The sequence below is a fragment of the Lycium ferocissimum genome, chromosome 8 (assembly GCF_029784015.1).
Source record: "Lycium ferocissimum isolate CSIRO_LF1 chromosome 8, AGI_CSIRO_Lferr_CH_V1, whole genome shotgun sequence".
Classification (NCBI taxonomy): Eukaryota; Viridiplantae; Streptophyta; class Magnoliopsida; order Solanales; family Solanaceae; genus Lycium; species Lycium ferocissimum.
This window is the reverse complement of record NC_081349.1, coordinates 18,804,526-18,944,774: the sequence shown is the minus strand read 5'-3', so window position 1 is coordinate 18,944,774 and position 140,249 is coordinate 18,804,526. Positions and strand designations below refer to the sequence as shown.

General features: G+C 34.8%; 9 protein-coding genes and 1 pseudogene across 23 annotated transcripts; 4 read left to right on the top strand and 6 right to left on the bottom strand.

The window, feature by feature from the left end:
• The first annotated feature begins 22,630 nt into the window (after positions 1-22,630).
• LOC132067456 (uncharacterized) lies at positions 22,631-25,893 on the top strand. Of its 2 annotated transcripts, none has more exons than XM_059460705.1 (6): positions 22,631-23,020; positions 24,216-24,458; positions 24,631-24,885; positions 24,972-25,306; positions 25,409-25,517; positions 25,594-25,893. In XM_059460705.1, exons 1-6 carry the CDS (start codon positions 22,776-22,778, stop codon positions 25,664-25,666), a joined length of 1,260 nt encoding a protein of 419 aa, XP_059316688.1. In that variant the 5' UTR covers positions 22,631-22,775; the 3' UTR covers positions 25,667-25,893. The 2 variants fall into 2 exon arrangements, with proteins under 2 accessions (XP_059316688.1, XP_059316689.1); XM_059460706.1 differs by having other exon boundaries at positions 22,635-23,020; positions 24,972-25,311.
• A 502-nt stretch (positions 25,894-26,395) lies between these two features.
• Positions 26,396-28,375, bottom strand: LOC132067454 (glutathione S-transferase U17-like). Its single transcript, XM_059460704.1, has 2 exons — positions 27,599-28,375; positions 26,396-27,009 (listed from the first exon to the last, which is right to left on the bottom strand). Exons 1-2 carry the CDS (start codon positions 27,914-27,916, stop codon positions 26,635-26,637), a joined length of 693 nt encoding a protein of 230 aa, XP_059316687.1. The 5' UTR covers positions 27,917-28,375; the 3' UTR covers positions 26,396-26,634.
• Positions 28,376-28,507: 132 nt separating this feature from the next.
• LOC132067455 (glutathione S-transferase U17-like) lies at positions 28,508-30,782 on the bottom strand (annotated as a pseudogene).
• Positions 30,783-30,924: 142 nt separating this feature from the next.
• LOC132067453 (glutathione S-transferase U17-like) lies at positions 30,925-37,098 on the bottom strand. The gene is made up of 2 exons (XM_059460703.1): positions 36,717-37,098; positions 30,925-31,491 (listed from the first exon to the last, which is right to left on the bottom strand). The coding sequence occupies exons 1-2, from the start codon at positions 37,032-37,034 to the stop codon at positions 31,117-31,119; spliced, it is 693 nt and encodes a 230-aa protein (XP_059316686.1). The 5' UTR covers positions 37,035-37,098; the 3' UTR covers positions 30,925-31,116.
• A 9,828-nt stretch (positions 37,099-46,926) lies between these two features.
• On the top strand, positions 46,927-50,781 carry LOC132067452 (HIPL1 protein-like). Of its 2 annotated transcripts, none has more exons than XM_059460701.1 (7): positions 46,927-47,053; positions 47,297-47,454; positions 48,181-48,951; positions 49,308-49,524; positions 49,631-49,809; positions 49,941-50,164; positions 50,253-50,781. In XM_059460701.1, exons 2-7 carry the CDS (start codon positions 47,401-47,403, stop codon positions 50,644-50,646), a joined length of 1,839 nt encoding a protein of 612 aa, XP_059316684.1. In that variant the 5' UTR covers positions 46,927-47,053; positions 47,297-47,400; the 3' UTR covers positions 50,647-50,781. The 2 variants fall into 2 exon arrangements, with proteins under 2 accessions (XP_059316684.1, XP_059316683.1); XM_059460700.1 differs by having other exon boundaries at positions 46,984-47,186.
• LOC132067450 (pentatricopeptide repeat-containing protein At1g05670, mitochondrial) lies at positions 49,689-55,269 on the bottom strand. 13 transcript variants are annotated; one of them, XM_059460689.1, is made up of 5 exons: positions 55,130-55,269; positions 51,953-54,393; positions 51,727-51,872; positions 50,257-50,768; positions 49,689-50,149 (listed from the first exon to the last, which is right to left on the bottom strand). In XM_059460689.1, the coding sequence occupies exon 2, from the start codon at positions 54,301-54,303 to the stop codon at positions 52,090-52,092; it is 2,214 nt and encodes a 737-aa protein (XP_059316672.1). In that variant the 5' UTR covers positions 54,304-54,393; positions 55,130-55,269; the 3' UTR covers positions 49,689-50,149; positions 50,257-50,768; positions 51,727-51,872; positions 51,953-52,089. The 13 variants fall into 13 exon arrangements, with proteins under 13 accessions (XP_059316672.1, XP_059316671.1, XP_059316674.1 ...); XM_059460688.1 differs by having other exon boundaries at positions 51,727-51,817; XM_059460691.1 differs by having other exon boundaries at positions 50,257-50,854; positions 51,727-51,797.
• Positions 55,270-62,737: 7,468 nt separating this feature from the next.
• LOC132067449 (wall-associated receptor kinase-like 10) lies at positions 62,738-64,092 on the top strand. Its single transcript, XM_059460686.1, has 2 exons — positions 62,738-63,707; positions 63,803-64,092. The coding sequence occupies exons 1-2, from the start codon at positions 62,864-62,866 to the stop codon at positions 63,853-63,855; spliced, it is 897 nt and encodes a 298-aa protein (XP_059316669.1). The 5' UTR covers positions 62,738-62,863; the 3' UTR covers positions 63,856-64,092.
• Positions 64,093-79,730: 15,638 nt separating this feature from the next.
• On the bottom strand, positions 79,731-82,661 carry LOC132067448 (UPF0481 protein At3g47200-like). The gene is made up of 2 exons (XM_059460685.1): positions 81,176-82,661; positions 79,731-80,867 (listed from the first exon to the last, which is right to left on the bottom strand). The coding sequence occupies exons 1-2, from the start codon at positions 81,776-81,778 to the stop codon at positions 80,094-80,096; spliced, it is 1,377 nt and encodes a 458-aa protein (XP_059316668.1). The 5' UTR covers positions 81,779-82,661; the 3' UTR covers positions 79,731-80,093.
• A 142-nt stretch (positions 82,662-82,803) lies between these two features.
• LOC132067447 (hydroxyproline O-galactosyltransferase GALT6-like) lies at positions 82,804-87,292 on the bottom strand. Its single transcript, XM_059460684.1, has 7 exons — positions 86,245-87,292; positions 85,096-85,331; positions 84,718-85,008; positions 84,494-84,622; positions 84,232-84,405; positions 83,590-83,697; positions 82,804-83,279 (listed from the first exon to the last, which is right to left on the bottom strand). The coding sequence occupies exons 1-7, from the start codon at positions 87,101-87,103 to the stop codon at positions 83,070-83,072; spliced, it is 2,007 nt and encodes a 668-aa protein (XP_059316667.1). The 5' UTR covers positions 87,104-87,292; the 3' UTR covers positions 82,804-83,069.
• Positions 87,293-117,259: 29,967 nt separating this feature from the next.
• Positions 117,260-119,396, top strand: LOC132066681 (LRR receptor-like serine/threonine-protein kinase FLS2). The gene has a single exon (XM_059459930.1). The coding sequence runs from the start codon at positions 117,453-117,455 to the stop codon at positions 119,370-119,372; it is 1,920 nt and encodes a 639-aa protein (XP_059315913.1). The 5' UTR covers positions 117,260-117,452; the 3' UTR covers positions 119,373-119,396.
• Positions 119,397-140,249: the final 20,853 nt, after the last annotated feature.

Here is a 140,249-nt window from a genome sequence, read left to right as displayed (position 1 = left end):
GTACCGTGCTGCACGAAAACGTGCCCCCCCCGAAGCACAGTGGGTCGCACGAATATGTACCGGGTACGTGTTGCATGAACATGTAAACAATCGTAACCTAACAAAAGTACAGAATCGGGTACAATATCCTGCACACCAAAATACTTACTTATCCTACGTATCATATGTAAGTATACCGATGTCATAAACATTTATGAAAAGTACGTAAAATAGATAAGTCATCCAGTGCCTTAATACTTACTTTCCAATATACGGACGTGCGTACCGGCATAAATACGTCATCGTATACATATACTGTATAACGGATCCGGCCGCTTGAGGCGAGGGGACGCGGTAAACGAATCGTTGCGTATGCCAATATCATGTATCACATATGCGTATAACGGACCCGTGCATGCATACTCGTAGAACATCATACCGTGTATTCTTTAACGGAACGTGCGGCCCGATCCATGAATACATCACATGTACAAATAACGTGTCCGGCCCTCGAGCGAGGGACTCGGTGAATATGTCACATGTGCGTAACGTGTCCGACCCTCGAGTGAGGGACTCGGTGAATATAATCATATATGCCAACATCAACCGTCATGTATGCATGTAACGTGTCCCGACGCCGGAGGTGGGGACTCGGTGGATAACGTGTCCGGCCGCTTCAATAAGGGACTCGGTAGAGGGATCGGCCCGGATGGCGCCATCATCATATATCTCGGTGAACAATGCGGTGGAATGCGCACGAGAACATGTCCGGCCGGGACTCGGTGAAAGGAGACATACTCGGAACATGCACGAGCGAGTCGTGAGAAACCATACGCACACGCATACCAAAATCCGAAACCATATGCACACGTATCCGGACCGAATAAGCACACACACACTTACCAACATCCGAAGACTCAATAGAACAATCCTTTTCACTTATTAAGTCCACATCCAAAAACATCGCAGTTACAGAAGATATTCCTATCGAGAATGTTCGTAGCAAATTATTCATGCATTACTCACATCGGAGATCCTTATATCGGATTACATATCCGCATCAAAATACTTTTACGAGAATACTTATATCGGAATATTCATGTCGTAATGCTAATGTCGAATACTTATATCGAACTCTACATCACAATACTTATATCGTAATACTCGTAAGCGGGTACTCATATCGGGTTACATATATCAAAATATTCATATCAAAATACTTGGATCATATACTTGTGTCGAACACTTGTATCAAAATACTTACGTGATTTTTATATCAAAATACTTATATCGGAATATTTATATCGAATAGTCAAAGCAAAACACTTGTATCGAATTTCCGGATACTTATACCGAAGAGAATACATACGAATCATAACAAACTCCTAATGATAGCCAAAAGTTTACCCTTAATTATTGTACGAAAATCGGCCAAATAGAGCAATACGGTTAGGTCTCGGGAATTGTGGGCCCACCTCGGATCACGTCGAGGTGGCGTACGGAAATTACGGACGTTAAGCTTTATGGAACCACCATGTGAAGGTCTTAAAGTAGTTTGGTCCCATTTGTGAAAGTTAAAGATGTTTAAGTTATTTTTAAACAAAACATAAAGTGTCTAATTCAATTCCATTGAATGAAAAAGGACCAAATTTAAGCTCGGACTTCTAAGAGTAGAATCATCTCCGGGTTCCAATCATAACCTATCACATCTAGGACATGCCAAGAGAAAGAAAGGGTGGAAGCCTTACATACCTTTTCTCGCTCTTAAGCCTAAATTCAAGTCCCAAATGCTTCAAAATCTACGATTGGTCCCGAATACCAAACATTGATTATAAGCCTTTAGAATTTAATCTTGAATCAACACTTGTCTTAATTTCTCAAGTAAATCCACTTATGTTACGCCGAAATTTAGCATCTCCCCCGTAAATATACAATCCCCGAATACAACTCGGCCAATTATCAATATTTTGAATTCAACTTGGCCAAACAACCAACAACAATACCAACATCTATGTTCGAGTTCAATAATCAATTCAAAATGCATTCTAATTTTATTAACTTCTTCCGTAATCCACAAATGATTTCAACTTCATTTCAAGCTACCAAACCATCATTTTCATCATAGAATCCACATTAACAACAACTAGAATATCAAACAAAATCAATTTACCATAGCTACCAAAACAGCCCCTTATTCGGCCACAACCACATCATGCATATTTTCATGGATTTTCATCTATTTCTATACACACACAACCAAAATACTCATAACATTAATCCATTATCTCCATACAACACAACACACCCACGACGACTACATGCCATATACACGGCCAACACCAAACATTCACAACATCAACCAAAAAAAAAATCATCAAACTTCCATTTCCAATATAAAATCCATAACAACAACAACTAAAACATAAATAAAATTGTTGAACCATTGTTCTCACCACTATACATATACACGACCATATTCTTTACACGGCCACATTCACACAACCACATTATTTTCATGATTTTTATTCATTTCCCCAACGACAACATTCACAAGCATCCATAATACATAAAAGAAGATTGAATTTTAACCTTTTCTTCTCTCAATTCCTCAACTTGGCTAAGTTGTCCACTTGCAATAAAGAGAGAGATTCTTGCCGAACAACTATACCATGTTGAAGAGGACCTTCAAATTAGTAGGAATACATGAAGAAATAAATTTTGGAACAAGATTTCATGGACCCAATTTTTTTTCCATGCCTTGTAGGAATGAGTCCTTATATTTTTTTTTTTTGCTCTTTCTTTCTTTCTTTTGTTTTCTCCTTCTCCAACTCTCTTGAATAAAATGATATATATATATATATATATATATATATATATATATATATATATCCTCCAAATGTGTGAGAGACACATGCCCCTTTTACAGAAATTTCTTATATTAGTCATAAAGATGACTAATTTGTCACCATTTTTCATTCTTTTTCTTTTTTTTTTTTTTTTTTTTTTTTTTTTGCATGGCCAATATGGCCCTTTTGGAACATTCATGAACCTTAGGTAAAATTCTCATTTTGCCCCTCGACTTTCCTCAATATTACCATTTCGCCCTAGCCTTCCACATTATTTCCATTGGCCATTTTACAAATTCCTCTTTTTTACCCTTGGCCTTTCCTAATATTTCCATACTAGTAATGTTCATAAGCAACATTCATAACCACTTGTGCATTAAAATAATTTTTGAAAATGGTCTCGCCCTTAACTTTTCACGACGACTTTGAAATATCCAGACGTGCAAAATACGGGCTATAACAGTTCAGCCTGTTGATGTTATTGGTGGTGGTGGTGGTGTTGGTGATGATGTCCCAGCAAGTATTGCTGGGGAAAAATTAAGAGATGATGATGCTAATATTGGTGGATTTACTCCAGTTGCTGGATTTAGTGATTTTTTCGGATTTGGTGGTAATTTTAGTGGTAGTGGATTGAGTGGTAGAAGATTTGCTGATGTTGGTGCCGGTACCTCTAAGGTGCCCTCATGTGCTTATGAGTGCACCACTTGCCATGACAAAATGAATAATTTGATTAGAAAGGTGGAAGAATTGGTGCGGGCTTTAAAACCCAAACAACTTCTATCTAGCAGGTTGATATCCAAGAGGGGTATCAATCGATCAAAGAATCTTCCTCACCTTATAGCACATTCATGTTCGGAGGAGGGGCAAAGCAATTGCCAAGGCACTTGCATCTGTTAGGTCAAGAAAATCTGTTGCTACTCCCACTAAGTCAATTGAACTCCTCTTCTTGATGTTGGGCCAAAACACTACTAAAAAAATTGGATTTAGCTACGAACTTCGTTGCTAATTCATCGCTATATTGCTCGTAGCTAACAGATATGTGTCGTTAATCCGTCGTTAAACAGGATTAGCGACATATTTTCTTTGTTTAGCTACAGAATTCATCCGTCGCTAAATCCTATTTTTTGTAGTAGTGAAAGTGCTAAAGAAGGTGGACATTTTCAAGCCTGTACATGCCCAAAGAAAGAAAAAGGTTGAGACTGCAATCAAGTCCGAAAAGAGTGGGAAAACCATGTACTCAATGCATGAATTTGGAACAACAGACTTCAAGGCTTTGACAAGCATGGAAATTTGGTGGGAGAATTGGGTAAGTTTCAACACTTGTATATATCTATCTAATTCAGTATGTTATTGCAACAAGTAGATAATCTGTTGCAACAAGTTAACTAGTCATTGCAATAATTCCTTTATTTTGTTGAAGTCTAGCAAGTAACTAGTTATTGCAACAAGTAGATAATCATTGAATGCATTTGCGACGTAGTAACTAAATCGTTTTACTACTTTTACTTTAGTATGTAGATGAAATACTGAAAAGCACAATGCGTATGAGGCAAATCAATTCCCGAGTACTATGATTCCTTTGACGATAATCCTAGACCTCAACTTTTACAACAACATGTCCAAGAGGTACGCGAGAATTGAAAAAAGAGAGTACGAGTTCCGAATGACATGCCTACGAAGGTTAGACTTCTTTGAATTAGTGGATGATGATATGGTCGATTATTGTAGGGGTGTTAGACCCTACCGGGAGTGGTCGAGGTAATTTGGCGCAACAGGGTTTTAACGATTGATGAATATTAATATTACACATTTTGTCATTCTCGAGTTCATGATTGAAGAGGGAGTGGTAAATGTGTATAGCCGCAATGTTCCCTCTACGAAGAATCTGATTTCTTTTGTTTCATGGAGCCGGTAACGGAATTGTGGCCCAAGTTATTGCAACAGAGTGGCATGTTCGCACACTTGCCTACAAAGTTACTCAATGAATCATGGGAATTCCATAGGCTACAAAATCTCCCCCGCAATGTCACTAGTAAGGCATGTGGTTCGTGGTCAATTGCTTTTATGGAGGCTTTTTATGCAAGCATTATTTGTGACAAATCCGAAAGTCTAATCAGCTAAAACTCTGTAGGAAGGATGCAATAGAGATGGGCATTAGGTGTCATTGAAAAGGTTTTGGAGCCCTAAGATGGGTTAATAAACTGTTTATTGATTTTGTGTTTTTTGGAGCCAAAATGTGGCCTGTTGAACAATTTAAGTATATATTAGGAGTTTTTTTTATGACATTATGTAATTTAAGTATATATTAGGTGTTCAGTACTTTTCTAAGACATTTTGTTAAATATATATTAGGTGTTCATTATTTAAGTTGTGTTCAATACATTATGTTCAGTAGTTTCAGTAGTTTTAAATAAGTCACAAAATCTAACAGCTGTCGAAGAAGTTGCAACAACTGACCCATCTATTGCAACAAGTTTGTAATATGTTGCAACGGATGAGTAAGTTGTTGCAACAAGTTGATAATCTGTTGCAACAGATGGTTCAGTTGTTGCAACATATGGGTCAGTTGTTGTGATAAATCTAACTGCTGTTGAAGAAGTTGCAACAACTAACCCATCTGTGGCAACAAGTTTGTAATCTGTTGCAATAGATGAGTCAGTTGTTTCAACAAGATGTAAATCTGTTGCAACAGATGGTTCAGTTGTTGCAACATATGGGTTAGTTGTTACGATAAATCTAACTGTTGTTTTAGAAGTTGCAACAAGTTAATAATCTGTTGCAACAAGTTTCTGATCTATTGTAATAGATGAGTCAGTTGTTGCAACAAATCTTTCAGTTGTTGAAGAAATTGCAACAACTGACATATATGTTGCAACAAGTTTGTAATCTATTGCAACAGATGAGTTAGTTGTTGCAACAAGTTGATAATATGTTGCAACAAGTGCATTATCTGTTCCAATGGATGAGTAACTTGTTTAAACAACTTACATAGAGTAAACAATAAATATCATTGGTTTTCTTTGTTTACATCTAAATATGGGCGAATCAAGTAGTTCTCACCAAATTTCTCCAACGATCGCTCGATTTGGGAAGTATACGCTTAGTTGATCATATGCGACTCAGAATACTATCAAATTGATTAGGAACATTTAGTAAACAATAAATATCATTGGTTTTCTTTGTTTACACCTAAATATGGGTGAATCAAGTAGTTCTCATCAAATTACACCAACGATCGCTCGATTTGGGAAGTATACGTTTTGTTGATCATACATCCTGACTCAGAATACTATCAAATTGGTTAGGAACATATAGTAAACAATAAATATCATTTGTTTTCTTTGTTTACACCTAAATATGGGTGAATCAAGTAGTTCTCATCAAATTACTCCAACGATCGCTCGATTTGGGAAGTATACGCTTTGTTGATCATACATCCTGACTCAGAATACCATCAAATTGGTTAGGAACATATAGTAAACAATAAATATCATTGGTTTTCTTTGTTTACATCTAAATATGGGCGAATCAAGTAGTTCTCATCAAATTTCTCCAACGATCGCTCGATTTGGGAAGTATACGCTTAGTTAATCATATGTCCTGACTCAGAATACCATCGAATTGGTTAGGAACATATAGTAAATAAAAAATATCATTGGTTTTCTTTGTTTACACCTAAATATGGGTGAATCAAGTAGTTCTTATCAAATTACTCCAACGATCGCGCGATTCGGGAAGTATACGCTTAGAATTTCCTATCAAATCAATGAAATTACCGTCTAATCCATTAAGGATGTTAGTAGATAAATATATTGATCACTAATTATCATTGAATCCCTTTGTTTAACACTAAATATCATTGGTTCCCTCTATTAATCACTAAACATATGTGTCTAATATCCTAGTTGTTGCGGAATTTCATGATGCCGTCATCATATAATAATCACAAAGAATTGCATAATCTATCGTAGCAATTCTACAACCCGTGCAACAAGTACATAATCTGCTGTCGCAATTGTACAATCTGTTGCGATAGCTTGCATAACCTGTTGCAACAAGTACATAATTTGTTGCAAAGCAATTGCATAACTGTCATGTTAGCACAGATAACCTCAAGTAACAACAAAAGTACATGATCCGTCTTACATTAGGGTAACATAGCTGTTGAACAAGTTAAGGAGTTTCTGCAACAACTCATTCCATTTGTTGTAAAAACTCAAAACACTATAGGAACTTACTGTAACAAGTCATGTCACTTGTTGGAAAATCAAGTTAAGTTAGTTGCTACAACAAGTCCGATTACTGTTTGGCAAAATTCCAACAAGTTACACAGCTGTTGCAACATAATTTTTACTTGGTGGAAACTGTTCAGAAATTGCAAAACCACAGAGCATACATTGGTGATTTGAGCAAGATCAACATATCATTTAAACCAATTTTACTAACAAACAACATAAAAATGTCATAAAATCCAATTTCACAAACACAAACAATAGTTATTATTATTACAAGACATTGCAAATTTAACAACTATGGAACAATTCGGTTTGGGCATGTAGTTTTTTTATGGCCAATTGTTTTGCATATGGAGCATTTATTTTTCCTAGTTGCAAATGATTCCTCGATTCCACGCCTCCTCTTTGTCCGTCTTCTTCCCGGTTTGCTCGGATCAACATGTGGAGGAGGTATTTCTCTCTCTAAAATCTCCATAGGAACTTCCCAAGATTCTTCGAAGGCACGGATTCATTTCCTCACGTGATGCAATTATGTAATTCTCCACCCTGTAATATGGAGATGAGTAGTCATAAATCTGCCTTTCAAAGTCTTCACCATATTGGACTCGAAACACTGCTTCCAGGTAAAAAACTCTACAAGCACAAGATCTTCTTTGCAGATCGATTGTTGCAGCTGAACCGTGGCCGATGAAGCAGAACTTATAGTTGACAATTTGATGGGCCAACAACTTATTACCCAAGTTGACAAATTTTGATATTTTTTTCCATTAAGGGAACAAAGATGATTGGTAAGTCGATGAACTCCATACGCCTCTCATGAAATTTCTCAGTAAACCTCCTATTTATGGAATCAAATAGAGCAGTAATGGGAAATTCTCTTTCAACATTGAACATTGAGTTCACCGACTCAGCAGTGTTTGTCGTCATAAAATTATACCTGACAAAACAAACATATTAGTGTTGGAACATGTGGCTGAGGCTCAGCTGTGTCAAAAATCACAAGTACAATATCTGCCGCAACAATTTACCTATTAGTTGCAACAAATATGTTACTTGTTGGAAACAGAAATGTCCAAATACCTATTTCCGGGGCAGAATGCCCTGCTCCATCTGTGGAATCCAGCACGTTCAAGATGTTCGGCTATTTCAGAACCAAATCTCTCGATTTGATTGAAATGGTCATTGAAGACATCAATATTGTACGCTTTTGCTGCTTTATAAAATTAAGATACGACCGCCCCATTGTGAAAGGTGGTTCTCAGATTTTCCCCTAGATGCCTCATGCAAAAACCATAATGACATGTAGGGAAGATAATTGAAACCGCCTTTTCGATACTGGATGTCTATCGCAAATTATGCACAACTCGTGGGTATCCTCTATATAGCTTTTCATTTGTTCAAAAAATATTTGTACGAAGCATCACACTCCTTGTCCACTACACAAAATGCCACCGGAAAAATATGATTCTCCGCATCTTGTGCGACCGCCGACAACAACACTCCTTCGTACTTGCTCCCGGCTAATCTCCCATCGACAGCTATGACTTTTTTTTCATTCGCGCAAAACCAAGTATCCAAGCCTTATAGGCTACAAAAAAGTACTTGAACTTCCCTTTTTCATCAACCTTCAATGCCGTCTTACTTCCGGATTTGCGTAACGAAGCATATAATCCGTACGCATCAAGCACCGCATACCCGTGCTCATGTGTCCCCCTTGTCAAAGCCTTTGCAATCTCCATGCCCTTCCAGACCGTCCAATAACTTACCTTACAACCCAAATCTGTACGGATTGATTCACTCATATCTTTTGTAGATGGGCCTTTACCGTAAGAAAACTTATCTTTGAAGTATTCACCAATAACTTTCACAGTAGCATGTGGATTATGGCTCGTAATGTGCTCAGAACCACATGTGTGATGCTTTTTTTATGTGGGTTCGATACAAAATGCGTCGTAACTTAAAGCTTCATGCCCCCACCTACCACTTGCACTCCGGATGTACATATCTGAAGCAATACACAGTACACGAATTAATCACCTTCTTGATTCTAAAATCTTTCTTCAAGCAAGCAAGTTTCAACGAAGTTGATTAGCGCTTGCCTTATTCTTGAACGACATTCCTTTATAAAAACCTCGTTTCATCATCTTGAACATGGCTAGACCGTATTGATTGTGTAGTGCCCACCGTATTGCTCGCAACTTCGGGTATAGGAATCGGTCGCCCTCACTTTCATTATCTGGGATATCCACATCCACCCCATCTAATTCATCATTTAACACATCTTGTTGGTCTTGAGATAAATTGTGGTTCTCTACCGAGCTTCCAACAACGTATACCCTTAAAATGGGCCTAGCTACATCATTCAAATAAGCACGCAAATGAACCTGATCATTTATCTTAAATGGCAAGACCCTCTGATTTTCAAAAGAGCTGTGCATGTAAGTGATGGCAAGATCTTTTAGTTCACAAGTTAATTCGCAATAGGTTATGATTAGGTTCACAAAATCATCGAACATAACATCTCTTTGGACAGTTATCGCTATCGTCTCTAACGTGTCACTACCCTTCAATCGCTAAATATATCGATTGTTCTTCTCGATTCATTCACCATGGCAATCAACCCCTATTGTTATTGAGTCCCCCATTAGTAGTGTTCGAGGTACCTGAAGATATTTTATTTAACAAAAAATTGGTCATGAGAGTACATACCAATCTATAACAAAATGAATAAATATAAATAGCTTGTTCCAACAGATTATCGAGTTGTTGCAACAAGTGTATTATTTGTTACGTACACTTGTCGGCAGTAAGTCAATAATTGCCCAGAAGTGCCTTCAGCTTTTTTGGGGTTCGTTTCGTACAAAATCGGAAGTCGACTCCAACAATGATAGTCGAGTTGTTGCAACAAGTGGAACATTTGTTGCAACAACTATACAACTTGTTGCAGTAAAAAGTCAATAACCGTAGGAAGGAGCTTCGCTGGGTTCGGTTCAGACAAAAACTGAAGCTGACTCCAACAGATAGTTTAGTTATTGCAACAAGTGGAACACCTGTTGCAAAAACTATACAACTTGTTGCAGCAAGTCAATAATCTGTTGGAAACAGCTTTAGCTTTGGTTCTGTTTGCATAAAATCGAAGCTGACTCCAACAGATAGTTGAGTTATTGCAACAAGTGGAACACCTGTTGCAACAACTATACAACTTGTTGCAGCAAGTCAATAATCTATTGGAAGCAGCTTCAGTTTTTTGGGTTCTGTTTCAGACAAAAACTGAAGCTGACTCCAACAGATCGTTGAGTTGTTGCAACAAATGTTGGAATACCTGTTACAACAACTCACTCATTGTTGGGTGTGTTATTTATTTAAGAATTACAACAACTTCATAATCTGTTGTAGAAGTTGCAACAACCACATTATATGTTGCAACAACTACAACAGCTATTGTAAGTTGTTGGAAAATCACTAGATTTATACCCAGGTGAAAAATTGAAATAAAACAACATTGTTGTACTTACCAAATGAGCGAAAAACACTTATGAAGTAATTGCCAGTGCTACACTAACAAAATTCAGTCAAAAATTTGCAAAATCGGGTGGTCACATTTTTTTCATTCTTGAGCAACAATGGCGGACGAAGAAGAAGAAAGCAGAATAATGGAATGAGTTATGAAGTAATTCTCAGTGCTACACAAATGAAATCCAGTCAAAAAATTGCAAAATCAGGTGGTCTTGGTTTTTTCTTTCTTGAGCAACAATGGCAGACGAAGAAGAAGAAGAAGAAGAAGAAGAAGAAGAAGAAGAAGAAGAAGAAGAAGAAACGAGCAGCAGAATAAGAAGAAGAAGCAAGAAGAAGTAGCAAGAAGAAGAAGAAACGAAGCAAAAAAGAAGAGCCAAAAATGGTGGAAACGGCGTAGGAAAACAGAAAAATTGGCGCGTTTTTTTTTTTGCTCTGTAGGGTTATATGGGTTGGGTCAAAGTGTTAAAAATAAAACTTGGGGGCAAAGTGTAAAAAACAAAGCTTGGGGTCAAAGTGTTAAAAATATAACTTTGGGGCAAGTCAAAACTCCCTAATCACTAATCCAAAGTTTATCACCCCTAATAAATTAAAAAAACTAGAGTTACCCCAACTCAATTTTAAAACCTATTTGTCACCCTTAATTTAAAAGCCCCAAGTTACTTTGCTTAAAAGGTATATGCAAGGCCAAGATTTGTTAATATTCGAGTTAAAAGTCTAACTGGATTAATGACTTTGCTCTGATCATATACAGAGAGTTTTCTCATGGCCTAAACATCTCCACAATCCAAAAGGCATAGATACTTGAAATAGCTACAAAATTCAACTCTGGTTCTAGCTTTTTCATGTGATTAGAAATTGTACTCAAATTGGTGGCGAGTTTAAGTGCTTAGCCGGAGTTCGAACCCTAAATTTCATGGTATTAGACGAAGGGCAAAATTAAAAACCACCAATTTGAGGGCAAAAAATTAAAGACCACTCCAAAATAAGGACATCCCTGCGAATTTCCCACCAATAAAAAGGGCTAAAAATAACAAAATTTACACCCAAAAAAATACAAAATCTGTACTTCCATATTTTGGTAAACTAGTTGCCGGAGGCCCGGGCTTAACTCAAAATTTAAAAATAAAGCATAAGTTTAATCAAATAAGTTAATTTGTCTCACTTTTTTTAAATACATAATTAATTTAATGTAATTGCAGGTTAATCATATTTTGAAAGTTTGTTTGTCATATAATTGGATAGCTTTTATTTTTTTATAAAAAAAATATTTATGAGGAAATAAGTTTGGTAGGAAAATTAGAAAATACCATAAGGGCGCATGATTTCTATAAACTAACATGATAAAGTATGATATCAAATTACAACTCGGCAAAGAACATAAATTGAAAATTATTTTTGTAATTTATGAATTTGTGAGCATGCAATTTTTATACATAAAATGAATTTCAAGAATTAATTTAGTTGTTCATATATGCATTATGTTTAAAAAGATTGATTTTTAGTTAATAAAACAGGATAATTTAAAGATTATAACGCTACCTTCATTTTACATCTACTATCACGTGGCATTTAATTATAGGTGATCTTTTAGTTTTAAAATTGAAGGAAGGTGATTTAAGTTTTAATTATTGAGTAGAGGTGACTAAATTTGATTAGTGATTAAGGGGCTTTGAGCTTGCCCAATAGTTTTATTTTTGACACTTTGGCCCTCTGTTTTATTTTTAATACTTTACCCTTAAGTTTTATTTTTAACACTTGGATCCTAAACTTTACTTTTAATACTTTGCCCCAAAGTTTTATTTTTAACACTTTGACCCAACCACTATAAACCCTAAAATACAAAAATCTGGAAAAAAAAAATCCTCTTCAGCGCCGTTTTCTCCATTTTTGTTCTTCCTATCTCTTCGTCTTCTCTTCTTCGTGCTGCTCTTTTCTTCTTCTTCTTGGTCCGCCCCTGCTTTCTTCTTCTTCTTCTTCTTCTTCTTCTTCTTCTTCTTCTTCTTCTTCTTCTTCTTCTTCTTCTTCTTCTTCTTCTTCTTCATCCGCCATTGCTCAAGAAAAAAAATCATCCGATTTTACAATTTTTTGATTGAATGTCATTGGTGTAGCACTGACATTACTTCATAAGTGTTTTCCGGTCCATTGGTAAGTTAAACAATACTATTTGTTTCAATTGTTCATCTGGGTGTAGTTGCCTTATTTGCTGATTTTCCCAGATTCGTAGTTACAGTAGTAGTATAGTTGTTGCAACAAGTTCTAAAGCCGTTGTATAAGAGCTTCGAACTTTTGCATCACCGTTGTAGTCCTAGTTTCGCAAGAGTTGTTGATAAATTATGAAGTTGATGCAACATATTTACTAATCGTTGCAACAATTACTAAAAATGTGAATAAATAATTTACAATAGCTGTTGTACTTTATGCAACAACTGTGAAATCTGTTGAAGAGCTCCTACTCTTTCCAACAACTGAGTTACTTATTGCAACAAGTATGATACTTGCTGCATCAAGTACAGCAGCTGTTGGACATATTTTACAGTTGTTCGATGAAACAGAGACTGAAGCTATCTCCAACAAATAAGTGAGCTGTTGTAACTAGTAACCTACTTGTTGTAACAAGTATGTTATTTGTTTCAATAAGTCACTTAGTTGTTGCATTTTGTTATGAAACAAACAAAAACTGAAGCTTTCTCCAACAAGTAATCAAGTAGTTGGAACAAGTTAGATACTTGTTGCAACAAGTACGTTAGCTGTTCCAACAATTCATATAATTGTTCCATTTTGTTATGAAAAGACAAGAGATCAAGTCATTTGTCTCCAACAAATAAGTGAGTTGTTGCAACTAGTAACCTACTTGTTGCAACAAGTCGCTTATTTGTTCCAACAAGTCACTTAGTTGTTGCATTTTGTTATCAAACGAAACCGAAGTCGTCTCCAACAAGTTACCAAGTAGTTGGAACAAGTTACATACTTGTTGCAACAAGTACGTTAGTTGTTCCAACAAGTCGATAGTTGTTCTATTTTGATATGAGACAGAGACAAAATCGAAGTCGTCTCTAACAAATAAGTTCTTTGTGATTATGAACTTGGTTTATATCGTCGTGCAACTAGTAACCAACTTGTTGCAATAAGTCGCTTATTTGTTCCAACAAGTCATTTAAAGTTGTAATTAAGTTAACTAATTTGGGTCCAAAATTACAAGTTTTAAAGAAAAAAACCACTCAATTATGAACTTAATCATAAATTTAAGTGGCCTTTGGGCTTGGGGTGGTCAAAGCTGTCACCTAGAGTAATTTCAACACTTGACATTCAAGCGTTGTAATTACAAGTTGTGACAACTTTGAACATCCAAGCTCAAAGGCCGCTTAAAATTGTGATTAAGTTAACTACTTTGGGTCCAAAATTTCAGAAAAAATCACTCAATAATTAACTTAATCATAGATTTAAGTGGCCTTTGACTTGCGCTAGTCATGACTAATTTTCTTAAAACAAAATATCTTTAGGTACCATTAATGGGGGACTCAATAATAATAGGTGTTGATTGCCATGGTGAATGGATCGAGGTGAACAATCGATATATTTGACGATGGAAGGGTAGTCACATGTTAGAGACGATAGCGATGACTGTCCCAAGAGATGTTGAGTTTGATGATTTTGTGAACTTAATCATTAACTATTGTGAATTAACTTGTGAACCGAAAGACCTTGTCATCACTTACATGCATAGCTCTTTTGAAAACAGGAGGGTCTTGCCTTTTAAGATAACCGATCGTGGTCGTTTGCGTACTTATTTGAAAGATGTAGCTAGGCCCATTTTAAGGGTATACGTGGTGGAAGTTAAATGTCGAGAACCATAATTTAGCTCAACACGAACAAGATGTGTTAAATGATAAATTGGAAGGGGTGGATATGGATATTCTAGATAATAGAAGTGCGAAGCCCCATGAAAGTGGGGATGAGCCGATCCCTATACCCGAACTTGCGAGTAATACACCGTGTGTCGCACAATCGTCATCTAACGATTTGTCCTTAAATGATGTGTGTGTGGCCATGTTCAAGAGATGATGAAATAGGTTTTTATAAAATTTAATGTCATTCAATTCGCGTATGCCCTTGTTTTCCTAAAGTGTGTATGCTTTAGTTACGTGAACATCCGAATGCTTAAAAGCAGCAAGTGGTGGCCAAGGACGATGCGCTTCGTTTGAAGCTTTTAAGTTTTAGCAAACACGGAAAAAGGTGGACAAAGAGGGCTATGCGAAAAAATAAATGCTCCTTATGCAAAATAGTTGGCCACAAAAGAACAACATGTCGAAGCCGAAATGCTCCATAGTTGTAAATTGCATTGTGTTGTAATAATAGTTATCTGTTGGATCTTTATGACATTTTAATGTTATTCTTTCTTAACATGGTAATTTATGTTCTTGGTGATTATGAACTTGGTTTATATGATATGTTGTTCGTGTTCAAATGACTAATGTGTATATTCTTGTTAATAAATTGTTGTACGCATTACCAACAAGTAATGAATTTGTTGCAATAGCTTTGTAACTTGTTGGGTTTTATCCAACAAGTAACAGGACTTGTTTAAAAAAAAAAAAGAAAAAAGAACTAGTAAGTCGTTAAACATATTACAAAAAATCGTAGTTTTTGCAGATGCAACTAAGTTATATGTTGGGTTTTTTCTAACAAGTGAAGTGACTCAAGTTTTAATTATTGATAGAGGGAATCAGCCACATTTAGTGATAAACAATGGAAATCAAACAAGTGGAGTGACTTGTTATAGAACATGGGTAACTTGTTGTGTTTTATCCAACAAGAGTAAGGACTTGTTCAACAACTTACTCTGACTTCAAATATTTACATAATGTATGCTACAATTATATAGCCTATTTTTTTTAAAATAGATATTACACTTGCCGCAACATATACTACATAACATTTGCAATAGATACTACTTGGTTCACCCATATTTAGTGATCAATAAAGGAATAACCATATTTAGTGATAAACAATGAATATCACCACATTTAGTGATAAACAATGGATATAAGCACTACATTTAGTGATAAACAACGGAAATCAAACAAGATCCTGGAGTGACTTGTTACGGTAAAATGGGTAACTTGTTGTGTTTTATCTAACAAGAGTAAGGACTTGTTCAACAACTTTCTTCAAAGCTTGTCGCAACAAATACTACAATTGTCGCATGGACAAATACTACACTTCGCGAACAGATACTACATCCATTTACAACAGATACTACTTGGTTCACCCATATTTAGTGATCAATAAAGGGAATCAACCATATTTAGTGATAAACAATGGATATCAGCCATATTTATTGATCAATATATATATACTTAATCAATTTAATGGTGTTTTGGGTCAGGATAGATGATCAACTAGGTCCAATATGTACTAAATGGAGTGATCATTGGAGTGAATTGATGTGAACTTCTTGATTCAACCACATTTAGTGATAAACAATGGAAATCAATCATATTTATTGATCAATATATATATACTTAAGCAATTTGATGGTGTTTTGGGTCAGGATAGATGATCAACTAGGTCCAATACACACTAAATGGAGTGATCATTGGAGTGAATTGATGTGAACTTCTTGATTCAACCACATTTAGTGATAAACAATGGAAATCAATCATATTTATTGATCAATATATATACTTAAGCAATTTGATGGTGTTTTGGGTCAGGATAGATGATCAACTAGGTCCAATAAGTACTAAATAGAGTGATTATTGGAGTGAATTGATGTGAACTTCTTGATTCAACCACATTTAGTGATAAACAATGAAAATCAATCATATTTATTGATCAATATATATACTTAAGCAATTTGGAACTTCTTGATTCACCCACATTTAGTGATAAATAATAGAAATCAATCATATTTATTGATCAATATATATATCTACTACAATCATTAGTAATTTGTTGCAACTTCTTTCCACAACTGTATGATCTGTTGCAACAGATTAATAACTTGTTTAAGCGATTATTCGTTACTTGTTGGAACAGATTAGTAACTTGTTGAAATAGATTAGTAATTTGTTACAACTTTTTCCACAACTGTATTATCTAATGCAACAGATTAGTAACTTGTTTAAACAGATTAGTTACTTGTTGGAACGGATTAGTAACTTGTTGAAACATATTAGTAATTTGTTGCAACTTCTTCTACAACTGTATTATCTAATGCAACAAATTAGTAACTTGTTTAAACAGATTAGTTACTTGTTGGAACGAATTAGTAACTTGTTGAAACAGATTAGTAGTTTGTTGTAACTTCTTCGACAACTGTATAAACTAATGCAACAGATTAGTAACTTGTTTAAATAGATTAGTTACTTGTTGGAACGGATTAGTAATTTGTTGAAACAGATTAGTAGTTTGTTGCAACTTCTTCCACAACTGTATAAACTAATGCAACAGATTAGTAACTTGTTTAAACAGATTAGTTACTTGTTGGAACGGATTAGTAACTTCTTCAACAACTGTATGACTTGTCTAAATAGATTAGTAGATTAGTAATTTTTTACAACTTTTTCAACAACTGTACTATCTGTTGCATTTGTTGCAACAACATTCATAAATAACAACAAGGACAAAAAAAAATTGTTCAAGTAGTAATTTGTTTAGCAGCCAGCTCAGGACTCCAAAACTTTATCTATCACACCCACTGCCCACCGCCACTGCATCCTCGCCACTGAGTTATTGCACAATAGAGTTTCGGGCTTCATCATGTTAGTGTCGATAAGCAAATGCTCAATAAAAGCAAGTGAATACGATCCGCATGCCATTGCAGTTTCATTGCGGGGGAGATTCTCCTTCAGCACAAATTTCCAAGCTTCGTTGAGCATATTTTCAGGCAAGTGTTCAAACATGCCACTCTACTTCAGTACCTTCGGCCATAATTCAATGATTGGCTGGATGTGGATGAAGAACTCATCATCTTGGATTTTGGGGACGTTGCAGTCATAAACATTTATCACCCCCTCCTTAATTATGAATTCGAGGGTGACAAACTGTTTGACATTTATGTTCATGATAGTAAGCACCCTTTTGGCACCAACCCACTCGCAACCACCTTTGGCTAGCATAGTACCTCTACAGTAAGCGATAACATCATCATACCATATAAAATCATCAAGCATTTGATTGAATGGAATAGCTTCCGGCTGTGTGCTTTCATCCGACAACTCTGTGTACCGCTTGAGCATGATATTGTAGAAGTTGAGATCCAAGATTATATCTGTGGAAGCATAGTGCTTAGTGAAAGTGCTTTGCCTCACACGCATTAGGAGCATAATTTCATTAACATACTGCATTAAAAGTATAAGAAATGTCAGTCACCTGAACAACTAAGTGACTTGTTGCAACAAGTATTCCACTTGTTGCAACAATTTGCAACAAGTATTCCACTTGTTGCAACAATTTGCAACAAGTATTCCACTTGTTGCAATAACTCTCTTAGTTGTTGGAGATTGCTTACGCGGATTGGTCTATTTCACCCAACCGCTCGTAAGCAATCTCCAACAACTAAGTGAGTTGTTGCAACAAGACCAATACTTGTTGCAGCAAGTGTTTCACTCGTTGCAACAAATATATAACTTGTTTCAACTAATACAACCAAAATAAGACTTGTTTCAACAAAAATAATTGTTGTTTTCAAACTTACACGGCGGTACCACCAATCTTCCATGCTTGTCATTATCCGAAGTCATTGGCCTTAAATTCATGCAATAAATACATCGTACCCTTGCTCTTCTTGGCATTGACGAATTTTTCAAGCTTTTTCATTTTTTGAGCATCTGCATGCTTGTACACATTTACCTTTTTAAGATCAACAACAAGGCTACGCCTTGTGGGGTGTAGAAGATTTTCTTGACATAACATCGGCAAGTGCCTTGAAATTGCTTTTCCTTCTTGCGAATGCGAATAGGAGTATAGGGTGAGGTCGGCTTCTTGGATGGATTGACACCCTCTTGGATAACAAACTCGAAAGCGAATTTGTGTCTTTTTGTGCCTTCACCAACTCCTCAACATTTTTTATCAAATGATCCATTCGTCGCTTGCAATAGGTGCATTCACAAGCACATTTCGATGTGTCGGCACCAACAAAGGAAAATCTACCACCAAATCCACCACAACTAACATCTTCACCAATTGGAGTTTGTTCACCGACATCACCACCAATTGGAGTTTGTCCACCAACAACACCACCAATTGGAGTTTGTCTACCAACATCAACATCATCATCTATTATTTTTTCACCGGCAATTTCTGCCGCAACATCATCAACAAGACAGTTGACCTCCAAAGAACAACAACACCACCACCACCATCTACCACAACCGATTCCCTCACGGTCGTCACTCCAATCAATTCTAATTTCAACCCCTTAATCATTTTATTGGGAACAGATTGTAAGGGCACAAAGGAAGCAAGGAATGGCATCTCCAACTCCCGTACTGTCGGGACAAGCCACGGGTGCACAACCTACAACAAAAAAGTAGATATATTAAAATGGTCCTAAATCATAAAATGCAACAGATGACTAGATTGTTGCAACAGGTGTCATACTTATTGGACATTGTCCAACAGATTAGTAACTTGTTGCAACAGATGTTATACTTTTTGGACATTATCCAACAGATGACTAAGTTTATTCTATATACATGTCTTAAGGCTTACCTCTTCCAAAGGAGGGTTAAAAAGATTAACATTCAATCTTGTGTTGCTCTTTGCAGTCAGCCATCTAAGCATTCTTGGAAAACACACTTCTGAAGGGTAGTCCTTCACTTGTTGTTGGAGGTGAGGAATGACTTCAAATGCCCAAGCCTAGAAAACAAGATACCAGCAAAATCAGAATGATGATAGAAATACAAAAAGTGCAAGAAATTGACATTGCAAATGATTTACCATGAAAGTCCAAGGGAAGCCATATAGATTGACTGTCTTCACTGTTGGCTTAAGCTCTTTCAATAAATAGTCAACAGTGAACTTGAAGCTTTCCCGGCCCCATCCATGGTTGTTGAATGCCTCATAGTCCTCCGCAAGTTTAAACAAACCAAGTGGTATGTTGAGACTTGTATCTTTTGCCATAAGAACATAGTGCACAAACCAAACTAAACACAAGGACTGCTTATGCTTTTTTAACATGGTTTTGGACTGCAAATCTACAAGCAACTTATCTCCTTTGTAGCTTTTTCCAACTAACTCCACCAAACCAGTTTCACTCTTATCTTTTCCACCCTTTCCTACTTTCTTGGCTTCTTTGGCTGTCTTGCTAGTCCGGGCTGGCTTTATTCAATACAACAAAGAGGAAGCTCACAATGATGACATCTAAGACCAAGAACTATGGCAAAATCTTTCAAGCCAAAGCACACCGGCATGCCACAGTAATTAATCCAAAGCTCATCCTTTGCATCCGAAAGAATTCTACGCTTCATAAGCCCATATACCATTTTCATTTGAAACCGTGCACCGATCTCTTCAGGCAGATCCAAATACACCCCAAAACAGCTTTTCCTAAAGAAATCCTCCAACCCCTGCTTTTTAAGAATTAGCCTAAACATATCAAAGTTTTTGCCCATATCTGATTTGACCGTAAGATCAACGGTCAAATCATTATTTTCATTCAACGGCATCCTCACGGCATACTTGTCAATACTGAAAACCTTGACGACCTCGTCAATGGAAGGTCTGTTATGATCTATGTCCAATCTACTAGAAGATTCTGCAATTAAATTGGCATTCACACTATTTCTCTTCTTTGTTCTTAATTCAGCTATGAACGTCGACAAGTGAACTGTATTTTCGGAAGCACTATCCTTTTCATCATCTTCATCATCTTCATCCACTCCATCTCCTTCATCTACTCCATCAGCAGTTTCTTCAGCTTTTAATTCTTCTTCACTTTGTTCATTTGTATCTGCAGCTCCTTGGCTCTGTACTTCCTCTCTTTCTGAGGATTGATTGTCAGTTTGGCTATCTCTTTCCTCTCTATTTGCTGATTTAACAATAGATTTTGCTAAATCAGCAAGATTCTCTAATGATGATTGCACTCTAGCTTTTTTATTATCTTTATTACCCTCAGTTGATTTCTCAACTTTTCTTTTGGCTGGAGACATTTTATCTACACACACGGGAGAAAAAAAAAATCGATTAGTGCATCATTCGAAGTAAACAAATAATAAGAAGTGCGGCATTTGATCAAACAAAATACAACAAGTAACGAATTCCCCAACAATCGAAGAATTTGTTGCAACAAATGATGTAGCTGTTTTGCAACAAGTGAATAGGTTGTTGCAAACATTCTTCGATTGTTGAATAAGGGATTAAGTTCCGGATATCTTCTACAAACACAACCAAATAATCGAAGCAATGTCCAATAGATTTATAGTTGTTGCAACATATTGTATACTTGTTGCAACAAGTGTATAACTTTGTTGCAACAACTAAAAAATCTCTGGACATCTTCTCTACAAATAGAACCAAAAAGTCCAATGATGTTATAGTGTAAGTCAACATATTGTATACTTGTTGCAACATATTGTATACTTGTTGCAACAACTAAAAATCATGGATATCTTCTGTGTGTGTGTGTGTGTGTGTGTGAAGCTATGTGTGTGTGTGTTTGTAGTTGTTGCAACATATTGTATACTTGTTGCAACAACTAAAAATCTATTGGATATCTTTTACAAACAGAACCAAAAAGCGAAGCTATGTCCAAATGATTTGTAGTTGTTGCAACATATTATCTACTTGTTGGCACAAGTGTAGAAATTGTTGGAACAACTAAAAATCTGTTGGACATAGCTTCTATAAATAGAACCAGATAAATACTAGGATAAGAACAAAAAAAAATCATCTGTTGGATATCTACTCCTAAACCCTGAACCATACCAGGACAAAAATAGAAAAAAATCATTTATTTCACTACAAACACACAACAACAACAACAACAACAACAATAACAGCAACAAGATGGATTTTATCCAAGCTTTTCCTAAACACTGAACCAAACCAAAACAACAAGCATCTACTTCCAATACAATAGCAAAATCGTCTACTACAGACACACAATCATACAAGTTAAACAAAATACACCAAATGTATATGCAATAATTGTTTATCCTTTCTTTTCCTAAACCATACCATAACAGGACAACACCAACACCAACATTAACACCAACACCAACACCAACACTAACACCAACACCAACAACAGTATTTCACTACAAAATACACCAAATAGAGGTTTTTAAAGCAAGCAACCTCGGCAGAAATGTCCGAATCGTCAAACAAGTCTTTGAAGTTGCTGCAAACTTACTCAACGTTGGAAAAAGTCAACAAGATTGCAAGCCATTTTTTCGAAATTCTAGGGAGAACAAGAACAAAAACATCACAAAAAATCATAATTTGACAACAACGTACGCTATTTACAAACACAAAAACCCCAACAAGTCAAACAAATACCCCAAATAAGGGTTTCTCAAACATGGAACAACAAAATAAACAACATTGAAGACAAACCCATGTTCTTCTTCTTCTTTTTCTACAACCAAAATCATCAATTTCTACCAAATAACTTTTGGAACAAGTGAAACAAAAACTTTACCTTGATATTAAAGAAGAAGCAGCAGCAGCGACACCTGTTTGCTAGATGACAAGAAAAGAGGAGAGATGAGAGACGTCGAAGTGAAGGAGATTAACTGTTTGCTTGGGAGTTTTAATTTTGAAATATGGAAGAAGTGCGAGGGAGTTGTGAGGAGGGAACGGTTTGGGATGTTTTGAATAATGGGTGGGTATTTTAGTATAATGGGTGAGTGTTTTGGATTTTTTTATATTTTGTAAAAGATTAAGAAGTTTAAAAAATTACATTTTAGACTCTAATCTTCTTAATCCCAAATTTAATTGGGTTTTGATATGGAATGGGCCCCACACGTGACCTTTGGTAATTTGATGACATTTTAGTCACCTTCAGTTGATTCTTCCTACCATCAAAGGGTCTACTCTGTCATTTTCTCCTAGAATTTACACTTCATTTATCACTTATGTACTAGTATCTCTTTTGGTAGTGTGGAGAAAGAGAGAGCGAGGATTGTTTGTTTCCCTTGTCTACATTCAGCTAGAATCTCCATAACTGAACATCAAACAGAAATAAGTGCTGAATATGAATGCATCAGCTTTACCGGATGAACTATGGAGACGAATCCTTGAAACTGGAATTGAATCCTCCAAGCTCAACTACAAAGATGTTTGCAGCCTCTCCATAACTTGCACGCGCTTCAATCGAATCTCCAACGATGATTCTCTCTGGTCCTCTTTATTCTTCGCTCATTTCCACCATTATCCTGTTAAGGAACAACATCCTCAATCTTCTTCTAATGTTTCTAACAAATCGCTATATAAAACTAGGTATAATATATATGCACTCCATTCTACTCAATCTTTTTTATTTTTTTATAGTGTATGTGCATCATATAGATTCTTCATTTTACACTTAAGGGTGTGTTTGCTATGACTGAAAATATTTTCTCGGAAAATAAGTGATTTTGCTATTTTTTTAATTTTTGTTTGATATGCTAGAGGGAAGATGTCATTGTAAGAACATTTGCATATATTCAAAGTAAAACACTTATGTGTTTTCTGAATTCGGAGTACAATTTCTAGTGGTGGGGGTAGGCGTGGTGGGAAGTGGGGGTAGGTTGGTGGGTGTGGTAGTGGGGTGGGTGGGTGTGGGGGTGGTAGGGTGTTTGGGGAGTGGGGGTGGGTGTTGGGGGTGAAAGAGTGGGGGTGGGGTGGATAGTGCGCAGGGTTTCCCTTAAATTTTCCCTCAAATTTCTAAGGAAAACATTTTTTCCTATTTTGAGGAAAACATTTTCCAAGAAATTTAGTGCAACCAAACAAAGAAAATAGGAAATTTTTTTCCGGAAAGCATTTACCGTCATACCAAACACACCCTTAGTAGGCGTTTGGCGATAAATTTCAAATATTTTTCACTTTATTTGAAATTTATGGAGTTTGAGTTGAAGATGAAGTTGTGTTTGGTTATAATTTTTGCAAAGAATATATGAAACAGTGTTCATGCATGAATGTACTTAAATACAACTTCAAAAGTGAAAAGTGAGTTGGATTTTCAAAAAAAAAAAAAAAAGTGAAAATTGAGTTGGAAAACAGGTTATAAGTTGTTTTCCAAATTCGAAATACAACTTCAAGTTGGATTTGGAATTTTCATGGCCAAACACTGATTTTCAAATAAATTGAAAAATATTCCAAAAAGTGAATACTAATTTTTATGGCTAAACGGGTCCTTAGCTTATGGAGAAGAAATAATCTAATTTGTCCAACCTTGTGTTGGTGATGAAGCCTTGCTCAAGTGGCAAGGTGGTGGTGTTGAGACTTCAAGGTCTCAAGGTTAAGTGCCACCAAACGGGCGGGTTATGTCCACTCTTGTGTTGGTAATGACAAAAATCAACAAAAACAAGAAATTTAATTTATTGAGCTTGGGCCCGGGCTTAGCACTGGCCATCGACACTACTATATACATAGCAGTGACACACTTTTTCTACACCACCACAGTAATACTAATACACCACCATCCTTTCTCTAGATCTCTGATGAATGACACAGAAGCTGAAATACAAGAACTTAGAAGATTACAAAGAGAGGTGGATCTATCAGAGACTGTAATGAACTTTTTAGCTTGGCAAGAAAGGTTAAAAGTTGCTGATCTTAAAAATAGTTTAACCCTGAGAAAATGGTGCACAATGGCAAGGGTCACGGAGCTGCATAGGGTGTTCGGTACAAATTTGAAAGAATATCGACTCTCTTCCACAGCAAGGCGTGTAGTTCGGTGAGTTTCACTTTTACGGTAGCTTTTCTTCTTCTTTTTTCTCCCAAGTCGAAAGTGACAACGGATTACTTCCATTACTAAATGGAAGAACATTTCAAACTAGTTGTTAGTTGTTCCCTGGTTGCACCCCTGATTGTAGGATTTTGTAAGTAATATATTTGAATGTTTGCAGGGGAATCATTAAATTTTTCTTTGATCTATTTGAAAAAAACAAAGTTCCCGTGTCGCTGATTAACCAAGACAAAATACACGTCAGGGGTGATATGACTATATGGGTAGCTGGCCTGGTCACACACCCGTTGTCAGATGATTTACGGAATGAAGCGATAAACAAACTGCTAGACATCATACGTAGCTTTGTGGGAGAAAATCTACCCAAAGATGTTGAGCATTTGCTGGAATGCCTTGAAGAGTCTAAGACTATAGAGTAAGAATCTACTGTATAGTACAAAAATACAATGTCTGTTATTCTTTGATTAAAGTAAATCACCAGTATTTCTTCTTCTTTTGTAGTTGCATGAAAGTGGTAGCCTTGATGCATCCTAGCATGTATGATAATTTTAGATTCGCTGCATTCATTCAGTACATGTATCAACTGTACATGTGCAATGCAAACAATCAAACCAGTGACTTGGCCAAGTTCAAGACTATTACTTATTCTATACCGCCTTATTGCAACCCCGAAGCGCAATGGGTGAATAGAATAAGGAATGATGCAAGTGGTAGTGCAACGTGGAATGAACTCCTCAACTTAACCATCTCAGAAATTGGACAGTCCCATCAGGATTTTGATACTCCCATTGGCATACTGATTCTTCTGGGGAGTGCGCTGGCACACGCATCATCAAGTAATGTATGTGTTAATACCTTTTAAAATCTAGCTCATTAATTTATCATTATTTTGTATCATATTACATGAGAAATAATTTAGCTTTTTGTTAATATACCAGAATGGCCGTCAAGTTCGTATCGAAAATGTGGAGAGCGAACTCTTTGTTCTTTTCCCTACATATATGCCATACTTTGTGCAATTTATGGTTTCCGGCAAGTATTTCAAAGGTAAAAGCAATATTTATACTCGTGATATTATTACATTTAATGGTCCTTTTGTAATGTATTGTATTGCGTCCTGCAGAGCATTGGATGTTGTAGGCCATATTCATGAGAAGTTTTACTATGGAGTAGCAACACAAAGCCAGAGATCATGACCTATTGCAGTTGTGTATGTTTCTATGTGCCTACTTTGTAGGTTTGTGAATGTTAATCTATTAGGTGACCCTTTATATCATAGTTAATTAAGTGTCAAGTGTAGTAAGTATGCAATATATTTTGCTGTTTGGGACATTATTGCCTAGTTCCATACTGAGCTTATTTCTTTTGTTCTCATTTCCATTTTGATGTTCTTTTTAGGTGGAATGAAATGTTTTTTTATCGCGCCATTGTTATGGAAGCTAACATTACTACTACATTTCTCTAGCTAACAGTGACTCGTGATACTATTCTTAGCAATCGAAATCAAAACGATAAAACTTCCTAGAAATCAATACCGAAGTTCTGTTCTGTTCAGATAATTTCATTATATGTGGCCATATTTTCTATTTAGATTGATGATAATCAATGTTTGGCTGTTTACAGAAGAATAAATTTCAAGTACTCATAACAAACTGTTACTTCATTAGAAGAATTTAGTTGTCATAGAAGAACTTAATTAAAACGATCAACTACAGTTTGATAATCTAAATCAAGCATGCCTTTGTGTAAAGAAAATAAAAGACAGGTTAGAGACCAATTGAGCTTTACAAAATCTTGGGCAGAAATTATTGTAGGTTTAGAGGGGAAAGGAAAAAGGAAATAAAGAGACAGTAAATGGTAGAAATGGTTCTCAATCTTTTCTCCAGATTACATTTTCATTTTTGACTTACAAAGACAATAGATTAGGCCGCAATCTAAGCCTGTGGAATTGGGTTAAGTTGGGGCTTGATAAAGTTGCTTTAAACATGTCAGTACTAAAAAGATATTAAACAATCTCATTTAGTCCATTCATGAGAGTAACAATCACTTATTATTTGTTGAATTATATCCTGTAAAACCTTTTTGCATTGGCCATTACATTCAACGTACATTCATAGAAGCAGGATCAAGTTTCTACACATACTAACTCCATTAAAAGCAACCCCTAATTTGAGTTTGAGGCAGCTTTTAGTTTCTCAAACTTCTTGAAACCTTCAGCAAGTTTCTCAGATTCCGGGATGAAATCCTTCACTGTTTTGTCTGCACAAAATCTCTCAGCCCATGCGACTAATTTCAGAATCTTGGTTTCATCAAATATTTTTGTGGAAGTCAAAATTTCTTCTGCTTTAAGCCATCCCAATAAGCTCCCAAGAACAATGTCAATGTAACCAATGTTATCTCCACCATAGAAAGATTTGCCTTTGCTGCATTTGATGAAAGCTTCCTCTAGCAGCAATGTCCCTTCAATCACTTTGTCTCTCACTGCTGCCTTTGCTTCTTCTCCTTCTGCTTTCCTATACTCTGCTGTTAATGGAAACCACTGCATACAACTTTCTATATTTAGATAGTAATATTATTACCAACATGAAAAAGAAAAAGCTACACTCTAGATTCAAAGAAAGGAAAAGGATGCTGCAAAATTAACCCTGTACTACATGGAATATTTAAATTTTACCCTCTGCTAACTTTGCAGGTATTCATACTCGTATTGTTAATAAATCTTCTTGAACTTATGCTTGACTTTAACAGCGCTCTAGCATGGATTGGGTCGATTTCACGTTTAAGGTTGGAGCTTCATTGAGGTCAAGGCAAATACAAGATAATTTGGTAACAACAAGAATATGAATGATCTCAAAGTATAATGGAGGATAAAATTAAGATATTTCGTATAGTAGATGGTTATTTTAACGCTCTTCCCTTCAAAGAAGGTCCTAGTTGCAACTTCACATCACATTTTCTTTTATAACTTCAGCAGGAAAATTAGGAAAAGTTGTAGATTAAAACCTATGCTTGGAAGTTGCAGAATCCTTCAGGACATGGCAAAATCAGCAGAAGTGGACTCAAATTAAATAGCCAAAATAAAAAGAAAATGGAAGCAAAAAGAGGTTAATGTATAGCAAAAACCTTACTTTTTCATCAATATAGGCTGCCCAAAACCGGGCAGTGGCACGTTCATAAGGATCAGAAGGAAGTATGGTGGGACCATTAGGCCAAGCTTCATCGATGTATTGCACGATGAGGAGAGACTCACATATAGTCTTTTCAGCGTGGAAGAGAACTGGGACTTTCTTACTAACAGGATTTGATTTGAGGAGAAGCTCACTTTTCTTGAAAGGATTCTCTTCGATGAATTCATGGTCGATGGACTTCAAGTTAAGGGCCATTTGAACCCGATTCACAAAAGGGCATCCGTTTCTTCCCAGAAGCTTTACATTGCTGGTTGCCATAGCCAACTCAAGGACTCTAAATGTAAGCAATTTAGGACAGAATTACTCTTTTTATGCTCCCTTAGACCTCGTCTGAACAAACAATGTAGGATCAGCAAGATTCTCTTTGCTGGCGGAGAACACTATTAAGCTTCTATTGTCTACGAAGTAATCTTTAAAGACTGCAAACAGTATCTCTATGTGTCATGGATCTAGTCCTTTATTCATCTTTTAATATTTGGCCTATAGTTTTTAATAACTTTAGTGAATCACAAGATGAGTGTATCTAAATTTTCTACTATTATAGTTGGATTGAGAACTAGTCAGCAGACAAAATGAGATCACCTTTACCAGCATCACAATAGTTAATTCCTTCTCCTAACTTAAAATAATGAATTGGCAACCATAAAATTCTTCCATTTACCACAAATGTGAAGATAACAGTTCATGCTACTACCAGAAATAATAAGTTAATGTCCTCTGTTGCTTAAGGCAACCCGTTCAGGTTTGATTGTGTTGTAACTCACCAAGAATTTCTATATATTTCAGCTCGGCTATTGCTCAGAAGATTTTCAGTTTTAAAAACAGAAACAAACATCAAAGAGACACATATAGAGTTAACCAACAGATAGTGTAGTTCTTGGCTTCATGTACGCAGTTCAGAGTAATTTATTACAAAAGGTATATATCCCTTTCAAAGGCCAAATGTTGTTTTCATATATATGGTCTTAGCTAGAGATTAAAAATAGATACCCAGACTTCATAGGCTAAGCGTATCTTGAAAGAAGAAGACGGTACAGATTTAGCTAGAAGCGTCGGCTCTAATTTTGGGTAGAAGGGCCTTAGCAGCCTCAGCAAGCTTATCAGTTTCAGGCATGACATCTTTGACAGCACTAACAGCACAAAAATCTCCAGCCCATTTGTATAGACGTGGAATCTTGGCTTCATCGAGCAGCTTTACGTTGTTCATCTTCTCAGTCACGCTCATCCAACCCAAGAAGCAGCCAAGTGCAATGTCAACGTATCCGATTTTGTCTCCGCCAAAAAACTTATTGCCTTTGCTGCAATTTTTGAAGGCATCTTCCAACAACACCAGACCTTCGACCGCAGGATACAGTGCTGCCTTTATGGCGTCGTCTCCTTGGGCTACCACTAAGCGACGAAGTAATGGAAACCACTGCAGCATCAATTAAAATGTAAATACTACTGCAACCACTGCAAAGAGAAACATGAACCTCGCAAAGAATTTGTTAAGAAAATAGACCTTATGCCTAAATCAACCTCAGCTAGGTAATGAGGTGATGATTGCGCAAGACCATATAAAGAGACAACAACCTATTCCCTCAACTAATGTGGGATCCTGACACTCTCCCCCTCACATTCAAGACTGAACACCTGGAGCGTGAACAACATAATATGGGGGCCAAAATTGGGTAAACCAAGAATAGGGATGGTAACCAACTCTCACGCAAAAGCTAACTTAATTCCAAAAGCTAGCTCATGACGTGAGGATCTCTGTTCTTTGACAGATGTACCAATGTGAGTGTCTGATGGAACCCAATATTTAGCCTATCTAAATGAAATATAAAACACTACTGCAAGTTCTCTGTTTTTTTGTTCTTTGTCAAATGTAGTACTCAAACTACTAACATACAATTAAAGGTAACTATCAATTATTAAGCAGAGAAATTTAATAGTTAGACATAATTAATATAATCAGCAATTAAAAGTGTGCCATTCCTAATACTTAAGCTTTTAGATGAGATGATCAACCATTTTGACATAGTATTAGAGGTGCCACCACCACTCGATTTAAAGCAAAAAGACACTACATTTTTGGCCAATGAAAAAGAATCAGACACTCACATAGGAGGCATAATATAATTAAGTAATTTAAAGTTTGCTTTCCAATAACTTAAGCTTTTAAAGACAAGAAGAGAGATCATGAACACACAAGAAACCAGAAATGTGTACCTTGTCGTCAATATAACAGGCCCAAAAGCAGGCAATGGCACGATCACAAAGGGTCAGAGGGAAAAATAGAGGGACCAGAACTCCAATATTCATCAATATACTGAACAATGATGAGAGATTCACAAATGGGCTTTCCATCATGAATTAGAACTGGGATTTTCTTGTAAACTGGATTTGATTTAAGGAGAAGCTCACCTTTTGAAGCAATTTGTTCCTCCAAGAAATCATAGTCCACAGATTTTATGTTAAGGGCTATCCGAGGCCTCATGACAAATGTACTAGGCCATGATCCTAATAGTTTCACATCATTTTCAGCCATGATCAAAGAAGAATTAGAAACAGAAAATGCAATTATAGAGAGACGAAATTAAGAAGCCAATTAAATAGGTGATGTTTTCAAAATATTGGGCAAGAGTTTGAGATATAAATAGTGCTTAAAGTGTGGTGTGAAGAGCGGACTGTGAAGTTAGTTGGCAGTGTGCGTGGGTGAGAACATTAAAATGAGAGGACCTTATAAGTTTGTCCATTTGTTGTGCAAAATTCTTCAAAGAGACTTTGACAATTTAAGATTGCTCCTCCCCCTCCATCCCAAAAAATTTCAAACATTTTGAAACTTATAACTTAAATACTTATGTCATTATATTTGTGTGGTTATAAAACTTTTAAAACTCGTGTTCTTAAACATGTTATAGCATTTACGTGGCTATGAAACCTTCTCGCTAAGGAAAAATAGGAATGTGTCTGTGTTTTTAGAATGAACTAATAAGGAAATAGTGCCAAACAAAGTGGAACGGAAGGAGTAGTAACTAGTAATTGGTGTATTAAATTATACCAGGATTAGTTATACATGATTCAAAAGACGAACCATGATTGAATCAAGAATCATCCACATGAACAAGATATTAAGGGGGATTTAGTTTTAAAACAGGCAATGAAATCGCCCTTTACCAGTGTCACAAGAGTTAATACCTTCTCCTGACTTAGAATAATATATGACTTCTGGAATGACAAGTCAATATGTTCTATGCTGCTCAAGGCACCACACCAAGACATCATTTAGAAATAGCCAACAGATGCTATATCTTGGCTTCTTGTACTCATTTCTGAATAGCTTATTACACAAGGAACAATGTATTTTTTGACCAGCTCAAAGACCAAATGTTGTGCTCATACATCATCTTTGCTAGAGATTGAAAATAACTACCTTGATAGTCTAAACACACCTTGAAAGAAGAAGACATATGAACTTAGCTAGATGCTTGGGCTCTAATTTTGGCCAGAATGATCTTAGCAACCTCAGCAAGCTTATTAGTTTCAGGCATGACATCTTTGACAGAACTATCAGCACAAAAATCTTCAGCCCATTTATATAAACCTGGAGTCTTGGCTTCATCAAGTAGCTTTACATTGTTCATCTTCTCAGTCACCCTCACCCAACCCAAGAAGCAGCCAAGTGCAATGTCTAAGTATCCAATTTTGTCTCCACCGAAGAACTTCTCACCTTTGCTGCAATTCTTGAAGGCATCTTCCAACAACACTAGGCCTTCGACCACCGACTCTATTGCCGCCTTTTTCGCGTCCTCTACTTGTGCTGCTGCTATGCCACGCAGTGCTGGAAACCACTGCAGCATCAATTAAAATGTCAATTTTATCCGTGCCAGAGGCAGGATTTCAAAATGCAAGAATGTCAAACCTGAGTTTCGAACCTACGATGTAAAGCAATTTTTCAGCCACTTTACTACTACACTACAAACTTCTTTCATGTCAAGAGAAGTCAATAATTTATATGTATGGAAAAGATTGCACAATAATTTATATGTATGAAAAAGATTGTTTTTACCCTATTTGCACACTACGAAGGGGATTAACTGAACCCCCTTCAACACATGTAGTTCAACCCCTGATTTATACTACTACAACTGATAAAGAAAACATGAACCCACAAAGGGTGTTTCGGTATGGAGGAAAATATTTTTTGGAATTCATTTTCCAATTTTCTCATGTTCGGTTAATCAAAACTCTTGGAAAACATTTATCTAGGAAAACAAGTTCCTTAAGAATGGGGAAAATGACTTTCCTGTGGAAGTAGGGAAAACAAGTCCCACGAGTGGCATTCCACATTGATTGTCTCCTCGCCACCCTCGAACACACCTCATCTTCACCCCAACCCCTACCCCCGCTCATACTCACCCCATCCCCACCACCCTCACCCCCTATAGTATTTGTCCATATATATAAAATGCTTTTAGGATAACATTTTTTGCTTAAGTACCGAACACAAGAAAAAAAGCACTTATTTTCCTTAAAAACATTTTCCATGAAAAACGAACACACCCAAAGAATCCAATATTTAGCCTATGTAAATGAAATATCAAATACTACAGCAAGTGCTCTTTGATTTTTTACCTTTGCCAAAATGTAATGGTATGTTTTGTGGTTGATGCCACCTACTTTCTACTTCATTGTCTGATAATATTGTGATTACTAACGCATTTTGGACTGTTTTAAATGAGCTATAATAAGATTACTAGTACAATTAAACTGTGATCCATAATAACCTTCTTTTTCTTTTACTCTTTCACATTTTCTCTCTCCGTTTAGCCAAAAGGACAGAAGGCAAACAACTTAACAAGACTAGAGCCGGCATAGTCTTGTACGTCAATTTTCAGAAGAAGAGATCTTATCACTGAAGAAATGAGTACTAAAATATTTTCTAGTATTTGGTACTTCTTTTCTCTAAGAAAACATTTTCCTCGTCGACCACACCTAAAAGTTAGTACGACTTTTCTCTAGGAAAACATTTTCCTCGCTGAACACACCTAAAAGTAAATGTGACAGGCTAAAATGGATTTATAACCTAACAGTTCACAAAATATTTACATGTTTAATTGGAAATCATTATCATGTTAATTAATTGCTCAAGAGTCGTGATTAACAACCTAGCAGTCCGCGAGATACTAACGTTATAGATGTCATTATCATGATAATTACTAAGAGTCGCCACTATTACACACACATAAAGGCGGAAAATTTTACCACAAGGAAATCTATAACACACTAAGAGCGTGTTTAGTAATTAGGGGGAAGATACGATGCTGATATGTTGGTGGAAGTGCTGATACGTTGTTATGTTGAAAGATGGGCTTGATTCTCGGGGGAACAAGTGGGGAATCTGATTCTCAGGGGAACATAAATTATGAGTTTGCCATCATCAAAAATGGAGAAATTGATAAGTTATGCTATTTTATGTTTTGATGATTTGACAAACTAATTCGAGGAACCAGATACGTTTTTAGAGGAACCAGAAGGGATCAGTTTCTAGCCGTTGCAAAGGTCAATTCTACGTTGTAAAAGTCGTTGATCCGTCTCGATCGGTAGCAGTGCAAAGAACAACATGCGGTTCGCTAGTGGCCAAAACGAATGGAATGTCACTTTCACATCTACCCACTTGCTCCACCTATATAAACAACATGTTACAAGTGAAAACCTAACACTTGCAAATCAGAAAATCTCTCATATCTTAACTGCAAGCCGCCGCACTTAAAGTGCTCTCACCAAGAACAAAGCTGCCACAACCAGAAGGACCAGTTCCCTTATCACTGAAGATGTTTTAAGTCCTTAGGTTTGTTGAGTTTGTCTTTTGTTCTTTAACTTATATTCCTACAATGTTTTCAAGAAGTGTTTAGTAGGTTTATTTCTCAAGTGTTCTGAGTTGTACACTTGGCTAGAGTTAGTCAATGTATGTCTTTGTAATAGAGTTATTGTAATGATCTTGCAATAGAGTTATTGTAAGGGGAGGGATTAATAGTTTAATTCCTAGGTTGCAATAGTTTGTAATCTAAAGATTTGCTCGTTTATAGTGAAGTTTGAGCAAATTCTATTACAGTGGGTCGTGGTTTTACTCCCTTGAGCAAGGAGGTTTCCACGTAAATATTTTGTGTTATTTACTTTCTGCCTGACTTAAGGAAACAGATAGAGAACTTGGTCCTCTATACTGTATGGTGGTCGAAAAAGTAAACACACGAGGAAGCCAAATGGGGTTCAACATCCACTATATATACATAAAATATTTTTTTAACTATGTATAAACAGTGTAATTTTCCGCCGAAGGGGGTTCCGAACCCCCTAAGCTATACTTGGCTCCGCCCCCGTCTCCACCCCCTTTGAATTTTTCTAGATTACATATAAATGTTCTTGGGAAATTATTGTTCTGCTTCCGTACCAAACACTAGAAAATAAATAAAAAATTCACTTATTTTCAAGAAAACATTTTCCTACCTACCAAACACACCCTAACAGTCCAGTTAACTACCTTACATACTATGCATCTCTCTCTGTAGAATTTGCATAGGGCGCTACATGAGTGTATTTGGTACAACGACAGTCTTTTTTTCGTGAATCTTTTCTCTCATATTTTTGTGAAAAATATATATGTTAAAAATTAGTGATAATAGTATTAGCAAATTAGAGATCGTTTTAATAAATTTTTTGAGTATTGACGATTAAAAATAATGTCCAAGTATTAATCGGAGCAAGTAACAAGAAACTAAAAGTTAAGATAATTATAAGGAAAAAAAGAACAACAAATATTTTCCGATTACACCACAAAAATAACCACACATCATAGAAAACATTTTTCATGTAAAATAACTTAGCCATAACAAACACACTCGGGAATAAGCATTTATAACTCAAGAGTCCCGAGCCGAAAAGGCATTTTTTTCAATGGAATAAATCAAAAGGGCATCTTAAAAATGGGTCAACCCAAAAGGGGTTGTTTCTGTGACTTACAAGTTTTTAGACGGCCAATATCAAACGTCCGTTTGGTCTGGCCCCACCTTTTTTTTTTCTTAGTGAACTGTAATGCAAAGTACATATACAGTCCAAACCAATTTTCCAATCAATGTGTGCTTTAACTTGTAAGTTAATAAAATATTATTTTAAAGCCCAGAAGCCGTTAAATAGGGGTCCAAATTGTTTTTAGAGCCCGTTTGGATTGGTTTATAAGTTGCTGAAAACAGCTTATATTTTTAGTTTTTTTGAGTGTTTAGCTAGCTAGTTTATAAGCTATTTTGTGCTTAAAATAAGCTCAAAAAAATAATTGAGCCCGCTTGGCTTAGCTTATCTAAAACAACTTATAAGCTACTTTTTTAAGCCCATCCAAACAGGCTCTTAATCAAATCTTTAACGTGACATTTTATATTTTTCTTTGAATTCGCTCATTAAAATGCATGGTTCAGTCACTTGTCACACTGTACCTACTAATTTGGTTGGATTGTTTGTATTTTTTTATTGATCACATATAAATAAATAAAAACAATGAATAATAATGGCGTGTAGGCATTTAAACAATATTGGAGAAATCTGCTCAAAGTATTTTTTTCAAAGATTGTTTGGAAATACTTTTCTTCAGAAATTTGAATCAAGACTATAATCATGTTTATAAGAATTTAGTTTTTGTAATATTGAAGCAAATGTGACTAAACGGACCAAACTAGATCTATCACAAATTAGCTCGGGATTAAGGTGTATCTTTATTATTTTTGTTGTTGTACTTTTTGATACTTAATATATATATATATATATATATATATATATATATATATATATATATATATATATATATATATAGCAGAGACAAAAGTACCTCATTAAGCCAAGTGACGGCATAAAAAGAATATATATGTTTATCGATATTTTGTTAAATGGAGTGAAATATGTATTCAATGGTATAATATCAAATAACAAGCTAATAAAAAAGTCTCAATTAATACTAACAATAAATGATGCAATAACAATAAACAAATAACATAAAGACGAAAAAATGAAAAACGCTCAGTTTCAAAATACAAAAGGATAAGACCCATTTGAACTTGAGATAAGAGAAAAAAGATTTTGAATCATGATTAAAAAAAAATTAAAAGTTTAAATGAAATTATTTCAAGTAACAAGTCAAAAATATGAAAATATAGATAAAAATCTCATGTAATTATCTTGACAATTGAAGCTAAAATTCAAATTTATGTTGTAAATAAAAGAGAAATAATTTAATTACAAATAGTACTAAAATAATAATTATAAAAAAATAACAGTAAAGCATTTCAAATATACTCCTTCCGTTTATATTTACTTGTCCACTTTTGTCGGTGCACGTCCCTTAAGAATCACTAAATGAAGTATATATTTTACCATAATACTCATAATAATTGGTGTATAGTGTCAATAGACTTGAAGAATGATTTGAAAATCAGTAATTGATGTTAGTGTAAAATAAGATTTTTTTTTTTCTCTTGATATGCTAAAATGGACAAGTAAAAATAACAACGTATTTTTAATATAATGAACAAATAAAATTAAACAGAGAGAGTAACTTACATCATCAGGACATCTAAAACTGTATATCCAGAAAAATTATGTTCACGGTCCCAATAAAAAAAAACAAATTGTTTTTGCTATCTGCATAATTAATTAAAATAAATAGATTCCTTAGCAGATATTGAATGAGCCTACCATTTTGGTGAGTAACTTACATCATCAGGACATCTAAAACTGTATATCCAGAAAAATTATGATTGGATTGTATATGTAATAATTGTTCGCATACCAGTTCACGGTCCCAATAAAAAAAAACAAATTGTTTTTGCTAGCTGCATAATTAATTAAAATAAATAGATTCCTTAGCAGATATTGAATGAGCCTACCATTTTGGTTTGTCCCATGTTTAATATGCCCTTTTGGTTGATTTCCTCGAAAAAAAATGCCCTTTAGGCTCCGGGCTCTATAACTCAACTATAGGAGACAAGAACAGATGAAACTGAAAGCAAGAAATTGAAAATTAAGCACACACCTTATCATCAATATAAGTGGCCCAAAATCTGGCAATGGCACGATCATAAGGATCAGAAGGAAGAATAGAGGGACCAGAATTCCAATTTTCATCAATATACTGAACAATAATGAGAGATTCACAAATAGGCTTTCCATCATGAATTAGAACTGGGATTTTCTTGTAAACAGGATTTGATTTAAGGAGAAGATCACTCTTAGAACCAAATTGTTCTTCCAAGAAATCATAACCCAAAGATTTTATGTTAAGAGCTATACGTGGCCTCATAACATATGGACTAGGCCATGCACCTAATATTTTTAAATCATTTTCAGCCATGTTCAAAGATGAGAAGAATGAAGATGCAATGAAGTGATAGTATACTTGGTAAGTGTTTGGTTTGAGATATAAATACTGGTGGGGGCAAATTAAATAGAGGCATACCTAGTGCATTAATTATGAGTTCGCTGAACTGTAACTTTGATTTGAATTGTTTATATGTACTACTGTATTTTGCATGGTCAGAACTAACACTCTTTAATTTATGAAATTGAATATTTTTTATATACTAATTTAATATTTCTTCTGTCTCAATTTATGTGGCATCATTCGGATTTCGAAAGTTATTTTTTTAATTGTAGAATATTGAGTTGATCTACTCTAGCTTAGCTTTGAAGATTAGTCAAATTAACTCCAAAGAAGTGAGATATCACAACTGTTAGAAAGAATAGAAGAATAACAGAGAAATTAAGGCTTTGAGGCGTGAAAGATCACTATCATTCAAGAGTTATTGCTTGTATATTCTTTGGGGATTACAAGCAAATCTCTATCACAATACAACTAAGCCTGAAATCATCCACGCAAATTGTATCGCTTCTTCAGCGATGAGTCTGTACTTATAGACAAGGGCGAATTTAGGCATAAAAAATGGGTCACGTGAACACATGGTCACCCGACTAAACTCGGTATATTATGTATATAATTCTTAAAATATATCTAATATTAACTGAAGAAACACATGGTCAAACTAGATTGAGTGGAGCACCAGTTAAGCCTTGGGTTTAATCCTTTAAGGTCGTGGGATCGAACCTAACTAAATACACTTCCTTTTTTTAATTTTTTTTTATTTAAAATGGTGAACCCATCCTCTTAAAATCCTGAATTCGCCTCTGCTTATAGAGGTTCAGAAGGAGCCTGTTTATGAAGAAACGCTCCTTTTGTGAACAGACGCTTCTGTTTAATTTAAAATTTAACTATTAAATAAACAAAAAAAAAATGTTCAAAATAAATAAGACCTTTATTTAAAGATCCGACATGACCCAAGTCATTTAGATATATAATTAAATACTAGTCATGAGGCCCAAATTCAAAATATAAGAGTAGATATTTTAATTAAGGATATAATTAGTGTTACACTATTTTACTGTATAATAATAAAATCTAAAATAAATATATTTCCAATATATAAAAGCAAAACTTGCCTTTCACTCCTTTTAACATCTTTAATTTTCGTTTTGATGAAATTATTTGAACATCTTTAACTTTCATTTTGATGAAATTATTTACTTCAAATTAGACACGGAGCAAGAAAGTTTATAAGTTTGAATCAAAGCGCTACCGAATCCGACCAAACTCGTAGCCTACACTCTAACTCAACCCTGCTTCAAACTCATTTTGTGTTTACCGTGAACTCATTTAAAAAAATTATAATGTATATTATTTTCACTCATATTAGACAAACTCATGTTTTCATCTTCTAGAATCATCTGACACAACAAAATCTTTCAAGAACTCCAAATTTATACTGCAATATTTATAACCTTACTTTCGAGTCTTCACACAAATAAACCTAATGATCTTACAAAAATATTAATAAATAATAATTAACTTGCATTACTAAAGTAAAAGATTTTAAAACTATGCCTAAACATGATTTTAGGACATATATTTATAAACGCATATGAGCTCACTAAAGAAATAAAATATTGGAGGTTTAATAAAAGATATAGTAAGACCTAATAAATGCTCTAGCAGTAAAAGAAAATTTGGCTCCAAATTGCTTAAATTTAACCAGAACGTATAAGAACAAATAACATATTTCCACCGTCCCAAAATATTTGTCATGTTTTTTTTAAAAGGCAATTTAACTAATCTTCGGAGCTATATTGGATTAGATTAATTCAATATTTTAAAATTTAAAATTTAGATATTTAAAAATTATATGAATAATGCTATAAATTGCAATGCTTTTATCAATAAAGTGATTTTTTTAAATAAATATTATTTAAATTATGTAATTGGTCCTCCAGAAGTGTAACACGACAAATATTTTGAGATGAAGGAGTAAAAAATAATTTAATAAGGAGCAAAAAAGAAATTCACAAAAAGTTAATACAATATCAATGTAAACCAATTACAAAGGCCAAGTATGCAAAAGAATTTGCAAAGTGAAAATTGCAAAGGGACAAAGCAACAAGAAGCCAACTATGCAACTTTATATAGTACTAACGTGGGTCCCTATGGGCCGGCTGTGAGGACGACAAGAAGCCAACTATGCAACTTTATATAGTACTAACGTGGGTCCTTATGGGCCGGCTGTGAGGACAACAAAAGATTAGGATCCTTGCCTATATATAGGATAAATATATAAATGCACATATCTTATAAATATGTCATTATTCATTCCACTAAACTACATGGGCTTAGCTATATGTAGCCAATATAATGACTTTTAGGATCCTTGCCTATATATAGGATAAATATATAAATGCACATATCTTATAAATATGTCATTATTCATTCCACTAAACTACATGGGCTTAGCTATATGTAGCCAATATAATGAAATGTGGCCATCGAGGTGGGACTCCCCCACATATTACAAACTACTTTTACAACAACTAATTTGAGATGGGACAAATAAAGATAATATGCATTTTGAGTGATTTTGTTTGATACTCCCTCTAGATCAAAAAGAGTGTCCATTTAACCATTTGCATACCTCTTAAGAAAGTACTAACTTCTATATAAAAATAGGTAATTTGACAAAAGTGTTCCTAATTAAATAGGTATTGATAAATAGATCACATAACACTTAATAGGGGCAAATCTGAAAAAATAAGGTTAATTCTTTCTTAATTTGATAAGTGGACACTTTTTTGACCGAAGAAAAAAAGGCTAAGTGAATACTTTTTTTTATCCAGAGGGAGCAAATAAAGAGCATTTCTGACTCAATGTTTCACTACAAGAAAAAAGATATTTGACAACAAATTTTTTGTCTTGCCATAGACTGATTATTGTTGCAAAAAGTACTTTTGGCAATAAAAAAAAATATTTTGTTGCATAAACTTTTCGCAACGGCAGTTATTGTAATGACGTGCAACAATTTTTTTTTGTCTCCAAAAGTACTTTTTGCAACAAAAATCAATACTATGACAGCAAAATTAAATTGTTTGGTAACAAAAAAATTCATTTGCCAACAATAAAACTAAGTTGCTGCCAAATATTAATTTTTTTATTGTAATTTCTATACTTTCTTGTAATGTTTATGAAATTAAAACATTAGCGCATAAGCTGAAAGAGACATTGGGCAGTGAAGGCCTTCACACTGAACAATTAATTTTGAGAGTAGTTAACAGATAAAAAGTTACATGGATTATGGAAGATGGTTGTTGGTAAGCTTTATGGCCAAGAATTGACCATGTTAAACTTGAAATTACTAGTACTTCATTGTGATGCTTTTCTAGTTCTAGAAGAAGTGGGACCTGAATATTATCCTTCCGGAAAAGGCTCAAATATGACATCGAACTATCGGAAATAGCTCATCTATGTCATTCGTAAATAGTTTGGCTCATTTATACTATCGTTGTTACTAAAATGGCCCATTCATGTCATTTTTCATTAATTTGGTTCGGATTTTTTATTAATTTGAGATTTAAAATTGGGCTGGTTTAATTAAACAATGTGTACATCTAATTGGAGGCCATGTGTCATATCTGGTATTGTAAAATCGGTGTTAATAAAAAATAGCGTGAATGAGTCATTTTGGTGACGAAGATAGCATAAATGAGCCAAACTATTGACGAGTGGTATAAATAAGACATTTCCGATAGTTCAATGGCATATTTGAGCCTTTTCCGTAATCCCCCTTTAGTTAACTTCTTCTTTTCTCAAAAACATTTTTAAAATATGTTATTTCTTGAATATATTTGTCTTAGTTTGACAAGGCATGTAGTTTAAGAAAGTAATTTTTTTTAAAAAAAAATTGTGGTCTTAAATTAAAAAAATATAGAATGTAATAAAATGTCCTTTAATTTTGTGGTCTTAAATATGACATGTGAAAAATTGGAATTAAAGAGTTATTAAAAAAAGAAAGAATTTTTTTTTTCAAACGGACTAAAAAAAAAAAAAAGTAAGAAAAACATTTTGAAACAGAGGAAGTAGTTCTCTGCAAAATAAATATTCCAGTCCCATTTTGTTCAAAAGAATAGTTAATACTCAAAAAGTCGGATTCAGCTCAATTAAATTGAAGAAATTGATACAAGGAACAGTGAGTTTATTTGGGAAATAGGGAACAGTGAAAGTCTAGGGCCAAAAATTAAAGACCAGTCCATATGAATGACAACTTTTTTCTGCGCGGATTGTCCTTCATTTGGGGTGGTCTTTAATTTTTGCCCTTCAAATTAGTGGTCTTTAAGTTTTGTCCTTTGCCTAATATCCTGAGATTGTGTGTTCGAACCGAAGCTCAGTAAATAAAAAAATAAAAAAAAAATTCACACGGCAGAATTTCGAGAGACAGAATTTTGCAAATCATTTAAGGCAGAATTTCTGCCTGAAGGACAAATTTTAAAGACCACCATTTTGAGGGGTAAAAATTAAAGACCACCCCCAGCGAAGGACAATCCTACAAATTGCCCGAATGACAATACGCACAATTTTTTGAAAATCCAGTGTTCATGGGCCAGTTTACGTCAACTTAGACCATCTGGGAGGTAGCCCAGTTCATTTATATTGGGCCGTCCAACACAATGGGATTATTTACTTAGTATAGCCACTTTCTTATCATGTATTTACAAGTTAGCCACGGTTTAAAATGTTCTATAAACATTCCACTCTTCACTCCTTAATAAATAATTGCTGGTTTCATCGAGATATTCCGTGACAATGCAAAGACCTTATTGACACAGTAATTGGCCTTCCCTTTCTCATTAAAAATACGAGTAAATTGAAGGTGGAGCGTGTAGAAGACATGGAAGATAATGAAGAAGAAGGATTAGTGTTGGGATTCATATTTGCGTATGTAGAAAATTGTAGACTCTCGAACATGAATACATGATCATCACTACGAAAGATGGAACAACTACTAGTTGTTGTCAAAGAAGAACATGGTAAGTTTGGGAGGAAAAGTAAGATCTAACTAGTAGAAAAATTAGTGGTGAGGATTTAAGGGGCGTGTTAATGGAGGTGCGAATCTAGAAGAGTTATAACCACAAAAATTATTAAAAAATAAATCTTGAGCCTAACAAAATCGCAAAAACTAGCTCATGAGGGGAGAATTGTCCGAGACCGTATAAAGAAACTAAGGACCCCTATCTCACCTATGTGATACTCCAACAAAAATTATCTTGGTTGTTACTAATAGTTAATTAGTAGCACAAACTTCAGATATTGGTCTGAAATTTAGTTTGTAGGCATTCAAACATCATACTACTGATCTAAAATTTTATTTGAACCAGTGAAATAAATTTAGAGTGAGGGGATGGTGGCAGGGGCGTAGCCAAGTGTAGCCAAGGGGGTTCATCCGAACCCCCTCGGCAGAAAATTACAGTGTATATTGAAGGTTAAAATTATTTTTTATGTATATATGGTAGATGTTGAACCCCCTTGGCTTCTTCGTATGTTTACTTCTTCATATTTTTGAACCCCCTTACTGAAAATCCTGGCTCCGCCACTGGATGGTGGTTATGAGTGATGGACGTGATGGGTTTGGCAATGGTGTTCAAGGCACACATTTGTCCAAAAATAGTAACTAAAATGGATAAAGTTGCACTAGTAACATGTTTTAAAGGCATCCTTAAAAGTGATTACTTGTGTAAAATGTCACTTGTACCAATTTTTTCTAGACTTGCTGCATTTTCGATGGACCACACCACAACAAGACACAAATAACAGAAAGTTCAAGGTCAAAGGAAATAAATTCAATCTCAATTTCAAATTTTTTTATGTGGACTATTAACATTTGCTTTTATGGGTTTTGTTAGACATAGCGTCTGAAATGAATTTTATTAAAATAAAAATATTTAACTTGTTTAACCTAAAATTTGTTAATTAAGTCAATCACTTAAACTGTTAAGATGAAGGTTACAAGCAACGTGATTAATCCAAATCAGTTAAGATTTTGATAATGTGAATGTCATAAAAACAATGTAATTAAAGTAGCAGAATAGATAATTGTATTGAAATAACTGAGAGGGGAAAAGATAAAGAGATTCTTATCGAATATTCTGATCCGAACAGTAAAATAACTACTGATAAACAACCATGAATAGTGATTTTGCTAAAGAATATGTGTAATAGCAAGTTTAACTAGATAAGTACAATGATGGGTAGACGGGAGAATTTATAGAATAAGCTAAACAGAAATCCCGTGAATCTCACCCGTTACAACCGTTATCAGTATATTTTTAGTCCCCATTTTGTGGGCAAATTCCAGAGTTCACCAGATAGAAAGTGGAAGGTTTTTGCTCCAATATATTTTTTACAGAACACATAATTAACTCATGAGTTTTGTTACTCGAAAGAAGCTTTAATGGTGTCTGAGATTTTTCGAGAGTTTTTCAATAATGAGTGACTTTATTGTGATAAAAGAAAAAGTAAATCAAGTGACTTTCTAAGTAATTTGGTATTGAGTGACTATATATGAAATTTACTCCTTAATGTGGTAATCATATGGCCGGACAAACATTGGAATAATTTAGAGCTGCAATTTGGTTATTGAACAGGAGATATATAGTTCATAGGACAAACGTGCGTTTAATATTAAGTAATATGGCATTGATCAGTTTGTTCATATTAAAATATAGGTTGAGATCTCTTTGTTATTTTGCATTAATTGTTTAAACATCTGAGATAATGATACCATCATTAGTATTGGCAAGAATATGATCATGTGACCATCATTAATTGTCTTATTCCTGCGTTTCTTGATGTCCGGTTAGAGGGGAAGTACATCAATATTTTCACATACAATAAGCCAACCTTGTTATATGCTAATAATAATAGATCAAGTTGTGTCCGTAACATGTGTTTTTTCAACATTTTCTTGAAAAAATTATGTTACTGTGTTGGGTTAGTCTTAAGTGGCAAGATATTTTTTTTTCAAAGAGAATATTTTACACAAATGGAAAAGAAATCACTTAGGAAGTGATGGAAAAATATCGTTTACATGATGATTCTCGACTTTATATATAATCATAATCTGTTTTTCTACAAGTAGCTGAATAAATATCAGTCAACATGTAAACATTATTATCAACCTTTAATAAGATTCAAAACAATAGCCGAAGCATTATCCAATATTTTATCTCCAAAAATTATTTTTAGCGTCAATTACGTTTATATCTAAACAAAATACAGCTAATGACTGAAAACAAATAATTTTCCAAGGCAATTTTTAGGAGATCCTTTGACAATGTAAAAACAATGGAAATAGCGTCATAATGATTAGGGCTATTCACGGTTTTGGTTAAAACCAAAACCAAACCGAAAATTTAACCAAATCGAATAAAAAAATCGATATTTGATTTGGTTTGGTTTGGTTTTAAATTTTAGAAACCAATAATATTTGGTTTGGTTATGGTTCTATTAAAAAATAACCGAACCAAACCGATAATTTATATACATAATTTTTATAATTATTTATATGTATAATAGTAGTTTTTCATAAATAATTATAAATATTTTATACCTTTTAATCATTGATTTAATTTTGATCTACTTATTCCACATGATTGTTTAAGACCCGTGATTTCTAGATGAAAGAATGTTACTTAATGTAATGGGGGAGTTGTTGCTTTAACCATTTACTCCCACTGTAACTTGACTACTACACTATCACTAATAGTGAAAATGTTTCTATGATGTATGTTCCACCTTAAACTATAAATAAAAGTTATCGTTTGCACAAAAAAAAAAAAGACTTGTCTTTTTCAACTTTTTAATGTTTTACTAATAAGTCTCATGGCGGCTAGTCATAAACCAAAAAATCGAATCAAACCGAACCAAACCGATAATAACCAAACCGGTGGTTATTATTTTATTTGGTTTGGTTATGGTTTTAGACATTTAAAAACCGACTAAATTTGTTTGGTTATGATTTAAATCAATAACCGACCCAAACCGAACCATAAACACCCCTAATAATGATACTAGAGTAAATAATCCAGTAGAAACAACAAATAAAGAGAAGTAGTAGTTCTTATTGATTGATCCGAACTGATTCACAGAGTAACAATGAGCACTGGATGACAATGATTTTACCAAATTTTTTGTATTGAATGTCCCTTACTGTGTTGGGAAGAGGGAGATACGTACTTATAGGCAAGTCTACTCCTAACTAATTCCTAGCCTTTCCTGCATGTTTCACGGATAAGATAGTGGTTATTGAATGTTATAAGATGAAATTCCGAATATTTCGAAGTTATTAGCCGGTGTTGGATTGACGATCGTCGGGGCACCTTGGACCTTCCAGATAGATCATTCCGGAACATTGTTATCGGGCATAAACGAAGCAGACTCATGACCAAGTTCTCGAACAATTAAGAGTTCTTCCATCTTTAGCCAAGTTAGCACCGGTACGATTCAGGGTTGACTATGAGTTTCTTCCGTATCTGCTATGTATCTAGTGAAAGAACTTTATCTCGATATATTTTTTATCAATTCAGAAGTGTAGCATAAATTTTTCAATTTTGGTCAGATAATTTTATCACATTCAACGCTATACAAGCAAAAAATATTTAAAAATAATAATATACCCATTCAAAAGAAAAAAGAGGAAAAATGAATGTCGATTGGTACGAATAGTGGTAAATCGTGTACAAGAAAGTGATCTTTCTCAACCAAATTTATTATGGTTGAAGTACACGAAAGTTTCACCAAGATGAAAAAAAAAAAAAAAAAAAAAATGTAGTGGCTGAAGTCTGAACCCACTAGACAACCTTTTAAATTGTAGGCAAGTACAATCAGCAAGAAAATTTAAAAGCAATAAATGTAAAGGCAGTTATATCAATTGAATGTCTTTTGAAAAGGGGAAAGCAAATATTTCCAACTTCTTTTATGGGTAATAATAAAATATATATTTGGTCCTTTATCATTACTGCCCTTTTCAACCACTACTCATCCACTGAGATTTTGTGGAGTGGCTTAAGTCAAATCCAAAGTCTTGAATTATTGCTCAATCGTCGCTCCCAATTTCTAACAATCCCTTTAACAACTTGGAACCTTTCTGTACACATAATTCATCATACCTTAAAAGAGCATGAAAAAAAATTCAAACACCTTCTGCAACTTATATTTTATGGATTTAACTTAATTATATAATTTGATAGTATCAAAAATTTTTATACTATGTATATTACTAACATATTATGCTAGACCAGCTAATGACATGTATTTTCTTATTTTCGAGGTTACTAATTCAACTTGTAATAAAGGTTATTTATAATTATCTTTTAAGTGAAATTGCATAGAGTAGGATGCAACGTTGTGATGTCGGGCTCATACGAATCAGTACTTTTTACACAAAGCATAATTTATGTGTAAAAATTTACCAAAATTTAGTAAAGAGCATATATGAAACCATAATTTTAAGAAATACAATGATTTCAATGCTAAAAATCTTAAAGATTAAACTCAGAGTTTAAATCCTAGATTTGTCTGTGACCTTATATCAAAAAGCTTCCTTTACACTAGCTATTAGTGCACAGGGACAGAGTCATAATGTAACAAGTCGGTTCACGTGAACTCAATAGCTTTTACCCGAATTCTATATATGCATTAAGAAACTTACTGAATATTTAACTGTGAAACAATCGTTATTATATACGTTAACTTGAAATCACATTAGAAACTCATAAACTTCGTATGTTGAATCCGCCTATATCATTGCGAAGTTAAAACTCATATTATTAATGGGAACTTTTTCTATAGAATATGGTAGGAAATGTTTACTTATCTCTTTTTATTATCTATTCACTTATATATAATTTTTTTATATATGTAGTGTAGTGCTACTTCAAGTATCTCCATCCATCATCATGATAAGCACTAGAAGGAAGTAAAATCCAGATTTGCTGCTGCATGTTTGTTCTTGTCCTCTCTGCTTCATCTTTCCCAAAATGAATAAAAACCTTAATATGCTGTTCTCATTAATTTGTCTTCTTCTGTATAACTTCATCTCTCCATCTTATTCACTCCCTTTATGCACAGATTTGAGTAAGTTTTTTCAAGAATCTTTATGATGAGGGTAGTTCAATCTCTATCAAAGTGTCATTTTTATAGGAATTTTTGTTTTCTTTTGCTGATTATTCATTGTATATATGTAGGAGCACCTGCTATTCCAAAAAAGCCTTTGGCTTTTTGTCTATATAATGGAAAAGTGTGTTGTGACTCTTCCAAAGATGCGCAATTAAAGAAGATTTTTGAGGGTATGAATATATCTGACACTGCATGTAGTTCTGCTGTCAAGTCAATAATCTGCTCAGTAAGTTTCCTAATTTCATTTCAAGAATGTTTATGGAAATTGATGGAGCATTTTAAAAGTTTTCTCTTTTAATTTTTCTTGATGGAGTTAGCTTCATTTTCTTTTTTTGTCAAATTCTTGAAGAAAGAATATAAATTTTGGATACTTACATTAGAATAGTTTCAACATCTGATGAACAGACTTTGCTCTTCCTAATGTCATTTTCAAACATGTTTGTGGAAATTGAAGTTGGAGCATTTCAAAAGTAATCTACTTTAATTTTTTTCTTAATGGGGTTAGCTTAATTTGCTACTCTGGTCAAATTCTTGAAGTAAGAATATGACTCTTGACAACTCAAATAGGAAATAGTTTCAACATCTGATCAACAGACTCTGCTCTTCTTCTAAGTTTTTGCAGGACTTGGTTAATTCCAAGGTAGTTCTATTTTAAAGCTGATCTTAAGTTTCCTACTTTCATTCTCATACATGTTAGTGGAAATTGAAGTTGCAGCATTTAAAAGGTCTCCTTTAATTTTTCTTAATGGGGCTAGCTTTATTTGTTCTTTTTCCCAAATTCTTGAAGAAAGAACATGGCTTTTTACAACTTACATCAGAATAGTTTCAACATCTATTGGACAAACTTTGTTGTTGTTCTTAAGTTTCTGCAAGACTTGGTTAATTCCAAGGTAATTCTATTTTAAAATTAATCCAAAAGATTTGCCTTTTTTTGTTTTTTCGTTTTTTGCAGACATGTGATCAGTTCTCAGCAGAGTTGTTTAAGGTGAAATCAGGGCCAAGACCAGTTCCTGTCCTTTGCAATTCAACTGCTACATCAGCTAGCTTTTGTTCATCTGTTTGGGATTCTTGCCAAAACATACCAATAGCAAATTCTCCTTTTGCACCATCCTTGCAATCCAAAGCAGGAGGGACCAAAAACTCAAACTCCTCCTTGCTAACAGACTTTTGGCAATCGAAAACCGATTTCTGTCAAGCATTTGGTGGAAACTCAGATAAAGATTCATTTTGTTTCAATGGAGAACAAGTTCCACTCAAGAAAAATGAAACTTTGCAGCCTCCCAATGGCATGTGTTTTGAGAAGATTGCGGATGGAGCTTACCTTAACATGGTCCCTCATCCCGATGGATCGAACCGAGCATTCTTCTCCAATCAGGCTGGAAAAATTTGGGTAGCAACTATACCTGATCAAGACTCAGGAGAAGCAATGGAACTTGATGAATCAAGCCCATTTGCTGATTTGACAGATCAGGTTTATTTAGATGCAAGATTTGGGATGATGGGAATGGCTTTCCATCCAAACTTTGCCAAGAATGGAAGGTTTTTTGCATCATTTAACTGTGACAAGTCTAAATCCCCTAGTTGTGCTGGCAGATGTGCTTGTAATTCAGATGTTGGTTGTGACCCTTCTAAGATAAACCCAGAGGATAATAAGCAGCCATGCCAATACCATACTGTCGTTGCAGAGTTCAGTGCTAATGGGACTGCACCAAGTCCATCAATGGTTGGTTTTCACTCCATTGTGTTCTTAAACAGCAGCTGGATAAACAATTATTAGATTTTATTTACTTAAATTATATCATTAACAATACTCCTCACGTGTTGGCCATGGCAGTGAGACTTGATCTCTTGACCTCGACATGCTCTGATACCATGTTGAATTGTGCTACCATCTTGGCTAAAATCTTAAACTATTTACTTAATTATGCCTTTGACAAGTTGAACCTTAAAACTTTGAGGGGAGTGAAATAGTACAATTATGTATCGGATTAGAACTTTCTCCAACTCCATATAAATGTTTCATTGCAAGCACTATATATTTATTTGTCACGTTTAATTGATATTTCATACACCCTGTAGGCCGAGAAGGCGAAACCATCAGAAGTGAGGAGAATATTTACCATGGGACTTCCATTTACAGCTAATCATGGAGGACAGATTCTCTTTGGCCCCGAAGATGGATATCTCTACTTTATGATGGGAGATGGTGGAAGCAAGGGTGACTCTTTCAATTTTGCTCAAAATAAGAAGTCCTTGCTTGGAAAAATTATGAGGGTGGATATTGATAACATACCAAGTGAGCACTTTGCTTTTTTACAATAATTGACACAAACTACAAGGCAAATTGCCTTGCTTGCATTTTCTTGAGCTATATCATGAACACTAGGTGATTTTTTCATCAGGTCAAGAAGAAATATCAGACCTTGGACACTGGGGTAACTATTCAGTTCCTCGAGATAATCCTTATTCACAAGACAAAGATTTGCAGCCTGAAATTTGGGCGCTAGGACTGAGAGACCCTTGGCGCTGTAGCTTCGATTCAGAAAGGCCTTCTTACTTCATCTGTGCGGATGTTGGCCAGGTTCAACGACAAGCTTACTCTTGTTGAGAGCTATCACTTCTCTGTTTGATAAGATCTTTTTCAACAGACCTCCATAACATGCTGACTTGTATGTTGATCCCGACTTTCTGACAATCATTTGAATCATGCAGGATCATTATGAAGAAGTTGACATCATCACGAAAGGGGGAAATTATGGATGGAGCATGTATGAAGGTCCTTTCCGCTTTAAAAATGCTTCAGCTGATGATTTTGTGGATTCCATCTTCCCAGTGTTAGGATACAGCCATTCTGAAGTAAATAAAGAGGTCGGATCTGCAGCCATATCAGGTGGCTATGTTTATCGCTCCAAGACTGATCCCTGCATATATGGAAGGTAAATATGAACGCCCTTTTGAATATAAGATTGAAGCAACTTCAAATTTTGCAAACCAAACTTAACAGAAGGATGGTTACATTGGCAGTTACCTTTATGGAGATTTGTATGCTAAGAACTTTTGGGCAGCTCAAGAAAATCCGTATAACAGTGGGAACTTTACAACAAGAGGCATACCGTTCAGTTGTGCTCATGATTCCCCTCTCAACTGCAGCTCAGTCCCCAATAGTCCATTGCCTGCTTTAGGGTACATATTCTCATTTGGACAGGATAACAGGAAGGATCCCTATGTTTTAACAAGCACCGGTGTATACAGAGTGGTTCGTCCAAGTCGCTGCAACTACACCTGCTCGAAGGAGACAGCGAGGACTGCTGAGGGCCCAGGTCCCTCTGCACCTTCAGATAGCCATATTGCTAAAGCAGATCATTGCACGGTCCTTGTTCTTTACTGCCTGCTGCTTTTGACTAGCTTCATCTTGTAGTTATGCCGTGTGATTATGAGATCACCATTATACTAATATACAAACTACAGTTTGTATTGGAGCAATTGTATCTTGTCGCCGAACAGAGAAAGCAACTCTTAAGATAAAACCCATGACCAACTCTGAAAGCGCAAATATTGTCCTTGTTATTTTAAATACCGCGAGACCTCAACCACAGAAGCATAGCATATCATACAATGTATACAACCTTTTAATTAGATCATAACATTAATAAAAGAATAAAACAGCAAAGCTACCTCAAAGCAACATCAATTTCCTCGCCAAAGAATTTACTTAGCTTCAGTGGAGATTGCGGTTAAAAAAAAAAAAAATTGAGCAGAACAGATACTTGATTACTACTGCTTTTGACTTAAATTGGAAGTTAAATTGATTGCATGAAATACAATTTAGTTCTCCTGAAACTGATACCACCAGGTCTATGGCATAGTTAGCAAACCGTATGAGCTAATTGAAAAATTCATACATATCAAGAAATAGCAATTGAATATCATATAACCCCCTTCAACAGATTCAACCACGTTAAACAATCATGCACTCCTTGAACCGCCACTTCCACATATCAAAACAATAGCCTTTCATGAATCTTCTCCTAGTCTTCAGGTGCTTTTTGACATTTATTACAAGCTTAGAAAAGCACAATCTACTGGTATCTTTATCCAAATTCACAGACGGATGGGCAATCTTGGGTGGTATACTGTAGTTTACTTCAATGCAGTAGAACTCCAAGCCCACAGCAACAGATTCATGAAGAAAGTTAGATCAAATCACTAGCACTTCAGCAGCTATGAACATCGAATATAGGTTGAATAATGCTGCGCCTTGGAACTGGCTTTACATACTCGACACCAGAGAACCTCCCACCCCACCCCTACTCGCCCAAAACCCACCAAAATAAAAGGATACCACAACAATGTGCAAGTCCATTTAAATTTCTGTACCCTTATCAAAGAAGTTCATATAAAGGCTTATAAGAAAAAGAAGAAAAAAAAAAGTCTAGTCAAATGTGTTCTGTTTTCCACCTTATACTAGCGGAGGAAACTGGAATTTGCATTTGTTTACCTAGCTTTCGTGCTTCTTTCCGATCCAAGCAGGCTTGTTTAAAGGTGATCATCAGTCCTCCTTTCACCTCCCTGCATCGCATGGTACAAATCTAAGCGAAGCAGAGAGAGCAAAAGTGCACTGAAATGCTAAATTGCAGCATGCATCTAAAACTTTACTCAGCTTTAGTTCCTTGAAGAAATGGAAATGAGTAAAAATACGCAATTACCAAGTATAATAAACTCACCTGTTTCAAAAGATTATCTGATGACTTAAAAGAGTAACAACTTGAACTGACTTGACAACACAAAAAGGCTTAGCATCACGGGGAGCAAGACAACTGGTTTTCCATCACTAGTTTCAAAACTAGCAACATGAGAACCATCACGTAGTCCTATTATCATTCTTGTCTGCAAGACACTTTTCTACTGCTTCATCACAAAGCTCAAGTGCCAAATCAAAGTTCCCTTGTTCATAGTTCATATCCGTAAAGATGGAGTAGAGCTCTTTATCTGCCAATAAACCATGTCTTCTCATCTCTTCAAACATTTCTTTGGCCTCAGAATACTTTTTCCTCTTTAAAAACCCTTTGATGAGTGCATGATAAGTATCTAATGTGGGAGTAAATCCCTTCTTGATCATTTCCTTGTGCAAAAACCAAGCCTCTTTCATATTTCTAGCTTTGCAATGTCCTCGTATCAATATGTTAAAGGTATTGGCATTTGGTACAACTCCTTGGCCCAGCATCCCCTTATAAATTTCTGACGTCGTACGCATATCATTTCGCACGCTATACTTCTTCATAAGAGAATTGTAGGTAGTAGCATTTGGTATTATGCCCTTCTCCAACATCCACTTCAACAATTTATCACCCTCTTCTAGCATCCCTGACATACAAAAGCCATTCATCAGAACGTTGAATGTAACTATCGTGGGTTGGAGTCCTCTGAGCAACATTTGACGTAGTAGTCCATGAGCCTTGTCCATCTCTCCAAACTTGCAATAAGCATCCATTAGAGTAGTATAAGTAAAAGCATCAGGATGGATCCCAGCAGCTTCCATATCTTCCATCAACTTTACCGCTTGCTTTACATCTCCAGCTTTACAAAGACCATTAACAAGTGAGTTGTACGTGTAGATATTCAGTTCAAGACCTTTTCCACACATCTCTTGGAGAAGTTCGTTTGCTGTATCAAGTTCCCCTAGTTTACAGAGCCCATCTACCAGTGTAGTGTACGTCACAATATTTGGCACCAACTGCATCTGAACCATTTTGTTGTGAAGAGAAAAGGCTGCCCTTATCTCCCCTGCCTTGCAATAACCATCAATAAGTGTTGTATAAATGAATTCATCAGGTTCTAACCCCCGGCCAAGCATATCATTCAAAAGCTTATCTGCTTCAGCAATATTTCCAGTTTGACACAGACCAGAAATGAGGGCAGTATATGTTATCAAATCAGGACTAATGTTAAAACATTGAATCTCATTGAATAGTCTGTATGCAGCACTTATGTTCCCAGTTTTGCAGAAGCCATCTATAAGAGTTGTGTAAACAACATTATCTGGAGCAATTCCCTGGGAAGTCATCTCCCTCAGGATTTTCTCAGCATCAAGCACTTTGCCAGTCTTAGACAAAAGAAGAATTATACTGTTAAAAGTAAATGCATTTGGCTTCAATCCTTTTACTTGCATTTCTTCGATGATCTTCAACACTGGTTCAAGCTGTCCAGTGGCACTGTATCCATTAATCACAGTGCTGTAACTTACAACATCGGGCATACAGCCCCTCAGCTCCATTTGCAGGAGTAAGTTATGAGCTTCTTTAACTTTCCCTACCCGACAAAGAGAATGGATCATTATATTATAAGATTCATTATCCCAGCAAACACCCACTTCAGAAAACTCATTAAAGATTTTTAGCATCATTTTGTGCCCCTCAATCTCATGCGAGAGACGTGAAAGGAATAAGTTACATGAAGAGACAGATAGAACTAAGCCATAGTGCAACATTTTATCGAAAAGTTTTCTTCCATAATCTAGAGTTCCCAACTCAACAAGTACTTGGAAGAAAATATCGAAAACAAATGGATTAGAACCCCAATCCTTATAAGTATATATTAATTTTTCAACAAACTGGGAGAAACAAACTGTCACATCTACACTGGGTCTTGCCCAAAAATCATGAATAAGCCTATGTGCTGTCCTTGCATCTTTTTGAGCAGCAGCAATATGTACAATAATACAACGGACCTCAATTGACGGGTCCCTCCGTTGACACCACCAATCAAAGAAATCTAGAACCAGTTTGTAATCGTTCTTTACGGTCATGAGAACCCAAATAATGTGGTCAGGTCTGATTTTTGATTCAAAGGGCTTTAAAACACGCCGAATGTGCTCGGAATAGCGTTGCTTAATAGAAGTTGATACGTGCTGCACAAGTTCAGAGTCTCTAATGGAAGGTTTTTTAGGCGAATAATCTGGAAAGGGTCTCGCAGCACTTAAAGGAACACAAGAAAGCTTTTCGACTGCAGAATTAGTTGAATAGGAAAAGAATGACGTGTGTTTTATCACAGAAACAAAAACAGAACACCTCCTCATATCTGTTTGAGAGAGCCATTAAAGCTTGCAAATGCCATGGCTCTCCTCCATGTATAAGATCAATTTATAGAAACTTCATCTCTTTGTCACCTGTAAAACAAACAAGATGATCGCATAAAACATTAAAATTTGTAACTTTTTATTTAAACGGCATTTTCTGCAAATGCAACATCTGGTCAAAAAGAAAAAAAAAGGGAATTGAATCAAGACTAAAAAATAGAGTTAATGGCCAAAAGCACACCTGGGCGAGTTTCACACCCCAACTATCAATTGCTGGCTTTTCCTACCTGAACTATTATTACCATCTATGTATTAAAACATACCTCCGGCCAACTACCCGTTGTTCCCTTTTCCTACCTGAACTATCACCATCTACTCAACTTGGTGTGGTTTAGTCCGGGTAGGAAAATGGAACAGCTAATAGTTAGGATGTGAAACTCGCAAAAAAGTGATACTTCACGTGTGTTCTTGACCACTATATCAAAAAAAAAAAAAAAAAAAAAAAAGTAACCTCTTTGACTAACAATCCAATACTAACAAATATCCAGAACAGAAACAGCTAAGTTAAAACATTAAAGTAACTACAAAGTCACACCCAATGGATGTTAATTCTCTTAGTCTACAATATAAAATACTCTCAACTGTAATTTGACTAAACGAAGAGCAAGTAAAAAATGAAAATTAATTTGAGAACATATAAATATGAAGCTTACTTTATGAGTAAGGAGCAGACAAACTATTGAATTAAGTTAAATACACAAATTACCGCTAAAAATTAATTAAAAAAGGGATTAGGGTTGTGTACAAAATAGTGGAGTTTACGTACCACCCTTCGTGTGTGCCGGAGAAGAAAGCAAAGTGATGGTCGTTGAGTTGTCTTCCAATCAACTGTTGGGCCTCTGGAAATCCATTTCTCTAAAATTGATGGGCCGGATATATGTTCGAATTAAGAAACTTATGGGCTTAGATTAGGGTGATTTTACGGGAAAACAACACAAAATATCCCTAAAATGTAAAATATTTACCCGCTCATGCTCTCTCCTAAATTAATTTCGCTTCTTACCCAACCGGCCGAAAATATTTACTTGAGTATCCCTTCGCCCAAACTCTTCCTCTATGATACCATCGTAGTATATTTATATATCATGATGGTATCATGGAGGACTAAGGGAAGGACTGTACCATTTTAGTATATTTATGTACCACGGTGGTATCACGGGGGATCGAGGAGTGTCTCATTAAAGGACTGAAGCAGTCCTTCATGATGCTATCACAGTATATGTATATAAGATGATAGTATCATAGAGGTTTTTTTGAGAATATTGTATGTTTTGAATAAATGAACCTGATACCATCTCAGTATATTTATATACCATGTTGGTATTATAATTTTGGGTGCATTTCGGATATATAGTTTTAGATGCATGAAAGTGAGGGGGTTATGCTGTTGGGTCTAATTGATAGGTTGAATGGGAAATGGAGGGAAAAGAAGTGGAGGGAAAAATGAGTTGTTCCCTCTTGCTTTATGAAATAAGCATTTGTCCCTCATAGGTGGTGGAAAGAAAAGTTCTCCTACCTTAAAGTAGAAGCACTCCTTCGTGTTGCTAAAGGGTCAAGAAGAGGGTCTCCCCTCACGCCGTCGTCGTCGTCGCTCGGCTTCGGATTTGAATTTGGTCAAATGATCTGATTGATTGATAATCTTTTTGGACCAAATTTCCTTTAATTTTAATTAATTATTAAATAATTAAAGATCCTGACCCGCGACCCGACCCGTTTTCTTTCTTTCCCGGAATTTTTCTGAACTTTTCTGAAAAGCTACAAACCTTTTCCCAAATAGGCTATATATTTCTGTTAATCCTCAGAATTTTTCCTTACGCAATTTTCTGATATTCATCTTCTTCTTTCTCTGCACTTCTTAAAAACTCTCGTGTGATATACTACCTTCGAGTGGTTCGTAGTTACCTGAATTTGCCCTATCGCTATTTTGGTGAGTAAATCGTTCTATCCTGGGAGGAAAGATTCCAAAACCTCGGGTACATTGAGGGGAATAATTTCCTTAAGGACACACTGTGAATTCAGTGGGCTCGATTTGGTTTTCCATATACTGTTCATATTATTTTTCGCTCGTTAATTTCGTTTTCTGCGCTTTGCAAAAGCGGAATATTCCGTTTTCTCGTTTCGTGAATTAGTCTAACTTACTGGTTCAAACTATTCTTTGCAATACAGATTTGATAACATATGCACGGATAATTATTTTATTTTTAGGGGGCAGCAACGTTATTTCCCCATTTTTCGCACATACTGATTTTGCACAAATGGTATACTTTTGTGCTGGTATTTAAATTTTATTCTCGATTTTATTGCTTGTGCAAAAAATAATTTTTTAATTTAATTTAAAAGATCTGGACTAAAATACCGTCGTCCTCTTAGCATGAGCTCAGTAAGTATATGAGGTTAACAAGTGAAATACTGTCTACATTTCTCACTTTTTCTAACTTTAACAAGTGAAATATTGTCTATATTGTTCAATTGTTTACAAATTCTACGAGAGTGGTATGATTTTGAGTTATATTGGTTATGTCTATCTTGTTCAATTGTTCACAAATTCAATTCGAGTGGTATGATTTTGTGCTATATTCATTCTACTTTGTTCAATTATTCAAGGAATATTGACATGATTTGATATATCTGTTCTACCTATCTTGTTTGATTATTCACAAATTTTCCTAGATTGACATGACTTGGTGCTTGTTCAATTGTTCATAAGAATATACTAATAATAATAAAAATAAAAATAAAAACATGATGAGAAATCATGACGATCTGGACTTTGTGTTATATACATTTACACATCTTGTAAAATTGTTCACAAAGCATCACATATTGGATTGCTGCCTCTCTTTTATGATTATATCAAAGCTACAAAACAAAACAAAACAAAAATACATTTTAAAACGGTGGCATGCAAGTCATGACAAATCATAGGACTATCATGTTGGATAACTCACATGAAACTCTAACGAACTGTCATGTTGTTTTCACTCATTGTACCTCATCTAAACTTATTTTTTTTTCTTTTCTATCCCTCCATTACTTATTACACTTCATTCATAATACCTCTCACGTTTATTTATCCTAACTAGTCTTCGGAACGTGCGTTGCACGTTTATCCCAAAATCCTTAATATAAAATTTGTACATATTTTTGAAATTTCTTTGAGCTATAAAACAGAAATCAAAACATATTAAAAATGTAACAACTCGTAAGCTGAAGTTAGAAAATATTACATAGCATAATGCACAAGATTTTAAATTTGATGACACAAACGATCGATGCTTACCAATTTCTCATGCATGCCCAATGTTTACCAGTAGTACTGATGTTTGTTATGACTGTAACTCATGAGAAGTTCACTTCAGTTTCCTTTGAGATGTACGGCAATCCAAGACTTAGGAGAGGTACCACATGTAGCATTTTATATGTGCCCTGTGAATAATGTGTAGACAAATTCGAAACTTTATCGGACATAAACATAAGAAAACACAGAAATAATTAGCAGTAGAAAACTTTTATACAAATAAACAACAGTCCTAGTGATTTATGCTTTTCCAATTTGGTCTGGCTTTTGTATCTTTGAAATGGTAGTCTGGAGGAATAGTTCTCTTAGTTTGGGAAGAGAACTTACTCCTCTTTTAAATTGGGGGTGCAGGGATGTGAAGGGGTGTTAATTCTTAAACTGATGTTGTAAATTGAGGGCCGTTACTTGTTTAAAGAGTATATTAAGGAGGATAGAGTTAAGTTTAATTCATTAATTAAAAATATGATGGCTGTCAAGTTTAGCTAGTTGAGCCTTCATAGAACGAAATGTAATACAATGCCATAAATATATAGTGAAAAAAGAACTTGAATTTGGCTCTTTCTAATTCCCTACTACTTCTACTCAATGACAGATTGTAACCATTGTCTTCTAATTTGCTCTCATGTTTAACCGGCCATATTTTTGTGAACTCATAATAATGATAGGTATTGAGGAGATTTAATTGCATAATCCTTAGTTGGGAATACTAATAGTAATGTGCCTACTTTAATATGCCCTTTTTGTTTTTAGTAGAATGTGTAACCTCATCTATGTACAAAAACGTTGTTATAGTAATTTTTGCCTAAAGGATAAAAAGTCGTTTAACTTTTGAAGTGTATTATGGTAATCCAACTTTCAACTATGAAACTTCCCATACATGATATTTATTACATTTTATATTTTATCTTTATTAAGTCCGTTTATTTATATGAATTGATTAGTGAGCATATGAATAATAAGACAATTCATTATATAGTAATGGAAGAAAGCCAAACGTTTTTCAGTTTAGGAGGTGTAATGGTTCCATGATATATAATTATTGGAAAACTTGTAATATTCTTTATTATTTCTATTGATTAACCAATAAGTTCAATAACTGAAGTAGCATTCAGTGTTGGCCAAGCATAATAACGGCACTTCAAAATTTAATAAATGATGATATATTTCATGTAATTATAATATTAATATTTAATATTTATTATATTAGATGTTTTATGTTTTATTATTACATTTTATAACATATTTTAATTTACACTAAGGGCAAAATGGTAGTCTAACTTTAAAGATAGGAGCTTCCCACTTTTAGTATAATATGATTCACTCATGGTAACTCTATTTTATGATTTCAAAACTACCAAAAAAAAAAAAAAAAAAAAACACTTCAAAATAGTTGCATGCAACTCATGACAAACAGGTAGGTCTTCGTGATATATCCAAATCTTGATAAATAATTCACAAATTCTACCGGATTGACATGACTTTGTGTTTGTTCAATTGTTCAAAAATAATCATGTTGGAGCAGCATAACTTTTTATCTGCATTTGACCTATCTTGTTAAAACTTTCACAAATCTACTGACATAATTTGTCTATGTTGTTCGATAAGTTGTTTTTTGAATTTGCAATTCCAATTTCGATCAAAACTAGTTCAAATCTACACCAAATTATTTCAAATTTGAAACAAAGCCTCCAAACACAAACAAACCCCAATCACCAATTTAGCCAAGTAATACCAAATTAAGAAGACTACTTTGTCTTCTTCAACACTTCCAAAGGACTAATAATGAAGTTTTGAGATTTTTAAAATAAATTATTAAATTAGTGTTTGGACTAAAAAATTTAAGCATAAATAATCAACGCTCAAAAGATTTTAACGATAATCAAACATTAATTTTCGAATTTCACAGCCGTGCAAAAACTTGTATCTAAAATCACAGATTAATTCGTGTTTGCATTGAATAGGCATACTAATGGGATGAAAGCTCTCACCAAATTCTTCGTTCCAAGACTTCTAGTTAAGAGTGGAGGGTTTAGTGCCATTTTTCCTTCCAGACAACAACATTTATATTCTTACAATATTCACGTAGAAGTCTTGTTTTTTCTTATACCAAGCTAAATACTAAATTGAAGGTTTGCTAGAGAAGGTTTATTGAAATTAATGACACCAAGTTATATGCTTGTTCCATGAATCTTGCACCGACCTTTTCTAAATCTCTTGTTCTTTTTTTTTTTTTGCGCTTCTAAAATGATACATTCTCAGTCCCAAAATAAGTGTCATCTTGGCAAAATATTTTTCCCCAAATTAAGTGTTACCTAGGAATTCAAGCCAAAAATTAGCACGTGATTCCAACTATGCCCTTAGTATTAGAAATGTAGTCCTCTTTAGTATTGCTCAATTCTCAAAAAATATATAATAAATAGGGATAGTTAAGTAAAACTCCACATTGCATTATTGATTTCTTAATGGACGTAATTTTTGTTAAGGTGACACTTATTTTGGAACAGAGAGAGAGTAACTTAGAACCGTTCATGTGCTGAGGTTTCCTATGAACTTGTTTACTGTCTCATTTGATAATAAAAAATATAGAAAATTAGCACACTTTGTTATTGAAACTAAGCTTATGTTAATGTATTACTTAGTACACTGTTTTCAAGATACTAAAAAGAATGGAGATCTTCTAAAGATTATGGCTACATAGAATTAATTAAGCACAAGTTATGATATGAAGGAGATCCCTAGAAGAAGAAGAAGAAAAGATTGTAAATAAGTCATATGGGAGGCTGCATGCACCTAGAGAAATAAAAATAGAATAGAAGTGTGGAATCTAATAAACCTACATGCCTTCACATGCTTTCTCACATTACTATTAAAGTCAATAGCAACAGAGGCGGAGCCAGGATTCTAAGCTTGTGGGTTCGGAATTCTAATTCGTTTAAGCTACTGGGTTCTAAATTAACAATTTATACATATTCAACGAATTTTTCAAGACAAATACATGATTTAGACCAAAGTTAATGGTTCGGCTGAACCCCGAGTATTACGCTAGCTCCGCCCCTGAATAGCAACTAGCCAATCATTTTTTTTGTTTTTTGGTACAATGGGAAGTACTAGATAAAGCTACATGACTTAAATCTGTGGAGAAGAAATTTCATTTCTTTAAGCGCATTTCCCAGATCAACAAATCGTCAAATTTGTACCCTTCGTTTGATAATTAGCACATTGGTTCGCCAAGGATATATTTAAAGGTGGTGGTGTTGATTTACAACAAATATTATAACAACCTTTAATAATAGCCCACTGCAGATAACGGCATAACGCTGTATAACACTGTATGTTTACTGTGCTAATTATCAAATGTAGAAACAAATCATTGTTTACTGTATGTCCTCCTTGTATAACCTTTAATATAGAAACAAATCATTGTTTACTGTATGTCCTCCTTGTAGATAAATGTAACGGACAGTAAACAATGATTTGTTTCTACTTCCAAATCTTGTTTCCCATATCTAGCCAGCCATTACACCTTCATATCAAGATAATAACCAAATTTTGATGAGATCTTATTCTTGAAAATGTCTTTTTTGTTTTTGTTAGTATGCAAATAATTATAAAACTGTTTGAGAGTTTGTCAATTATATTCTGGTTTCAATACTTTGGAAGGTAAGGTTCCAAATGCCGAAGGCTGTGAAGCACTGAAATGAAAAAGCATTCAAGGAATAGATTTAATAGGGTGCAGATAAAGTTTACTGCCCTTTTCTTTTCTTCCCCTGTTTTATATTCTTTCCATTTTATTTTATATGATGATATTTTATTAGGCACGGATTTTAATCTGAGAAAAAGAAGGCATGATACGTAAACAGGCCCTCAAATTTAGTCTCAGCTGGCAAGTATACCCTCCAACTTTGAGTGTGCACAAGTAAGTATCTCGACTTGCCTCCACTTTGTCAGTTAAACACTCCAACTTACAAAATGATCATCTAGACACATCCAAAATTTATGTGTCACGTCACCAATTGTGTTTTCGTGGTCAACTTTATACAAGTTGAGGTGTCTACTTGTGCACACCTAAAGTTGAAGGGCATACTTGCCAGCTGAGGCCAAATTTGAGGACTTATTTATGTATTATGCCGAAAAAGAAACATATCGACTTTTGGCATATACCAAAAGCATCTTTAAATTTTGTGATTTTAAATATATTATGACATTTATATAGCTATAAAAGTATACTAGCGAGAATAAATCGGATGTTTAATATAGTATTTAAGTGTCTCCAAATATAAAAGAATATCAATTTTTTTAAAAAGTAAAGTTAAAAAAATGTCATATAAAAGAAATTATTAAGTGGCTCACTGCTGGCAAGGAGAGCACTGATCTATAATAAAGTTGTGTACAAAAGATAAAAGATGCTTTTTTCTTGTTGAGTGGCAGCATAATCATTGACATAATTAAACTAATCAAACCAATTATTAGAGTTCTCAAATTTAGTTAAGTCTACAAACTATTTCTCCATCACCATGCATTTACAAACAAGTCTTAGCTTAGAAGAAAAAAAAAACAGAATAAAAACATTAATTCAGAAGCTAAGAGATGTCCTTTTACATTTGCAGTATTTGGTGGCACTTAATTAAAACACATTAAAACCCATAAATTAGAAGTAGGATGAAGAAGACTCCAAGTACAGTACTTATATGATCTATAAAATTTCCCGGGATCCAACACATGGGAATCAGCCAACTAATTGCATCATTAGTCAAAGTCATCTCAACATTTTGCTCTTCTTTCTTTTATAATAATAGATACCTCGATTAATTTTATGAGGTATCTATTACCGCTCATTAGTACATATATTATATAAATTTGTCCACCAAAACTTGGACAAATGGTGAAGAAATCACCTAGTATTTTTGTCTCTGCCGAAATTTAAAATTGAGAACTCATCATTCTCAACCCGCTTCATCGACCACACACCAGTCACCGGGCTACTCTTGGGTGCCTGAACATTGAATTTTTATTTTATGCATTACCAAGTTCAAGAAAAGTTATAAGAAAAGGAACAATCACCATAAAATAAGAGCACTTCTCACTACCAAAAAAAAAAAAAAAAGCAGCCTTTTAGACCTCTCACTAATTTATATACCACTACTTCTCTTCCACATTTTTTCCTCCTCCCCTGTCTTTCTGCATTTTCATAGTCAACCAACCATGAATTTCAAGAAATCCTCAACCTTCCTCTCTTGTATTGTCTTCATACTTCTTCCTTCACTAATCACATCACAATCTTGTCAAAAAACCTGTGGCAATATACCAATCAAATACCCTTTTGGCATTGGCCCTGGATGTGGCGATCCTCGATTTCAGCCTTATGTTATCTGCAACAACCAACAACTCTCCTTCAAGACTCACACCGGGTGCTATCCTGTTACTTCCATAGACTTCAATCACCAAGTTATGTACATTAGTGACCCTTCTATGTCAACATGTGCTTGTACACAACCAAGTAAAGGATTTAGCCTAGACGCGAACGCGCCTTTTAGCTTTCATGATGACACAGTTTTTGCTCTTCTTGATTGTGCAACAGATTCTTCACCAATTTATAAGTCCAATGGAGGGGTCAATTCGACTTTCCCTATGTGTGATTCTCAGGGTGCACCTGTTTGTAGTCTTTTGTATTCTTGTCAAGCTATTAGTAGACTTAATCTCCCAATTTCGACTTGTTGTGTTTATACACCTGTTGATCTTGGACCGGCGTTTGAGATGGATTTGGAGAAGTTGCATTGCTCATCTTACTCAGCTTTATATGGTTTTAGTGGCCAAGAATTGAATCCACAGGCCTGGAAATATGGTGTGGGATTAAAGTATAAGTTCAATTTCAACAATGATTATCCTGATATGTGTGCTAGTTGTGAAAAGAGTAATGGTGTTTGTGGATATGGAGGGCCTTATAATTCATTTCTTTGCAATTGCCCTAGTGGATTCAACACGACGAACGATTGTTTCCTTGGATCATCTTGGAGTAACAATTTTAGAAACGTTCCATGGCACACTGGTACAACAATTGTCAATTCATTTTTTGCGCTTTTTTGGTGTTCTAATTCTGATGTATGGGTTCTGATGTCTTACAAAAACTATGTTTTTTTGCAGGGATTTTGTTGATTAACGCGCTGGGATGGTTCATCGTTTTGGCGTTGATGTAGGCAGGAATGATCAAAGTGAACTGATTCAAGGATATTGACAAGAAATCTTGTTGTTTAATGTTTAATTGATTTATGGAGAATCCTTAATCTCCTTGGTTTGTTGTGAAAATCTGAAATAATGCTCAAGAAAAGAGGGAGGTGAATGCAAAAGGATGGATTTTCTATTTGATCATTCTGTAAATGTTGTATTACATTATGCCTATGATCTTTTCAATTTTGTAAAATCTGAATTCTCTTTGTTTCCTCCATTTAGAGTGCAAGATAACCCTCATTCTTTGATAGAATGAAAAGTTGAACATTGAACAATTGCCACTGGTCTGTGGCCTTATTCCAATGGAAAAAAAGGTACTTTTGGCATCAATTTAGTTGTTTTTTAAATGCCAAAATCATATAACGCCTATAGGCAATGCCAAAATCATATAACGCCTATAGGCACAAAATGACAAAAATCACATTTAACTACTCTGGTAATGAACTACATTGATCCCAAAGTACATCTTCTGAGACATTATTAGATCAACATGCTTTTTAAACTAAGCAGGTTTTAAAAGATGGGTCAAATAGATTATAAAATTACACTACATGTCAAAATCACTTATAGAATTGAAACATTTTTTAAGCACTTCTAGAAGTATTCCCAAGGCCTAAACCTATCTTGATGATGGCATGTAAAAAATAATTAGGGATGACAAAATTAACCCATAAAATATGATATGATCAATTCATTCAAATTTGGGGGTTTAATGACTCGCCGATTTATTAACTTAACCCATCTTGCCGTTAGAAGTCACCCTATCTAAAAGTTGAATTGATTTGGGCTGAATGCATACACCAAATTGACCCATGAAAAAACTAATCAGAATAGGAAAAAGGGTAAAACATATCCCTCTACTTTATTTTAATGGCTAAAAATATTATTCGTTATAATTTTGGGTCATTTATGCCCCTCCAGTCAGTAAAGTGTTCAAATATACCCCTCATTTGACGGAAATTCAAATTAACTCAAATAACCTGATTTCATAAAAATTACGCGCTTTGCCATTTTACCCGTCCTAATCCACCTCCTAAAATAACCGATTCTTCTTCTGTCTTCTCTCTTCTGAAAGAGATAGACCTCAAGTTGTTTCCGGAGGGAAAAAAGTGCTTGGGGTCATAGTCATATTTCCTGAAAGAGCTAATTACACTCCCTTTCATGGCCATAACCAAAAGGATATGCTTCCACGCAGCAAAACTATCACCTTAGAAAGCCAAAAGAACAACCTTAAACATCTTGTGAGTATTTGTATATTGATAACCAAAAAAATAACAACTGCTTTAAATTAATCAGAAGTTATTTAATTGGGTGAGCATGGAAATGAGCTCATCGCTGGAAGGGCAATCAACAGGCATGTCTGATAAGCATACGACTGCTATTTTCTCATGGAAGAAGAATGAGTTATTTTAGGAAGCGGATCGGAGCAGATTATTTTTTGTGAAATCAGGTTATTTGAGTCAATTTGGGAGTTTCTGTTAAATGAGGGATACAGTCAAACCTCTCTATAATAGCATCGTTGGGTCCGAGATTTTTCAACTGTTATAGAGTATGGCTATTATACACATATAACAGCATTGACAATTAAATAATATTTCGCTGTTATAGGCAAAAAAGATGCATAAAATGTAATTTTCATTTTTAATTGCCAAATTCTAAGCTTAATCACACTTTGTATAACGAAGGAAAATCGTTTAATGATGAAAATATATATATTCATATAATATTTTTATTGTAATAGTTTATTAAATGATCAAATATTTGATCAAAATCTCTACACTTATTATTGATAATCATAGATATTCTATTTTTATAAAGATGATTATTATATTACCATAAAAAGAAGATAGCTGTTATATGGGGGGTAATTTTACAAAGAGCGTATTGTTATAAAGTTGGCTATTGTTGTTATAAGTGAAATGCTATTATAGAGAAGTAAAATATAGCATAAAAAATCAGTTCCGAAAAAAGTTGGCTGTTATAGAGAGGTGTTGTTATATGCGGGTATCATTATAAAGAGATCTGACTGTATATTTGAAAACTTTACTGATGGGAGGGCCAGAAATGACCCAAATTATTTGGGAGGATATTTTTAACTACTAAAGCAAAATAGAGGGGTATTTTTGACCCTTTTTCCATCAAAATGTTTAGAGAATTCTTCTTTTGTAATATGTTATATATAGCTGTAATAAAAAAGAAGAAAAAGTTTTATTAATTTTACTTGTTAATTAAACAAATTATTAGAAATACAAACAAAGAAATTGAAATTTGGTAAGAGTTGTCGAATTCGGTTACGACTTATTGTTTAGCCCATCTCAACCCAACTAACTTTCAAGCAGAATTAGGCGATAACTCATTTAATAGGTGTTTGGCCATAGGAACCAAACATTTTTCACTTTATTTTAAATTTTTGAAGTCGGAGTTGAAGATGGGATTGTTTGGTTATACTTTTTTTTTCTGGAAAAATTTGGTTGTTTGAATATACTTTTTCTTAAAAAAAAAAATGAAATATGATTTATACACCCAATTTTTAAAACATAGCAAGACTTCCTAGCTTGATTAATTTACCTGAAACATATAGCAAAATTTGCTCTAAAAGATTAATATCTCATAATGGATAATCACATAATGTCATAAATTGGATCTCATATTCTTTTAAGTACAAAAAGTTTACTTCACTAAGTCAAATATGATGATTAATATATTTGTTACTTTGTATTTTAATCTATCTAATGAATAAAAGCTCAATTAAAAAGATTTTAATAAAAACAAAGAATTTAGGGCAAAATATGGAAAAATAAATAAAAAGTTGAGATGAAAACAAATTTTGAGGTGTTTTTCAAATTCCTAATACAATTTCAAGTTGTATGTAGTTAGAATTTTTATGGCCAAACGCTGATTTTCAAATAAAGTAAAAAGAAATTTCAGAAAAAAGTAAATAATTCTCATAACCAAACAACTTATTGATTCAACTTATTTTAACCCGTCCAAACCGCTCATTTCCTATCCGGTATAACATTGCCATAAAAACTTCTAACTCACTCTGCAACTCCCCTCAAAAGATAACACAACTAGAAAAAAGAAAAAGGCTACATTCATTGATTAAAGACCACATATTAATATACTCCTAGCATGAGATTGGTCAAATATGTTATACTAGTTTGGTACGAAAGGGCGTGTTAAGTACTTGAGGAATCAAATTGAATAAAAAATAAGATACACGAGAAGTGATAAAAGGAATATGTTCCTTCTTTTGAGCACCCTCCACTCTGAAGGAATCATTTTGATCGCCAATATTCTTTCTTTTATCTCCAAAAAAAATTCCACGACAATGGTAGGCAAAGCTTTTGGACCTCCCAAATTTTGTTCTAAAATGATTCGAATCCCAAAATTTCATGAAAGTTCACGATGCTTTTTTGCATTTAACGTGTAAAGAATTCTAATACAAGCTTCAAATGAGGATATAATCATTTTCTAAAGCAATTAATCTGGACTTAATGACTAATGTCACCACTAAAAAATCTCTATTTTCCCACTGAAAAATGTTCAGTGGCTATTTCTTAGTGAATGTCGGTGGAAAAAACCTAAACAATAGTGTTTTCACACGGAAAAATTAAGAAATTTCCCAGCATTTCATTGGGAACCTATTTCTCACCATGTGTTTTCCCAGTGAGCTGTTTCAGTGGGAATGAGGTGGGAAAATCATATTTTATAGCACAAATTTCCCCTTCTTTTTCTAGTAGTGTGTTGCTTCACTTAGAGACATTCATCTATATTTATTAGTTACAAGCCAGTTTATTTAAAATATTGGTTCTGGGTAAAGGATGTCCCTTCTTTATATTAATTACGATTCTTTGTTTGTTTGTAATGAAAAGGAAAGAAAAGATCTTCGGATATTTTATTCAGGAGAGAACTTTCTTGATGGCGTGATTCTTCAACTATGGATTAGGATGTGGCTGAAGTCTCTCTTGTAGTAGCATATATTATGCTCAAGATGTCTCGAGCTTCCTATTCTACCAATTTCTATATTCCATTCTAGGAATAAGGCAAATTTCCCTTTTTTCTCCCGTATGTGGAGTTTTCTTTCTTTGTTACAACAGTTTGAGAAGTGCTCATTCCCTTGTATTTGGGAGTCGAATGGCCGTTTCGTTCTTCGTGACTTTCCTTATTCGTTTTCTTTTAAAACAAAAGACTGCTAGGATTTTACACTCCGAGCATACTTGAGCACTCATGCCTACAAACCCCTCGATTCTTTTTCTATGACTACTTTTGAAAAGAAAGTCTCATTACTCAATGATTTTCAATCGTATTACTCCAAAGATGCTTGATTACTTCTTTTCAAAATAGAAAAAGATTCTTCTTCGTATATAGTAAGAGTAATTCTTAGGTACATGAAGCAAATCCACTTTAGTCTTCTATTGAATTAATCTTCTCACTTACCATCAACTTTTTAAAGACCTTTCTGAATGAATATATTTCTCTGGGAAACGAAACGTCTTGCAGAAGTCTTTACAAAGGATTTTCAGGTTACCCTATGGTTATTCAAGAATCCTTTCATACACTGTGTCAACTCATACTTAGCGAATTCGTCAATTCTTACTTAGCGAATTCGTCAATTCTTACTGAATGTATGCCATATCGGGAACCCCGAATAAGTCTACTTGAATTGGTTGTTATCATTCATATATAACGAATTACTGTGCTGAAATGTACTTTTTTAGACAAGTCCGGAAAACCACATAAGGCTCTTTCAGAATGTACTTGTTCTAACACCATAAAATAGTTCTTAGCCTATTCTATTACCCTCTTTTTAAGGCAATAAAACTTCAAAAAAACCTCAAGTAGGATTATGCTTTTCTAGCTTCCCCATCACCGTCGCTCCCACATTAGTCCCATCTTTTGTAGGAATTGTCCGTAACAAAGAACTTGCAAAATGGATCTGTTTATCATAAAGAGTTTCAGCGTCCCTAACAAAATTCCGTTACAAGCTATAAAGGATCTGATTCCTTGCTTGGAAGTTTTTCTCATTTAAGATAGAAGAGCCATTATAACAAACTAGTTGTTTCTTTAGTATGCACATAGAAATTCACCATCCCAAAATTCATGAAATTATATTGACCTCACTTAAATTGTTGTATTTTTTTTCCTTTCTGGTAAGAAATCACTAGCACTTTTCAACAGTGTGTAGATACTCATCTTATCTTCCCACTTGCAGCTCTCTCAAAACTTTTGTGTCAGCATTGCAACATATAGTTGATCCTAAGGTGATAAAGTACTTTAAAGGATTCTATTCTGCAGTAGGTTCTTTATCTTCATTGAGATAAAAAGCTATACTGTTGGTGTTGGATCATGTTTCTTTAGTACTGCTTATGGAAACACTATTTTTAGGTTCTGTGTTGATGTTAGCGTGTTAGCTACAGCAGAGCTCTCAATCTAGCAGCATGAAGTTATGTTTTTCAAGTAGTTTTTACTTCAGCAAATTGCACGAGGCTTATGTTTTTTTTTTTTTTTTTCAAATTGCGCGAGGCTTATGTGGTAGCATACAGTATACCCTTGAATTTAGTTTCTAAACAGCAAGAGCTTCTCTCCATGCAGTGTTTTGGATGCCCAAAAAATCATATAGTAATTGGAAAATTACACCTAGCTTCTCCAAGAAATGACAAAAATTCACATTTGACAGGTCTCAAAATCACTTCCAGAATCCGTACATGATACAAACACGAGAATTTTATCCACATACATAAAAAGTTCCTAATTAATTACCACTCTTATGTATACTTTTAACTAATGATCAAACCTAATAATATTTTACAATTTTTATATATCCGGTAGTTTTTAAGCATGTCAATATATAACATTCTATTTGTTGGTTTTTAACAAAGAAATTTATAAAAATAACAGAGAAAGTCTGAGAGAATAACTACTGGCAATGCAGTCAAAGGGATTTGTTTTATTAGCTTTGTTTAGCTCTGCATTTACAGGAACAAACACAGTAAACAGTTAAAAAAAAAAAAAAAAAAAAAAGAACATAACTAACCTAGAATATCTCTGCAGAATATATCTTTAACTAACAAATTACTAACCGTAAAACAAAGTTATTCAAAAGTAATAAAACAAAGTTACTATCGTCCAAAAGCGAAAATTCTAACATTATTTCCATGTGTATGTCAATAAATGCTCCAGTGCGGAGGTGTGAGAGGTTGGCTATGGATGGTATTAGGAGAGGTAGAGGTAGGCCAAAGAAGTATTGGAGAGAGTGATTAGACAAGACATGACGCAGTTTCAGATTACCGAGGACATGACTTTAGATAGGAGGTTTTGGAGGACTCAGATTAGGGTAGAAAGCTAGTAGGTAGTCTCTCTTTTTCTTTCGCACTGGTAGTCGTAAGTTTTGCTCTATCCTTTATTGCCCTTTGATGTTACACCTCAGAAAATTTTTTGCGTCGTTCATATCGTAAATTGATTAATGTAAGCTCGGGAATGAGACTATCTGTGAAAAACAATGGAAAAAAAAAAAATTGAGTCCATGAAATAATTCTGAGCGGTGAACAGTAGACCAGGATGAACAGTAAGGCGGGGGTGAACAGTATCCGGTGAATAGTGAAAATCAGAAAATTAAAAACCGAAAATCTGATTTTTTTTTCCCACCATTTTCTACGTCTCTCTCTCACCCTAAACTCTCTCTAAACCCTCTCAAACCCTCCTAAAAGCTCTTTAAATCTTTCAAGTTGAATTCCTCCAAATCAAACCAAGATTTCATCTTAAGAATTGAAAACTAGTTAGGAAAGGATTATAGTATTTGGTGCTTAATATGTGGCTGATTATTGAAGCTTGGAGCTAGGATTTTAGTTGAGTTTTCTGGGCAATAAGGTATGTAATATACTCTACTCTTGTTAATTAAGTTATTCATGGGAGAATTTCCTAGTTTAAAGTAAAGGGAATTATGTTATCATATCATAGATTAGTTGATTGATATGGTTGCCTTGAGGGCTGTTTTTTATTGGAACTTTGAGAGATTTCTATTTGCTTATATTGCTATATGAGGTTGTTGTTTTGGTTGATGATGTTGCCTTCTTCTGGACTGTTTTGGGGTTGTGTTCTTGTGGTAATTTATAGCTGGAAATTGATGGAATAACTTGAATATTCTATTGTTGACATTGTTCTTGTTGTTTTGGTGTTGATTTAAATTGGAGGGGAAGCGAAAGATATAGGAAAAGTGCTGCCCAATTTTTCTGAAAATCATAGTTTTGTTATTGTTGTTTGTTGGACTGTTTTGAAGATGTAAATATGGTTTCTAATTGCTGGAAATTATGGAATATAACCTGACTATATTGTGGCTATTGTTGTTAAGATTATTCATCTTTTAATTGAAGGAAGTGAAAAAGGAAAACATGTAAACTAGGACTCGGAAGTGAAAGTTGAGGAATTAAAACATATGGACTATTTAGAGATTATCTTTATGATGTTTTGGGTGGAAAAGAATAGGGTAAACATAAGTATAATGTTATGGAGGGTGTGGACTGAACTATGAAAGAAGAATTGGGTTCGAATTGCATTTTGTTATTCGTTAAACGAGCTTGCCGCTCGATATAATTCTTAAAGTAATCAAAGAGGTTTATATTGTAGTTATTGCTATTGTTGGTTGTTGTTTTTGTTGTTGGGCTATTGATGACCTTTGGTTTCTTTTAGGATGTAGTATAAAGAGGGGAAATGCTGCCTATTTTTCCGTAGGTTATAAGATTAGTGAAATACGATAGTCATGACCTTATATGTTGACGACGATATCATTTCACTTATTGTAGACGCAAGAGGATTATGTTACTTTTGGTTATGGATTGAGAAGGAGATTATCGAGGTATGTTAAGGCTATCATTTCTTTCATTTTGGCATGATCTTTATGATATGAACGAACGAACGTATGAACAGACTTCCATATTACTCTACTCTTAGAAGCATTAGGAGTACGCTAATCTTTGATGTTCATGTACCTCTTTTATGATTATTCCTTTTGTTCATGGGTCTTGAGATTACGTATGTTGATGATGTTAGCTCAAAGATATCTATCGAAAGTAGCACGGCTTTATGTCACTCCGAGAGTTCTAGTTATTCATCTCATTTATGCATTGCATTTATTTATACTTATGCGCATTGACCCATGACCAGAAGGCATTATATACGTGTATATTATATGTATATGGGGTATGGGAAAAAAAGGATAGGCATTATATACGCATTATCACCTGATCAGCTGGTACGCTGTGATGATGATGATATATGGATCGCGCCGTATGTTCCTCGGCACTATTATATGATATATGGATCGGGCCGTACGTTCCTCGGCACTATTATATGATATATGGATCGGGCCGTACGTTCCTCGGCACTATTATATGATATATGGATCGGCCCGATCCATATATTTGATTCACCCATCTTTCTTTGCAATAGACATATCTCGACTAATCATACTATCCCCTTTTTGAATATAACAATCTTCATTACTTAATAAATAACCACAAACTTTAACTCATTGTCTAGTCATAATTTCAACTTTTACTCTTTCTTAACATTGAATCCTTACTTCTTCCCTCGAACAAATTAATAACTCTACCCATTATCACCGACACATTTTACAAAAATTTCAGAAGTATACTTATTACATTATAGCATTTCATCAAAACCATAATTTTACCTCCCTTTGTCCCCGCAGAATACATAACCTAAAATAGATTCGTCTCATATGAGTACTTAGCCCCATAGCACGCGAATCACTAGTCATCTCTCCCGCAGAAGCCATCTTTCAGCTATAAAACAATCAAGGATTAGTAGAATGAATCTTCTTTCTTATGACTTGGTTCTGTCGCACGATCTAAGAGATGAAAATAAAGTAACCATCCTAAATGCCCTGTAGCCTCCCAATTATAAATGTGGCGCGCAACACATTCATAAGTGAGACTCTACTAGACACGGCTTGTAGACAACCCTAGGACAGAACTGCTTTGATACCACTTCTATCAAGACCCAAACTGGAGGGCCATGATGGGCACCTGACCGTACTAGGCAAGCACCATCTGACATATATCTGTGACATCAACATAAACATAGGTGGGCCATCACATAATACTCAATAGACTCATAAGGAAAGCGTGTCTGTATTAAATAGTCTGCAAGGCTCATCTATTTGTATATGTTGAACATACTATATGAGCCAACAAGGCTGTCTTGATCATCTATGTGGCAATATATGAAACAATAGGACTGGACATTATCTGACCGTACATAACTGTCTACAAGCCTCTACTGGAAACATAACATAACGTGGCCGAGACAAGGCCCCGCCATACTCATGCATATATAATCATGCCGACCCGGCATTCTCCGAATGCAAACGAGTGCAACAATTTTTAACGCCGAGTCGACATCCTACTCGATGGATCACCAACTCGTATGTCTGTGAGACCTACGGGCATGAAACGCGGCCCCCCCCCCCCCCTCCCCGTGCAATACGAGTAGTAGTATGAATAATGTACCGAGTATGTAAGGCAATAGAACATCAAGTACATAAGAGGTATAAGAGACATCTGAAACATGAAAGCTAATCTGAATATCTGGATGCATCTGTGACTAACATATGTAAATATCTGCATAACTCTGTATAACTGAAAGTGCCTCTGAGGACGTATGCTATGCATAGGTCATACTATAACTGTCAGTGCTGTGGAACGTACAGCCCGATCCATATCCCATATATTAGTGCCGAGAAACGTACGACCCAATCCATATATCATATAATAGTGTCGAGGAACGTAGGGCCCGATCCATATATCATATAATAGTGCCAAGGAACGTACGGCCCGATCCATATATCATATAATAATGCCGAGGAACGTACGGCCCGATCCATATATCATCATCATCACAGTGTACGAGCTGATCAGGTGATAATGCGTATATAATGCCTATCCCTTTTTTCCCATACCCCATATACATATAATATACGTGTATATCACGCCTTCTGGTCATGGGTCAATGCGCATATGTATAAATAAATGCAATGCATAAATGAGATGAATAACTAGAACTCTCGGAGTGACATAAAGTCGTGCTATTTTTGATAGATATCTTTGAGCTAACATCATCAACATACGTAATCTCAAGACCCGTGAACAGAAGGAATAATCATAAAGAATGCAGGGAACATCAAAGATTAGCGTACTCCTAATGCTTCAAGTAGAGTAATATGGAAGTACGATTTCATACGTTCGTTTGTTCATATCATAAAGATCATGCCAAAATGAAAGAAAGGGTAGCCTTAACATACCTGGATAATCTCCTTCTCAATCCATAAACAAAAGTAACATAATCCTCTTGCGTCTACAATAAGTGAAATGATATCGTCGTCAACATATAAGGTCATGACTATCATATTTCGCTAATCTTATAACCTACGGAAAAACCGGCAGCATTTCCCCTGTTTATACTACATCCTAAAAGAAACCAAAGGTCATCAATAGCCTAACAACAAAAACAACAACCAACAATAGCAATAACTATAATATAATCCAATATAAACCTCTTCGATTACTTTAAGAATTATATCGAGCAGCAAGCTCGTTTAACGAATAACAAAAAGCAATTCGAACCCAATTTCTTCTTTCACAGTTCAGTCCACACCCTCCATAACATTATATTTATGTTTACCCTATTCTTTTCCACCCAAAACATCATAAAGATAATCTCTAAACAGTTCATATGTTTTAATTCCTCAACTTTCACTTCCGAGTCCTAGTTTACGTGTTTTCCTTTTTCACTTCCTTCATATAAAAAAGAATAATCTTAACAACAATAGCCACAATATAGTCAGGTTATATTCCATAATTTCTAGAAATTAGAAACCATATTTTCATCTTCAAAATAAATTCAACAAACAAGAATAACAAAAACTATGATTTTCAGAAAAATTGGGCAGCACTTTTCATATATCTTTCGCTTCTCTTCCAATTTAAATCAACACCAAAACAACAAGAACAACATCAACAATAGAATATTCAAGTTATTCCATCAATTTCCAGCCATAAATTACCACAAGAACACAACCCCAAAACAGTCCAGAAGAAAGCAACATCATCAACCAAAACAACAACCTCATATAGCAATATAAGCAAATAGAAATCTCTCAAAGTTCCAATAAAAAACAGCCCTCAAGGAAACCGTATCAACCAACTAATCTATGACTTCATAACATAATTCCCTTCACTTTAAACTAGGGAATTCACCCATGAATAACTCAATTAACAAGAGTAGAGTATATTACATACCTTATTGCCCAGAATACTCAACTAAATTCCTAGCTCCAAGCTTCAACTATGGGTTAGGATGTGGCTGAAGCCTCTCACGTAGTAGCATAAATTATGCTCAAGATGTCACCGGCTTCCTATTCTACCAATTTCTATATTCCATTCTAGGAATAAGGCATAGTAGCATATATTATGCTCAAGATGTCTCGAGCTTCCTATTCTACCAATTTCTATATTCCATTGTAGGAATAAGGTAGATTTCCTTTTTTTTTCGGTATGTGGAGTTTCCTTTCTTTGTTACAATAGGTTGAGAAGTGCTCGCTCCCTTGTATTTGGGAGTTGGATGGTCGTTCGTTCTTCGAGACTTTCCTTATTCGCTTTGTTTTAAAACAAAAGACTGCTAGGATTTTACACCCTGAGCGTACTTGAGCACTCAGGCCTGCAAACCCCTCGATTCTTTTTCGATGACTACTTTCGAAAAGAAAATTTCATTACTCAATGATTTTCAATCGTATTACTCCAAAGATGCCCGATTACTTCTTTTCAAAATAGAAAAAGATTCTTCTTCTTAAATAGTAGGAGTAATTCTTATGTATATGAATGCAAATCCTCTTTAGTCTTCTCTATTGAATTAATCTTCTCACTTACCATCAACTTTTTAGAGACCTTTCTGAATGAATATATTTCTCTGGGAAACGAAACGTCTTGCAGAAGTCTTTACAAAGAATTTTCAGGTTACCCTACGGTTATTCAAGAATCCTTTCATACACTATGTCAATTCATACTTAGCGAATTCGTCAATTCTTACTGAATGTATGCCATATCGGGAGCCCAAAAAAGTCTACTTGAATTGGTTGTTATCATTCATATATAACGAATTAATGTGCTTGAATGTACTTTTTTAGACAAGTCCGGTAAACCACATAAGGCTCTTTCAGAATGTACTTGTTCTAACACCATAAAATAGTTCTTAGCCAATTCTATTACCCTCTTTTTAAGGCAATAAAACTTCAAAAAACCTCAAGTAGGATTATGCTTTTCTAGCTTCCCCCATCACCGTCGCTCCCACATTAGTCCAATCTTTTGTAGGAATTGTCCGTAACAAAGAACTTGCAAAATGGATCTGTTTATCATAAAGAGTTTCATCGTCCCTAACAAAATTCCGTTACAAGCTATAAAGGATATGATTCCTTGCTTGGAAGTTTTTCTCATTTAAGATAGAAGAGCCATTCTAACAAAACTAGTTGTTTCTTTAGTATGCACATAGAAATTCACCATCCCAAAATTTATGAAATTATATTGACCTCACTTAAATTGCTTTACTTTTTCCTTTTCTGGTAAGAAATCACTAGGACTTTTCAAGAGTGCGTAGATACGAAGCTCTCTCCAAAAATTGGTGTCAGCATTGCAACATATAGTTGATCATAAGGTGATAGAGTACTTTAAAGGATTCTATTCTACAATAGGTTCTTTATCTTCATTGAGATAAAAAGCTATGCTGTTGGTGTTGGATCATGTTTCTTTAGTACTGCTTATGGAAACACTATTTTTAGGTTCTGTGTTGATGTTAGTGTGTTACTGCAGAGCTCTCAATCTAGCAGCATGAAGTTATGTTTTTCGAGTAATTTTTACTATCCTTTATTCGAGTAGTTTTTACTTCAGCTTACTTCAGCAAATTGCGCGAGGCTTATGTTTTTTTTTTAAAAAAAAAAATTGCGCGAGGCTTATGTGGTAGCATACAGTATGCCCTTGAATTTAGTTTCTAAACCGCAAGAGCTTCCTTCCATGCAGTGTATTGGATGCCGAAAAAATCATACAGGAGTAGTATTTGGAAAATAACACCTAGCTTCTCCAAGAAATGACAAAATTTCGCATTTGACAGGTCTCAAAATCACTTCTAGAATCCGTACATGATATAAACACGAGAATTTTATCCACATACATAAAATGGCAAAGGGTTAAATATACCCCTGTACTATTGAAAAAGGGCCAAATATACCCCTCATTATACTTTCGATCCAAATATACCCTTACCGTTATACTTTGGGAACAAATATAGTCTTCTACCGTTAAATTTGTCCAAGATGAACGTCCAAGGCACTTCCATTTGATGAGGTGGATGCCACATGGCATGTTACCTCAGCACCCTAACTCATTTTACCCCTCCTCTCCATTTTTTTCCACCACTAAAATTTATTCCCCTCCACCACCATCACCGCGTTACCGCATCAGCGTGCTGTACAAGAATAGACTTGACGGATCCGATAGACGAAAGGAGGCTAACCTAGACGGAGAATTTGAGCCGCTAGAACATCAACACCTCCGCCGGCACCGGCGCCAGTGTTATTCTCCTTGTTTGAATCGATGGCGTCTCTCGCCGTAACACTAGCATCTCCGTTGCCCATACTTATACTCCTCCATTATGTAATTTGGGAGGTGTATTGGTATAAATTCAATTGAATCGAAGAAAGCAAAATGCAACGAGAAATAAAATCGAAGCCCTTATCTGGGAAAATTTAGACAATTCAAAGGAAGCAAGATTAAAAGAGGGACACAGACAGAGAGATGAAATAGCTTTTAATTTATTTATTCTGGTAAAAGATCATTCTGCACCTAAGCTAATAATGGACTTCTCCAGCACTCTTTTTGCGCATACAAGAGTTCTTGCAAAAAGAGAGGAATACTTGCAATGATCCATGTTTTGAGAAGACACTCCCTTCATCCCGATATAGCAGCCTATTCTAACTAGCACAAGACTTGAAACAAAATGTTTGAATTGATTATTGACGGCAGTAATGGTGGCAATGGTAGTGGAGGGGAGGAAATTTTAGTGATGGAAGAACAAATGGAGGGAAAAATGAGTTAGGATGCTGAGGTGGCATGCCACGTGGCATCTACCTCATCAAATGTCAGTGTCGCGTAAGATTGGAGGTTCACCTTGGTCAACTTTAACGGTGAAGGGATATATTTATACCCAAAATATAACGGTAACGGTATATTTGAACCCAAAGTATAATGAGGGGTATATTTGGCCCATAAAAAGTTCCTAAGTAATTACCACTCTTATGTATACTCTTAACTAATGATCAAACCTAATAATGTTTTACAACTTATAGCAATTTATATATATCTGGTAGTTTTTAAGCATGTCAATATATAACATTTTATTTGTTGTTTTTTAACAAAGAAATTTAGAAAAATAACAGAGAAAGTCTAAGAGAATAAACACTGGCAATGCAGTCAAAGGAAATTATTTTATTAGCTATGTTTAGCTCTACATTTATAGGAACGAACACAAGAACAGTAAAAAAATAATCATAACTAGCCTAGAATATCTCTGTAGAGTATATCTTTAACTAATCTAAACTAGAATATCTCTACAGAATATATCTTTAACTAACAAATTACTAACGGTAAAACAAAGTAATTCAAAAGCAATAAAAATAAAGTTACTGCCGTTCAAAAGCTAAAATTCTAACACTATTTCCATGTGTATGTCAACAGTAAAATTTGACATACTTATGTTATACAACAATATACAAGTGTATTTGGGGAGAACAGTTGTAGAAGTCATGAAAGAGAACTCCAGCGGAAAGAAAAACTCCGTGAAGGGGAAAAAAAAAAAAAAAACAGGCAGATGGTGGCGGAGCAGCGACAGATGGCGACTAAGCAACAACAGCGAGTGGCAGAACAATGAGAAGATAGAAAAAAGAGAACATAGGAAGATCTCCAAAACCCTAACTTTTTCTTAGATTTGTTGGAGGTTGTAAATATTTAGGTTTAAAACTAGGCGTGTCAAATGGGCGGGTTGTGCTGAAATTGGCCCAATCAAAATGGGTTAAGGTGATAAATGTATTGGGCTAATATTGACCCAAAAATTACTTACGAAATTTAAAATGGTAAAAATGAGTTGGGTCGCCACCGCCAACTTGACCCAATTTTTTTGAAGGGTTTATTTTTTAGAAAAATATTTTCGTGGAAAATATTTTCTAGAAATACATTTTTCGCGAAAAATATTTTCGTGAATTTTTTAAAAATATTTTTGAGAAAAACATTCTCCGTGGTAAATATTTTCGAGCAAAACATTTTTCGCAAAAAATATTTCCCTTTATATCAAGCACGCTACAAACTTATAAGATACATGATACAAGAAAAGTGTATACATTAAAAAAAAAATAGAGTAAACTCAAGCAATAAACTCAAATTTAAGTAGATCTTAAAATTGAGCTAGTATTGAGCTAAGTTGGAGATCACTTTAAAATGGACTATGTTGGGTTGGGCTAAAATCAGCTAAATATGAAATTATCTTGAGCCCAACCATAAAATTTTGGACGGGTTGGGCAGGCAATTACCTTTTGGGCCAAATTTGACACCTTTGTTTAAAACTATTGTTAGCTTTTGAAAATGTGATTGTACCGTTAGATAGTCTAATTAAGATCCTAATTTTGTATTCCGAGGTAGAAGTCCCTATAAACACTAGTATTCACAAGTAAGGTGTAAACAGTCTTGATAATGTCCAAAACATATTAGAATAGACATTGTTAATAGATTTAAGTATTGTTCACAAGCTCAATTTTCGAAGGCATTTCTTACACAAATCACATATAGACTTTGAGCTCTCTCTGCTACTTCCTCAAAACAAATACAGATCAAGAACTACATTCATCATATAAAGACCACATTTTGTGATAACATATAAACATATTGTGGGACATGAGGTTTAGCCAAATATGTGACACAGTAAGGAAAGGAGGGTGTATTTAAGGACTTGTGGAATCAAATTGAATTAAAATTAAGATGCACCAGAAGGGAATAAGTTCCTTTATTCACTCCAAAATTTGGTATTACTCGTCGTAAATCTCCAACAAAGGAAGGCGAAATCTTTCTATTTTGATGTGAGTAGATTGTCCTTATGGACGTGGATGATAGTAAGGATAAACCCCGTATACTGTCTGAACAATGGTGAGGGCGAAAAGAAAAATAGCAGCAATGACAGACAAAATGGCCCAGGGGCTCCTAAAGTAGGTGTGAATGAGATTGGCTCTCCATTCATTACACTTCAGCTTGCAATAGTCACTCACCAGTTTGTGTACTAAATCTAGGCTGCTATCTGGATCCAATGTAATGTCCTTCGATAGTGAATTGAAAAGCTTGGCCACAGCTTGATCGCTACCAATTGCATTCTGGATGATTCCACTGGAATGTAGCAAGCTAACATCTTTGGCATTGTCAATAATATTATCCATGAAGAAAATGTATGAGGTCACCTCATTTCCCGCCCCTACATGCAATCTCTCGAAAGCTATTAAGTTCAAGAACATTGATTCTGTAGCATCGTCCACCACGATTAGAGGAAGCTTAAGGATACCACCATGGAAAGAGATGTCCTTGAGGCTCCTAGTTTTACTCATCTTGAACCGAATACCTGCTTCATGAAGTTCCATAGCAGAACGGATTATCTCATCGCCACTACTCTGGTGGCTAACTTTTGGTGCTTTCCTTGGACGAGTCTTGGTCAACGCAGGATCTTCCCAAAGTAGGCTCTTTCTGTACACATCCAATACATGCAAACATTTCCCAAGTCGTTTAGCGCGGCTGTCAGGATTGCAGAAGTCTAGTATGAGCTTATTAATACATTCCTCATTAACATTCTGCTGAATGCAATCAAGTGGCAACCATTCACTCTGTAAGGATATTTAGATAGAAAAGGTTACTAATCAATGCTGAAATAGCTAAGTAAATAAAACCAATGTTGCTCGGACCAACCAAACACGTTGGCACACTCGTCTCAGATCGTCCAAAAATGCATAGCTTTTGGAGGATCCAACACACACCCAACAGTATTCTTGAAGAGTCCGAGTAACATAGAATAAAACAGTGCCATCCCTAACAACTTAAAATTTTAGATGAGATGGTCACACAATTCAACATGGTATCAAAGAATGCAAAAGTACTAAATGTGAGCACGTGTTTAAGAGAGGGAGAGAAAGACCTTTGCCTCTTGATTTTCAATGGCAAGTAATTTGTCCAAAAGGAGCATAGGCAACTGATTCTCAAGCATCAGCATATCGCGTTTGAGATAAGGCATCAGATGGAGCTTTCCATGATTGCTGAAAATCGGATCATTAGGAGCATATTCATACTGTTGAGCATGCTGAGATTGATCTATAAGTAGACTATCAGCAGCAGCTGTTCTCAAGATCTCCAGAATGAAACAGCCATCAAGAATCATCAACCGCAAGAAGGCATTAGTATCATTTTGCCATACAGGATCCAGCATATCATATGCATCTTTCAAATCATCAGCCACTTGTTGTAAGGAGTCAATATAACATGTTAATGATTTTCCAGATCGCTTGAGGAAGTGGAGAAGAGCTCGGTGTTTGTGAACTTCCATCACCTTGAGATGATCTTCTCCATGATGGTAAGGACCAAAAGAAACTACCTGAGGCTTGTAAGCTTTTTTGCTCACATCTGTGACACCAACAGGTACTTTATATATGGACCGCTTCTTCCAGTGCTCTGCCTCCACAGTTGTTAGATCCTCCATGTGCATCAGCTCATCGTTTACCTGGATCACCCACTCATCTTCCATTTCAGATAGATTCAAGTACTATAATATGTATTAGGAGCTATACTAGCACTAGTATTTGAGTTGTGACTAATTTAGAGGGACAACTATGAAACACAAATGATAATGAGGTATAAGTTTAGGACCAGGAACACTTATACTTTGTGGACCATTGGTTTTTCCTCTTTCCCCTCCCCACAAGTAAGCTCCAAGATACTTTGTCCTTCTGCCAGCTAAAACATACCTTGATTATGCAGCTCTTGCTCAACTTTTTGGCTGCTCTTACATGCTTTGCTTGTACAACAGGATAATTAACAATAGTAGTTCTTAGCCACCATAAGGATTTCTAAATCCACACATGGTTCTTTGTATATTTGGAGAAACATGGTCACTGAAGATTCATATAGCCGACCCCAACTTGTTTGTTGTTTAGATTCTTTGTCAACGTTAATGCACTGTTTTAGGGTAAGATCAAGTTTTAGGTAAGGTAAACTTCAGTTTCTTGATAACAAGGCAATATCCATTAAAAGCTATAAAGGATTTGATTCTCTGCTTGGAGAGTTGTTTTTTCAGTATGCCCCATTCACATGTTCATGAAAATATATTGCTCTCATACTGTTTCTTAGTCCATTTTTCTTATGTTCTTTAAAGAAGCATACCTGGTAAGTAAACATCAGAAACTAAGTTGCTGTTACCTTTTTGCCTTTTTTTTAACTGTTTTTTTTTTTTTTGTGCCTTCACCTTCACGTTTAAATGTGAACACTTCAACATATAATTGTTTATATAAAAGGAGCTACAACATTGGATGCTGCTTCTTTAGTACTGCTTATGGAAATACCACCTCTAAGTTTGTTTTAATGTTAGCAAAATCAGAACTCACAAAGTAGCTGACATTAACCTTAAAGACTGTTTCTTTAAGGAAAAAAAGTTAAATATTTAAGTTATCACCAACTAGGAGAAGTGTTTTTCTGGAAGCATATAATTCAGAGCTAGGACAGGCTGAACTGTCAAAAGACACATAGAGAATGTAAATTGCAAAATGACACTATAAATGGAACGTTCACCCTTGAATTTTATATTACAAGAGCTTAAGCTACCATTGTTTACATATAGTTTCACGAGCTTCCATGTCAACTAAGCTTGGGGCACAAGACTGGTGTCCCAACAAAAGAAGCAACTAATGAATGAATGAAGTAAATATAATAAGCACGAACGGCTAATTTACTATGAGAGATATATACAAGCTCTCCCCGGGAAAAGATAAAACTTTTATCTTTTCAGCGTTGCCTAATACTAGCTAACAGGGTACGCCTTGTCATCTCACGTTACAGCACTGAGGTTTTCCTTGGTTCAGCAGCTTTCTCCACAGGCAGATCATTTGCCTTGGAGATTGATAATGTGCTGTGTAATAACCTTCAATGCACCCAAACTGACAAAACTTCAAGCTATGCACATACTCTACGGGCCTGGAGCTGTTGAATTGTTCTACCCACATTCCCATGCTCACGTCCTCCATCTTAAACAACTGCAGCGGATCAAATGTGTTAGATAGAATTATTTTTGCGCTTTTTCCATTTTTCGCCTGTCGGCCGAAATTAATTACTCGTGCTAGCCAAAATATACATAGCCTATACACAGATTATGTATATTTTGCGTATACAATATGTATATTTATACTTAACATACAAAACCTATACATGTGCTGGCTATTATTCTTTTGGGCTGTCCAAAAATGTAATTATCCCATCATTTTTCTGTTCAGGTTTCCTGAAGGACGGACGGCGGGGGGGGGGGGGGGTTACGTATATTTCATTAAGCAGATCAAGGTAACTTACCCTCAGCTTATGTTTCTCAAACTCAGAAACTATGTACTCTGCTATGTCCAATGAGATGATATAACCAGGCCCATTGGCATAGGGTGGATAATCCTCTTCAGGCCATTCCTGCAAATCCCATAGGGAATGGGGAAAATTGAACATCAGAAACTAGTGAATGCATAAGGGGTTCAGGAACCACTAGCAAAATTGTTTGCACAAAGTAGCTTCTCATAAACAGAAGCTATCAATATACAGAAAACGGAGAAGAAAATGATGGTTGCAATGCGCTTGGTATCGAACTTATTCGTTTTTTATTTCACCTTTATCCGAATTCAATCCCTAAACCTGCATGGATTCACCGTAATTGATTTGAAGTAATCATTGAAGGTATAGCTCTTTTTTGGGACCTTTGGTGGGGTTGAGAAAGTGTCTCCTTTTTTTTTTTGGTGTTATATGTTTCTTGAATAATAGCGTTTCCTAATTTATCACAGGGAAACGCATGGCTCTTATTTGATGGCCATAATAGGTAAAGCTCTCTTTCTCCTAATTAAGAACCTCTGTGGCAATTGCACATTATGATGGGTTAAACTGTGAAAGACGTCCGAAAGTCAGTAGACAACACAAATTGAAGTGCAATACTGACGAAATGAGAGAGTCTACCTCATAGGTGACTGCCCATTTACCATGTCGAAGGGGCTTATGGTAGTAATTGATGTTGCCGACATACAGGCTTCTACCACTATGGACTTTCTTAACTTCCTTCATCACAGCATCAATCCTTACAAATGTGTCATCATCACACTTCATTACATACTTTGCTGCGACTGTACGGACCTGGAATATTCCATAAGTACATAAATGTTAAAAGGTGAGAAAATCTGAGGCAATAATGAGTGTCATCCAATTTTATCCCCGCACTTACCCCATATTCACAAATTGCTACTGTCTTCAATACAACAAGATCGTAATTGTCCATGTAAGGAACTATAACTATATCACCAAAAAATTCTGCTTCTTTCATCAGCTCCACATTTATCTCTTTTCTTCCATGCTGCAACATTTCAACTCAAATATAAGCACATGCAAGGCTCCAAATATGAGATATCACTTTCATGAATGGACACTTCTGTCTAAGGCAAGTCTTACCATTGCCACAAAAAACCGGGCCACAATATTTGAAGACTTAAGTGATGGATGCTGCATCCAAGATTTTCTCACAGCCATTCGCTCAGAAAAATGATTGCCTGCAGAGAGGATGCCAATAAAAAGCTCTACAGGTTCATCTGGAAGTGGCGGAGCTTGCCACTTGGGTAACATTTCCAAATGCCTCTGGGGAGAAAAACTTGGATGTGTTGAGGGTAACGAAGCAGCAAATACAGAATGCACATCAATATCCCCGTTAACAAACAGACCCGTTGCATCCTCAAGAGTAAAACCCTATCAACCACAAGAGAATGTTTAGAAACGCACGTGCATCATAAAAAGACATTAAGATAAAATAATCTTAGATTAGATAATACTCACAGTGCGATAAGGAAAGGAAGTAATATGTCTCCCATCTACATTGATGTGATAACCTTCTAAGCCAGCACTGACGGTAAGCACAAACAACTTGTTCTCTACAAAAGGGTATGGCCAGTCAATCGAAACCTTCTTTGTCCTCCCACCAATCAGTCTCTTCAACCACCATGTGGCCTTTGATTCTTCAGAGTGGTCATCATCGTCACGTATCCACTTCTCACATTTCACCTGTCCGTCCACTTCATTCAATCCACAAGAAATCACAAACATAGACAACACCAAGTGAAAATCTTAACCATTTGGATGCAGCTGTTCAGCATACTATACATGAAAAATCAATCATTGATGTTCACTAACAGCTCCAAATTCAGTTGATCAAGTTTTATACTGATCAGACAGCTGATTCAATCATCTATCGCTATAATTAACAATATCTAGCAAAAATTTTGGTCAGTAAGAATTCAGCTCAGACTGCCCTAGAGAAGTTCAAAGTCTTTCCTTTCCTATATTTAGTTGTAAAAAATGGACATTTAACAAGCAACAACAGCAACACAACGGACAATCTTAATAATTTCAACATTTCCTAAAGACGTGCTGCACCGCAGCCAACAAAAAAATACTCCCTATTCAATCTGTCTGTCTTACTTCTTCTTAGCCTGTTTCAAAAAAAATGCTTCTTTCCTAATTTGGGAACTCTTTGATTTCAACATTCTATATGGCATGTTTAAGACCACAAGATCAAAGAGCATTTTGGTACATTAGACGTCTTTACTTTCTTAAACTTCGTGACAAGTCAAACTAAGACAAAAAAATCGAAATGGAGGAGTAACAAATACTCAGCACAAAAATTGACTACAACTTAATCTCAAACTAGGTGGGGTCAGTTATATGAACACCATTCAGTTCTAATAAGACTTTTTTCATTCCAATATTTGGTAAATAATTTCTCTTTTAAGGCAAATTAGGGGGTTCACTAAAACTCATTTCGTTCCAATACTAGTAGTAATCAATTTCTCTTAAGGCAAATTAGCAGTTCACAAAAACTAGAGTTTCTCTAGTTACCAATGCACAATGCAAGTGCAACAACAACAACCAATCAATTAACCAATACAAAAAATGAAAAGCAATGCATTAACAACATAAACTCCTCACCTGTGTCCTCACTAGGCTTGGACCTCCAACCGTCACACCTCATTGCAGACCCCCATTGCATCCTATAACATGTATTCTGCTCAATCACTGGCTTTCCACTCCAATCCCCCTTCAACCTCGGATTAAAATGCAGTATCCTCGGAGGGTCCTCTCCGTCAACTGTCTTCAACCCTTGCAATTCCATCATAAACTGTGAAACCATCACAGTATCATCATCATCCTTCACCAAAGTAATCTTAGGATCTTTTTCCTTGTGAGCCCACCGAGGCTTCCCCACCACTGTTATATGTGACCCTAAAGTCAATCCACAAGGTATCACCATTATCTTCCCACCAGCCACAAACTCACTACCCCATAACGACACCGAGTTAGGACACGACTCAGTCCCATTCTTCTGAGTCCTACTCGTTAACTCGTTTTCAACTTTACCCGATTCGATATCCTGAAACAGTTTCTTCCCAGCTACAAAAGCATCCCTAACTACCTTATGCAGCTCAGAAAACTCATTTTTATCGAAACTATCAAACGCTTTTTCGTCGAAAATTAAACCCGAAATTTTCTTAAATTCTCTCATTTTCCTATGAGGTAATGATGATAATCCCATTTTTGCTCTTCTTGAGACCATTTTTGAAGGAAACACTGGATCTTGACTACCTACACTATTAAGCTTAGTGAATTTGGAATTATTATCAAATGGTGTAGAAATAAGTTCATATGATTCTAAACCAAACCCAAGTTTAGAAATCAAAGGTATTTCTAAAGTAACTAAGAAAAAATACAAAAATAATAAACCCATTAAGACTTGAATTGATCTGAGTCTACTCACTGAGATAACTGAGTCTAACTTAGCTCTTTTCATTTTAACCCCAAAATAGAAAAAAATCAAAACTTTCTATTTGGGTATCTTTCTTTATAGCATAAAGAAATGTTTTTTCCAAGAATATTGAAGAAAAACAAATCAAAGATAAGAAGAACAAAACCCAAAAACCAACCAAAAAAAAAAAAAAATCAAAACTTTCTTTCTGAGTTTCTTTCTTAAAGCATAAAGAATGATTTTTTTTTTTTTTGAAGAATATTGAAGAAGAACAACACAAAACCCTAGATTTTGTTTTAATTTCAACCAAAAAAAAAAAAAAAAAAAAAAAAAAAAAAAAAAAAAACTTTCTATCTAGGTATCTTTCTTTAAAGCATAAAGATTGGATTTTAGAAGAACAATGAAGAAAAACAGATCAAAAACAAGAAGAACAAAACCCAAAAACCCAAGATTTTGTTTTCATTTCAACCCAAAAAAAAAAAAAAAAATCAAAACTTTTTCTTTCTTTAAAGCATAAACAATGGTTTTTTTTTTTTCTTTCTTTTTTTTGAAGAATATTGAAGAAGAACAGATCAAAAGACAAGAAGAACCCAAAAAGGCTAGATTTTAAAGAGGGTTAATAGTTCATCAACTAAGATGAACTGATATTATTATTACACAAAACTTTTTAGCATGTTGAATTTGTATCTACACTTTATAAATGGTCTGAAAAGAAGTAGTATTTGTTTATTTCATTTCAAGTGTGAAGTGTGAACAGATCATTAGTTGTGTGATTGAGGCTGTCCGTTGAAGTGGGGTTAGAAAATGTATTATACGGTGTCGGTTTGGGTCTTTAGAACTTATAAAAACCGCTTTGTTGTATTTATGAGAACTCAATAAATACGTTACGGTTAAGTTAATTAATCTTATTCCAATGAGTTGAACTGAAAAGTCCTCAGGTTTGTCTACATTCCTAGTTTAATTAATTACTTCCTCCACGTCTTATTTTAACTCTCGTTTTAGCTCAAAAAAAAAAAAATTGTCTCAGAGTAATTGGTACGAGCAAAATTGACAATTATTTTTAAATATACCTGAATTTTAAAAAAATATTAAAGAAGTACTACCTCATAATGGGTGTGACAATAGCTAAAGTGACAGTTAAAATGGACGGAAGAAGGGATAAACAATACTTATTACTTTTTCTCTACCATTTTATAAATTATTTTTTATTGAATTACAGAGTTTTAAATAGCAAGCAAAACTTTTAATTTTAAACGGATCATGAAATTTCTATAGCATTAAAATTTACTTATTAAAGATAACAAGAAAAGATTAAAGTTAATTTTTAAATATACAAAAAGGACATTCTTAATTTTTAAATATACAAAAATGACATTCCTTTAGGACCAATAAAAAATGAGTGTCATATAAAATGTAACCGTTTAATATTTAATGATATTCCTCTAATTTAATTTTCATAACGCTTTCTATTTGAGATGCTTAAAAATATTTGTCATTCTATTTTTATACATTTAAGCATTCGAGAACACTAAAATTATGTGCACTTTAACACTGATGTAATATTTAATTTTTTTTACAAATGCTACACTACTTTGTTGTTCTCTTTCATCATTATATTATATTATCGAAATTTATTTGGAATCTTAAAATCCACCGAAATCTATTACTCTCAACAATCAGAGTGGCGCAGCGGAAGCATGGTGGACCCATAACCCACAGGTCCCAAGATTGAAACCTGGCTCTGATATTTGAGAGTGGCTTTCCTCTTAGCCCAATATTTTTTTCAAAAAAAAGAAAATATATTAATCTGTCTGTTTTAATTTATTTATTTGACTTTGATATGACATGGAGTTTAAGAAAAATAAAAAAGACTTTTTAATCATATGATTTTAAACTAAAGATATGTAGAATGTATCAGAATATTTTTTAATCTTTTAATCTTATACATGTCATGTGAAAATTAAAATTAAAAAATTATCAAAAAAAAAAAACATTCTTTTTTTAATGTGCATATTCACTGCATTATACTTAATTATAATAAATTATATGACTTTAATGTAAACACACAGTATGTTTTTATTTTTTGGGGCTATATGTATAATATGGGTCCATGTGGGTGGGACCCATAGTTTTGAAGAGGAAGCCGTTGGCAGTAGGGTCAAGTGGTTTTGTTTGGTGGCAAAGTTGTGGCGCTGGCTTCCCCATTTGTGTACGTTGGAATTGTCCTATTTTTTAAAACTTTTTGAATTTTTGAAATCTTGAGCACCCAAGAGTTTTTGTCCTTTTGGACTAGTCTAAAGTACTAGCAATAATTTGTGAATAGAACAAGAGGAATGGTGAATAATCGTGTGTGAAATCAAACCTTTTAATAAGATTGTTCAATGATCTAATAAGACAATTCAAATTATAATGAAATGAGTTTAAATTCGTCAAAAATTCACTTTGTCGGTGAAACTATATACATTTTAGTGAGAAATGTATGAAGTTTTGAATTTTAATGATTTAACACGCTCACGGGAGATAAGAAATTCTCTTGTTCCATGACAACTTGTTATATCGTGTGTAATGTTGTGTATCGTGTGTATAAACATTGTTGAAAAAAAAATTGGCTATACGGATGTAAATTAAAAATATGGCTATGGAATGTGCTTAAGGAATTAAGCACTAATTCTGCACTTAAGGAGTCAATAATGGAGAATAACTCCTGAATAGCTACAGAAAACAGTTATGAATACTTAGGATTCACAGAAAGAGAGAGAAGTGTATTATTGATATTAAGAGTGATGATTCATGTACAATGAATGGATTCCTATATACTAGTTGCTCCTACTAACTGCTACCAACGTATAGGTTGTTAGTCGGTTAAAAGTCTACCACCTTCAATCCCCTTTAACTAACTTCCATCCTCTAAACTAACTGACTCTAGTATTTGCATTTAGGCCCCTGTATTACATTTGTCCTTACAATTATACCCCCTCGTGTATTAAGCACATAACAACTACCCCCTATTAAAAGTCCTTGTCCTCAAGGACAAAGGAAGGGAACTGAGCCTGGAAAACATGAGCATCCATCCATGTGCTATCTTCTTTGGGACAGTTGAACCATTTGACCAGTAGTTGAGGCACAGTCCTGTGGTGCCTAGGTACTGTCCTAGTGTCCAGGATCAGTTCAGGTTCAAGGATGATGTGACCATAGTTGGACAAGGCAACAGGTAAATTAGGAACCACAGCAGCATCTCCAATGAACTTCTTGAGTTGAGAGACATGAAAAGTGGAATGGATCTTGGCCTGGGGAGGAAGTTGCAGCTGATAAGCAACAATTCCAATCTTCTTGATCACTGGAAAAAGACCAAAATATTTGGGACTCAACTTGTGGTAGGAGTGTCCCTTTAAAGACATCTGCCTATAAGGTTGTAATCTGACAAACACCTCATCTCCCACATTAAATTCTCTGAATGATCTCTTCTTGTCTGCTTGAGCTTTCATCCTAGATTGAGCAAGTAGTAAGTGATGTTTCAAAAGTCTGATGGTAGTTTCCCGAGCCTGAAGACTCCTGTCCACCTCATCCACCATAGAGCTGTAGCTTAATATAAGACATGTGGAGTGGGGGTTTCTGCCAATATAACACTTCAAATGGAGTGGTTTTAGCAGCAGAATGAGAGGTAGTATTGTACCACCACTCTGTAAGGAACAACCAGTGACTCCAATCCTTAGGCCTGTCATTGCACATACACCTCAAATACCCTTCTAAGCACTTGTTGACCACCTCAGTCTGACCATCAGACTGTGGGTGATAAGCAGTAGAATGATGTAGTTGAACACCCTGAACATCAAATAAGGACTGCCAGAATTTACTCATAAAAACCACATCCCTGTCACTAACTATAGTTTGGGGCAACCCATGTAACCTATAAATATTTTCAAGAAAAGCTTGTGCAACACTAGCAGCAGTATAAGGGTGTTTCAAGCCAATAAAATGAGCATATTTGCTCAATCTGTCAACAACCACCAGTATAACCGAGAAAGCTTGGGATTTGGGCAAACCTTCAATGAAGTCAAGACTAATGTCTTGCCGCACCTTATCGAGGGAATCGTTGTGGCCGGCGGAAGAAAGTGTGACTTAACAAGATCACCCCGTATTCGACATAATCGAGTGTCCACCCACAACTCCATCATGGCTGAACCGCAAGATGTGTCTCTCGTTCGCATCGCATCCCACCATGATTCTACCCCTCCTATATAAGATTCCATCCTTCAGCATATAGAGGGGATTTGCCTGAGGGTCCTGCTTCAGAAGTTGGAGTAATTGCTGCAAGTGGGAATCATTCTCATAAGAAGCTTTGATTCTAGTCAAAAAATCAGAAGTCACATAGGACATAGTATGAAGTTGCACTTCAGAACTGGGGAGCCTTGAAAGTGCATCAGCAACTAGATTGTCCTGGCCCTTCTTGTAGGTGATAGTATAGTCATAGCCCATCAATTTAGCTAACCACTTCTGCTGGCTTGGAGTAGATATTCGTTGTTCCATTAGATACTTCAAACTCCGGTGATCAGTCTTGATGGTAAAATGTTGACCCAGCAAGTAGGGTCTCCACTTTTGAACAGCTGCTACAATGGTCATCATTTCCCTTTCATATACCGACAACAGTTGGTGTTTGGCACTCAATGCTTTGCTCATAAAAGCCAAAGGGTGACCCTTTTGCATGAGCACTGCTCCAATACCATATCCACATGCATCAGTTTCGACTATAAACTCTAGAGAAAAATCAGGAAGAGTTAAGACAGGAGCTGAAACCATAGCAGTTTTCAAGTTTTGAAAAGCTTCAGTAGCTGCATCAGTCCAAGCAAACTTCTCCTTCCGCAACAAATCAGTTAGAGGTCTAGCAATCACGCCATAATTTTTGATAAACCTCCTATAGTACCCTGTAAGGCCAAGGAATCCCCTTACTTCCTTAACAGTCTTAGGCAAGGGCCAGTCAATCATGGTTTTAATCTTTTCAGGATCAGCTGTTACCCCATTTTGTGTAATAACATGCCCCAGATATTCCACATCAGTCTGCACGAATTGACATTTACTCAATTTGACAAACAAGCTATGATCCTTTAATAGTGCCCTTTGTAAATGGACTAAGTGTTCAGACCAAGAGGGACTGTACACTAAAATATCATCAAAAAAGACTAACACAAACTTCCTTAAATGTGGTTTAAAAACTTTGTTCATTAAACTTTGAAAGGTGGAGGGTGCATTGGTCAAGCCAAAAGGCATAACTACAAATTCATAGTAACCATTGTGTGATCAAAAAGCTGTTTTCTCAATATCCTTTCCATGCATTCTAATCTGGTGATAACCAGATCTAAGGTCCAATTTAGAAAAGTATTTGGTACCCCCCAATTCATCTAATAATTCTTCAATCACTGGTATTGGGAATTTATCCTTAACAGTGCATGAATTCAGTTGTCTATAGTCAATGCATAACCTCTATGACCCATCCTTTTTTTTTTTTTTACCATGACAATAGGAGAGGAATAGGGACTTACACTAGGTCTGATGACACCTGAATCAAGCATCTCTTGTATCATCTTTTCTATCTCATTCTTTTGTGTTGCTGGATACCTGTATGGCCTGACATTCACAGGTGGTACTCCTTCTTGCAGGATAATCTTGTGATCATGGTCTCTTTGGGGTGGCAATGTGGTGGGAGTCTCAAACAAGCTCGAACATTGATCCAGCAACCTCTGCAAGTCATTAGGAACATCTAGTTGTTGAGAGTTCAAACTAGCAGTTTCCATACTCAAGGGTTGAACATGTGCTATCACCATCATGCTACACTCTCCAGATTTGGCAAGCAATTTTCCCATTTTTTGATTGTCAATCATTTTAGTGGTTCCAGGTGGGCTTCCTCTTAGTGATATTTTTCTTCCCCCAATTTGGAACTCCATTTTCAGCAACCTAAAGTTCCACTTAATATCTCCCAGTGTTACTAACCATTGAATCCCTAGGACTACATCTGCACCACCTAATGGCATTACTAACATATCAGCCTTGAATTCCACTCCTTGCATCTTCCATGTTACTCCTTTAGTGATAAATGAACTATGCACTCTACTCCCATTAGCCACTGAGACAGAGAAGGGAGCAATAGTGTCCAATTTACAACCTAGTTTCTTAGCAACTGCTAAGTCCATGAAGTTGTGTGTTGATCCTGAATCTATCAGCACATGCACCATCTTACCCTTAACACCACCCTTAACTCTCATTGTTCTGTAGTCAATTGTTCCATCCAGTGCATTAACAGATATCTGAGCATCTGCAATGTGCTCACCTGTTCCCTCATCTATCCAACTTTCATCAACTTCCCAGTCTTCCACTTCTGCGTCCACTTCTAGTATAAACAGCTGCTTCCTCTTCTTACAGTTATGATTTTGTGTGTATTTCTTATCACACCAATAATACAAGCCTTGGGCCCTCTTTTCATCCATCTCTGCACCTGGAAGCCTTTTGGAGGATCTAATCATGGGTTTGTTAGCCTGATTAGGACCTCTATTCACATCCTTGTTAGGTTCTGGTGCTTGGTTATGAGAATAGCCTCTTGAGGTAGAATTGTGCCATGTCAAACGAGGCGTTGGTAGCAATGGTCGATACCCCCTCTCATTGACCTGAATCTGATTCTGCAACTTCAAGGAGTGCTCAACCCGCTTGGCCATGCTATATGCCTTCATCAATGTTCTTGGGGATGCCATTCTTACACCGACCTCAATTTCTGGTTTAAGTCCATTCAAAAAACAACTAATGGAATACTCCTCAGTCAAGTCTACCTGATTCAACATCTCATCAAATTTGTCCAAAAATTCTTGAACACTTCCCAATTGCTTGAGACCAATTAACTCTGCCATTGGATCATCCTGTAAAGTATGGCCAAATCTTTGAAACAAAGCCCTAACATAGTCATTCCAATTAGGTAAACCCCGACCCATACGTGATTTCACCATTTCTTGGTGCCACTGCAAGGCTCTACCCTCGATGTTAACTGAAGCAATCTTGACTTTTATATCCTCCGGGGTTTCATCAATTTCAAAAAATTGTTCACATCGATAAACCCATCCCTGTAAATCATCACCCCAAAATTTGGGAAAATCAATCCTAGAGTACCTTTATCCCATCTGTTGATTGCGCCCTTGACCATGCCCGACTCCATTTTCCATCTGAGCTCCAAGCCGCCGAACGTCTTAGCTGGCCGAGCCGGATTTGCAATTGGAGTTCATCGCTAGCAACCGTTCAATCCCCGCTCTAATGCAAGCATCATGTCGTTCACCCATTTCACGAACCTGTTCTCTAATTTCATCGATTTCTCGCCGCATCTCTGTGTTTCTTGTTGTCGCCGTCACGTTCTCCGGCATCGTAATCTTCCAAGGATCATAAACTCTAATACCAAATGGAATGTGCTTAAGGAATTAAGCACTAATTCTGCACTTGAGGAGTCAATAATGGAGAATAACTCCTGAATAGCTACAGAAAACAGTTATGAATTCTTAGATTACGTAAAGATAGAGAAGTGTATTATTGATATTAAGAGTGATGATTCATGTACAATGAATGGATTCCTATATACTAGTTGCTCCTACTAACTGCTACCAATGAATAGGTTGTTAGTCAGTTGAGCCAGCTCACCTTCAATCCCCTTTAACTAACTTCCATCCTCTAAACTAATTGACTCTAGTATTTGCATTTAGGCCCCTGTATTACATTTGTCCTTACAATTATACCCCCTCGTGTATTAAGCATATAACAGGCTACATGAATGGCTACGTGAATGAAAAAAGTTGGCTATGTTGCATTTTATATTACTGAAATTATCCCTTTCTTTGGTGGGCGCTTTATGTGAACTAGCATGAAAAGGAATTTTCAAAGTTGTCAATGATTATGATACCCATGGTCCGTATTGCTAAATTTGTGAACTATCCCTAGCCAAGAGATAGAAAAGCTCTCTGTCAAAATCATTAACAGCCTCTTTTGATAGTAGTTACCCAAAGTTTAGGAAGCCACGCAAAATCGTGTTTTCATCTTTCGTTTCTTGTCCAAAAACAATTGTCTAATTTACACATGAATGATTGATAAGAAACAAAAAACTATTTTTCCAAAAAGTATATTATGTTATGATTGTTAGTCGTCAGAATGTTCTTTGTAAATTTCTTATTAAAAGGAAAATATAATTTTTTTAAAAAAAAAAAAAATTAAAGGCCACTAGGCTTTTCATCACCTAGGGATATTATTATATAATTTTCTTAGGGAGAAGTATTCAAAACACACTTCAACTTTGGCCAAAATTGCTATAACACACTCCAACTTTCGGGAGTCTATACGGACCCCTCCGGATTATTTTTTTGTGTATTATTGAGGGTATTATTGGGCGACGTGGACAAAAAAGTGAGTCCCTCAATATCGTGGGTATTATTGAGTCCACGTCACCAATAATACCTCAATAATACACAAAAAAAAAAGTCCAGGGGGTCATAGGACTCCCAAAGTTGAGTAGGTGTATAAGCAAAATTTCGGCCAAAGTTAGAGTGTGTTTTGAACACTTTTCCCATTTTCTTACTAATGGGCAAAGTTATTGTCTTTCACAACTATTTCAATTTTAATTTTGTATCACTGCTCCAATCAATACTTGGACATGTTATAAATCTTTATGATATGTAACTAGCTGCATATTTGAGATAAGTAGTCTTATTAGTCGCCCTATGATAGATGAGTGCGTTCAAGAAAATACTCTGGTTTGTTGGAGAAGTTGAATAGGAGTAAAATAGTTTAATGAACTGAACTTAATTTTATTATTAGAAGTCAAGATTCTCAATTTTGTTTTGATAGAATCAAATCCAATCTAGCTAGTGTTCCTCCCTTTGACATTGAATTAAGTGTAGTTTAATTTTTTTGTTTAGTTAAATGATCAATTCTCACGCCATCAATTTATTTAATATAGAAACTAATCCCTGAGGACAATAATTTGATTTATACGAGGGTGATCTTATAGGATTGCTTAACGCTCATCATTGGAACTAAGGGTGTTCATGGATCGGCTTGGGTCGGTTTTAGGTTAAAATCAGAATTAAATCATTCTAGTTTGTTTTAAAAATTTTAAAATCAAACTAAACTAAATATAATACATATCAATCGATTTGGTTGTAGTCGGTTTGGTTCGGTTTTTCGATTTTAAATAAAACTAACGTTATTTCCCTCTTTCACGGTGTTTTCCTACAACTAGGAGAGAATTTTCTATTATTTTCCAACTTATAATTTTTTATTACCCTTTTATTGTGGTAGCTATAACATTCTTGGATTATGGAGAAAATGTCTTAGGATTTATAAAGTTTAATTAAGTAAATAAAGTATATAAGAATTACAAAAAACAAATATAGGTAAATTTCATAGATGTTTCTTTGAGCAAACGAGTTTAAATTCATGGATTTGTTTTTAGAAATGGGCTTAAGGTATAAAGTTCTTTAGCCTATTACAAATAAATAAATTTTTTAGAAAAAATATACAAATTATTTAAAAGTATTTCAAAAAAAAATAAAAATATATATATATATATATATATATATGATGATAAAAATTATTTATAAAATTTGTCGGTTTGGTTCATTTTTTTTTTTTTTTTTGGTTTTCTTTTAGTAAAATCAAAACCAAACCAAATATGATCGGTTTTTTAAAATTTAAAATCAAACCCAACCCAAATAAATATCAATTTATTTAACCGGTTTGATTCGGTCTTCGGTATGGATCGATCCTTTACCAAACCATAAACACCCCTAATTGGAACCTTACTAGCTCTAAATTTTGTATTTGGCTAAAATGAGTCCCTAAATTAAGAAATTTATTTTGATGATCATTAGATTGAGACATGCTTATATAATACTAGATAATTTTAAAAGTGCTCTTGATTCTTGTGCTCTTTCGCGAGATCTTCACGTTATTCTTGATAAAATTCTTTCAATTTCTTTGTCATTTTTGTTTGCCTTTTCATTTTCTTTTACTTTCTTATTTTTCGATGTTTATTATGTTGCTTTATTTGCTTTATATCTTGCTATTTTATTGTCATATTTTTTTCCTGTTTTGAAAAATTATCTTTTGAGTCGAGGATCTATCGGAAACAACTTCACCCCACAAGGATAGAAAGATATAAAATTTGCATACATTCTACCCTTCTCAGACTCCACTTATGAGATTATGCTGGTATGTTATTATTGTTTTATATATCATCTTACTTGACTCTTTTATCCTAAAATTAATATTACTTAGGCGTACCACACTATATAACCTTATGTATCCAAGTCCAACATATGAAGAAAGTAATTAAGCTCATTACCGTAACAAAAAATTGGTCACATGCAAATGTACCAAATATATTAATATTGCATTTATTTATCACTTGTAGCCAAGAAATTCTATTCTTCCCTCCTATTTCAATTCGGAGAGACATATCTTTTGTAATGAAAAAAGTCATTAATTTTAGGGGAAAGATAACGGATGCCCCCTCAAATAAAAAAAATTATCCCCCATATCTCCATTATTTTTATGCTCCCAGAAAAAATTAAAAATATTTATCCGAGATGCTCTCCATTTATGATACCAACATGAGATATAAATATACTGAGATGGTATCATGAAAGATGCTTCAGTTCTTCTCTTAATCCTCCATGATACCATCATGATATATAAATATACTAAGATGGTATCATGGAAGATGCTTCGTCCTTCTCTTAGTCCTCCATGATACCATGATGGTATATAAATATACCGAGACAGTATTATGAATTATGTTCATTTATTAAAAATGACACACTTCTTTCGGGAAAAAAAACCTCTATGATACCATCGCCTTATATACATATACCGTGATAATGAAATCATTAACCCCTTCAATAAGACATTCAGATCATGATACCATCATGGTATATAAATATGAGATGGTATCATCAGGATCTGTTTTCAAATTCTTCTCTTAGTCCTCTATGATACCATCGTGATATATAAATATACTACGATCGTATCACGCAGAGGAAGGGGTTTGGCCGAGGGTTATCTTTGGGTAAATACTTTCAGTTGGGCCAGGGGTAGAAGCGAAAATAGTTTGGGAGGAGGCATGGGCGAGTAAATATTTTGTATTTTGGGGGCAATTAGTGATGTTTTCCCTTAATTCTATTCTTCCCCCCTACTTCAAGGAGTAACATATATTTTGCAACGAAAAAAGTATTGATGGGCTAAAAGTTAATTAGATGAACTTTAATTATTATTAAATGTCGCATTTATTCAACATTACTAACACTACTCCTATAAATAAAAATGAGAAATAACTCTTGATACAAAATCTAAGGAAAACAAACCAAAAAGGGAAGCTAAAATTACAATATGTTGAATCTTTTTGGTACAATTAATTCAATGCTCATATGCATTTTCCTAATAGCCATTATTCCTCAAATAACCTTAGGTGATGATGAATTTGAAGGCTCTCTTGAAAGAGCCCACTTTTTAGCCTATAAGACAGCAACTGAGTTGTTTTCGGATAAATACGCAAATTGTGCCAATAAAATTTATGATGCGACTAGTGATCTTGAAGTGGCTATTAAGAAATACAAAGAAGGCCAATTCAAAGATGTCATTAAACAGATTGATGATTCGTTAAAGCAGATAAAAGATTGTTTAGAATCAGGCGCAACATCCGCAAATGGAAGTGTACAAGTTCATAATCTTCAAGCACAAGTCAAGAATATAAAGAAAGAAGCTTTGTCAAGATTTTTTGGACCAACCCCACCCTAGAGGCCCATTCCATCTTAGTTGCATAAGCTAGAAGGTTACATGGGGTTCGATCGAACTCAATATCTTTAACCCTAATTTTATATTTGTATTAAGATGTTTATTAAGTATATATAAAAATTAAATATAAAATCCAGTTAATAAAAGCTGATATCTATCCTAGCATTTAGGATTCATAAAGCTCATATTTTGTCTGTCTTTATAGTTACTTCGTGTTAGACACGGTGTTCAAAAGCAAAATTTGTTAGAAGTACTATTTTTTATTTATACCCAACAAATTAGACAACATTCCTTCATTTCCCATTTACAACCCAACCCAAAGGTTATTGGTTTGATTGTTTGAATCCCTTTAAATCTTTTTGGTCATTTGCACTTTGCTCTTATGTTTTGTTGGTCTTTAACTTTTGCTCTTAATAACAAATAACTTTTTTTGTATGCATAAATTTATATTTTTGCATCATAATATTTCACAAGTTATGCTCCGTTCTTTAAAAAACTTATGCCCTATTAGACGTAAGTTTGATTTTGAAGGGTAAAAATGAAAGACCAACCCATTTAAAGGACAAAAATTAAAGATTAGTCCATTTGAAGGGTAAAAATGGAAGACCAGCCCATTTGAAGGGCAACAGTAAAAGATTAGCCCATTTGAAAGGTAAACTGTGCCATTTCTTCTAATCTTTTGGTTGAACTCTAGATAATCTAACGGGCATTTTACATGGGCATGCTATAATACACTAATATTTACCATTAATAGTGATAGAGTATCTTTTACTAAACATAGCAATACTTTGTTAATAAAGCATATGCAAAGCCTATTTCAGGGGCGGCTCAACCCCTAGGCCACTAAGGCCATCGCCTTAGGCCCCAAAATATATGAGGCCCCATATATTATATAAATTTGAAATTTTATTCTAAATATTCAATATAAATTTGAATGAATATTATACTTATTATTACTAACAAATACTCATTGTAGATTAACTATTTATTGTCAAATTTGTCAATAATCATTGACCTTGTAAAAGCTTACTCGCATTGGATTTTTAATCTATAAGGCTAAAAGAAAAAAAAATCAAATATATATAATTATTATTGGAGCTAGCTAATGAATGAAGCTGGCTAAGTGAGTGTGAAAAGAAATAGAGGGAAACAGATTTAAAGCCGAACGACGAGATGACGCGACGTGACGCATAACTCACCTCTCAACTCTTCAGGAGTTGAAAGAAGTGCTTCTCTATTTAAGTACACTTATTTTCCTTTCCACTACTTATGTGGGACACAACTCTTTTCCAAAAAAGAACTTTGTTTTAAGTTTCATTTTTCCTCTATTTCTCATTCACACACACTTAGCTAGCTTCATTCATTCGGTAGCTTCATATTAGATATGCATTCATTTAGCTTTTTCTTTATTAAGTAGAGACTCTGCGCATAATGTTGAAATTGGATAAAAAAAAGGCACAAGTCTGTGAGCAAAAGTTGCAAGAATGAGTGTGCAAATTTGCCTCTTTTTGTTTTATCCCAAACAAATTTGTTTTTTGTATCTTCAAATTGATTAATAGTTCAAATAGATCTCAACCATCAAAACTTGGACTAGACAGGCAATCATCTACCACGGCATTAAGAAAAAACTGGACGAAAGTCCACTGGAGGGGACCTCATCCCATTAGAGTTGTAGGTAAAATGCTTATTATGTGAATATGAATAATATTAAGGTCGGGGTAAATTGCCTATCAAAACTGTATTATAAATGTACTTTGATGTGTATTTCTCTTATTAATAATGCTAAAACTGTATTATAATTGTATTAGAATCATTTTCCACTTCAACCATCATTGCAGTAGGCTGAAAAATAAAATTAAATCAGTATCATAATACATAAAACACAATCATAGACAACGCAGAAACGTGAGAAAGATGGAAGAAGTATACGAAGAGAGAAAATCTGATTTGAAAATTGTAGTTAATCTTACGGAGGAAGTTTTTTAATTTGGGATGATTAATTTGTCCTGTAATTAAGGATTTTCAAGCCTAAAAAGATGGGATATAAGCTTTCACTACTTTTTGCTATTTAAAGGTATAACCTTGCTATATATCGTAATAAAATAAAAGTATCCTAAAAAATGATAATTATTAGTCTCATAAGTAGCATGCCCACCTGAAAATTCCTAATCTGACCCGTCTTGGCCCGGTGGAAAACAATTTATTATTCTACTAAGTGAGTGTTATTGAATAATTTACAACTTAATCTTAAGTATTACAGTCAAAGTTTTGACTAGAAATTAGTAAATCAAATCGGAGAGTATTTGCTTATCTCTCCATTATACTGAATTATTCTCTATTTTATGTTAATTAATTACACTGTTTCTCTTTATATTTCTCCATTCAAGGGATTGTCTTTTGAAGTAGCACTGTTTTCTTTTCTAATAGTCCCTCCGTCCAATTTTACACGTACTGTATTGACTTGGCACGGGCAATTTGAGGATTGCTCTTGGCCGGGGGTGGTCTTTAATTTTTCCTCCTCAAACGGGTGGTCTTTAACTTTTGTCCTTCACTAAAAATTTCTTGGTTTCGGGTTCGAACCCCCGTTCAGTCAAATTTTTTTTAAAAATTTGCAAGGTAGAGTTTGAATTCGCAAGGCAGAGTTTAAGGCAAAATTCTGCCTTGCCTTTTTTTTTTTTTTTTTACTGAGCTGGGTCCGAACCCACAACCTCGGGGTATTAGGCAAAGAGCAAAACTTAAAGACGACCAATTTGATGGGCAAAAATTAAAGACCACCCCAAATGAAAGACAATCCGTGCAAAAAAATGACTTGGCACAACCCTTAAGGAGCCATAAATATTTTATTATATAACCCTAATTATTAACAAGCCATTTAATTATTGAAATTAATCAAATATACTTTAAAAGCTGTGAAGCCACTAAGAATTTCTTGAAGTTTTCAACTCAATAATTAATAATATGGTTAAAATAAGTATGAAATGGTAAATTATCTCTTGGTTTTCTAAACTAGACAAGTAAAAGTGAACATCTATTCTTAGTATACAGGACTAGTATTTTAAAACGGGAGAGCGTGAGGCGGGGAGGTTTACTTAGCACGGAGTGAGGCGTAAGCCCCAAGGCACGAGGCGTAAGACCCATGGATGTTTAAACTTTTAACTTATAATGTAGTAAAAATAGTATAATAACAAAAAAAAATTATTTAAAAAAATATGTTAATAGTTTAAAAAAAATTAGAAACATGATCAAAGAAACTCATTGAAAACGAAATTTCTAACATGATTTTCAAGTATAACTAATGCAATGATATAAATTCGCTTATGAGAAGCAAATCAACTCTAAAAGAATCACACTTTCTTAAAATATGCTTATATTACTATTGTTATACCCCATTTAAACGGGTTAAACTAGAGTACAACATATTGGAGATTCCTATTTTGCTTTATTTTAGGAGTCGCCACCTAATTGATTTTAAGGTGAATTAGGGCACCTAATTATTAACTAAGGTAAAGCTAACTAAACCTCCGTTAATGGTCTACTTAATTAGTGATTCTAGGTAAGGGTTCTAATTATCCTAAAGGGAAGGGGTTAGGCATCCTCTAGGATCCGTTAACTACGGTTTACCGGCCAGACTTAGGTTAATTAATTAAGGTTAAATATAGTGCTTAAATTTTAAGAAACGGCTTATAATATTACTAAGGTTTTAAAGGAAAATATAATAATGCTGTTTAAAATAAGGTTTAAAAGAATATGCTAAGCCTTTAAATAAAAATGCTATTTAAAACAAGACTTGTAGGATAATTTGCACAAAAGAGATTTCAAATGCTATTTAAATAAACTATAAATATTGCTAAGTTTTAAATAATAAAGTTCTTTTAAAAATCAAACTTTGCAAGATATAGATGATTTGCATTATATTTAGAAGCTTTTAAGAGAAGATCTAGCCAATTAAAATTGGGAACAAAATTACATTATATGTAAAAATCTAAAACTATCTTATATATAGCATGCAAAAGGTGATAGGATTTTCTTTATCTTTTTACTAACTTTATCTAATTATATTCAGCTTAACGTATGCGTAATTTGATAAATCTTAAAAATATTTATAAAAAATGTACTTGAGTTTATTTTAGTGTTAATGACGTTTAGAAACCTTTAAATAGTAAAAAGAACAAGACATGATTCTCTTGATTCAAAATATGTAATCATACTATTGTTGGAAGCTAATTATTCTAAGAAGATAAATATTATGAGTACTATAGATAATTTAACACAAAATGAAAGAGAGTGAAACTCAGGGAATTAATCGTTAATTTCCTTAAATTAACTACCCGTTACTAAAACTAAACCCCTTGATTTCACTAAGGTTCATCTAGATTGTCCAAAACAAAATAAAGGGTTAGTCATGCAATATAAATTAAATGCACAAAAAATAATGTAGAGAAGCAGATAAATTAAATGGGCTCAGCCCATTCCTAAGGACTGCTACTACCGAGTTTCAATTCGCTACTGGGCTTTGGCCCAATAGATCTTATATATGGTCGTCGCTATCGGGCCTCATTTCAACATATATTGTCATGTCGTTTTCAAGTTGTTGGGCTCGCCCAACGTAAAATTCATGCCCAAGGCCGCCGCGGACGGAGGTTGGATAGAGAATGACTCGGAAGATTTCGTTGGGCTTTTAGCCTAACACCGAATGCGGAGGAAAACGAATCCCTTGGACTCGTGTGCGATGGTCATGCATAAAAACAAAAAGAAAAGGAATTAGTATAAGATCAATGGATAATGTTAAACATATAGAATATAAACTCAAAAAGACCAGTGGATTATGTATATACTATGTATATTTAAGTATATTTCATGTATACACATTCATAGGTATACAACCTCACTGCCTTAACGGCACTTATAAGTATATGGAAAATATTTCAACCAATCAACCATACGACAATCACTGAACATCGCAAAACCAATTACAAAATGTGCTCGGGCAAATAATCTCCACAACGGCGAGTGAAACAAAGGTTCTGATTGTGAACAAACTCATAAATCATATAATCTCACATAAAGAGTCTTTTGGACGGACAGAGCATAGCTACGGGTTCGAGGTCTAACATAAAGCGTTTTGATCCTATTTAACTGAAGCTAGTCGAAGCACGGGAGAAGATTAACCTTGACACAACACAACTAGATGCAGATCGTCTCAAGATATTGATGAAATAGGTATAGTATGACACAGGCTTGAAGGAAACATGCTCAATCATACAAGTTGAGTCAACAGCAAAACTATACTTATCTAAGACTATTTGGGCTATAAATAGCACAGTACCAACACACTTAACTTATTTGATCCAAATCATAATATTATACCTACCAAAAAATAGACTGCTAGACTAATATATGTTCTGCCCACATTGTTCGAAACCAGTCAACGTCTAATCTATATTATAGAATGGACAACCTTGTAATGACAGCCAGATTAATCAACATAGAATGCTTACTCATCATAGATACCGACCTAAATGACACTGGAAGGCAGTTGATCTAACATGCTGAACTAACAACCAATTCAATTTTAACATAAATAACTGCTGGAAATGAGCTTGTGATTAGACTACATGAGCTGTTTAAGAGTATGAACTAAGCTTAACAATGCAGTAATACTTAAACGTGGATTAAATCAAACTAAGTATAACAAAGTCATTGACGACATGATAAACACTAGATTACTAACTAAGCAATACAATATGGCTGAACCTGAAACAATGATGAAAACTAATACACCTAAACATGCTTGAAACTACCAATGAATATAACTAATAAGGACGCCAATTAACACACATAAGCATATATTCGACCAGCGATTGAAAGCTACCATAATAACATCCTAGAACACGGCTAAGCGGGGAAACAATTATAAATTCAAGATAACTAAAAAGAGAAGATTCACAGACAGGGGGCATGCAAACTACCACATTAGCACATTCTATATCAACTAACAAATACAAATCAATAGAAAATTACTAAGTACACACGATAACAAAACTGGCTAATGGCGCAAAACTTAAGCCGAACCCAACAGAGACAATAGATAACAAAATAAACGATGCGAAATAATTTAAAGGAAGAAGGATTACCTTCTTCGGGTGCAGCGAAGTGGGATTCGAATCTCCGATATACCTCGAAAACCACCAACTTCGAATTGTTTTTGCGAGGTATTCAAAGTGACTCCAACTCTTTGTTTAAGGAATTTTGTGCGGCTAAAAAGACTCTATTTCCAAAGAAGGGTTTTTAGGCGATTCGAAAACTTTTTTTAAACGAACCCAGAAGACGATTATTTATAGGGATCAACTAGGGTTTTGCTGGGTTTCAAAAATTGGAAATTGGGCGGGATTTTTGGTCAACAAACTCAATGCCAAAGATCAGAAACCCCAGGAAGAAAACAAAAATCCATTAAGAGCTTTGTACCCGAAAATAAAAAAAGAACTGATAAAGCAAAATTGCTCCACAAACGGACGAATTCTATTAAAAGGTTTTTCAGAATGTCAGCAGAAAAGAAAAAGAAAACAACAAAAAAGACCTGCTTCGATGGTTGACTCTGGCAGAGCATTAAAATGTTTCTTCAAATTGACCATGCACGGTCTGTTGGGAACGAAAGGAGCCTGCAACTTACTACATATGTTGAACGAGAGACAGAGACGAGTAGGGTACGGGAACAACGAATTTTCACGAAAGAAGGGAGGACAAGTCTGTCCATGGCTAAAGGTAGGCTAGGGTTTGCCATTTTCGTTGAAAAGGGAGGGGGAAGTGAGGAGAAGGGGTGCGACGGATGAAGAGGAAAGAAGGAGAGATGAAGGGGAAGAGAGGACAGGGGTGGGGTGCGGCGGATCAACAAATGAAACCTAAGGGTTTCATTTGTTTAAAGTGTTGGGCCGGGTAATGGGTTGGGCTGGTCTGAAATTTGAGTGTTAGTTGGGCTCGGATTCGGGTCTGAATAAAATGTGGGCTGAGTTGAGTGAATATAAATATGGGTTGGGTATTAAAAATGGGCTGATTTCTACGAATTGGCTTTTAGCCCAAGTGGTTCTAGAACTCAAATATAGACTGCATTAAATTAAATATGTAATTGTTAGTGCTCAGATTATATGATGTCGCAATAGCCGTGCAATAATATTTGAAAGTCAACAATAAATAAATGCTATTATTTAGTTGTACGAAAATACCTGCGATGCGTGTGCATAATGCGATAAAAATGTTGAAATGACTATAATGCAAATTTGATAATACCAGTAATAAAATAATAATAATAATAATAATAATAAAAATAATAATAACTAGTGACTGCAATAAAATAATAAAACGCCGGTATTAATAAAAGTTAATAATTATAGTAAAAATATCAATAATTATTTCTTAAATTGCTGAAAATACTAGAAATGTGAATAAGTATTTTGGGGAAGACGGGATAAAATCGGGTGTCAACAACTATCATACTATGTAACTTACCTCCCTAAAAGAAAATAATTAATAAACTTTATCAGTGTTATAATTAAAACAACAATCCTGTATGAATAAAAATAAAATTATTTTCAAATTGTACAATAATAAAATATGATAATTTTTAGGCATAGGACAAAAACATGACAATGATAATTGATAAGTGCATATGTAAAATTCGGCTATGTATTTATAAAAGAAATTTTAAGTGATATTCACCCTCACATGTTCTTAAATACTAAATATGCAATATTATAACTTAACATTTGAGTTACTTTCAATCTTCTTATTTTCATAGATGAAAAAAATTGTTAATCATCATTCATTTATTAAAGTATTATGAGGATAAACAGTGTTAACTACGAAATTTAACACATAATTTGTGTAAGAATATAGCGAGCTCCGAAAATGCGTTAGGCGTGTTTGTGCGTAATTGACATTATCAAGCGTAAGCCTCACATAATAATTTTCACACGTAGTCCCCAAAATGTTTTGTATAAGTAACCCAAGAGGTTAGACAGCAGTCCCAAGATTGCCTTTTAAAACACTATACTGGACAAGTAACCTGGTTGGAATCTTAGCAGCCAACTAAGATTTTGTTCAACAAACAATGGCAGATGATTGGTTGATCTGTCCTCGAAATTCGGAATCCAATAAAGTTTGAATACAAAATGAGAAACGACAAGAAAAAGTGGAAGATTATACATTAACTGTCCTCAAAATTAGCAAATAGATCTAGAAACTTTAAACGAAGGACAGACCAATAATATTATTATTGTAATTTGTAACCAGTAACCGCGTATCCGTACAGGTTGTTTTTACATAACTAAACACGATTGTACTTATTAACAAATAAAAGTGAAGATGCATATAATTCCATCAGGTTTCAAATTATTTACCGTATTTTACCAACTTTACTCTTATTATATCTAAGTTATAATTTCTCTCCATTAAATGTTTACTCTATTTATGGATAATCTCTCATTATTGATAAAATTTTATTAAGGATAAAATGGGGGAAAAATAATTAATTGTTTCTTGAACTTCTAAAATAACAAATAATTTGAACAACTATTTTTATAACCACGACAAATAATTTGTGACGGAGAGAATACCTAATTATGATTAGGTGTTAACAAGTACTGTATATCCGAGACATATATCTGCCATTTATTTGTTTTGGGTAAACATTACACGTGAAAGTTGTCAAAACTTTATCTTTTGATACATTTTTTTGCACGGATTGCCCTTCGTTTGGGGTGGTCTTTAAATTTTGCCACTCAAATTTGTGGTACTTTAAATTTTGCCCTTCATATTTTGCCCTTTAAATTTTGCCCATTTGCTTGGAAAGATGAGCTAATACATGAAACTTCAACCCCGCTCAAGCATAAAATAAAAAATAATTTCGCAATTAGACTAGGGGGAGTGTAACCGGATAAAAGATACAATCTTTAAGAAAAGTTAAAGTTATGCCGATCCGCATAACTAAAAGTGAAGTTATATAAAATTGGGACTTTTAGTTAAACATAACTAATTTCCACGGAGGGGGCATATAAAATTTAAACTTTGCCTTATAAGGCAAACTTTTTTTTTGGTTGAAAGTCTATTTTATTCCATCCAAAAAACTTAGTAAAAGACAAAGTTGAATCACCTTCAACTGTACATGATAAAATTCCTACTCACTAACTTGTATAAGTCAAACTAGAGCAACTATTACATTAAAAAACAACAGCCAGCTTTAATCAACTACACTTAGCTAGGGATAGCAATTCATAGCAGAAGAGCTCGCCATTTGAAGTTGTTCCCGCCTTGATGTGAATATGTTGTGCAATCTCTCGCAGTCTATCAGGAAGAAGAAACCGAGTATTTTGAAATCCGAGTAGGTTCCTTTCTCTCCAAACCAATGCCACTAGCATACCAAAAATGCAGCAAGTAACGGAGCAAAGGCCCGATTTGTGTCTAGCAATGTGTGAGATCCATGTGATTTCATCTTGCCCCCTCTATTCTTCTCCCCCCCCCCCCCCATACCAACAATCTGTACCACAATCCTTTTGTGATGGAGCATTCAAAATAAAGATGGGAAAATATTTCTTGGTCGCCATACAAAGATGGGAAAATATCAAGTCTATCAATTAAACTACTTAATCTACCTTGTATTGCCACCAAAGTGTGAATTTGTATCCGGGATGGACATTTGGTTGTAGCATAATACTTTTCCATGTAACTTTGGTATATATGCTTGAAAAATACATATATATGCTTCAAGGCAAAGTTTGCCCATAAGGCATAAGTATGCCCCCATCGGCATAAGTTTGGTAAATCCTTAACAAGTTTATGCCGATGGGGGCATACTTTAACGGGCAAACTTTTATACGGATTTCCGGCATAAACTTATGAAGGAATTATCAAAGTTATGCCGGAACCGGCATACTTATGTCAAGTCTGCCCATAAGGCATAAGTATGCCGGGTCCGGCATAACTTTGCTAATTCCTTCACAACTGTATGCCGATGGGGGCATAGCGAAATTTAAACTTTGCCTTGCGAATTTTTTTTAAAATTTTGACTGTGTGGGGGTTCGAACCTGAAACCTATGGGATTTAGCGAAGGGCAAAATTTAAAGATTTCAAATATGAAGGGCAAAATTTAAAGACCACCCCAAAAGAAGGGCAATTCTGCGAATTTTTTGATACGAGATAAGCCTAGTTGTAGAAATGACAGAACATTTTTTTTTAATATATATATATATATATATTTTTTTTTTTCTTCTGTATTTTGGGTTTTTGTGACCATGGCTTGAGTCTTGAAATGTGGACAAAGATTAGTTATGGTGAGCATTCATGAACTTTGAGTGGTAAACATAGTGAGTTTAACTTGTACTCACTGATAAGTAAAAGTTTTGTATAATTAAATCACCTGAAAAAATAACAGCTGAACTCCTGTGCACTAATAATCTATTACTCCCTCCGGATAAAAAAAAGAGGCCACTTAGCTTTTTTTTCTTGAATAAAAAAAGAGTCCACTTAGCCTTTTTTTTCTTGAATAAAAAAAAGAGTCTATTTAGCAAATCAAGAAAGAATTAACCTTGTTTTTCCATATTTGCCCCTATTAAGTATTATATGATCAAATCCCAATGCCTATTTAATTAGGAGTAGTTTAGTCAAAACTACCTATTTTTATCTAGAATTTAGTATTTTCTTTCTTAAGGGGTATGCAAATGGCTAAGTGAACTATTTTTTTTGATCCGGAGGGAGTAATACATTTACCAACATCCGGTAACATTACCTGAAATAAGAAAGTTACAGTAACTGTAACATTCACTGCAACAAAAATATTCTAATAAACAAAAAATTAGCGTAAAAAGCAGTTACACTACTAATGAATATAATTTAAATTCAAAAAATAACTAGTATATGGAACTGCTCGTCTATAGTAATCGAGAAATTTTCGAGTGCCAGTAGTTCAAGACTTGACAGATAATGAGTCTATCCCTCTACCCTTCTCAACTTTTTCACCCTATAATACTACATAATTTTAAAGTGCTCTTATGTGAGATCTTTCACGTTATTCGTGATAAAATTCTTTTAACTCCTTTGTCTTTTTTGTTTTCCTTTTCATTTTCTTTTACATTTCTTTGAGATATACTTATATCATCTTACATAGTAACTCTTTTATCCTAAAAATAAGAGGTGTCACACTACAATACTACATAAACTTATGTATCCAAGTCCAACAGATGAAGAAAGTACATTACAGTAACAAAAAGTAGGTCGCATACAAAGTTCCAAATATATTAATAATGCATTTATTTATCACTTGTAACCAAAAACTTAAATTCTTTAATCCTACTTCAATTCGGAGAGACATATTTTGTAACGGAAAAAGTCATTTATAATAGGTTGGGGTTAGATGAAATTAAATTACTATTATTAAATGCAGCATTTATTAAACAGTAAGTACTACTCCTATAAGTAAATATGAGAAATAACACTAGCTTAATTCATCAAATCCAAAAATACAAAAACCAAAAAGAGAAGCTAAAATTAAAATATGGTGAGTCTTTTTGGTACCATTAGTTCACTGCTCATATGCATTTTCCTAATATCCATTATTCCTCAAATAACTTTGGGTGATTATGATTTAGAAGGCTCTCTTCAAACAGCCCAAAATCTCGCCAAAAGGACAGCAAATGAGTTATTTACAAATGAGTTCGACACTTATGAAACTTGTGCCTCAAAAATTAACGATGCGGCTTACCGTCTTGAACTGGCTATTAAGAGTTACAAAAATGGCCAATTCAAAGATTTCATCAAACATATTAATGATACCCTAAAGCAGATAAATGAATGTCTAGAATTCGCCACAGAACTCCAGCTGGTTGAGAGGGGAGTAATTGATGGACTTAATGGACAGGTCAAGAAAATAAAGAAAGAAGCTTTGCCAAGATTATTTGGACCTGTAGCCCTTACCCCAGCCTAGAACGTAACGTTACGATAGTTGTTATGAATCTTGTACTTGTATCAAGATTACACTATTAGCTTCTTTGGAACTTTGGATGGTCATTATGCAACATCTCATATAATGTATCGTATCGTATTGTATCAATTATAGTGTGTTGTTTTGACGAAATCGATAGATTGTGTCGTTCTGCCGTCGTTTTAGAAGGGCACATAACATCATTATGAAGAATACTGTCACAATAATATAAAGAAAAAATAGGGTATGGGGTAGAGTTAGTTAGGTACAGGGTAAAATAAGATTATTAGGAATAGTAAGTAAGGGTAAGATGAGAAGATTTTTTTTTAAAGTCACTATCATATCAAATCGGTCGTTACTTAAAAATGAATTTGACAATATGATACAATAAAGTTTTAAACAACGATGAAAACAAACATCGTATAAAGTAACAATACAATACAATAGGTAACATTAACCATCCAAACAAGCTGTAAATATGTATAAAAAATAAATTCGGACCTCACTTATTAACAACTAATATTGCCATCCTAAAATTTAGAACCGTTGAATTTCAAATTATGAATTCCGCCTATACAGTTACTTCGCCTATACATATAATCTTTTGATTTAACTATACATCATCTTATGATATTTTGGCCTCCACGGTGAAGCAAAAAAGTTTATTATTCGAGTATATCTGCATAAAAATGTTAATTAATTTCAACTTAATCTTAGTTTTGACTACAAATGTAAAAAATCAAATAAGAGAGTATTCACTTCTCTCTTCATTGATACCTAATTGTTCTATATTTAATTTTGGGCAATTCGCAGAATTGCCCTTCTTTTGGGGTGGTCTTTAAATTTTGCCCCTCATATTTGAAATCTTTAAAATTTGCCCTTCGGCTAACACCCATAGGTTTCAGGTTCGAACCCACGCGCAGGCAAAATTTTAAAAAAAAATTCGCAAGGCAGAGTTTAAATTTCGCTATGCCGGACCCGGCATACTTTTGTTAAGGAATTACCAAAGTTATGTCTTGACCGCATACTTATGCCTTGTGGGCGTATTTGGCATAAGTATTTGGATCCGACATAACTTTGATAATTCCTTCACAAAGTTATGCCGGTCCGCAGATAAAAGTTTATGGATAAAGTGGATCCATGCCTACTATGTCAAAGAGTAGGATTTGACCAATTTAACAAAGGTTTTGGCGTACATATTGGATGGTTAGACAAATTATTGGTTCTTGGAGAATCCTCGGAGCAAGTGCATACTTCTTCTCAACCTGGAAAAAGCTTGATTCGAACTAAATTCTTGCAATTATTAGGTAATCCCGAAAGAGTCAACTGAAAATTTATGGTGTTTCAACATGCCACTCGACAAAATATATTTCACAATGTGATTGTGCTTACATGGAAGATCGTCGACGCTAATAGGATCATACAATGGGGCTTGAGTGTAGAACCAATTTGTGTTATGTGCAAGTGTTGTGATGAAGAAAGTTTGCCCATTAAAAGTATGCCCCACCGCATAACTTTGTGAAGGAATTATCAAAGTTATGCGGACCGCAAGATACTTATGCCTTATGGGCAGACTTGGCATAAGTATGCCGGATCCGGCATAACTTTGATAATTCCTTCACAAAGTTATGCCGGGATCAAAGTTATGCCGGGTCCGGCATAAAAGTTTATGGATAAAGTGGATCCATGCCTACTATGTCAAAGAGTAGGCTTTGACCAATTTAACAAAGGTTTGGCGTTGACATATTGGATGGTTAGACAAATTATTGGTTCTTGGAGAATCCTCGAGCAAGTGCATACTTCTTCTCAACCTGGAAAAAGCTTGATTCGAACTAAATTCTTGCAATTATTAGGTAATCCTGAAAGAGTCAACTGAAAATTTATGGTGTTTCAACATGCCACTCGTCCAAAATATATTTCACAATGTGATTGTGCTTACATGGAAGACTGCTGACTGCTAATAGGATCATACAATGGGGCTTGAGTGTAGAACCAATTTGTGTTATGTGCAAGTGTTGTGATGAAGAAAGTTTGCCCATTAAAAGTATGCCCCCACCGGCATAACTTTGTGAAGAAATTATCAAAGTTATGCCGGACTAAGATACTTATGCCAAGTCTGCCCATAAGGTATGAGTATGCCGGGTTCGGCATAAAATTTGTAATTCCTTAACAAAAGTATGCCGGGTCCGGCATACACGCGATTCAACCCTTGTCTTGCGATTTTTTTTTTTAATTTTTGCTTGAGCGAGGGTTCGAACTCAGAACCTGCGCGAAGGGCAAAAATTAAAGACCAGCAATATGAGGGGCATAATTTAAAGACCACAAATATGAGGGGCAAAATTTAAAGACCACCCCAAAAGAAGGGCACTCCGCGCAAAAAATTGTTTAATTTTCTGCTAGTTAATCACATGACCGTTTCCCTTTACATTTCTCTATCCAATGTTTTGTCTTTTGGAGTAGTTCTGTTTTCTTTATCCAATATACTACCCGATTGGAATCTTTAAGAGCCAACTAAGATTTTCTTCAACAAACAATGCCAGATGATTGGTTAATTAATCTGTCTTCAAAATCCAATAAAGTTTGAATACAAACTATAAGGAAAAGAGGAAGATTATTATACTTGAGTGTTCTCAAACTTGTCAAATATATCTAAAAAACTTGGAAGATCAGACCACAATACTATATACTGTGACAAGTAAATATTTATTCATAACGGGTGTTTACACCTAACTAAATATAATGAGTTTAACTTGTACTCACTAATAAGTACTCCCTCCGTTCACTTTTACTTGTCCAGTATTTCAAAAATAGATTTTCACTTTTACTTGTCACTTTTAATATATTAAGATAAGATAATTTATTTTTTCCTATTTTACCCATAGTATTAATTACTCATTTTAAATTATTTTTCGAATCCAATAAAAATATGCACTAATTAATATGGGTACATTGATAAATTATGCACTTCATTTATTATTTCTTAAACAGTGTGAAAAATCCAAAGTGGACAAGAAAAAGTGAATAGTGAAAGTAAAAGTTTTACATAATTAAATCACCTGAAAAAATAAGAGCTGAACTCCTGTGCACTAATGATCTATTAATACATTTTTCCAACATCGGGTTACATTACCTCAAATAAGAAAGTTACAGTAACCGTAACATTCACTGCACCAAAAATATTCTAATAATCAAAAAATTAGCGTAAAAAGCCGTTACACTACTAATGAATATAATTTAAATTCAAAAAATAACTAGTATATGGAACTGCTCATCTATAGTGATGGAGAAATTTTTCAGTGCCAATAGTTCAAGACTTGGCAGATAATGAGTCCATCCCTCTATCCTTCTCAACCTTTTCACCTTATAATATTACATAATTTTGAAGTGCTCTTGATTCTTGTGCTCTTATGTGAGATCTTCATGTTATTCGTGATAAAATTCTTTCAACTCATTTGTCTTTTTTGTTTTCCTTTTCATTTTCTTTTACATTAATTTTCGTTGAGATATACTTATATCATCTAAAATAGTAACTCTTTTATCCTAAAAATAAGAGGTATCACACTACAATACTACATAAACTTATGTATCCAAGTCCAACGGATGAAGAAAGTACATTACAGTAACAATAAGTAGGTCGCATACAAATGTTCCAAATATATTAATAATGCATTTATTTATCACTTGTAACCAAAAACTTAAATTCTTCAATCCTACTTCAATTAGGAGACACATATTTTGTAACGGAAAAAGTCATTTATAATAGGTTGGGGTTAGATGAAATTTAATTACTATTATTAAATGCAGCATTTATTAAACAGTAAGTACTACTCGTATAAGTAAATATGAGAAATAACTCTAGCTTCATCAAATACAAAAATACAAAAACCATAAAGAGAAGCTAAAATTAAAATATGGTGAGTCTTTTTGGTACCATTAGTTCACTGCTCATATGCATTTTTCTAATATCCATTATTCCTCAAATAACTTTGGGTGATTATGATTTAGAAAGCTCTCTCCAAACAGCTCAAAATCTCGCCAAAAGTACAGCAAATGAGTTATTTACAGATGAGTACGACACTTATCAAACTTGTGCCTCAAAAATTAACGATGCGGCTTATCGTCTTGAACTGGCTATTAAGAGTTATAAAAATGGTCAATTCAAAGATTTCATCAAACATATTAATGATACCCTAAAGCAGATAAATGAATGTATAGAATTCGACAATGAAGACCCGCTGATTATTGAGAGAGGAGAAATTGATGAACTTAATGGACAGGTCAAGAAAATAAAGAAAGAAGCTTTGTCAAGAATATTTGGACCTGCAGCCCTTACCCCAGCCTAGAACGTAACGTTACGATAGTTGTTATGAATCTTGTACTTGTATCAAGATTACACTATTAGCTTGTTTGGAACTTTGGATGGTCATTACTCATTATTCTAACATCTCATATAATGTATCGTATCGTATTGTATTAATTATACTGTGTTGTTTTGACGAAATCGATCGATTGTGTCGTTTTGCCGTCGTTTCATAAGGCCACATAATAACATTATGAAGAATGTGGTCACAATATTATAAAGAAAAAATAGGGTACGGGATAGAGTTAATTGGGTAAAGCGTAAAATAGGATTGTTAGGAGTAGTAAGGGCGGGCAAGATGAGAAGATCTTTTTTTTTTAAAAGGCGCTATCATACTAAATCGGTCGTTACTTAAAAACGAATTTGACAATATGATACAATAAAGTTTTAAACAACGATGAAAACAAACATTGTATAAAGGAACATTACAATACAATAGGTAACATTAACCATCCAATCAACCTGTAAATATGTATAAAAAATATATTTGGACCTCACTTATTAATAACTAATATCGCCATCCTAAAATTTAGAACCATTGAATTTCAAATTACGAACTCCACCTATATAGTTACTTCGCATATACAAATAATCTTTTGATTTAACTATACATAATCTTATGATATTTTCGCCTCCACGGTGAAGCAAAAAAGTTTATTATTCGAGTATATCTGCATTTAAATGTTTATTAATTTCAACTTAATCTTAGTTTTGACTACAAATGTAAAAAATCAAATAACAGAGTATTCACTTCTCTCTCCATTGATACCTAATTATTCTATATTTAATTTTCAGCTAGAATCACACCGTTTCCCTTTACATTTCTCTATCCAATGGTTTGTCTTTTGGAGTAGTACTGTTTTCTTTATCTAATATACTACCCGATTGGAATCTTTAAGAGCCAACTAAGATTTTCTTCAACAAACAATGCCAGATGATTGGTTAATTAATCTGTCTTCGAAGTCCAATAAAGTTTGAATACAAACTATAAGGAAAAGAGGAAGATTATTATACTTGAGTGTTCTCAAACTTGTCAAATATATCTAAAAAAAAAAAAGCCTTGGAAGATCAGACCACAATACTATTTACTGTGACAAGTAAATATTTATTCGTAATGGGTGTTTACACCTAATTAAATGCGGCTGTAGAAATTAATAAATCAAAGTAAAAATGTATATTATTTAATCATGGTTAAATATTAGATAAGTGTATATGCAGCATATGTATCTTACTTTTATTAATTTAGTGTAAACACAAGCTAAGATAAATATTTTACCATGCAACTTTTCAAAACTGTCTTCTGATATGATAAGCCTAGTTGTAGAAATGACAGAATAGTTTATTCTATCGTCTTTTTTGTTTCTTGTTTTGTTTTTTCTGTATTTTGGTTTTTTGTGACAATGGTTTGAGTCTTGAGATGTGGAAAAAGATTAGTTATGGTCAGCATTCAGGAACTTGGATGGTAAAAGTAGTGTGAGTCTAAGTTGTATGCAATAATAATTTAAAATTCTTATAAAATTTAAATTAAATTAAATTTTGTTGGTGGTGTAAAAAGTCAATAGACTATTAGTATAAGTATATAATTAAACTCAAAAAATAACTACAAATAATTATCTTATTTTTACGTAACTGCAAAATCCTCAAGGGCTAACGACGCACAAATCGAGACCCGGTGCATAATGAGTCGCCCTCTACCCTTCCCAATTAAATACAAGACTATTCAGACACGTAACGTCCGCCTAACCTATAAAACAAGTTAAATTATGCAATTTGTAATAACATGTTAGTTAAACCAATAGTGTCAAAAAAAAAATATGCCGTTAATGTATATAAGTTAAACTTCGAGTAAAAATTGACAAAACAACTAGTTTCCGAGGACAAAATAGTGTTTTGGCGCTTTTGAGGGCCAAACAGCATTGGCATTTGTCAACACTGCTGTCAAAGCAGAGGATTAGTTTAGGTATCTCAAATCTATTGGAAAAAGAAGCCTCAGTGTACAACTGACAATCGTAACGTTTACTAAAGTCTACATTTGTTTGTCTTTATTAGTTTACTATTTTAACTCTTATCTCTAACTTGAAGAAAAGCATCTAATACATATTACATGCTTTCCAGCAGATTACTACAATCTGTAAAGAAGGAAACAAAATCATTGTCTGAAAGACCTTTGACCATCATTACAATTCACAAAATCTCCCAACTTTTTTCAAGCATATTTGAGTGACCATCCACAGTTTTACTGGACAAAAGAAAAAATGGGGTCTCAAGTTCTTTGGTTTCTACTATTGCTAACACTCACAACCTTTTGCAAAAGTAAGTCATGTCATCCAAATGATTTAAAGGGTCTCCAAGATTTCAAGGCTGGAATTCATTCAGATACTTCTGGCAGATTAGGTAAATGGAAAAACCAAGATTGTTGCAAATGGGAAGGTATTTTATGCAGCAATGAAACTGGAAGAGTTGTACAGATTAATCTACCAGGTTTATATACTTCAGGTGATGCACCAGTTCAATCTTCTATGGTAGGGGAATTATCTCCTTCAATTACACTTCTCAACTTTCTTGAAGTTATCGATATGGGTGAACTTGTTGGGCTAACGGGGGAAATTGCTCCTTCGATTGGTTTACGTCTTCCAAATCTCAGAAAACTCAACTTTCTTGGCAACAAGTTTACTGGTGCATTGCCAGAAAGCATATGTAAGTTGTCTAAACTTGAAGAACTGTATCTACAAGAAAATGGTTTTTCTGGATTTCTTCCCTCATGCATTGGAGGTCTCAAGAATCTTAAAAGATTGAATATAAATTCCAATAAACTTTCTGGTGCAATTCCTGAGTCTATAACAAGCTTGACAAATTTAGAGAATTTGTCTCTTCAAGATAATATTTTGACTGGGTATATACCAGCAAACATTGGCAATCTGCAAGGATTGAGAGAGCTCGATTTGTCTAATAACTCATTAACCGGGATAATCCCTCATTCCATTTCTAACTTATATTCCATTTCAAGTCTTTACCTGAATGCCAACCAGCTCGAGGGAGAGATACCGCTGCCCTCAAAACCTGGCCAATTGTCTTCTCTGAGATTTCTAAGACTGCAAGACAATCACCTCAGTGGAACGATACCTCAAACTATTGGGTACTTGACTTCCCTTCAGAGACTTTCACTTGCAAACAATCAACTTAAGGGCCCTATTCCTTCTAGTATAGGTAATCTAAAGTCACTAACAGAGTTATATCTCAGTTACAACCAGTTATTAGGTCAGTTGCCAAGATCAATAGGTAGGATTTCCCAGCTTCTCCTGTTGAGTATATCTCATAACATGATCGAAGGACCATTGCCTCAAGAAATTTCTTCCCTTTCAAATCTTCAATCACTGGATATATCATTCAACTATCTGAACATGTCAACCATTCCCAAGTGGCTCATGCAGTTGCCATCACTGTCGCGAATCTACTTGGCTGGATGTGGAATTCGCGGTGAAATACAAGATGATTTACAAGTACTTACCAAGTCATTGTTGGAAATAGACTTGTCAGCTAACAATCTTTCAGGAAGGATTCCAGCTTGGATTGGCAGCTTATCTTGGCTCTATTCTTTAAACCTTTCTAAGAACAAGTTTGTGTCTGAGATTCCCTCAACTGTTACAAATCTTGAGAATCTGGGAGTTCTGGATCTTCACTCGAATAAGCTAGAAGGCAGTGTGAATGCAGTTTTCCAGATGAAGAGCAGGTTTCAAGGAGGATCATTAACATATCTTGACCTTTCTGATAACAGTTTCACAAGTGTCATTGACCAGATTGGCATGGGAGGACAAGAAAATATCCGATACTTAAACTTATCGCAGAATTTTCTCAGAGGTAGATTACCAACTTCCATAGGAACAATTAAATCACTACAGACTTTGGATCTCAGTTACAATGGATTAGGCTCTAACCTACCAACATCGCTGGCGAACGTGAGCACTCTGGAGAGACTGATGCTGCAGAAAAATCACTTCACAGGCAGAATCCCTGAGGAGTATTCGAAGCTGAAAAAACTGAAAGAATTGAACCTTTCAGACAATCTTCTTGAAGGAAAAATACCTTATGGGAAGCCATTTCTTGAATTTCCTCAGAGCTCATTCTCTGGAAATAGAGGTTTATGTGGGATACCTCTTCCTCCCTGTAAAGCTTGAGCTTCAATTATTTGTTGCTCCACATTATTTTCTAGAAACAATATAATACAGATGATCAAAATGCTAATGCAAATCCCCGCTTCAGCATTCGCTTCTAGTGCTAATGCAACTCTTTGCTACCTAATCACTATATACATTTATCAGGTAACCTATAATAAATGGTAAATAAACCAGCTATAATATGTTTAATTACACTGGTGGTGCAAACAAATTTCACATTGTCAGTAGAAGTGTATATAATTTTGGCGAAAATCAAAACGCATGTCCATTGCACCTCACATATTAGCATATATAAGATCACAAGGACTAAAAGTATCTGACCAAATCTGTGTTGCTAGAAAGTTAATTGGATGGATTTCTACATTATCAAACAAAAAGAATGAATTAGAATCTATTCCGTTAACTGATTTCTCAGTGTTTTCTATGAATTCATACACATAAATAGCTAATGTAAGCGCTATCGACTTGTCCAGAACTCATGTCATAAAAGGCTAGGTGACATAGAGTTGGCTCCAAACAGAATGTGAGAATCATCCTTAACAGTTCTAGTGCTACGCAAGCATTCTGCAGCTAGTCCACTTTCTTTATTTCTCTGTGCCCGCCCATGTTTATAAATACTTAATGGCATTCATACTCACTAGTCACCTCGCATAATCTGTCAAGTACATAACAATCAAAGGGCAAAAAGTGGAAAGTTTTTGTCTATCTTCAATTGCAAGGTAGTTGGAATTAGCTAGATGAATCCTATATATCTAGCCCCCTCTATCCAAACCCCTTTTGTTATCCACCCAACAATGATACAATGTTCCCCCACAACTTCTTGGAGTTACTATCTATCTGTACTGCCGGATTTCTGGATCCAAAGTCTCCACATTTGGAGTATAGAACGTCAAATCTCATACAAATTCTTTGCATCCATCAGACTATTCCTGTATTGCAGCTTGGCATTAGTTCATCTCAAGAGTTCCCTAACAAAATACTGAGAATTAAACTACTAGAGAAATATGCAGATTCCTCGGAAAAAGCTCAACTTGTAAACATCAGAACAATTATAGCTAACTTGTACATGGTTCATCAGAGTGGTGGAGTACAAGCCAACATTATGAGGGACAGAGTGGAATTCAGCTGCAGAGAAAATGAGGTTAGCATCACTCGGAAAGAAAGCGAGCGAGAAAGAGATTAAGACAATCAAACGTAACTACAAGTCAGTTACTCAACAAACATTAGCCAGACTTTCCTCTTCATAGATGAAATCCAATACAAATTATATTGTTAAGAGTAAATGCTAACAGTGTTGCGCTTTTATTCAAAATCGTCTTCTCTAATTAGCGTAGATCAAGTTCAACATGCTGATTATAGTAACTTTCACTTCATACAGAATTCTAGTCCATTATATCCAAGATTTGCTGGCCATATTAAGTGGAATGCCACAGCCAGCAGCATTTCACTTTCTTTAGCCACACCTTACTAATTTTTCCAGTTCAAAAAATCAGCAATCTCATGCGTATGTAGATGATGTCAGTAGAATACAAACACCCATAATGAGATTTAAGCTAAGATAGTATGCTGTTATTCTTCTCTTCTTTCTAACAATTTTCAAGGATTATTTCTGCTATGGAGAAAATATTGTCTGCTGTTTGGAATCCGAAAGAAATAATCAAACTAGACCGTTTTGATGGATCGAATTTCACTCGCTGGAAGGACAAGATTATTTTCTTACTCACTGCGCTGAAAATATTTTATGTCCTTGATCCATCGCTGCCTGCACCACCCGAACCTACCCCAGAAGATACTGATGCGACCAAAGCAGAGAGGAAGAAACGAGAAGAAGATGAACTGCTCTGTCGAGGTCATATTCTGAATACTTTGACTGATCGGTTGTATGATTTGTACTCCAATCTGAAATCTCCAAGGGAAATCTGGACGGCGTTGCAGACTGCATATGAAAACGAGAAGCGAGGTATCGATAAATTCCTATCCTTGCAGTATTTCAAATTTAAGATGATAGATACAAAGCCTATAATGGATCAAATTCATGAATTACAAATCTTAGTATCAAAACTAGGCGACCTTGAAGTGAAAATTCCTGATGCACTTCAAATAGGTGCAATTCTTCCGAAACTGCTTTCTTCCTGGAATAACTATAGAAAGAAAATTCTGCATTCTACTGACAAATTGACTGTGGAACAATTTCGAACTCACCTTCAAATTGAAAGTGAGACTCGTGCTCGTGATGCGATTGTTCAAGCCTCTAGTTCCACAGTTAATATTGTTAGTCAGAATATTTCGAGAAACGAAAATAAAAATCTGAAAGTTTCCAAGAAGTCTCTTAATAAAAAGAGAAAGAATCAGAATTGTTATCATTGTGGAAAGAAAGGCCATAAGATTCGAGATTGCAGGTTTAAGAAAGCAGGAATAAATTTTCATTCAGGAGATAATGGAAAATCTGGAAATTCAGAGAAGGTAAATGCAGTTGAAAGTTCTTCACAAGGGCTGGTTGCTATGATTTCTACTATACCAAGTGAAATGGTTAAAGAGTTGAACATGGCTGCTACAACCACAAAGAATCAAGACTGGTGGTTGGATTCCGGTGCAACAATTCATGTCTGTCTCGACAAGAATATGTTCAAGACTTATTCGGAAGTTAAAGATTCTGAAAAGGTATTGATGGTCAACCATGTTACAACCGAAGTTGCAGGGAAAGGAACAGTTGAAATCAACTTCGCATCTGGACAGAAGCTGACTCTTCTTAACGTGTTCCATGTTCCTGAAATAATGAAGAACTTAATTTCTGCTAGTTTACTTTCTAAGAGAGGTTTCAAGATTGTAATTGAGTCTGATCATGTAATTGTGTCTAAGAATGATCTGTTTGTAGGAAAAGGGTACCATTGTGATGGCATGTTCAAACTAAGTGCTAATGCAATAAATTATGCTTCTGCTGATACCGTTGTGTTTGATTCTTATTTATGGCATGCGAGATTAGTATATTTAAATTTTGGTTCCTTAAATTATATGTCCAAAAACGGTTATATCACTTGCAAAACTGAGCATGAAGGAAAGTGTGAAATATGTATACAAGCGAAGATGACTAAGAAACCATTTCGCAAAGTTGAAAGATTTACAGAATTATTACACTTAGTGCATTCTGACTTATGTGAATTAAATGGAGAATAACTAGAGGAGGAAAAAGATACTTCTTTACTTTAATAGATGATTTCTCTAGATTCACACATGTTTATCTACTTAGAACAAAAGATGAGGCATTTGAAAAGTTTAAGGAATACAAGTCAGTTGTGGAAAATCAAAAGAGTAGGAAAATAAAAATTATTCGAAGTGATACAGGTGAAGAATATTTTTCTACTGATTTTAGTAAGTTTTGTGAGGAGCATGGTATAATACATCAACCAAGTGCTCTTTATACGCCACAACGAAATGGTTTGGCTGAAAGAAAAAGTAGAACTTTAGTAGACATGGTTAATTCTATGTTATTAAATGCACATTTACCGCATAATTGCGGGTGAAGCTCTACTTACTGCTTGTTATATATTAAATAGAGTGCCTTCAAAAAGTGTGCATGTTTCACCTTATGAACTTTGGAATGGTAGAAAACCGAATATCCGTTATTTTAAAGTGTGGGGGTGTATATCTTTTTATAGGGTTCCTGATCATCAAAGAACAAAATGAGGACCTAGAGGAATAAAATATATTTTTGTTGGATATGAACAAAATTCAAAAGCATATAGATTGCTAGATCTAGAATCTAATGTTATTGTAGAATCTATTCATGTTGAATTTTTAGAAAATAGATTCATTAATGATTGAAAAAAATCGAAGTAGTCTTGACACACAAAAGATGTCACATTCTGATATTTCAAATAAAAGGAAAAGTGACAATATTCAGTTAGAGCCTAGAAGAAGCCAAAGAGTTAGGAAAGAAAAAACTCTTGATCCTCATTTTATTTCTTCAATTCTATAGTTTTTCTGGTAGAGGGAGATAGAAATAATGGCTATAATCAAATACCTATTTTGTTTAATATAGAAGAAGATCCTAGAACATTCAAAGAAGCTATGGCTTCAAGAGATGTTGCTTTTTGGAAAGAGCCGATTAATTATGAAATGGACTCAATAACGTCCAACATCACTTGGGTTTTAGTTGATTTGCCTCTTGGATCTAAACCTATAGGTTGTAAATGGGTATTTAGGCGAAAATATAATACAAATGGTTCTATATAAACCTTCAAAGAAAGACTAGTTGCAAAGGGCTTTACGCAAAAAGAAGGCATTGACTATTTTGATACATATGCTCCGGTTGCAAGAATTACATCTATAAGAGTACTTTTGTCATTAGCATCTATATATGATTTACGTGTACATCAAATGGATGTTAAAACTGCTTTTCTAAATGGAAATTTAAGTGAAGAAATTTATATGAGACAACCTGAAGGATTTGTTCTTCCTGGTAATGAACATAAAGTTTGTAAGCTAATAAAGTCTCTCTATGGCTTGAAACAAGCCCCAAAACAATGGCATGAAAAGTTTGATAGTATGATATTATCAGACGGATTTGTACATAATCAAACTGATAAATGTATTTACTCCAAACTTACAAAAGATTATGGAGTTTTCATTTGTCTTTATGTTGATTTTTGGTACAAACATGCATAGAATTTCTGAAACTAAGAAGTATCTAACTTCGATTTTTAAAATGAAAGATTTGAATGAAGTAGATACTATCTTAGATATCAAGGTCCAAAGAAATACTAAGAGAGTGACTTTATCACAAGCCCACTATATTGATAAGATACTTAACAAGTTCAATCATTTTGGCATAGAGGAGTCTAAAACTCCATATGATTCAAGTATCAAGCTTACTGAAAATACTGGAAGAACAATGGCTCAATTGGAGTATGCAAGTACAATTGGTAGTTTGATGTATGCAGTGCACTGCACAAGGCCTCATATAGCATTTGCCGTTTGTAAACTTTCAAGGTTTACGAGTAATCCAAGTAATATTCATTGGAAAGCTATAATTAGAGTACTTGGATTGTTAAAGAAAATAAATATTTGGGCATTTGTTATAGTGGTTTTCCTACCGTATTAGAAGGATATTCTGATGCGAGTTGGATTTTAAATATTAATGATAATAAGGCTACTTCAAGTTGGATATTCACTTTGGGGGGCGGCGGCATTAGTTGGGCATCCAAAAACAAACTTGTCCCATTCTACGATGGAATCTACATTTATAGCATTAACAGTTACTGGAAAAGAAGCGGAATGGCTAAGAAACATGTTCCTGGATGTAAAGTTGTGGCCCCAACCTATGCCAGCCATTTTCATATATTGTGATAGTGAGACTACTATGTGTGTAGCTCACAATAAAATGTATAATGGGAAATCGAGACATATAAGCTTACGGCATGCTTATTTAAGAGAGTTAGTTACAAATGGAACTATAGCTATAGTATATGTGAGATCAAATAAGAATTTGGCTGATCCACTTACAAAGGCATGAAATAGAGATGCAGTACAATAAACTAGTGAAGGAATGGGGCTAAGACTCTTAAAGTAAATGCAAGTAATGGGAACCCAACTTTGAGTTAGTATACACTCTAACAATATAAGTTCAATGGGTAATAACAAGTTGCTTGTGTTATTTAAGCACGAATCTCCTCGTGTAGGGCCTCGTTTCTGGTGAATTGCTTACTGTTATGTGAGGAGTTTAGAAGTTGTTAAATGCTTGTAATAACAGGGGCATAATGACAAACTTCGAAGTGCATTCTGTTACAAGAAAGAGGGTGAATTAATTCTTAATGGAATCAACAAATGTCTGTAGTAACAGGGACATAGAGTCTATTTCCACCTATATGAATATTGAAGTGGTGTCGCTTCAACCAAGATTTAAGGAGTTGATCTTGTAAATATTCATGAATTTGAATTAGCACATGGCCATAAACGTGCTAAAGCATAATACTGGATTGTTTCGCTACTTAATAAAATTATGTGTGTGATACTTTCGATTTGACAAAAGGAGTTGTAGTTCAAATCTTAGGATACCAATAACTTCGTCAAATTTTAAGGTATTTACACTAATGAAAAGTTCAAATCTATGTAACATACTTTTTGGTATGCATAATGTTATGAGACATATTACAAACTAGTGGGGGATTGTAAAAGTAGTTTGTACATATGTGGGGAGTCCCACATCGATGGCCACATTGTATTGACTATATAGAGCTAAGCCCATTTAGTCCAACAAGGTGAACAATGACATATTTATAAGATATGTGCATATATCTATATATATATATATATATATATATATATATAGAGAGAGAGAGAGAGAGAGAGATGACTTGGACTGGGACTTGGGCGCGGGCCGGGTCGGTTATTTAAATGAAGGTCTTATTTTCGTATTTATTTGAACAATTTTTTTTGTTTATTTAAATTTTGAATTTAATTGTTAGATTTTAAATAAAATAGAACATTGCGGCTGTTCAGAAAAGGAGCATTTCTTCAGAAACCTTCTAAACTGCTATAAGTATGGACTCATCCCTGAAGAAGCGATACAATTTGCATGTATGATTTCAGGCTTTGTTGTATCCTAATAGAGATTTGCTTGTAATACCCAAAAAATATACACGCAATAACTCTTGAAAGATAGTGATCTTTCACGCCTCAAAGTCTTAATTTCCCTATTATTCTTCTCTTCTTTTTAACAAGGGCAAGTCTCGTCCCACTAAGATTTTGACCCACCTTGCCTGCCCCATTTAATATATTTAAAAGATCTCCCTGCCACACCATGTGTTGTTTAGTCTCTTTTTCATTTTATTCTTTTTATTTTTCATTTTGTATATTCTATTCAATTTTTGCAAGTCCTCTTAATTTGTAATTCTTTCATCATTGAGTAGATATAGAGTATAACATGATTTTGGAGTTCATGGTCAATAGGGTATTTATTAGAATTTAGTACTCCGTTGATCTTATTCAGACATCCTCTAATTAAATTCAACTTCATTAGTAGTCATTGGTCTTAATCTTTAATTAAATTAACTTCATTATTCAGATATCCTCTAATTAAGGTAACATCTCTGCATGGAAAATACTAAGTCCTTCACTTTAAAAAAGGGTAAAAAAAAAAAAAAATCATGGTTTGATTGTCACCGTCAGTTCTTCCAGATGGATCATCCCTTTAGGAGAATGAAAAATGTATTCAAGAATAACACAATTGAACAAGATTGTCTACCTCTAATACTGTCTGGTAAGGATATTTGGGAGAGGTTTAAACACCTCCCAAAGGTTACTCAAGAAGAACTGTACAGATTCGATGGGTATGGGGTTTTCCACAACTGGACAGAGCAGAGCATATTTTGGCAGTTGTCATATTGGAAGGATAATCTTCTGTGCCATAATCTTGATGTCATGTACATTGAAAAAAATTACTTTGATAATTTGTTTAACACAGTGATGGATGAGAAGGACAAAACGAAAGATAATGTTAAGGCTAGAATGGACTTGATTGAGTATTTTTTTGGTTCAGATTTTTTACAGTTGTGGTTCTGTTTTTTGACAGTTTTGGTTTAGGTTTTGTTTTAAGTTTTTTAATCAAGCTACGTATCTAATTTTTGCACCTGATTGAACATGTCATCTTTATTAAATTTCCTTAATGTTGTGGAAGTCTACAATTAGGTAGTATATGTGAGTTAAGATTTCATTGTTTAGCCGGAGGAGTTAAATGAGAATCAAGCTTGCTAGTTCAATAAAATGGTGCATGAATCATGGTACATAACATAACTGAAAAACATTACTTTTTTAGTTGTTAATCTTGATTTGTTTGCAGGAGCTACAGAGGGGTCAGGCAGTACCTTAAGATGAGATCTTCAAGATTACTCACACGAGGAAGGAGAAGAACGCCGATAGTACAGACCGATAGGTTGAGCCAAGGGCTGAGCGAACTTGGGTAAGTCATTAGTTAACAATAATAATCTATTTTTTGTACTAAATTAGACTACTAGCAATGTATCCTTCAATTTTAGAACGAATTTCAACAACACTTTGGGGAGTTTCGAGCCACTCGTACCAAGTAGCACGCTGATGACTGAAGAGGTAATACAACAACAATGGATTGAGAAGGTTACTCCCCACAACAAGGCATGGGACAGTTTACGGGATGCCTAATCGAGCCTTTCATAGATACCGTATCAGCCCTTGAAGGGGTGCTGCTGATGATGGGGCAGTTGATCCTAAGGAGTATGAAGCTATGAAGTATCAAGTTGCTCAGCTAACAATAACACTTAATTCCTCGGAGGCCAGGATGTTGGGTATGCAAGCCGAAATTAATAACTTACTCAATTCGGGGGCGTTTCCTATTCCCCCATGTCCTGGGAATGCTCGTAGGTCATAGCCCCCAAGCCAACCCCGACCTTCCCAAGGTAGACGACGTAGGTCATAGGCTGACATAAATCATGCTCTTGTCGATGAGTCTAGTGGGGAGGATACGGATCATGTCTCTAACACCCAACGTTGACCTTTTTTATTAGTGTACTTTTGGATTCTAATTCTACTATGTTTAAATGGATATGTATATTATGTTTAAGGGTTTGAATGTAGTTTTAATTCGAATTAGAAGTACTTTTAAATTTATGATGTTTAAGTGTTCGAATGTAGTTTATGATGTTTAAGTGTTTGAATGTAGTTTTAATTTTAAGTACTTTGAGGTTGAATTTGATTGTTTATAAGTGTTTGAATGGATAATGTTTTAAGTGTTCAAGTGTTTGAACATTGTTTATGGTTGTTATGTTGCATTGTTGATGAATTGGATGGTTGTTTTGGTTGATGAATTTGCTTGTTTGGAAATTGGCAGGTGGGTGCCAAAAGCAGCAAATCTTTGGAAAAAATATCCGCATTTTCGACCACGGGTGGTAGAAAATCAGCCCAGATATTTCTAAATTTCGACCACATGAGGTCAAAATTGTACCCAGAAAAATACAATTTCGACCACATGTGGTCGAAACTTGGCAATATTGTAGCCTGATTTCGACCACATGTAGTCGAAATTCTGGGTCCAATTTACAATTTCGACCACATGTGGTCGAAATTGTGAAAATAAATTTCTTTTTATATTTAAATATAAATAATGTTTTCGACCACGTGTAGTCGAAAAAATTAAATATGATTTAGTATAAAAATAATATTTTCGACCACACGTGGTCAAAAACAGTTTCTTTTCTTAATTTCGGTAGAATTTGATTTCGACCACACGTGGTCGAAATTTTTTTCGATCTACGTGTTAGCGACCTACGTTTGTGGTCGAAATAAAGGTTTTTTCGACCTCGTGTGGTCGAAATTTTTGATCGAAAATCCCTGTTTTTTTAGTAATGAGAGATGACTTGAAAAAGTAGTATGTTGCGACTAGAAATAATATAGTAAAAAGAGAAGGGATTATAAATCGTTACTACATTGGGGAAGGGATTATAGGGTGGAAAATCAAACACTCACCAACCACGTAAAATTCAAATAGCAATCGACTGAACTACTTAGATAATTCCCCAACTCTTTAAATTTCAATTCACCAAATGGACCGAAATCTTTTGACTTCATACCCGAACCAAAACGTGCAGCCAAATAATTACCTTAAGCAAAATTTTGTTTGGTTAAAATTATGCATCCCGTTAAAATTCACTATTGTGTGTGTGTAAATTAGATAACATGCATGCACAAAATGAAAGAACATCCTATACATTCTTCCCAAACCCATCTGGAAGCTATCAACAATTCATCTACTTCAACTATCTGAGTTAACAGCAAATTAAGCAGGAGTTTTGTTAATTTTGACCAACATGCTTGCTTGAATAGGCATAGTGCTCAACCACAAAATTTTCTAAGCTAAATGAATCATGACTTTATTTTCATCCATTCACAAAGGTCAACACATGTAACAAACTCTACAAATAAGGAAAGAAGCTCTTGTTTTTTTGTAATAAATTGAAGAAGAAGACACTCCAATTTGGGAAATTTTCTGTATATTAGTCATCAAAACCCTGTACAGATATTTATACAGTAGAGATAAATAAGAAAATAAGAAAAAATGGAAAATCTGATTACAGCTGTCCTAGTCTAATTTGTTCAATGTGTAACAAACTTTATTCCCTCACGTGTTGGTCATGTGAGTATATTTACAGCTGTGTATTGCACGTGCTGGTCATGTGAGTATATTTACAGCTGTGTATTGTTCATCCAAGGGTGGAGATTTGATCCATCAAGTGTGTTATGTGTGGCTGAGATATCGCCACCTGGATAAGAACATTCTAGTTCATTTTGAAGTGGGAACTGAGTTTGACTCATTTTGTGTTCATCTTCTTCATCGCATCTTCTCTTTCTCTCTTCGTCATTTCTTTTCTTCTTTTCTTTTTCATGGTTGACATGGGGTTTCTGTACTCTAACATCCCCCCTCAAGGTGGAGGGGAATGGTATGACCCCCAACTTGTTCAAAATGGTTCTGTGAGAAACCCCAGAAAGTGGCTTGGTAAATAGATCTGCTAGCTGATCTTGAGAAGGAACAAAAGAAAGTGTGATTAACCCAGAAAGTAACTGCTGACGGACAAAATGGCAGTCCAATTCGACGTGTTGGGTTCGTTCGTGGAAAACCGGGTTACGGGTTATGTGAATGGCGGCCTGGCTATCGGAGTGAAGGGGGATTAGGAGTGAAATGGGAGCAGAGAGGTCTTCAAGAAGACGGATTAGCCAAGTTAGTTCAGCAGTGACGCGTCTCATGGATCGGTATTCTGCCTCTGCAGAAGACAAGGAAATTGAAATTTGTTTCTTTGATTGCCACGAGATCGGAGCTCCTCCGAGGGTGATGAAGAACCCACTGACGGATTTACGAGAATCTTTGCAAGACGCCCAGTCCGCATCGCAAAAAGCAAGCAAAGAGAATGATGGATTTGAAGAGAGGAGAATCCCCTGACCCGGATCGGAACTTAAATACCGTAATATCCGTAAAGCAGCAGAGAAATGCGGAAGACAAGGTCGTTGCATATATTGACTGAGGGCAAGAACAGCAAAGGAGAGATTCAGTCGAGTATTGGTTAGGTAATTCAACTTTCCGACCAAATGTCGATAAATAGTAGGATTATCCATGCGAGGGCCATTATCTGCTCGAAGCTTTGAAAAAGGGTCCAAGGGAGAAGTAGCCTTCAAGAATGGGACACATCAAATTCTTGAAGCAGGTCTAAGGTAAATTTCCTTTGATTCACAATAAAACCATTCTTTTCTCGTAAGATCTCCATTCCAAGGAAATAGTGAATGTCCCCCAAATTCTTTACTTTGAACTCTGTGTTGAGAAAGCATGTGATATCCTTAATTTTATCCAAGTCATCCCTGTCAGTAAAATATCATCGACATATCTTTGCTAAAATGGAGATAAGAGGCCCTGTTTGTTTGAAAAATAAAGAATAGTCATTTAATGATGAAGAGTAACCCTTGTAGCTTAAAGCCCCTGCAAGCCGAGCATACCACTGCCATGAAGCTTGTTTTAACCCATATAGGGACTTTTTCAAAAGACAAACATGTTTGGGACTGGGGGGAGTCAATCCTACTGGAAATTTCATAAAAACCTCTTCTTGGAGGTCACCATGTAAGAATGCGTTGTTGACGTCCAATTGTGAGACTGACCAATCCTTTTTAGCTGCAATTGTAAGTAAACAACGTATAGTTGTCATCTTCACAACTGGTGAAAAGGTCTCACTATAGTCGATTCCCTCCCTTTGAATATCCCCCCTTACCACCAGCCTGGCTTTTAACCGTTCAATGCTACCATCTGAAAGGTGTTTCACTTTGTAAACCCATTTAAAAGGTAAGGCCTTTTTTCCTTTAGGAAACTCAACCACCTTCCAGGTCTTATTGTGTGCTAAAGCCTGGATTTCTGAGTCCATGGCTTCTCTCCATCCCAGATGTTGAGAAGCTTGATTGTAACAGCTAGGTTCACTAATGGTAGAAAGAGAATGAACAATTTGTTGATTGTGAGGAGTCAAAGAAGAAAAATCATAATTATTAGGTTTGTGTGGTTGAACAAAACAAGCATTGTCTAAATTAGTGAAGACCACACTGTTGCAGATGTAGTCTTTTAAGTAAGCAGGCTGATGGGATAGTCTACTGGATTGTCTAGTTGGATTAGAAGGAAAAGTAGAAGTAGGTGTAGAAGATCTTTGGGATATTGTTATGAGAAGAGTCTTGAAGTAGGGAATTAGGAATAGACCCAGAACTGGTTTGTGTTGGAGTGGGATGAGATAGTGTAGGATTTGAACCTGGAGATAATTGTGAAATAGGTGTGGGGGGAGAATCTGAGGGCATAGGAGAATGTGGCATAACATGATTTTCCGAGTCTGAAACAATGGGAGATGAGGGGATATAAGGATGGTCTAAAAACAGAGGAGAATTTGGAAAAATTGGGTTGGTTGAAGTATCAGATGAACTGAAAGGGAAATATGATTCATGAAATTTTACATCCCTTGATACAAACACCTTCCTTGTATCTAGAGCCAATAGTTAATACCCTTTTTTTTATAAGGGATAACCGAGCAAAATACATGCAGTTGCCCTTTCATCAAATTTAGTTCTTCCCTGTGTCAAAGTCGAAGCATAGCATAGGCACCCAAAATTCCTTAAGTGGGCATGGCAGTGCTCGAAAAAAGAACCTCATAAGGGGTCTGTCCTTTAAGCACACTAGATGGCAGCCTATTAATGGTGTGGGTAGTAGTTAAAATAGATTCTCCCCAATAGGATATGGGTAATTTGGATTGGAACATTAAACCCCTAGCAATCTCCAAGAGATGTCTGTGTTTCCTTTCAACAATTCCATTTTGTTGAGGGGAACCTACACAAGACAATTTATGCATGATCCCTTGTGAAGCAAGAAAAGCTGCTTCATGTGTCCCTTTCCCCAATTCGAAAGCATTATCAGACCTTATCACTTTAACTTTCACATTAAACTGCCTTTCAACCATGGACAGAAAACTTTTTAGCACAGGAAACGCATTACTTTTGGTACTCAGTAAAAATGTCCAGGTCCCTCTATTGTAGTCATCTACTATGGTAAGAAAGAATCTAAAACCATTGTAAGTATTAGACTTGTAAGGACCCCAAGTGTCAATGTGAATAAGGTCAAATATGTGCTTAGATTTAATACTACTAACAGGGAAAGGGTGTTTAGTTTGTTTAGCCTTTGGACAAACATCACAAATAAAATCAGAATTGGAAGTACAATGAAGGAAATTCAAATGTTTCATTGCTGAAAATGTTAGATGACCCAACCTTACATGCCAAAGCTTTACATTAGGAACAACATTAACATGCCTTTGGAATAGAAGTAGAAACAGACTCTGAAATGGAATTTCTTCCTTTTGGAATTGAAAATACATCATTTGAAAAAATACTCCTAGATCTAGTACTATTAGGCTCTAATAAGTAAAGTCCCTCTCTAACTTCACCAAAAACTTGAGGACTCTTCATTGAAAGGCCTTGCAACAAACATCCAGTGGAGGTGAATAGAATATCATATTTGAACTGAACACAAAATTTATGAACTGACAGCAGATTGTATTTGAAATCTGGTACATAAAGCAATCAGTTATGACATGACCAGGTAGGATGGAAATACTCCCTATATGAGTAACACTTACCTTGAAAGAATTAGGTAAACTAATGTTCAAAGGTTCAGGGAGTGGCATAAGAAACAAGAAAGAATTGGGGTCAAAGCACATATGTTCTGATGCGCCTGAATCAATGATCCAAGTGTTTGACTTAATACTAGTGAACATTGATCCTGAGTACTTAAGAATGGTACCTGCAACTGCATTTGCATTAATTCCTGATTTTCCTGTTTGTGTCATTTTACTGTGCTTATACATCTGCATCATCTCTGCAATTTGCTCTTTGCTAAACTGGTCTCCAAAATTGTTATCATTCACCTCAAAATTCTGTCCACCAATGGTTTCACCCGCCGTATCATGTCAACCACATTTTCCTTGATTGAAGTTTGATAGTTTTTGGAATTAGTAAACTCAAAATCTTGTGGTACCCATGTAACTTGTAGCAATCATCATGTGTGTGTCCTGTTTTCCCACAATAGGTGCAAGATACATTGGGATTATATTTCTTCTTGTTTCTGAACCTCTGTTGTGGTTTAACAAACCTTTGACTGGTACTGTTGAATTTCTGAGGTGTGTTTATTGCTTTCACTAGTTGGTTTTTGAATTTTTGTGTATTTCTTGCCTGTCCATTAACCATGAATGCTGCAAACTCAGCAAAAAGTTGGTTGTTGGGCTGTTTAGGTTGTCCAGCCACCATGAAAGATGCGAATCACGAAAATTGAAATGTGCATTTGCATACACTTCCCTTTGGTTCTCATCTTGCAAAAGTAAGGAATACGCAATATCTATTCCAGGCAAGGGATTCATCATAAGTATGTTTCCCCTTGCCTGAGCATACACGTCATTTAAACCCATTAGAAACTGGATCAGCCTCTGATCCTCTAGTGATTTAGTTAACTTCTCCTTTCCATCACAAACACACACACATGTACAACAAACAATAACATTCAAACCATCCAGTTCATCCCATAGTCTCTTAAGTTTAGAAAAATATCCGGCAGTGTCACTGTTACCTTGCACTAGACCTGATAGTTCCTTGTGTAAGTGATAGAGTTTGGCACCATTTGATTTACCAAATCTCTTTTCTAGGCTGTCCCAAAGCTCTTTTGCAGTTTTAGAGCTCATGACACCGTCAGCAATGTCTTTTGACAGTGCATTTGATATCCAACATATGATCATGTCATTGACACAGCTCCATTGTTCATACTCTACAGATTTCAGATCTGGAGCTTTACATGCTCCATTGATAAAACCAAGTTTTCTCTTGGCTGATAAGGATAGAAGGATGGATCTCCTCCAACCTAGGTATCCTCTTCCATCAAAAACAGTGTTGACTAGAGTCATACCAGGTGAATCTGAACTGTTTAAATGATAAGGATGATTATTATCATATGTGATTGCCTTTACAACAGTATTTAACTCTTCAGTTGGTTCTATTTCAGGCATTTCGACTTACTAAGGATTTGAAGGTGAATTTGATATTTGATACAGATCTGGAATCGAGCTTACACCTGCTCTGATACCATGTAATAAATTGAAGAAGAAGAAGACACTCCAATTTGGGAAATTTTCTGTATATTATTCATCAAAACCCTTTACAGATATTTATACAGTAGAGATAAATAAGAAAATAAGAAAAAATGGAAAATGCGATTACAAATTTTGTCCTAGTCTAATTTGTTCAATGTGTAACAAACTTTATTCCCTCACGTCTTTGGTCATGTGAGTATATTTTCTGTTGTGTATTGCACGTCTTTGGTGTGTGAGTATATTTACGGTGTGTAATGTTCATCCAAGGGTGGAGATTTGATCCATCAAGTGTGTTATGTGTGGCTGAGATATCGCCACCTGGATAAGAACATTCTAGTTCATTTTGAAGTAGGAACTGAGTTTGACTCATTTTGTGTTCATCTTCTTCATCGCATCTTCTCTTTCTCTCTTCGTCATTTCTTCTCTTCTTTTCTTTTTCATGGTTGACATGGTTGACATGGGGTTTCTGTACTTAACATTTTTCAAGCTCTAGAAAATCCAAAATGAAAAGTTCAACTCCTTAATCAAGTTTCCAGTGAAACGAATCAAGATTTCTGTGATTCCATCTTCTGTTAGTGATATTTTATTCAAATTCAATTCCAACCAATAAAAAAAATCTTGAGGACTAGTCTATTTTAATTTGTGTACCTTTGAAAGATAAATCGGTTAGCTTTTAGTAGCTAAAGAACCTATTGGAAGCCATACACTTGTCTGTATATTATTCCATTCGGTCTTTTAGGTCCTGACTTCACCTTGATGGTAAGATCACCACGCCATTAAAGTGTATACGCGATATATATAGACGCACGGAACTATGAAATATTTGCTTACTCGAACATAATTTCTCTAATTTCCACTTGAAAAGAAAGGAAATGGTTCATTACACAAAATAAAGCTAGTAGCTTTTTTTATGAGGTACAAATAGGACTTCCTCTTTATTTGATTTGTTACGAATTGACCATAGTTCAGATTACTTAAAGAACCAATTGCAAAATAAATAAGCACGAACGGTAAGTAAGCTGCTACTATAATTGATGTAAAAATGTACTGCCGTGCATGTGTATTATTACGAAAGAACATCGTACAATATTATATTTTTCCCAAGAAACCCATCTAGAAGCTACCACCAATTAATCTATACGAATATAAAGCATGCAATATTGTGCTTGCTTGAACGAACAGGTATAATGTTCAAGCAGAATCACAAATTAGGTCAACGCATACATCCCCTTATCAATAACCATATTACACACGCAACGAAGACTGCACCTAAAAAGATCGAAATAGCGATTGACAGGATATGAATAAACTTGTGGAATTTGTGACCATGATGATGATGATGATGATGATGATGATGATGACGACGATAATGATGATGATGAAGAAGATGATGATGATGATGATGATGATGAAGAAGAAGAAGATGATGATGAAGAAGATGATGATCAGTGCTCCCATATTGTTCGTAACTAGGACTAGGAGCAATGTCAAGCAGCTGTGTTGTTGAGTCTTCATAATTAAGATGGGAATTAGTAACAGTATTCATATTAGGTTTTGGAAGTGCATCTGATGATAAGAGTAGTAGTTTTCTGCTGGTTGAGAGGGTGGTGGAAGGGAAAGTTAGTAATATGATTACTAGTGATGTAAGAAGACAAGAGGGAAATTGTAGAGCCATTAATTGTTTGTTTGCATAAGCTAAGCTAGGAATTAACAAGATTGAAAGAAACTTGACTACTATATATACGAGACAACCGTAGGCTTCCTAGTTATTCCTTTCCCTAGAGAGTTTATTTTTTCGTTGTTTGTGTTGGATTAGGATTTCCCTTTTCTTTTTGTTTCCGGATTGTTCCTATATATCCTTGAAGACTACAGACTGCACAAGGGAGCAAGAGACGGTATCACATTATGATAATTCATAAGAAATTTCTTAAATTATTTGTATCACATTATGATAATTCAAACAGGATTGCGAAAGACGGTATGACTTTGGTACCATTAATTCACAGTTCAAACGCATTTAATTTTCTTAATACTCCCTCCGTCTCATATTACTTGTTCACTTTCCCCCTTTAGTTCTTTAAGAAATCATAAATAAAAGTATATTTTTACAACATTACCTTTATCTCTTTCCAATAAATTGCACTCTAATCAATATTGGTTACTTGAAATACAATTAGTGTCAAGGTCAAAGTAGGAAAAATCTAATTAATTCTCTCTTATTTTTGTGAATTAACAAGTATTTTGAACGGATATTTTTAGTAACATATATAGACAACTAATATGGGACGGAGGAAGTACTCATTCATTATTCCTCCCATAACTTTGGTTGATGATGAATTTGAAGGTTCTCTTCAAACGGCCCACTATTTGTCCCGACAACAGCAAGTGAGTTACTTATGGCTATAAAATTGAAGAATTTGCACGTTTTTCCCTTCATTTGGGTTGATCTTTAATATTTGCCCTTCAAATAGGTTGGTCTTTAATTTACAGTTGTTTGTAAACTCCATACAGTATGAATGTGATGTTTTAAGGCACGGTGGCCATTTATTAACCAAAGTACAGTTCATGGGTTTGTCAATATGGATGTGATATTTTAAGGCACAATATTAAAGTTATACTATGCATTTTTTACCGATAAAATTGTCAGGAATAATTACAGGTGAAGCTGGTGAATAATTTCGAGGGGCAATATATAAGAGTCTACTGCATGACATCTCTTTTAGTTGAAGGTTAAATATGCTTAAACAAATAATACAAAAACTAAAAAATAGAATAATGCAATAACTGAGAGACTAAAACAATATTTCCCTTTTTTTTTTTTTTTGTGGCAGATTTTAAAGAACAAAAAAGCCAACAGTATGAAATTTTCTTGAAATAACATTAAGAAAGAAAATTAACATTTGTTAATTATCATCGGCTTTTGAGGATATTATCTTTTATCCCTATTGGTAGAATTCCAGAAATCTTTGCAAGAGTCATGTTGTATGTTTTTTCCCCTTACTTTTTTCTTTGTGGGAATTTCATTCGCTTATTGTCATTTTGAGCCACTTATAATTGTTAAATAAAAAGTAAAAAAGCAAAGGTAAAAGCATGCGCAGATCAACTCTGACCCCCTAACTAGTGAAGTTCTATGTAACTTATTCCTTCCTGTTATGAAATTATGAATGTCCATTTCTCAAATATAATGCTCCTTCCACCATGTTAATGGTTCTTCCTTTTTCTTCCACTATGTTAATGGCTCTCCCATTATCTTCCACCATTTCATATATTAAATACATATGTATTACTATAAATAGAGGCATAAATTTTCATATGAGATACACTTGTAACACATTTTGGAAGAATAGTAAAAATCTCTCCTCTTTTGTCATTCTATTTCTATGGTTTTCATCCATTAATATTGTGACTCTTTTTTAGCTTCATTTTATAACACGTTATCAAGACGAGACTCGCCGTTCCGAGCAAATACTTTAAAGCCTCGAAGGTATTGATTTTCTATTTTTCTTTACTAATGGCAAATCTTACCAAACGTGAATTTGTAGCTTTAGATATATCCGCAATACCTATATGTCTTGGATTCTTGTTAAATTCACCTTAATGCGATGGGTACGCGACACCATCAAAGATAAAAATGAGGCATCAAACCAAGACCGTGCCAAGGCAATGATATTCCTTCGCCATCACCTTGATGAGGACTTGAAAATGGAATATCTCACTGTTAAAGATCCTCTTACTCTATGGAATAATTTAAAAGATAGATATGACCACCTGAAGATGGTCATACTTCCACAAGCACGTTTTGATTGGCTCCATTTAAGGCTACAAGATTTTAAATCTATTAAAGCATATAATTCTGCCATGTTTAAAATTATTTCTCAGTTGAAATTATGCGGTGAAAATATCACTGATCATGATATGCTAGAGAAAACATTTTCCACTTTTCACCGCTCGAGTATGCTCGCTGTAAAGAAGAATACCGAGAAATGAAGTTCAAGAAATATTCGATCTAATCGCACATCTTCTAGTGGTGAACAGCATAATGAATTATTAATGAAAAATCATGAAAGCGACCCATCGGTGCATCGCCCCATTCCCTGAAGTGAATGAGGCAAATTTTCGCCATTCTAGGCGTGGAAGAGGTCGTGGCCCCAGTCGTGGTCATGGCCGTGGTCAAGGAAGAAATTTTAATCATGATTCTCGTCTTGCACCAAATAATACCCTTCACCACCAGCAGTGTAAAAGGAAGGATGAAAAGTATGAAACTGGGCAAAAGAAAAATTCAGAAAATAAATGCTTCCGATGTGGAGGAAAGGGGCACTGGTCACGTACTTGTCGTACGCCAAAGCACCTAATTATCTTTTGTATCAAGCTTCTCTCAAAAGGGAGAAAAAGATGCCGAAACAAATTTTATTTCGAAGATAATGTTGAGCCCATGCATCTAGATGTGGCGATTTCTTTGAACTCCCCGAAGGAAAAATAGATCATTTGATCGGTGATGGATCCGTAAAAACTTAGATATTTCATACGTGTCGTTTGTATGTGCTTATGTTTCCATGAAGTGTGTGTAACGCTTTGTTTAAATACTAATATATGTAATAAAATGTGTGTAATGCTTTACCTAATCATAATATCTACTTCGATATTCACTTTATCTATTATTTCATTTTGAAGAATCTATGGAAATCCCTCAAATTTTATTTGGATCAATGACCAATCATGAAGATATTTGTGTGATTGATAGTGGAACAACACATACCATATTCAAAGATGAGAAATACTTTTCTCACTTGCGTAGAAAAAGGGAAATATTAATACAATTTCCGGAAATTCGAAATTGATTGAAGGCTCCGGAAGAGCTACTATATTTCTGACTAAGGGGACGAAACTTGTTATAGAGGATGCATTATTCTCTTCTAAATCCCCAAGAAACTTGTTAAGTTTCAAAGATATCCGCCGTAATGGATATCACGTTGAGACATTAAACGAAATAAATGATGAATATCTTGCCATTACAAAGAATGTCTCGGCCGAAATATGTTTTGGAGAAATTGTCAACTTTGTCTTAAAGTCCGTATTATGCAAAAATTAGTACAATTGAAGCACACTCGATCGTAAACCGAAGTTTAATGATTCAAGTATTTTTTGCTTTGGCATGACCGAATAGGTCACCCTGGATCAATAATGATGAGACGAATTATTGAAAATTCAAATGGGCATCCACTTAAGAACCTGAAGATTCTTGAAAGTGGTGAATTTTCATGTGCTGCTTGTTATCAGGGTAAATTGATAGCTAAGTCATCACCAATGAAAGTTGACGTTGAATCTCCTGCTTTTCTAGAGCGTATACATGGGGATATATGTGGACCTATTCACCCATCTTGTGGGTCATTCAGATATTTTATGGTTCTAATAGATGCGTCTTCGAGGTGGTCTCATGTATGCCTCATATCGTCTCGCAACCTGGCGTTTGCGAAGTTATTGGCACAAATAATACGCTTAAGGGCACAGTTCCCAGATTATCCTATTAAGGCTATACGTCTTGATAATGCTGGAGAATTTACATCCCAAACTTTTGATGATTATTGTTTATCAGTTGGGATAAAAGTTGAACATCCCGTAGCTCATGTTCATACCCAAAATGGCCTTGCTGAGTCATTTATTAAGCGTTTGCAATTGATAGCAAGACCATTACTTATGAAAA

What these genes read in the sequence shown, in the direction of transcription:
- LOC132067456 (XM_059460705.1), top strand. Translation starts at nt 22,776, where the DNA reads ATGAATGCATCAGCTTTACCGGATGAACTATGGAGACGAATCCTTGAA. An exon ending in AAATCGCTATATAAAACTAG is followed by an intron (nt 23,021 to 24,215) that starts GTATAATATATA and finishes TCCTTTCTCTAG; the next exon opens with ATCTCTGATGAATGACACAG. An exon ending in ACAGCAAGGCGTGTAGTTCG is followed by an intron (nt 24,459 to 24,630) that starts GTGAGTTTCACT and finishes GAATGTTTGCAG; the next exon opens with GGGAATCATTAAATTTTTCT.
- LOC132067454 (XM_059460704.1), bottom strand. Translation starts at nt 27,916, where the DNA reads ATGGCAACCAGCAATGTAAAGCTTCTGGGAAGAAACGGATGCCCTTTT. An exon ending in CAGCCTATATTGATGAAAAA is followed by an intron (nt 27,010 to 27,598) that starts GTAAGGTTTTTG and finishes AGTTGTATGCAG; the next exon opens with TGGTTTCCATTAACAGCAGA.
- LOC132067453 (XM_059460703.1), bottom strand. Translation starts at nt 37,034, where the DNA reads ATGGCTGAAAATGATTTAAAAATATTAGGTGCATGGCCTAGTCCATAT. An exon ending in CCACTTATATTGATGATAAG is followed by an intron (nt 31,492 to 36,716) that starts GTGTGTGCTTAA and finishes TTGATGCTGCAG; the next exon opens with TGGTTTCCAGCACTGCGTGG.
- LOC132067452 (XM_059460700.1), top strand. Translation starts at nt 47,090, where the DNA reads ATGAATAAAAACCTTAATATGCTGTTCTCATTAATTTGTCTTCTTCTG. An exon ending in CTGCACCAAGTCCATCAATG is followed by an intron (nt 48,952 to 49,307) that starts GTTGGTTTTCAC and finishes TACACCCTGTAG; the next exon opens with GCCGAGAAGGCGAAACCATC. An exon ending in GGATATTGATAACATACCAA is followed by an intron (nt 49,525 to 49,630) that starts GTGAGCACTTTG and finishes TTTTTTCATCAG; the next exon opens with GTCAAGAAGAAATATCAGAC.
- LOC132067450 (XM_059460689.1), bottom strand. Translation starts at nt 54,303, where the DNA reads ATGAGGAGGTGTTCTGTTTTTGTTTCTGTGATAAAACACACGTCATTC.
- LOC132067449 (XM_059460686.1), top strand. Translation starts at nt 62,864, where the DNA reads ATGAATTTCAAGAAATCCTCAACCTTCCTCTCTTGTATTGTCTTCATA. An exon ending in AAACGTTCCATGGCACACTG is followed by an intron (nt 63,708 to 63,802) that starts GTACAACAATTG and finishes GTTTTTTTGCAG; the next exon opens with GGATTTTGTTGATTAACGCG.
- LOC132067448 (XM_059460685.1), bottom strand. Translation starts at nt 81,778, where the DNA reads ATGGAAGATGAGTGGGTGATCCAGGTAAACGATGAGCTGATGCACATG. An exon ending in TTGAAAATCAAGAGGCAAAG is followed by an intron (nt 80,868 to 81,175) that starts GTCTTTCTCTCC and finishes ATATCCTTACAG; the next exon opens with AGTGAATGGTTGCCACTTGA.
- LOC132067447 (XM_059460684.1), bottom strand. Translation starts at nt 87,103, where the DNA reads ATGAAAAGAGCTAAGTTAGACTCAGTTATCTCAGTGAGTAGACTCAGA. An exon ending in CTTCCTTTCCTTATCGCACT is followed by an intron (nt 85,009 to 85,095) that starts GTGAGTATTATC and finishes TGTGGTTGATAG; the next exon opens with GGTTTTACTCTTGAGGATGC. An exon ending in TAGCAATTTGTGAATATGGG is followed by an intron (nt 84,406 to 84,493) that starts GTAAGTGCGGGG and finishes GGAATATTCCAG; the next exon opens with GTCCGTACAGTCGCAGCAAA.
- LOC132066681 (XM_059459930.1), top strand. Translation starts at nt 117,453, where the DNA reads ATGGGGTCTCAAGTTCTTTGGTTTCTACTATTGCTAACACTCACAACC.